The sequence below is a fragment of the Suncus etruscus genome, chromosome 15, assembly GCF_024139225.1.
Source record: "Suncus etruscus isolate mSunEtr1 chromosome 15, mSunEtr1.pri.cur, whole genome shotgun sequence".
NCBI classification, from domain to species: Eukaryota; Metazoa; Chordata; class Mammalia; order Eulipotyphla; family Soricidae; genus Suncus; species Suncus etruscus.
Genome location: NC_064862.1, coordinates 21,775,018 through 21,917,722, shown reverse-complemented (window position 1 = coordinate 21,917,722; position 142,705 = coordinate 21,775,018). Strand labels below are relative to the sequence as shown.

Genomic DNA, 142,705 nt, shown 5'->3' with positions numbered 1-142,705 from the left:
GACCATCACTATCCCCACAGTCACTTGGAGAATACTTTTATCAATTCCAAAAGAAGCCTCCTGGCTTTCAACCATTACCACGCAACAACTGATCTCTTTTGTTGTTTTATTGAGTGCCATACCTCGCTTCTGCATCAGTCTGGCCTGTGGGAGGCGCAGAGGGTAGGGTCGGGCTTTGTAGAGGCCCATGCTACCCTGACCACCCAAGCATGCCAAGATGCCTGACAGTGGAGTGCACATTGCCAGCGGCTTAGGCTTTGGACATTGCAACCAAGGCTCTGGACCCCAGCCCAAGTGAGCACAGCTGGGATGGACTCTGAGTTGTTAGGACACCCTCTTTCCATTGTGGCAGTGACTGTTATTTGGAATTTGGAGTAGAATTCAGAATTAAGGTTTTAGAATCCACATGACCATCACAAACCTAAGTTGGGACAAATGATAATTTTAGGGGGTATAGATAAGCTTTACGAGACAGCCAAAGAAACTATAAAGAGCCTCAGACACAGTACAAAGAGGAAGGAGCTTGCCTTGCTCCTTTTAGATCCAGTTAAATCCCAGGCACCCCATATGGTATCTGGAGGCTGCCAAGAATAGTCCCTGAGCACCAGCTAGTGTGTTCATTTACAATTCTGAGTAAACCAAAAAGAAAGTGCCCATTTGGACTGATATTACATGACCACCTTTCTGAACACTTACTAATTTCTATTCTATACCAAGACGGTTTAGGCTTAGTGTTGGCTTTTATTTTATAGTTCTTTTTTTGGGGGGGCACACCCATTTGATGCTCAGGGGTTACTCCTGGCTAAGCACTCAGAAATCGCCCCTGGCTTGGGGGGACCATATGGGACGCCGGGGGATAGAACCTCGGTCCTTCCTTGGCTAGCACTTGCAATGCAGACACCTTACCTCTAGTGCCTACTCGCCGGCCCCTATTTTATAGTTCTTTTTTTTGTTTGTTTGTTTTTTGTTTTTGGGTCACACCCGGCGGTGCTCAGGGTTAACTCCTGGCTGTCTGCTCAGAAATAGCTCCTGGCAGGCACGGGGCACCATAGGGAACACCGGGATTCGAACCAATCACCTTTGGTCCTGGATCGGCTGCATGCAAGGCAAACACTGCTGTGCTATCTCTCCGGGCCCTATTTTATAGTTCTTAAGATACCTGATTTGGGGCTTTTATTTATAGTAATTATATGTAAAGTCTATTGTAGAGATGCATTTATTATAATTATTATTGTTGTTGTTGACTGCAGATGGAGCTTAGCAGTAGAGCACTTATTTTTGTTTCTTGGGGGCGGGGGTCACACCTGGCAGCACTCAGGGATTACCACTGGCTTTGTGCTCAGATGTTAGCAGGCTCGGGGGACCATATGGGATACCAGGAATTAAAACAGAGTCCATCCAGGGTTGGCCACGTTCAAGGCAAATGCCCTACCACTGTACTATCTGTCCGGCCCCAGCAGTAGAGCACTTGCCTTGCATGTGCAAGGCCCTGGAACTGGGGGAAAAATGGTGGTAATGCTGCTGATGAATTTTTGTGCCTCAGTCTGAACCCAGGGCCTCATATGAATTCTTTGCTTGTGGCTAGAGATACCACAGCAAGTATTGTGCTTACTTTGCATTTGGCAGACCCTGATTCTGTCCCCAGTATCTCATATGGTCCCCTGAGCTTGTTAGGAGTGATTCCTAAATATAGAACCAGAAGTAAGTCCTGAGTGTCTGCATAAGTAGTCCAGGTGTGGCCCAAACCCCTTCTTCTCCCCAAAAGAATGCTTTTGCGGGGCCAGAGAGATAGCATGGATGTAGGGCATTTGCCTTGCATGCAGAAGGATGATGGTTCGAATCCCGTCATCCCACATGGTCCCCTGAGCCTACCTGGAGCAATTTCTGAGCGTAGAGTCAGGAGTAACCCCTGAGCGCTCCCGGGTGTGACCCCCCCCCCAAAAAAAAAAAGAATGCTTTTGTTCTGGTTCTGAGCTATATTCTTGGTCCCTCTATTTGTTTTAGTTAATTAATGAAGTAAAAAAAAAACATTTTAAAAACTTTTTTTCCAGTTTGTGTTTAGGCCACATTCAGCAATGTTCAGAGACTATTCCCAGAATTACTAGTGGGGGGACCATGTAGTGCCAGGGATCTAACCCAGGCCTCTCACGTGCAAAACATGTCCAGCCCACAGAATCATCTTCTGGCCCATTAATTAAACTTTAATTCTAAAACAGTACTTGAAAATAAGAGAAAAAAGAAAATTACCATTAGGACCTGAGACTAGCTTCCCCCTACTAATTTGTTTTAGTTTTGTGTCACACCACACCCTGAGGTGTGCAGAATTCTGCAGGGCTCAGGAACAATAGGTGTCGAGGGACTGAACTGAATTAGATCCTGTGCCAGGCAAGTGTCTTACCAGTTGTAGGTAGGGTACTTGTAGGGAGGGCACTTGTTTTGCACATTGGTGATTCAAGTTCAAGCCTTGGGATTCCATGGTTCCTGAGCTCACTAGAAGTGAACCCTGAGCACAGAGCCAAGGGTCAGCCCTGAGCACTATCACGTGTGGCCCAAAAACAAACAGAAGGGGCCGATGAGGTGGCGCTAGAGGTAAGGTGTCTGCTTTGAAAGCGCTAGCCAAGGAAGGACCGCGGTTCCATCCCCTGGCGTCCCATATGGTCCCCCAAGCCAGGGGCGATTTCTGAGCACTTAGCCATATGGTCCCCCAAGCCAGGGGTGATTTCTGAGCACTTAGCCATATGGTCCCCCAAGCCAGGGGCGATTTCTGAGCGCTTAGCCAGGAGTAACCCCTGAGCATCAAACAGGTGTAGCCCAAAAAACAAACAAACAAACAAACAAAAAAACAGAAATAAATGGACTGGAGAGCTCAGCCCTAAAGTGGGTAGGGTACTTACCTTGCATGCAGCCAACATGAGTTCAATCCCCAGCATACCATATGGTCCCCATAGCACCACCAGACATGATTCCTGAGCTCAGAGCTAGGAGTCACCCCTGACCACTGCTAGGTGTGTCTTCTCCAAAAATAAATAAATAAATAAATAAATAAATAAATAAATGGAACAGCAAAGAGCTAAAGAGAGACTGACTTTGGGGCTCAAACTTCATCCCTGCCCTGGGAAACAGGGCAATGGCTGGAAAAAGGGGCTTTCCACACTGGGCTCTAATGTTCTGAAGGCATAGGGCAAGATCTGACAGCTCAGGAGCTGGGTAGGGAATTGGGGTGGGGGTGCAGTAGGGGGACCCCACCCAACAGCTGGGTTCTAACCCCAACCAGCCAAAGGGATTTTTGCTGCACTGACTAAGCCAGAATAAAGAAGTTTCATTCACCACCCCAGCAGGGTTCTGGCCCCGCCTGAAAACTTAGATTATTTGATTAACCTCCTCTTTCCTGTCTCCTCTGATTGGGCCCTGAGGAATGTGCTCTGCTGCTCTGAGCCTCAGTTTCCCCACCTGTAAAATGAAGATCCCTGTCCATCTAGTACTAGACCAATGAGGTGCTCATGCTGCCTCCTGAATGGTTGAGGGGGAGCCTGATTCAGGCAGATTCTGGCCAATCTTTGTCCTGAGTACACACAAAAATAAGCATGCGTGTTGTGAGGTGAAGTGAGGAAGCAGTGGAAGCTTGGACGGGATTTCAGGCAGGGAAGGCAAGTGGCATCTCCTTGGAACACATGGGTTTACATTGGGGTACCCAGGGCAGCCCTGAAACCCTGCAGAGTCTGCATCTGCACAGTAGACACAAAAGTCTGGAGCCGGAGGAATAACACAGGGGTTAGGGGCCTTGTCTTGCTCACAGTCACCCTGGATCAACCCCCTGCACCACACTATCCCTAGTGGGGACCCCCAAATCCCCTGCCAGAGTGAGTCCTGAGCACCAGTGGGTGTTGCTCCAGGAAACAAAACAGAAGACCTTTGGCTCAGAAGACCTTTGGCTCACTGAGACAGGGAAATATTTCTGCTCACCCTGCCACAAGCCTGAACTTGATGATCAAATTGTGATTCTGCAGAGACTGTCAACTGGCTGAGAGGTCTGAGGCAGATCCTCCTTCTGAGTGCCAGGGATTGCACTCAGGGCCTCTCATATGTCTGCAAGTGCTCTCCCACTGACACTCAGCCCCTGCTTGTATTTAGGCACAAAGAGTCTAAAACAGGGCTGGAGAGATAGCACAGCAATAGGGCTTTTGCCTTGCATGCAGCCGAATGAGGATGGATGATGGTTCGTATCCGGGAATCCTATATGGTCCTTGTTGCCTACCAGGAATGATTTCTGAGCACCGAGCCAAGAACGCCACTGGATGTGACCCAAAAACCAACAAACAAAAAAAGAGTCCAAAACCTCTGCTGTGCTCAGGGGAAGATCAGAGCCCCTGGTCTCCTAATTCAGTTTCAGTATTTGAGAATCTGCCCACCTTGTAGAGGCTGCGCACGCAACTCTGCCCTCTTCCTTGGTGTCAGGAATTGAAGCCAGGGTCTCACCCATGAAAGGTGCAGAATCTGCCACTGAGCCACCTTCCCAGACAGGTTGTTTTCTCTTGGTTCTCCAGCATCACCAACATCTTCACAATCTAAAGCCATGTTCCCTACCCAAGTTCACCTCAGGGCTGTGACAGGCCTTGCTAGAAAATATCTAAAGTATATAGAAAATATGTGAAGGAGAGTGAGTGCCATAGGTCCTGGGTTCAATCCTCAGGAATCAGACAGTCAATAAGCATCTTTACAGAGAAACACACAGAAAACAAAATCACACTGAGTGGGGAACAAGTGCCCAGTGGCCCGCAGGAAGCCAACAAATACCCAGTTACTTAGTCCCAGTGGCCAGCAGTGAGGTACTGAAGTGGCCGCAGGACGTAAGGCTCAACAGACTAGGAACAGGACTGGGTGCTCAAACACCCACTTGCTCCCCATGTGTGGCTTTTCCTGGAAGTTTGAAACTCCTCAAAAGATTTTCAAAAACAATGTACTTACAGGCTGAGTTGACCAGAGCACTGAGAATTCATTGGAGGCAGCCCAGAACCCACAAGACACAAGAGAGACCCTTACGAGTTTATTGTGTTTGTGCACAATGCTCACACTCAACACTGAACAGGGTTTGGAGAAAGGGCACAAGAAGCATCCAGGTGGCAATGGCTGGGGTGTGAGGGGAGACAATGGCGATGTTTGTGTTCCCATGCCGGCACTTATCCATGGCCTCCTGAAAGGATACAGAGTTGGAAGAAGAGGAAGTGCCCATGCTCTCAGAAGAAAGTTTCAAAGTTCACTCTCTCTGTTTCTCTCTCTGTCTCTATCTCTATCTCTCTCTCCCCTCTTTCTTTTTTGGGTCACACCCCTGGTGGTACTCAGGAGTTACTCCTGGCTCTGCACTCAGGAATCAATCCTGGCTGTTTTCAGGGGACCATATGGGATGCTGTGGATCGAACCTGGGTTTGCCACAAGCAAGGTAAGTGCCTTACCCACTGTCCTAGAGCTTCAGCCCATGTATGTGTTCCTCTTTTAAAATAGCCTCTTCCTAAATTTCTTTCTTTCTTTCTTTCTTTCTTTCTTTCTTTCTTTCTTTCTTTCTTTCTTTCTTTCTTTCTTTCTTTCTTTCTTTCTTTCTTTCTTTCTTTCTTTCTTTCTTTCTTTCTTTCTTTCTTTCTTTCTTTCTTTCTTCCTTCCTTTCCTTCCTTCCTTCCTTCCTTCCTTCCTTTCCTTCTTTCTTTCTTTCTTTTTCTTTCTTTCTTCCTTCCTTCCTTCCTTCCTTCCTTTCTTTCTCTCTCTCTCTCTTTCTTTCTTTCTTTCTTTCTTTCTTTCTTTCTTTCTTTCTTTCTTCCTTCCTTTCCTTCTTTCTTTCTCTTTCTTTTTCTTTCTTTCTCTCTCTCTTTCTCTCTCTCTTCTTTCGTCTTTCTTTCTTTCTTCCTTTCCTTCTTTCTTTCTTTCTTTTTCTTCCTTCCTTTCTTCCTTTCTTCCTTTCTTTCTTTCTTTCTTTCTTTCTTTCTTTCTTTCTTTCTTTCTTTCTTTCTTTCTTTCTTCCTTCCTTTCTTTTTCTTTCTTTCTTTTCTTTCTTTTCTTTCTTTCTTTCTTTCTTTCTTTCTTTCTTTCTTTCTTTCTTTCTTTCTTTCTTTCTTTCTTTCTTCCTTCCTTCCTTCCTTTCCTTCTTTCTTTCTCTTTCTTTCTTTCTCTCTTTCTTTCTTTCTCTCTCTTTCTCTCTTCTTTCCTTTCTTTCTTTCTTTCTTTCTTTCTTTCTTTCTTTCTTTCTTTCTTTCTTTCTTTCTTTCTTTCTTTCTTTCTTTCTTTCTTTCCTCCCTCCCTCCCCCCTCCCTCCTTTCCTTTCCTTTCCTTTCCTTTCCTTTCCTTTCCTTTCCTTTCCTTTCCTTTCCTTTCCTTTCCTTTTCCCCTTTCCCCTTTCCTTTCCTTTTCTTTTTCCAACAGAAGCACAGAACTTGAATCATCTTGTTTTCCCTCATAACTTGAGGGGGGGGAATGGATGGTACCAGGAGCAATTAGTCATATGAATATTGAGTGGAAATAAAAAATAATCAGACCTGGACCCGGAGCGGTGGTGCAAACAGTAAGGCGCACTAGGCTAGGACAGAAGGCAGTTCTATCCCCTGGAATCCCTCATCCTGTCTATTGTGTAAAAACAACCAAAATTTATCAGCAAACAAAAACCCGGTGATGCTCAGGGGTTGCTCCTGGCTATGTGCTCAGAAATCGCTCCTGGCTTAGGGGGACCTGGGCCGTGACCAACAGAAGAGGTGCTATGAATCCTGGCTCCAGAGATCAACTTACCCAAAGGCCTATCCTCAGCCGGGAGCCACTCTACTGACCCGGCATCCCCCGGTGGTGCTGGTGATGTCCTTCCCGGCGTAGTGGGATCCTTCAGATAGAAAGACACGTTGGTGTTTGGTCAGCTGCCTGTCGCTCGCAGTAGGCCAAAGCAGTGTATGCTCGAGGGCAGACATTGCTGCCTGCAACTAATCAGGGATAGGGCCCAGAGTCTGGCTTTGGTGTCTATGGACTCCTTTTATGGTGGGTGCGTGGGGGGCGATGGGGAGGTTGGCCACAGTCCAGGCTGAAATCTTTTGCTGCCCGAACCATCCTGCCTGGTTCTGATGAAACCTGCGTTTTCTCTCACATCTCACGCCTTGACACCCCCTGGCCCCTGGCCTGTCTGCTCTAACCAGACATCCTGCCCATGTTATGTAGGCAGGTGCCTCCCTTCCCCTGGCCATGAACCCGCAGCAAAACCTGTATGGGAGTGTGGAACTGCGGGCACATCACGCCATGGGAGACGTCAATTCAGAACAGCGCCCCAGAGAACCCATGTCCTCGCCATGACCTGGGAGTGTGGTACCCGCCTCGGTGCCCCAATGCGCAAGGACCTTTCTCCCCAGGGGACACACAGGTGGTTGAGAAAGTGACCGCTGAGGCCTCAAAGAGAGGGAACACCCAGGAGAATGGAGAGGCATCATCCTCCTTGGATGCTGCAATCTAGGGTCAAAGGCTTGTGCCCAGAGAGCTGGCCCAGGGTTTGGAGAGCTCGTTTGGACCAGGATAGAGGCATGAACGAGGGTTACCGAACAGCGGTGTGATGCCACAAGGCACACAGTGTACGTTGCTCGCTTTCAGCTTCCTTCAGGACTCTGGCCATAAGGGCAGATCCTGGGGAGAGGGGAGGTGCAGACACTCATGGTGGGAGACATGTTTGTCTCAGGGCAATGGCAAGTAGAGGAAATTACAGATCCTCCCATTAAACAAGGGAGGAGACAAGTTGTTCCTGCTGGGTGAATGAATAACCTGATTTTGTTCCGCTGTGGCCAGTGGGAGAGGAGGCAGGGACTGGATCAAGTCATCAAGGATGGCCGCTTTTTCTTCCCGGGTGAGCCGGCGATCCCCTAAGTGTATCAAACACAGGGACTGTCCGACAGGGACCTGGGAACGCTTTCCTGCAGCCAGCCAACGAAAGCTGTTTTCCTTTTCTACTCTACCCTAAGACCCCAACCCCCACCCCATTCTTTGGTCCTGCTCAGTTGCCCACTAGAGAGACAGAGAACATCATGGTCATCGATGCTTTTCAGCCCAGGGAGAATGGAACAGACAAGTCTGTCCATTTGGTCCCCAACTCTTTTCTGAAGGTAGAGAACATGGTTGGGAAACGCTAAGGCAAGAAACATAGTGCTCTCTGTCTCCAGGAATGTCATTGGCCCCCATATGGAAAGTCTGTGAAAGAGCGGCAGACATGTAGGCCACCTTTTTCTGGCTTTATTCCCAACGAGCACCATCCGAGGCTCTGCCGTGCATAGCCATGCCTCTCTAGGGAACACATTCAGGGGTGCAACGCCTTCGCAAACCACCTCTGTGCTTGCTTTCCCAAGCCTCTTTACTCAGGGCTGATCCTGGAATGCCTGGAAAATGCTGGGTGGCTGACAGAAACCTTACACTTTTCCAACTGGGCCAGAAACAACTCTACCTGGCCCTGACAAAGGACTGCACCACATTGTCTGGGCTGCTGGGGCTGCGTCCCTCGAGCGGTCCCCAGGGGAAGACTGTGCTCAACATGGGCCTGTTCCTCGAAAGACCAGAAGCTCCACTGCTCCAGCCTGGATGTGGGTGTTGCCCAAGGAGGCCTCTCACTGTGGGAGATGCGCTGCCACAGAGGGAAATTTTGTGCTCTTCAGGACATCCGCCCTTTCCCTCTCTAGGGTTCACTGCAGCTGAGCAGCTGCCAAGATATTCCTCTCTTCATCAACGCACATCATCAGACATTGCCAGCCAGGCACTGACAAACACCTGACTCTTCCTCAGGCCGTGACCAACAGAAGAGGTGCTATGAATCCTGGCTCCAGAGATCAACTTACCCAAAGGCCTATCCTCAGCCGGGAGCCACTCTATTGACCCGGCAACCCCCGGTGGTGCTGGTGATGTGCTTCCCGGCGTGGTGGTATCCTTCAGATAGAAAGACACGTTGGTGTTTGGCCAGCTGCCTGTCGCTTGCAGTAGGCCAAAGCAGTGTATGCTCGAGGGCAGACATTGCTGCCTGCAACTAATCGGGGATAGGGCCCAGAGTCTGGCTTTGGTGTCTATGGACTCTTTTTATGGTGGGTGCGTGGGGGGCGATGGGGAGGTTGGCCACAGTCCGGGCTCAAGTCTTCTGCTGCCCGAACCATCCTGCCTGGTTCTGATGAATCCTGAGTTTTCTCTCACATCGCACGCCTTGACACCCCCTGGCCCCTGGCCTGTCTGCTCTAACCAGACATCCTGCCCATGTTATGTAGGCAGGTGCCTCCCTTCTTGTGGCTATGAACCCGAAGCAAAGCCTGTATGAGAGCGTGGAACTGTGGGCACATCACGTCATGGGAGACTTCAATTCAGAACAGCTCCCCAGAAATCCCATGTTCTCGCCATCACCTGGGAGTGTGGTACCCGCCTCGCCGCCGCAATGCGCAAGGACCTTTCTCCCCAGGGGACACACAGGTGGTTGAGAAAGTCACTGATGAAGCCTCAGGGAAAGGGAACACCCAGGAGAATGAGAGGCATCATCCTCCTTGGATGCTGCAACCTAGTGTCAAAGGCCTGTGCCCAGAGAGCTGGCCCAGGGTTTGGAGAGCTCGTTTGGACCAGGATAGAGGCATGGACGAGGGTTACCGAACAGCGGTGTGATGCCACAAGGCACACAGTGTACGTTGCTCGCTTTCAGCTTACTTTCAGGACTGTAACCATAAGGGCAGATTCTGGGGAGAGGGGAGGTGCAGACACTCATGGTGGGAGACATGTTTGTCTCAGGGCAACGGCAAGTAGAGGACAATTACGGATCCTCCCATTAAACAAGGGAGGAGACAAGTTGTTCTGCTGGGTGAATGAATAACCTGATTTTGTTCCGCTGTGGCCAGTGGGAGAGGAGGCAGGGACTGGATCAAGTCATCAAGGATGGCCGCTTTTTCTTCCCGGGTGAGCCGGCGATCCCCTAAGTGTATCAAACACAGGGACTGTCCGACAGGGACCTGGGAACGCTTTCCTGCAGCCAGCCAACGAAAGCCGTTTTCCTTTCCTACTCTACCCTAAGACCCCAATCCCCTACCCCATTCTTTGGTCCGGCTCAGTTGCCCACAAGAGAGACAGAGAACATCATCGTCATCATTGCACTTCAGTCCAGGGAGAATGGAACAGACAAGTCTGTCCATTTGGTCCCCAACTCTTTTCTGAAGGTAGAGAACGTGGTTGGGAAACGCTAAGGCAAGAAACATAGTGCTCTCTGTCTCCAGGAATGTCATTGGCCCCCATATGGAAAGTCTGTGAAAGAGCAACAGACATGTAGGCCACCTTTTTCTGGCTTTATTCCCAATGAACTCCAAGGAGCACCATCCGAGGCTCTGCTGTGCATAGCCATGCCTCTCTAGGGAACACTGTCTCAGGGGTGCAACGCCTTCCCAAACCACCTCTATGCTTGCTTTCCCAAGCCTCTTTACTCAGGGCTGATCCTGGAATGCCTGGAAAATGCTGGGTGGCTGACAGAAACCTTACAATTTTCCAACTGGCCCAGAAACAACTCTACCTGGCCCTGACAAAGTACTGCACCGCATTGTCTGGGCTGCTGGGACTGCGTCCCTCGAGCAGTCCCCAGGGGGAAGACTGTGCTCAACGTGGACCTGTTCCTCGAAAGACCAGAAGCTCCACTGCTCCGGCCTGGATGTGGGTGTTGCCCAAGGAGGCCTCTCACTGTGGGAGATGCGCTCCCACAGAGGGAAACTTTGTGCTCTTGAAGACATCTGCCCTTTCCCTCTCTAGGGTTCACTGCAGCTGAGCAGCTGCCAAGATATTCCTCTCTTCATCAACGCACATCATCAGACATTGCCAGCCAGGCACTGACAAACACCTGACTCTTCCTCAGGCCGTGACCAACAGAAGAGGGGATATGAATCCTGGCTCCAGAGATCAACTTACCCAAAGGCCTATCCTCAGCTGGGAGCCACTCGGCATCACCTGGTGGTTCTGGTGATGTCCTTCCCGGCGTGGTGGTATCCTTCAGATAGAAAGACACGTTGGTGTTTGGTCAGCTGCCTGTCGCTTGCAGTAGGCCAAAGCAGTGTATGCTCGAGAGCAGACATTGCTGCCTGTAGCCGTTAGGGAATAGGGTCCAGAGTCTGGCTCCCTCAAGCTATCCCTAAAGTGACAGTGCTTCTCCCTCTAGGTTCCAAAAGATCCATTGCTGGACATCGATGTGGGTGTTGACATCGACCTTGATGGCTTCTCACTGTGGTACATGCACTCCTGCAGAGGAATGCTTCATAATCTGCACAGCACCTTCCCATTCCTACTCTAGGGTTCATTGCAGCTGAGGAGCTGCAAAGGTATTCCTCTCTCCATCAACCAACACCACGCACTCAATGACCTTGTGACTCTTCTTCAGTCTGTGACCAGACTGTGATCAGGGAGGGGAGGGGAGGGGAAGGAGAGGGGAGAGGAGGGGAGGGGAAGGAAAGGGAAGGAAAGGGAAGGAAAGGGAAGGGAAGGGAAGGGGAGAGGAGGGGAGGGGAAGGGAGGGGAAGGGAAAGGGTAGGGGAGGGAAGGGGAGGGAAGAAGAGGGGAGGGGAGGGAACAAGAGAGAAGGGAAGGGGAGGGGAGGGAAGGAGGGCCATGCTCGCTGCGCCATCCTCCCCTGTCCGCAGCCTCCGTCCCCCACTCGCTGCCTCCCACCGGGTCCGGCTGCCCTCGGCCTCGCCGCCCTCTTGCTCCCGCCGCGTCCCGTCCAGGCCGCTCCGGAGTCTGCAGGGCCGAGTCCGCCAGTGCCACCGCCGGCCCGCCCGTCCATTGGCCGGCACCCGCGCTCCCAATCCAGCCGGCACCGCGTCTTCCTCGTCCCCGGGCTCCCTCTACCGCGGCCACGGCCACGGCCAGGCCACGACGACGACGCCGGCGACCGCTCCGACCCAACGGCCGCCTCGAGGGAACGGACGGGCCCGTCGCCGCAGGTGCGCGCGGAAGCTATGCCGAGCCGCGAGGCCCCGCCCCACTCGCGAGGCCCCGCCCAGAACGGAGTAGGCCACGCCTCCTGGCGCCCCGCCCCGGCCGTTTAGGCCACGCCTCTGGGGCCTCGCCCAGCCTCCGACTGGATTAGATCACGCCGTGTGGCGCCTTAGTCCCGCCCACCCGGATCAGGCCACACCTCTTAGCGCCCAGCCCCGCCCCTTGGTGCTGCTCCAGGCGGCCCGAGCGCCCCCTGCTGGGCATAGCACCTCCATGGGGGAGGTTCCGCTTCAGCCTCTCTCTTGCGTGCTGGGAAGCCGCCGAGAGCAAGGGCCTCTGGGAAAAGAGGGAGTAGCTGTCAGCCCACTGGGCCCTCAAGCCCGAGCTCCAGGGGGATGGTTCTTAGGGCTGGCAGGGGGCCACGAAGACTCGAGGCAGATGGGAAGCATCTGCGTCAGAGGGAGCAAGAACATTCCACCTGAGGGTCCTCTTCAACCCTAAGGACATGAGTCATGTCCACATTCTTGGTGCTGGAAGGTCTTTCTTTTCACAAGTGCACAGGACTGCACTTTATTTATTCACCTACTTACTTAGTGTGAAGTGGGCCACACCCAGCACTACTCAGTGGTTACTACTGGCTCTGCACTCAGGAATTACTCCTTTGTTTGCTTTGTTTTGGGGCCACACATGGCGACGCCCAGGATTTACTCCTGGCTCTGAGCTCTGAAATTACTCCTGGCATGCTCAGGGGACCATAGGAGATGCTGAGGATTAAACCTAGGTCAACTCCAAAGGTGGTTGGTTCGAATCCCAGTGTCCCATATTGTCCCCCGTGCCTGCCAGGAGCTATTTCTGAGCCAGGAGTAACCCCTGAGCACCGCCGGGTGTGGCCCAAAAACCAAAAACAAAACAAAACAAAACAAAACAAAAAAACAAAACCTGGTTCAACTGCTTGCAAAGCAAGCCTCCAACCTGCTGTATTATGTCTCAAGCCCTGATATTGGACTTTAGTTTCTTAAAACAAACCTTCCTTCCTTCTTTCTTCCTTCCATCCTTTTTCTTTTCACTTTTGCTTTCTTTTTAAAAGATCCTGATTCTATACGATAAAAGCCTAACAATAGTTATTCCCAACTTTTCTTTCTTTTAGGGAGGGGGCATCCTGGAGGTATTCAAGGGTTACTCCTGGTTCTGCACTCAGGGGACCATTGGGTACTGGGGATCAAACCAGGGTTCCTTCTGTGCAAGGAAAGTACCTAACTGCCCTATCCCTGCAGCTCTCCTTCCTTCCTTCCTTCCTTCCTTCCTTCCTTCCTTCCTTCCTTCCTTCCTTCCTTCCTTCCTTCCTTCCTTCCTTCCTTCCTTCCTTCCTTCCTTCCTTCCTTCCTTCCTTCCTTCCACTCCCCCACATGTATGAGAGTGCTCAGGGCTTATGGGGTGCCGAGGATTGAACCCACATTGTCTCTGTGCAAAGCAAGCACCCAACTAACCTGCTTTACAATCTCTCTGGCTCCTTTCTCCTCCCTCAACAGGAGTCACAACTGGCCACGCTCAGAGGTCCAGACCACTCTCCACAGAGCTCAACTGCAGGCTGGTGGGACTCAAAAGCCACACCGCATCTGGCTCCGGGCCTAAGAGCTCTAGGGGCCAGGCCCAGTAGTGATCTAGAGGGCCACCCTGGCAGTGCTCAGTAGCCATGAAGTGCTGGGGAGCAAATCAAGGGCCCCCTACACACTTGAACCCAGGCGCTCTCTCTGGCTCCCCAGGATGCCACTGTGGCCTGTCTCATGGGTAATGGCTCATCCTGGCCATCTTACAGCTCCCGAACCTTTGTGGCTTCCGTGACTGCAGGAGTTTCAGTGACCTGCCTGGTTTCTGTAAGGGTGTGGACGGGTAAGGCACTGCTCCAGAAAAAAGGGTGCCAGGGGCCTTTGGGCGGGGTTCTGTCTGGAGAGCATGTGCAGGGGAGAGATAGGATCTGGCACCTCCATACCTCCAGATTATAAGGCAAGAGCTTCTTCCATCACTAAGGACAGACTCTGCTTCTGGGGACGGGTTACCTTGCAGGCATGGACAGCCAGGAAGGACAGAGGAAGTGTGTGTAGGCGAGCATGGACTTATCACCCGTCTTAGGGCACCCTTACTGAAGAGGGGACATGCAGACACAACACTGGAACCCATTTCATTGCCCTTGAAACACCCTGGATGCTCTAGACCCGCTTTGTCATCCGTAGATGGCTGAAACTGTTGTGTAAATTTTGCCTGTCGCCCCACCTGGATCTTCCAGGTGGGGGCAATTAAGAAAGAATAAAAGAGCTTGTGGGGGAGGCTATAGGGGCTTTTTGGCCAGAGCTGACGGCTGGGTCGGATGGCTGATTGAGCTGTCGTCAGACTGTCAAGAAACTCTCTTTGCCAAACCTTTGGTCCCCTAACTTCTTTGTCTGAAGTGAATTATTTGTGGTGGATTTGTTGCCGGGGTCTCTTCCAGGAGGAAGACGAGAGAATGAGGTTTAATCTTTCTCTCTGGGAGTTACTCTTGGACTCACAGACCACCAGCAAGGGGTTCGACCTCCCCCCACATGTCTCGAGTAAAGGTGTGGGTGGGGTGGGGATTAGATAGATCTGGGAAATTGGTGGTGGGAATCCTGCACTGGTGAAGGGGGGTGTTCTTTACATGACTGTAATCATACAACTGCAATTATATTTGTAATCACGCTATTTAAATAAAGATAATTTATAAAAAAAAAACCAGCGCAGCAGGATGAGACTGTGCTTGGCATGCAGGTGGGGTGTTCTATCCCTGCACCCCCACATATAAGTCCACCTCCCAAAAATAAATAATGAAGTGCCAATTTCTAGCTGGTGCTTACCTTGGAATACTTAATTTTGTGAAAGCACAAAAACTTACTTAGTGTGGAAAACGGTAGAAAGCCCGTGTTCTTCCTCGGACATGTCTCTGACTTGTCTCTGTCCCTGCTTCCTTCCACACCAGAGAAAGTGGAACTAACTTCCACTTAGTTGAGCATGTACTTCCTACAGGAAATAAGTAAATAATAGAGGAAAAAGGAAACGAAAGGTGAGAGTAACAATGCGTAGGGCACCAGCAGAAAAGGCACTGCCTTGCATGCAGTCTATCTGGGTTTGATCCGCAGCATCTTGTGTAATTCCTCAAGCATCATCACAAGTCAGAAGTGTTTCCTGAGCCCAGAGCCAAGAATAAGTCATGAACACAGCCAGGTGTGGTCCTTGAAAAATTCTTTTTAATTGTTCCAGCAGAAGACACCAAGAACAAAATGAAAAAATGTAATTTTGGGTGAGAGATAGTACAGGAATAAGGTTCTTGCCTTGTATGTGGTGACTCCAGGTCAATCCTAGCCCCACATGTGATCCACCCTGAGCACCACCAGGAGTGATTCCTGAGTGCAGAGCCAGGAGTAAGCCCTGAGCACTTGCCCCACCAAAATGACAAAACAAGGAGCAGCTGCAAATTAGGGAGCCTAGTTTGCTCTGCAGACAAGAAGCAAATGGTGGACAATTGTATGGAAGGTGCTGGGGGACCTCATTTCATCCCCACTGACATGACAGGATGGACCTGTTTTTCCCACATTCCATGCTGAAACATCGATCCTCTGAGACACAGCTTCAACCACTTGCCAGTACTCCTGTTCCAGACACAGGCTACAGAGTGGCATGATCCCAGGCCTGTGGGATTAGGACCCCTCAGTTACTACTGTAGTAAGCAATGGGACTGGGTAGATGAGTGCAGGGACCAGGGAGCACACTAGCAAGGACTTATTTCATAAAGCCTCTCTCTCAGGTGGGGAGCACGGGGCTAAAGCCTCCTCCAGTGGATCCTCCAAGCCCCTCCAGACTCAAAGTGGGAGAACAGTAATGTGGGGATTGGTGAGGAGGGTTTGGAAGGGCTGAGACACGCATTGCACATCCTGGAGTAAGTCAGGGTGTCCAGAGTGATACCTCAGTGGGCTGGAGCTTGTGCTTTGCACATAGAAGTTGTGGGTTCCATCCCTAGTCCCCCAAGTCCCTATGCATAAACGGGGAGCCAGGAGGCCATCAATTCAGCCAGTACAGGGGTCATAAGCCAGAAGAAGTAACAGTGAGTGGCTGGAGACATTGTACAGTGGGAAGGGCTCTTGCCTTGCAAGCAGCTGACATGGCAGCCCATGTGGTCCCCTGAGCCGACTGGGAGTAATCCCTGAGCACAGAGCCAGGAGTAGGTAAGCCTTGGGCACAGCTGGGTGTTGCCCAGCAAACAAACATAACAACAAACAGAAGAAAAAAGAAAGTGAAAAATTCATTTCTCCCCTTCCCCCCTCAATAAAAGCAGGCAACTTGCAAGTCACTCTCTTTATTCTATGGGCATTTTGGGGGGTAGGATCCTGGGCAACAGTGCTCCCAGGGAGAGGGAAATGGGGGCACTAGTTGGAGGGGTGGAAAGTGCCTCGTGAGTTTCATTGCATGTCACAGATGCGGCGCACTGACTGCACCTGGGGATGAGGGGCCCCAAAGTCAGTGCTGTCCTTGTAGTCCCCCTTCTCCAACAGGAACTGCTGCCCTCGGTAGCCAGGGTACTGGTAACCGACCCACCTGCAGGACCAGAGATCGAGGGTGGGGAGACACAGGACAAATGGCTAGAAACAGGGGGCTGGCCATGCCACACTTCCAGGATAATAAGCCAGAGCCCTATCCCCTTACCACCTCTGCTCAGGACCTCAAAAAAGGGGCTAGGCCCGAGAGGGGGTGATCATTTGATCACTCAAATTAACACTAAAATTGGCTTTTGTCCTCTCCTATCCCAACCCTCATTCTAGCTGCAAGACATCTCAGAGGCTCAGGAGCCCTGGGCCAATCCTGCATCCCCCTCACCTGTGTTTTCCCACCTTTCTACACCACACCACACCTGTCCAGACACTTGTCTTCACACCTATTCCCACACCTGTTCTCACACCTATTCTCACACATGACCATGCTAGAAATAAGATTCAGCCCTGTTTTCCTAACCACGCCCCACCTGCGGGTAGTGATGGACACATGTGGCTATCGGGGTCTCTCAGTCTTTGGAGCCCAAGATGAAGTCTGTTTTCTCTGCTCCATACACCGCCCAGTTTTGGCCTATGAGAACCAGACCAGCCAGCCCTGGGGGACACCTCTGTGCTGACCCCCATTCCTGAGCTCCAGCCGATCTGGATCTGTAGAGTCCTCAGACTCCCCTTCTAGCACACATGCCAGGGACTTCAGCTCCTTCTTTCCTCAGTTAGGATCCTAGCCTGGGCAGCTCTAGTCGAACCCATGAAAGTAGGAGAACGGGCATGAAGAAACCCAGGAGCCTGTGGATGCACAACCTTGCATGTGCTTTGCAGTTTGAGAAATGACCCTCCCCAGGGCCAGAATAACTGGCTGATAACAGTTGATAAACTGGCTCTCTGGGGAGTGCAAAGTTAGTTGTGACAGTTGCCAGCATCTATCATGGGTCTTCACATTGCTTAGGGGTTCCGGGACCAAACATACTGATGCGTCCAGCTCATGTACACTAGAGTGTTGTATTGGCCTCACAGGATGGTGTAAACTGCTACCCTGCTGTGGAGACACCACACACACACACACACACAGAGCTTCAGACTTTTTTGTTTTTTTTTTTGGTTTTGGGGTGACATCTAGCTTTGCTCAGGGCTTCCTCTTGGCTCAGTGCACAGTGATCACGCCTGGTAGGGCTTTTGGGGGCCATAAGGATTGCCGGGAACTAAACTGTCAGCCACATGCAAAGCAAGCACTTTCCCCACTGTCCTATTGCTCTCGTCAGGCTCCAGATTTTGCAAAAAGAAATTCCCCAGAGTAGATGGCGACAGGAAGGGAATATGCTGAAGGCAGCTAACTGGTTCTGGGAACCGAGGTCTTCCTGTGTTAGCAAAGTGTTCAAGTCAGCGTGGGTCAAAGGCAGCGTGATCCTCCCTGCCCTCAGCCTCGTCTGCGTGGTTGCACCCATCCCCATTCCTCCTTGGCAACCCTGGTCTGTGCAGCTGAGCTGAAGGTCAAGCTCTCTCACCTCCAAACTGCTGGGATGGGATGGGTCTGAGAGTGGAAAGACATTGGCCTGGCACCCAGGTTTGATTCCCTGGGTCTCATGTTTTACACTGCCAAGTGTGGCCACCAAACCCAAAACAAATGAACAATAAACAGCTGGGACTGTTGCCCCTCAGACAAGTTTGAGTGTAAATTTTGACTACCTCCAGGGGACTAAACCCTTGCCTGGGAGGTGATCCTCACTCCCACCCAAGCCCAGAGGGAAGCAAGGATCTGGAAGGCCTCTGGGCACAGGTGCAGAACTCAGGGCTCAGTGCTCAGCGTGCTGGTCTGGTCTGTACTCACGTCCCATTGAGCACCCGCACCGATGACACCTTCTCTTGGAAGCCGTGGGTGTGGAGACTGGGCACGTTGTCACCCAGCACCTCCATCTTCTTCCCTGTGAAGTTGGGGTTCTCATAGAGAATGATCTTGTGCTCTTGGCTATCCTGCTGACACAGGACGAGGAGGAGGTGGGTGAGGGCAGAGGGTGAAGGGTAGGGTTGGTTGGTTCCTTAGCTCCTGCATCCAAATCCTCCCTCTAATGCTTAGCACCTGTTGAATTCTTTTCGTTTGGGGGGACAACACCAAGCAGTGTTCACTCCTGTTGCTGTGCTCAGGGATCGTTCCTGGTGGGGTTCAGGGGAACATGTGTGTTGCTGGAGTTGAACCCAGGTCGGTCTCATGCCAGGTAAGCAAGCAGCCTGCCTTCTGGACTAACATTCTGACCCAAACACATGCTAGATATTTCCAAGGACCAAAATCGATGCTTTGAGGGGTGGATTTCATTCAGAGATGTCATCTCGCTTCTCATGACCTCAGTTCCCCTCCCCCCTTTTTTGGCCACACCCATCAGCGGTCAGGGGTTACTCCTTGCTCAGCACTCAGAAGTCACTCCTGGCAGGCTCTGGGGACCATATGGGATGCCGGGGATTGAACCAGGGCCCATCCCAGGTCAGCCATGTGCAAGGCAAACACCCTACTGCTGTGCTATCACTCCAGCCTCTCTCTCTCCCTGTTTAAAAATAAACAGTAGGGGGACAGTATATACAATAAAAATAGTAAAAAACTAGGACAACAGGTGGCCTTACACATGTTTGACCCAAGTTTGATTTCTGGCATCCCATATGGTCCCCAGAGCACTACTAGGAGTGGTTCCTAAACACAGAGCCAAGAGTAAGTTTTGAGCACTGGGGGTGGCCCCAAAATAAAAATAACAACAGTTACAAAGTGAGTAGCAGCCATGATCGACACATGTACACATATATGTGAGTGCTTCTGATCAGTGCTCGCAGGATTTTGACTTTCCTTCATCTCCCAACTTTTATCATCCTGTTCTTGAGCCAGTTTTCTGAGTCATCTTCTCCCCATCTCCCTGAATACTGCAAGGATTTTGGCATAAGAGAAAACAGAGACTCGGAGAGGCAAAGACAAGTGTCCTAGGACACACAGCTGTAAATGTTAGAGGCAGCAGAGGAACTCAGGTGTGCTTAATGCTCAGCTCAGGGTTTTCTAATCTACTGGGCTTAGGGGACAGCTAGTTAGACTTGGAAGATTTGAGGGGATGAACTGAGTATTGTTGGTTCTGATTCACTAGAGATTAACTGCCTATTATTGGTTCTAGACTCAAGATGAGAGGTACTAAAAGCTGTGAACAGGCTCAGAGGCCAGAACTGTCTTCTTCCTTTCTCTCTCCTTCACCCCTTCCTTTCTCATCCCCCCCATCTCCCTCTTTCATTGACCTCCCTCTTCCCCCTTTATCTCTTCCTCCTCCTCTCCCCTTTCCCTTCTCCCATGCCTAGCATCAAACCTAGGTCCTCACACATGATAAGCAAGGGCCCTAAGCGAGACTGTCTTTAGCTCACTCTCAGAGATTCTCTCTGTGTTGAGCTCAGCTGAGGTCTTTTGAGCTTTAGCTGAAGGCAGGAAACTCATCCACACTGATAACCAAGTCCATAGCACCCCCTGCCTGGAGCCTTTCGAAGTTTTGTTACTGCCCCCCCCCCCCAGAGGGTTGCTCTCAAATTGAGTATGTCCCAGGTAGCAATAGCCCCATTTTACAGAGAGGGAAACAGAGACTCAGGGAAGCAAGAGGACCCTGCATAGGCAGGAAGGCCCTGCCAATGGATGGGGCACAACAGAGTCAGGGTAGTTTCCCCGCTAGACCTGGTGGGGCAGGGAGGGACTCACCATTTTGACGGGCCTCAGGGAGCTGAGGGAGTCGGTCCTCTGGCTGCTGGTCCAGGCGTCCCAGCGCAGAAACTAGCCCTTCTCCAGCACGAAGTGCTCCCCCTTGCAGTTGGCTTGTTCATAGCCTACCCAGCTGCAGTGGAGAGGGAGAGAGGGAGTAGGGAGAGAGGGAGGGAGAGCACGGTGGGCAGAGAGAGGGGAGGGAGGGCGTGTGGACAGGGCGGGGGACAGGTTCAGTGCAGCCTCCTTGGGGGGGCTGAGCTACTAGCTGCCCCCATTCATCCTTGCCTTGTTCATCCACATACTGAGAGTACAGACTCACAAACTCACTCACACTTCACACACACATATGTATACAACTAAACAGATTCATACACATTCATATGCACTCCTAGACTCACTCACTTCCCTTTCTCACTCTCTCCCCCTACACATACAGAGAGTCCAGGAATGAGACCCCCTCCCCCCACTCACGGGCCGGCCTGCACTAGGATGGATCCCGCCTTCTCCACGCCTGTCTCCTTCAGGCTGGGGCAGGGCCCGCTGAACTCCTGCGAGCGGCCCTGGAAATTCTCCTGTTCAAAGATGATCTGCAAAGGGGAGCAGGGGACCCGTCATGGTGGCGCGAGTGCAGGGAGTCTTAGATTGCCTCAGGGAGGCTGGCAGGGTCCACCCACAGCCCAGCCCTGTGGTGAACCAGCTAGAGCCTGTGTTTCACCTCACAAGCCTCAGTTTCCCCTTTTGTAAAGTGGAAACTAAAGACAGAACCCAGCTCCTCGGGATGTGAGGCCTGAGAGCAGGGGGTGCGGTGAGTTTCACAGTGTTTGCTCTGGTGTGGGGGTCACAGCACCAATGGAGGCTCTGGCTGCAGGTCCCAAGTCCGATTCAGAGTCAGATCACAAAGAAGTAGGAAGCGGGCCCTGGAATGGGCATTCACGGCCCAGCCTGGCCCATGCTGTCTCCCGAGATCAGGACTTTGCCATCTCTGTGCCACCAGAATCTTGATAAACAAGGCTCTGTGGCAGGCAGCGTGTACCCAGAATCTAGCAGAACCTTGTCCCCTGAGAACCCCTGATCCCACGGTTCCTGCTTCGAAGCTCTCCAAGTCACAGGTCTACTTCTTGGTTTAATTGTTTGTTCTTGCAAACAAGCCCTCTAGAGGCAGGACCAGGGGGTCCCCTGCATCAGTTTCAGCATCCCTTGCTGGGGAGTCCCTCATAAGAGACTCAAGGGCCCATCCAGGCTGGGTCCAAGCCCAGGGCCTCCTGCAGCGGTGGCAAGTCAAGATTGGCAGCAGATTGCAGGTGCCCAGTGCTGCTGCCAGGCAGTTAAGTCTGGAGGGAGATGACGTGGTGAGGACATTTGGATCAGCCTGGAAATTGGGGCTTCCTCACCCTGACCTTCACCTGTTGGCCCTTCCTTTCATTCTCCTCCCGCTCAAAATGGAAAAAAGTGAGGCTCAGAGAGGACACGCACAGGTCATGTGGCCAGAGAGAAGTCGGGAGTGACCTTTACCTCCCATCCACAAGGCCCTCATGGAGCCCACCCCAGACTTGGGGAGCACCAAGGCCCCTGGGTTTGTGGGGAAGGCGTAGGAAGGAAACTCAAGTCTCCAAGACCGGAAGTTGTCACCAAGATTCCAGACCTGCAGGCTGTGGGCAGGAGCCTGCTAGGAGGCTGTGGGGAAACTGAAGCCTAGGTTCCTATAGGGGCACCCCAGGATGGGGAGAGACCAACCCCAGAGCACAGGGAGAGGACCCACCTTGGGGTTGAAAGGATGCCCCTTGCCCACAGGGTTCTGGTGGTCGGAGGCCATGGTTGAAGGCTCTGGAAGAAAACACGAGGCAGCAGTGAGGTTGGGGTGCTGGGTTTTCTCTTTGGGTATCTACTGCTTTTCATTTTTGGGGTGTCTTAGAGCTGGGAGCTCAACAAGAAGGGGCCTATACTTTCTCCTTTGCTTCATTTCTTTGTGTCCAGCTTAGCTCCATGGGGCAAGGAGGCTCATGGAAAGGTGGGGACATGACACAGCTGAAGGGGAGGGGTCCATGGGGATCTCCCCCCTCCCCAGATCCAGACAGCCCGGGGTCTGAGGGATGTGGGCCTGTAGGCTTTACACACAGCCTCCTGGTGGAAGAAAAGCTGGAGCAAAGACAGCAGTGCTTACTGGCCTGTGGGGATCTGGGATCAGCCCTCTCCAAGTCCCCTGTTCCCGTGCACCACTCACTGCTTCCCTGGGGCATCCCAACTACCAGGAATGTGCCGCCACCCAGGTTGCATCCTTCCTATGCCAGTCTCCACTTGTACCATCTGCCCTGGGAATCACAGTATCATAAGTCATGCTGGGAGATGGATGGACCAGGAGTGGGGAGGGCAGCTAGGGAGTCTTTGAGAAGTCAGAAAAGTCTAGAAAAAGATCCAGCTCTTCTCCCTTCCCAGCCATGGGTGAGGGACTTGCCTCCTTCCCCAGAGAAGACAGCTAGCACCCACTCAGGAGGCTAGGCTGGACGTGGCCCCCAGAAGGCAGAGGTTGGGAAGTGACTTGAAAAGCTGATCCACTCTTTTCTCTTAAGAAAGCAGCCTCATGGGTGCCTTAGGAGCTAGGGTGTGGGTCCCCCTTCCTGGGTTGAGGGAGGCTAAGCCAGTGGCTACTTGTTCAGGAGCTGGCTCTGACATTAACCAGCATCCTCTCTCTGCCTCAGTTTCCTGTTCTGTCAGCTGGCACCAGCACGAGCCCGAGGGATGTGTATAGGCCAGAGGTGACCATTCAACTACCAGGGAATTGCAGCATCAGCCCTTGGCTGCGGTTCTGGAACATTCCCAGTGCTGAAGACCTGATGAGGGGGATCTCCACCAGGCTTCAAAGCCTTTGAACTCATGTGTGGATGGAGCCCCCAGGAAGCCAGAGCTTCCAGCAGCCCCCAGGCTGCCCCAGCGTATATACAACCAGGCATGGAAGAAGCTTTGCCCATCCAGAGAAGGCTGACCCACCTCCTCCTGGTTACTGGTCCTTCTAGATCATCTCGATTCCCCATCCCCAACCCATTAGGAAGCTGACATCTGTTTAGTAAAATTCAAGGTATGTTCTATGTGCTAGCATGTAGTCTATCCTGGAGAATGTCCCATGTACCTTGGAGAAGAATGTGTATCCAGGTTTCTGGGGATGGAGTGTCCTATATATATCCACTAGGCCTCTTTCTTCCATTTCTCTCCTCAGGTCTAGTATATTCTTTTTGGGTTTCAGTCTGGTTGACCTATCCAGTGTTGACAAAGCCGTGTTGAGGTCCCCCACAATTATTGTGTTGATATTATTTTTCAGATTTGTCAACAATTGTATTAAATATTTTGCTGGACCCTCATTCTGTGCATATATGTTTAGGAGAGTGATTTCTTCCTGCTCTACTTACCCCTTAATTAATATAAAATGTCCATCTTTGTCCCTTACAACCTTCCTGAGTATCAAGTTTGCATTATCTGATATTAGTATGGCCACTCCAGCTTTTTTATGGGTGTTGTTTGCTTGGATAATTTTTCTCCAGCCTTTTATTTTGAGTCTATGTTTGTTCTGACTATTCAGGTGCGTTTCTTGTAGGCAGCAGAAGGTTGGATTGAGTTTTTTGATCCATTTAGCCACTCTGTGTCTCTTAACTGGTGCATTTAGTCCATTGACGTTGAGAGAAAGAATTGTCCTGGGATTTAATGCCATCTTTAAATCGAAATTTGGTGTGTCTTTTGGTTAGTCTTGTCTTAAATTAGGTCTTTCAGTTTTTCTCAAGACTGGTTTTGAGTCTGTCAAGTTTCTGAGCTGTTTTTTTGTCTGTAAAACCATGCATTATTCCATCAAACCAGAAAGTGAGTTTTGCTGGGTACAGTATTCTAGGTGAAGCATTCATTTCATTCAGTCTTGTCACAATATCCCACCACTGCTTTCTGGCCTTGAGTGTTTCTGGTGACAGGTCTGCTGTAAATCTCAAGGATGCTCCCTTGAATGTAATTTCCCTTTTTTTTTTTTTTTTTTGGTTTTTGGGCCACACCCGTTTGACGCTCAGGAGTTACTCCTGGCTATGCGCTCAGAAATCGCCCCTGGCTTGGTGGGACCATATGGGACGCGGGGGGATCGAACCTTGGTCCATCCTACACTAGTGCTGGCAAGGCAGATACCTTACCTCTAGCGCCACCTTCCCGGCCCCATAATTTCCCTTTTTGATCTTGCTGTTTTCAGAATTCTGTCTCTAACTGTGGGATTCGTCATTGTGACTAGTATGTGTCTTGGGTATTTTTTCTGGGGTCTCTTTTGGTTGGTACTCTTCGAGCATGCAGGATTTGATGACATATATTCTTTAGCTCTGGAAGTTTCTCTTTAATGATGTTCTTGACCATTGATTCTTCCTGGAAATTTTCTTCCTGGGTCTGTGGGACTCCAATGATTCTTAAGTTGTTTCTGTTGAGCTTATCATAGACTTCTATTTTCATCTGTTCCCATTCTTTGACTAATTTTTCCATTGTCTGTTCATTTGCTTTAAGTTTTCTTTCCAATCTCTCCCGCTGTATGGAATTGTTATTTATCTCATCTTCCACAGCACTAAGTCTATTCTCAGCTCTGATACCCTGTCCCAGAGCTTATCCATTTTGTCATTCACTTTGTTTACTGAGTTTTTCAGGCCTGTTAGTTGACATGTTATATCAGTTTGGAGTTTTGTGATTTCTGTCTTCATATTTTCTTTGTTCTTATTAGTGTTCTGTTCAACTCTATCCATGGTTTCTTTGAGTTCGTTGAGCATCTTCCATATTGCTTCTCTAAAGTCCTTATCTGAGAGATTGATTAGTTGGTTGGTCATTATTTGGTCATCAGAATTGTTATCTTCATTCTCTATGTCTGATGCTGGCCTGCATTGTTTCCCCATTGTCACACTTGTATTGTGGGTTTTTCTACATGTTGTGGTGGTATTCATTGGCTAAATGATGTAGGCAGCCACACTCCTCTGGCTCCGCCCTTTCTGGATGGGTCTACTTGCCTCCAAGGGAGGGAAGTCCTTAGTGGATGAAACCTCACACAGGATCAAATCTTAGGCCCGAGCACGCAGCAGAGAAGACAGTCCGGAGAGAAATGCTAGGCTTCAGTGATCCAGCACAGTTCTTAGTGTGATTTTTTTCTTCTTGTTGCGATGGTGTTCTTTCCTTAGAAAGAGTGTACAGCCCCGTAGCAAAGCGGAGCTCTGGTTTTCACGTTATAGAGCAGTTCCTTGGTGTTCCTGCCCTAGAATGGGCCTCTGGGAGAGCGAGTTTTCTGGAGCCTCTTTTCGGCCCAATCCCAAGAGGTTCATGTGACAGGACATTAGACAGAAACACACAAGCAGCACTCACAATTTTTCAGTCCGGCCCCACTGGGCAGGCGTAGTTTTGTAGATTTTCCCAGCCTGACGTCACAAACAGGGCTTCATTCAGTCTTGTCACAATATCCTACCAGTATCTTCTGGCCTTGAGAGTTTTTTGTGACATGTCTGCTGTAAGTCTTAAGGATACTCCTTTGAATGTAATTTCCCTTTTTGATCTTGCTGCTTTCAGTATTCTATCTCTACCTGTGGAATTTGTCATTGTAACGAGGATGTGTCTTGGGGTATTTTTCTTCAGGTCTCTTTTAGGCATGCAGGATTTGATCACATGTATTCTTTAACTCTGGGAGTATCTCTTTGATGATGTCTTTGACAGTTGATTCTTCCTGGGGATCTCCTACCTGGGCCTCTGGAACTCCAATGATTCTTATGTTGTTTCTGTTGAGTTTATCAAAGATTTCTATTTTCATCTGTTCGCATTCCTTGAGTACTTTTTCCATTGCCTGATCGTTTGTTTTAAGTTTCTTTTCCAATTTCTTCTGTTGTGTTGAGTTTTTCTGCATCTCATCTTCCAGTACTGCGATTCTATCCTCAGCTGCTGTTACCCTGCTGGCGAGGCCATCATTGAGATGTCACTAATTGTTTTCTTAAGCATTGAGGCATCAGTGTGAAGTCAACCTTCTAGTTGTATTTTAGATTAGTTCCTCAAAGCTGGTGCTTGGGGAGGAGGCTTCGGATTCCTGTCACATCAGGGTTATGCACGTTTGGCCATTGTGAAGATAAGATCAGGTCAGCTGAGTGAGATGGAGGTGTCCTTGTACCACTCATCTTCTGTAAGAGTGGCCTGACAGGAATCTATGCCATCCCTTTGCAGGGTTGGAAAACTTCTGAACACCAGGACTTTTCTTGACACTGAGAGTAACTTCCCCCAGCTTACCCCCTTATCACTCTTAACAATTCGACTCTTGCCTAGGTAGAAAGCGCCACATGGGGCAGATTGGGGAGACCCTATCAAAGTCGACTTAAAACAAAGGAGGTGAACATAAGTGCTGCTTGAGTACCTGGTATCCAAACATTTCTCCTCTCTGAGAGGTGTACTTCCATGCTTTCATACTTTAATGCTGGGGTGAGGACTGGGCTCCCTGCCTTTGTAAACGCTATGTTGTCTTGAGATGTTCCTCTCTGTCCTCTCTCCCCTTATTCATAATTTCCAAAAAAACATTTTTGGTTTTTTTTTGTTGTTGTTTTTTTAGTTTTGGGGCCACACCTAGTGGTACTCAGAGGTTACTCTTGGCTCTGTTTTCAGGAATTCCTCCTGGTAGTGCTCAGGACCATATGTGTATGATGCTAAGAATCAAACCTGGGTTGGCTGCATGCAAGGCAAAGTCCTGCCTGGTACACTGTCAATTTGGTACCTTGGAGATTTGATTAATTTTTGTTTATTTTTGATTATTTATTTGCTGTTTTTTTAATTCACTCTTAATATGCTACAAAGAGCAAGGCCCACAGTCTTAGACTTCTCCAATCATTTCCAAAGGTAATCAAGGGAAAGAGAGAGAAAGCAGCAGATCTTGTCCTTTAAGCTGGTGCTTCTCTCCCCCAACTTGCGAACTCCCACTGGGATCAAGAATTTTTAATTTATATAAAGTTTGACAGGTCAAGTGTCTTCTTTAACTAGTCTTAAAAATTTTAGTAAGAACTGAAAACTTCTATGTTTAAATTCTATATGTTTTGTTTGCGTATACACGAAATTATTAGAATATCTGACCCACAAATACTAATTGTGGTATAGAGACTTGTACTAAATCTCCTAAACCAAAATGTTAAAAAAAATATCTACAATGGGCCCGGAGAGATAGCACAGCGGTGTTTGCCTTGCAAGCAGCTGATCCAGGACCAAAGGTGGTTGGTTCGAATCCCGGTGTCCCATATGGTCCCCCGTGCCTGCCAGGAGCTATTTCTGAGCAGACAGCCAGGAGTAACCCCTGAGCATTGCCGGGTGTGGCCCAAAAACCAAAAAAAAAAAAAAAAAAAAAAAATCTACAAAAATTTGGTCTCTAAAGTATTTGACAATTTTAGATTTTTTAAAATGATTCCGGGTAGACTGAATTAAGACTCTTCCCAGGGGGCGGTGTGGTGGCACTAGAGGTAAGGTGTCTGCCTTGCAAGCGCTAGCCAAGGAACAGACCGTGGTTCGATCTCCTGGTGTCCCATATCTTCCCCCAAAGCCAGGGGCGATTTCTGAGTGCTTAGCTAGGAGTAACCCGTGAGCATCAAATGGGTGTGGCCCAAAAAACCCACTAAATAAATAAATAAATAAATAAAAATAAGAATGTAAAAAAAAAAAAGACTCTTCCCAAATAACTGCAGTAACCTATTTTGGTAAAAAGTCAAAGAAAACTAACTCCACACTTAACAAATTATTGTTATTATTATTATTTGCTTCTTGGGACCACGCCCAGTGATGCTCAGGGGTTACTCCTGCCTGTGCACTCAGAAATCACTCCTATCTTTGGGGACCATATGGGATGCCAGGGGATTGAACCGCTGTTCATCCCAGATTAGAGCGTGCAAGGCAAATGCCCTACAGCTTGCACTTCCACTCCAGCCCCATGAAGGAATTCTTCTCTTGGGATAATGAAATTTCCCCCTCACAAATTTAAAATAATTTAAAAAACTGTAATCATATGTTTTGATGATTTTAGCAGGACTGTGGAGTCAGAGACAGAATCAAGTTGATGAGTCAGAGTAGGAGGAAATTTTGTATACCTGGAGTTGGAGTCGGAAGTACAAAAAACTGAGGAGGGGCCGGGCGGTGGCGCTAAAGGTAAGGTGCCTGCCTTGCCTGCGCTAGCCTTGGACGGACCGCGGTTCGATCCCCCGGTGTCCCATATGGTCCCCCAAGCCAGGAGCAACTTCTGAGCACATAGCCAGGAGTAACCCCTGAGCGTTACCGGGTGTGGCCCAAAAACCAAAAAAAAAAAAAAAAAAAAAAAGAAAAAAAAAAAAAAACTGAGGAGTCAGTGTCAGAGCATTTATCTACTGATTCCACAGCCCTGGAGTTGAGGGTTGTGTTTTAATGAAAAATATGTGTCAAACAATTATTCTAAGATCTTTAAGTTGTATCTGCAGAATTGTTCTAATACTTATGTTTTGAGAAAGTCAATGAAAAGGGTCTTAGATATGCCTGAGTATAAATTCATTGTAGAACTAAGAACAAAATTGTAGTGCTTTTAGAAAAATTGGACACGTCATTACAATTAAACAGGGTTTTCCTCATGGGACTAAAAGTACCAAGCAAACATGATATTGTTGTTTAAATTTATGTCCTATTCCATGGGTTTTAGCATTGCTTCTTTGGGCCTGTTGACTCATAACAATAGTTAAGAATTACACTAAGCAGAGCACAGGCAAGAGTAATTGTGTTCCTTTGTTCTACATGCTCTCCCATCATCTGTCCTTCTATGACACCTGTCTTAATTCCCAGGACAAAATTGTTAATGATCTCTCTGGCAAATGAGTATTGCTCATAGTACATCCTTTGACTGACAGCCTGATGCATATATCACAATACTCATTCATGACTTCTATGGAACCAACTCTTCTCTGGGGAAGAGACAAGACATGTAATTGGAATTTTATATCACTGCTTTGTAGTGATGGATATTCCCAACAAGTTAAGACATCATATGTGTCCCAATAACTTAAAATATTTGTTTTAACAAAGGACTATCAAACACACTTCTGATAATTTCTTCTAAACAAACAGGGTCAAACTATTTTGCCAAGAAACAATGCCTCATTAAAAGCTCAATTAAAAAAAAAGGGAAGGGAGGGAGAGAGCAGTAGGCCCCCAGGCAACACATAACAAATACACAAAGCCTTAACTCTCTCTCAATATATACATATGTGTGTGTCTTAACTCTCTCTCAATATATACATATATGTGTGTGTGTGTACCAGGATAAGAAACAATTTATGCAGCTGAGAAACTTGCAAAAGGCTAGTTATAAATGTTCAGATGAATCAGTCTATATGGATTTAGAAATGAAGAAAAAGGAGAACAGAAAAAATAGCGGTAAACATTTGGGGGAGAGAGTTAGTATTTTTACAAGAAAACTTGCCTACCCCAAAATGGTGATAAAAAAGACACATTCAGCATCACTGTTCACTGGGCACTAGCAAAGAAGTTTTCCTAGGAGGTGAAAAAAGATTATCCAGACAATACCAGTAAAACACCAAAAACTACATTTCTAGCTATGATTGTCAGAATGTGTTGGTAAGTTACAGAGGTAAGCTAACACAGGTTGTGGAATGGGGGAACATGCCATCTTTGGCATTTGTTTATTGAATACCCCGTTCCTGGGGTCACCGAAAAATCATCTAGGAAAATGAATGTATCTCAAAAAAAGGGACACTTTTGGCTTTTTCAGTTTTCCCATCTGTTTAGGCAAGGGAGACCATTGCCTGAAATTAGCAAATCAGCCAGGTTGCCAGCCATTAATACTACACAAGGCAGATTTAACCTTAGAATTGCTTATCAAGGGGCCGGGCGGTGGCGCTAGAGGTAAGGTGTCTGCCTTGCTAGCGCTAGCCTAGGACTGACCGAGGTTCGATCCCCTGGTGTCCCATATGGTCCCCCAAGCCAGGAGCGACTTCTGAGCGCATAGCCAGAAGTAACCCCTGAGCGTCACCGGGTGTGGCCCAAAAACCAAAAAAAAAAAAAAAAAAAAAAGAAAAAAAGAATTGCTTATCAAGCTATACGCTTAAAAAGTCAGGGTCAGTTGAGAATACCTCCCAGCCAGATATGCTGACTTGGAAAATAAAATTGTTTGATGGCTCTAAATTTTGGATACTCTGGGAACAATGCCTAGGCAGAGTAGGTAGAGTCATATTAAAAACTCTACACAGTAGTATAATTTTGTTTGTTTGGTTTTGGTTTTTGGGCCACACCCGTTTGATGATCAGGGGTTACAACTCCTGGCTATGCGCTCAGAAATCGCCCCTGGCTTGGGGGGACCATAAGGGACGCCAGGGGATCGAACCGCAGTCCGTCCTACGCTAGTGCTTGCAAGGCAGACACCTTACCTCTAGCGCCACCTTACCGGCCCTACAGTAGTATAATTGATTGGAGTCCTTTTAGTTTTACCTGTGCAAACAGAAAACTACTTATGTGGAATAGGACAATTGTACATGCAACTGAAACTATCACAGCTTATTATAATCGTACTGTACAATGGAACATGGGAGAATATTCTCCTCTGATGCCTAGTATTCAGAGCAGGCCTCAACATCTGTAACACTGAGGCTCACTAATGAAGCTATAATGAAGCTTAATGAAGCTTTCAACCCATGAAAAGAGGGAAACATCAATTTTAAAACATTAGTGAAGGAATTCCTTCTGGCTTCAGTTTCACTAAAATGAAACTCACTTTGTACAAACTTGTGTAAAAATACTCTATCCAAAAGTGTATACAGGGGCCTGAACAATAAGTACAGTGTTTAGGTCATTTGCCTTGCATGTGGCCAACTTGAGTTTAATCCCTAGCATTCCATCTCCTCCCCCAGCCCACCAGGAGTAACCCTGAGCACTGCTGGGTTGGCCCCCAAACCAATATATATTATACATCGTAATCAAGTAAAACTATTCCCACAGATTTCCACGTGGGAATTGTGACTCCCCCCCCCCAAAAAAAAAAAGCACAGCTCCCTGCTATTTGAAGTGGTAAAGAGAGATGGCAATCTTAAAAAGTGAGCCGACCACTTTAATCTCTACCCTCCTCTGTCACTGGGGGAACTTCCTGGGGAAGGTTAGGACTGATGAGAATCTGCCTGTGCTATGAGCAACTTGGCAGTACTGGCCTAAGGTATCAATTGTCTTCTGTAACAGTTATCAGACTGCATACATTCTGCCTGGTGTGGAAAAGTACCCTGCCATCTGTTTTCTTAAGGGAGGTAGTGAAATCAAGGTGAAACAGAAGGCGGGAGCGGTGGCACTAGATTTAAGGTGTCTGCCCTGCAAGCACAAACCTAGAACGGACCTTGGTTTGATCCCCTGGCGTCCCATATAGCCCCCCAAGCCAGGAGCAATTTCTGAGTGCATAGACAGGAGTAACCCCTGAGCATCAACAGGTGTGGCCCCAAAACAAATAAACAACAAAAAAAGATGAAACAAAGAAGTACTCTTTGTAGGAATGAAAAGTCAGTCCTAAATCCTACCCAAGCTTCCCCCAGTCCATTACCTTTCCTCATGAAAAAGATTTTCTAGAACTTTGTCCTTTTCCTTCCAATAGGGGAGTTTCTTCTCCTTTCTCATCTACTTTCCATTAAACTTTTCTCATTTTAAAAAACAATAATTTTAAAAGGCAAAATATTAAAATAAGACAAAGCCTATTTGGTAAATGAAGGTAGTGGATTAGAGGAGAGAAAGAGAGAACCATGAATATATACTTTTGTATATGTATAACCCAAGTATGAAAAAGTCTAGTAATTCCCTTCAAAAATGATGCCAGCTTATGTTGTAAGTCCAGATTCACAGAGATACAGAGACACCAGAGATAGATAGTTAAGGAAAAGAGTTTTATTAGAGCTCAGCACTGAGGACCCCCAGGGTAAAGAGACTCTTGAGAGACTCAGCAGTCTTTTAACACACATTTATATACTTTTCTAACGCAAAGATTGGAGGAGACAAGGACACATTCTTACGTCATTGGTGCAAGGTGGTGGTGGGGTGATACAGGAAAGGAAAACAAGGTTAGAATACCCAAGACATTCTGGTGAGCTATTTGACACATCTAATTTATGAGGTTGCCTTCCCTATTCTCATGCTCTTGAGGGCTATCAGTCTTGTGGGATAACTTCTTTCTCAGGATAATTTTTCCTGGGGTGTTTTTCCTTATCTTCCTTTACAGCCTCAAAGAAAGTCCCTTTGAGGTTAAATCTTTGTTGCTTTTCTGCTGTCTCACAATCTCTGAGTTCTTCCCTTTAAGCTTATTCTGAACCTATCCAAACTAAGCAACATATGGCTTTTAGGATATCTAAACAATTTATGCAATAGATCATGTCCACTTAGGTTTGGGTAGCTCTTATTTTGGCCTCCAGCCAGGAGTTGGGAACTTCTTGTAAAGATTTGTAGGTATGTCTCACAGAGTTCCCATTTCAAAGACCTAGCAGGCTCATACGCTTCTTATTAAAGTCATCAGTTGTGTCTTGGAGACTCTAAAGACCCCTTATTGCTCCATTCTGCCTTCCAGTTCCAGAGCTGGTCTATGCACCTCTGCTTTAACAGTTTGGGCCAGCGAGACATATTTCATGCCTCTGCCTTTTAAGTTCTTAGAATTGGCCACAGTAGGCTTAAATTACATCATGTACATTTTGTTATCTCTATATGACTGGCTTAAGACCTTTTATTATTGACTCAAATCATTATGTATGTATTTTTTTTCTCCCTTTCCATGATTGGCTTAGAATAGTTTACATAAAATTTACACTTTCCTCCAAATTGGGTATATGTTTCCTGCTTGTCCCCTCAAGACTACTCTATAAAAATCAGAAGTTTCCCACCAAAAGTACCCCCAGATGAAAATGGTCCCCAGCAAATAACAGTGGGTCTTTGTTTCTCTGATAATGGCTTCCATGGACTCTTTCCATAAACTGACTTTGTTCTTCCTCAGCCTTCTGGTCAATCCTTATACTATCCTCAAGTTTCAGATCCATTCGGTTCGGGTTCCAGCATTTCCTCATAAACCTTCAAATAAGATCTGCATCAATTCCCTCAAATAGAAACTACATGCCATGAAGAAAGCCTTCTTCATCTCAGGGAGAGATGAAAAGTAAATGTACCATGGGTTAGAAACGCCACATCCCAGGTAGAAGGTAATCCTTTCCCCACATACCTTTTCCTCTACTGTCCTCTACTTTTCCCAAACTGTCCTCAAACTCTGTTGCTAGTGTGATTGCCAAAAGAAGGAACATGAAGTTGTCCATGTTCCTTCTGAAAGGGAATACAAAAAAGCAGAACCTCTGCTTTTCCCTCTATGTGTTTACCCCCCTCCCCTTCACTGCTGTCTGAAGAAATTCCAATAAGTGACCACACTTCACTTATTAGGAATGTTCTTCTTCGTTTCACTAGTAAGTAACCACACTTCACTCATTAGAAATATTCTTCTTTGTTCCTTCTCCATGTGGGAGATGCCCACGTAAATCTCTAGGGCATTGTTTCACTAGCCTGTTCTATCTGTTACTTAATGTTTTAATGTTTCACTAACCTTGTAAGTTTGTTACTTGATGTTTTAATGTTTCACTAGACCCTGAGACTATAACGAGAAAGGCTCTAAGATAAGAAAAGATGATGTTTGAAATAATGTAGCCTGTTTTATGATAATGCTTGTTTGAAATGATGTAGCCTGCTTCTTTGAAAGACACCCTATAAAGACTCTTAAACAGAGCCTGGTGTCTTGGCCTGAGACCTGTCTCCTGGTCACTGACCTCTGGCATCAGATTAAACTCTCATCTTTGCGAATTGCATGGTCACTCACTGCCTCTCTTTGGGACTCTCAAGGAGCTGAAGGAATGAGGGGGAATTATCCTCCCCTTAGCACGTCGATATTCGCAATGTGACCTTTATTCCAGCTATGGCGCACCTCCTCCACGGGGTCCAGAGGAAACAAATGCTCTGGGCCTGGAATACTGTATCTCACTAGTATTCCACTAGTCTAGTCAAGAGAGGTCTCAAAACCTTCAAACAGTTGGGCTGGTTGGAGATTCAGATACTGTGTTTCTGAATATACATTATTCTATTTTTCTGCTTTTAAGACAAGGGTGGTTTAAGGTAAACAGGTCAATATAATGCACCTATCAACATGCACAGAGATGAAAATTCCATGCCTCAATTTTTAAAACATATTTTTCTTTTTTTTTTCTTTTCTTTTTTTTTTTTTGGTTTTTGGGCCACACCCTGTGACGCTCAGGGGTTACTCCTGGCTATGCGCTCAGAAGTTGCTCCTGGCTTCTTGGGGGACCATATGGGACGCAGGGGGATCGAACCGCGGTCCGTCCTAGGCTAGCGCAGGCAAGGCAGGCACCTTACCTCCAGCGCCACCGCCCGGCCCCTAAAACATATTTTTCTTTTAAGCTATATAATGCAGGGCCAGAGCAATACTACAGTGAGTTGGGTGTTTGCCTTACATGTGGCTGACCCCTTACCAATCCAGGTTCAATTGCTGGCATCCCATATGGTTCCCAAGCTTGCCAGGAGCGATATCTGAGCATAGAGTTAGTAGTAAAATTTAGAGATTTCAACACTTGAATATGACTTCAGAACCATTCTGTTACTATTCTCTGAACTGAGAAAGTTATTGGAAGAGTGGAACAATAATCTCAGAAGACTTTTGAAGGAGAAATAAAGAAAGCGAGAGAGAAAATAAAAATAAATTAAAAGAAAAAAGGGAGGAAAGAAAAGAAAGAAGGAAAGGAGGGAGGGAGGGAAGGGAGGGAGGGAGGGAGGGATGAAGGAAGGAAGGAAGGAAGGAAGGAAGGAAGGAAGGAAGGAAGGAAGGAAGGAAGGAAGAATTCAATCTCCTGGTGTTTATTACAGGCTGTATTCTTTTCACTTTCCACTGATGGCATAGATCAGTGATGGCTAACCTTTTGAGCTTGTGTGACCGAACTGCCGCACAAAAGGAGATCTCTCCTCAGAGGTCCCTCCTCAGAAGCAGCATAACAAAATCAAACTTGGCAAAGAGCCACAGTATACAAAATAATGATAAGAGGCAAAGAGCCGCATTCATTTTGGCCAGGAGCCTCATGCGGCCCGAGAGCCGTGTATTTGCCACCCCTGGATTAAAAAATTTATTTGAAGTGGAATGAGTGACTTAAAGTAGGTAGTAACTGATCTAAGAGCAGAATGGGAGAAGCCAAATATCAAATCCGTGATCTCAAAGAAAAGGTATATCACATCATCAATAAAGAAGAGGTAAATAGAAGCACATTTTTAGAAGGAAGATCATTTCAATTCTTAGTGGATAATAGCAGGAGGGACACCTTCACATAATGCAAAATCCAGAAAGAGGGGGGGGAAGCGGGGGTGGGAATAGCTGGTGGGAGAGATGATAGCTGAGAACTTCCTCAGTCTGAAAAGACAAACTTGTGCAAGATTCAGACCCATAAGACTTTGAGAAAATAAACACAACAACACCATGACAAATCTTTCCCCCTTATTTTTTTTAATTTTTTTTTTTTGGAGATTTCTGAACTAAATAGGACTCAATTTGAGCTTATGGCTTATTCTGTACTGCAGGTTCATCTTGAAAACTGTAAGTACATACCTAATGCTGTGGTTTCCCCTAATGCTGAGTTTCTGAATGGGAGCTCAGTTCTAATTGTGAGTAGAATTCAGGGAAGAGCATTACCAACTTAAAGAGTTGTGACCACCACTGTCCACATTAATTTCTAGATCCTGTTGAGCTATTGGGACATATTTTCATTGTTACTTTCCCCATCATTCCATAATTTTGCATGTATTTCTAAATATTTTCCAAAGGATTTTACCAAAGGATATGAAATTGGAACAGATGCCCTCTTCTCCTGTTATGTAAGTTTGTATTCAATGCTTGATTGATCTTAAGTGGGCTTGCTATTTCCTATAGACTGAATTATTTGAAAATACTTACAGGGGCCAGAGCAATAATCACTGGGAAGGGATATTGTTTGCCCTGCACACAGCTGACCTGGGTGTGATTTCCGGCATCCCATAAAGTTTTCCAAGCCCAATAGGAGTGATTCCTGAGTGTGAGCCAGAAATAAGCCTTGAGCCATGTATGACCTTAAAACCGACAAGAAAAAGAAAGTATTTAAAATGTGTTTCGCAACAAAACGAAATCTGTAAGAGCTTTGTGTCATTTCCCATCATAATTATGTTGCATAATTTACATCTGACACATTTTGAATACTTAAAATTTGTTATTCAGATCTCGACATTTTGACCCAGTGAAATTATCTGCAAATTAACACAACAAACATATAGTCACCCCTCTAAGATTTCTTCCTACAATTTGACTTCTCCATTAAGAAAGTTTTCAAGGGGCCGGAGAGATAGCATGGAGGTAAGGCATCAAGTGAGGTTAGCACCTAGATATGTATCTTTGAACGATTCTCTCTGAGATAGACTGAAAATGGTTTTTCTCAAAACATTGTTTTTTCTTGTGTTACTTTTTGGGAGGGGTCACACCCAGCAGTGTTCAGGGGTTACTCCTGGCTCTGCTCTTAGGAATTGCTTGTGGCAGGCTTGGGGGACCATTTGGGATTCCAGGAATTGAACCACTGTCTGTCCTGGGTTGGCTTTGTGCAAAGCAAACGCATGACCACTGTGCTATCTCTCTGACCCCAGGAGATAGATTGAAAAATGGCAACGAGCTTCCTCATTATCTCAAATGTTTCTTTCAGGTTGCTGAAAATGGAAATAAAAGCTGACTTTACTAGGCATCACATACTAAACACCAAGAGCTTTTGTGTCTATTTGGCATTATAATAGCTGCCGTTTACTTTTCCGTTGGATATATAATAAAGTTGCTATAATTAACACGATTTTATAGTTATCTTTTGTTGTAAATCATAAATTGGCGTACATTTTTAGAGTGAGGTAAACTTTGATTTCTTGAATATTATAAATTCCGCTTTAAGCAGCACTTGGGCTCCAAATCACAAATTTCTGAGTAAGTTAGAACTTCTTTGATCACTTAGACGAATTGTAAAATTCCGGTTGATCCATCTCTGAGCCGTAAGTCTTTTAGAGTTATGTTATTTAAACTTTTACAGCTTTTCAGTAATCTTTTTTTTTTTATTTCAACGTCGTGTAAGTGCAATGTAGCCTCAGAGCATACTTTTTCATCTGATTACATTTGTTGTAATTGATAATTAGGGGCTGGAGAAGTAGTACAGCAAATAAGAAAGTTGCCTGCATGCAGCCAATCCAGCTCCATCCTGGCACCACAGATGGTCCCCTGAGCATAGCTGGGTATGGTTTGCCCTCTTCAAAAATCGTCTCTAAAACAGTATATTTTATGCTGCTAACTGATGCCATTTTATTCTCATTCTGTGCCAGTTTGAAAACAAGTATATTCTGCTGGTCTTCGGTGTTGTATACAATATTTCAATAGATTCATTTTCATGCTGCTTCTGTTTCACTCAAAGTATTCTTTTTTTTTTTTTTTTTTGGGGGGGGGGTCACACCCGGCAGTGCTCAGGGATTATTCCTGGCTCCAGGCTCAGAAATTGTTCCTGGCAGGCACAGGGGACCATATGGGACGCCGGGATTCGAACCGATGACCTCCTGCATGAAAGGCAAACGCCTTACCTCCATGCTATCTCTCCGGCCCCTCACTCAAAGTATTCTAATAGATTTCTGCCTCATAAGTCCACCACTTTCAGAGGACAGATGTTTTTTCTAAGATGTAGTTGCCCAGCTATTTCTCCTAACAATTCTATCAGGTTTAGAATCATCAAGGACTGCTATGTCTCCTGAAGAATTGGCCCTTCTTCTATAAAAGCGATTACTATTCCTTAGCATTTTTTTTTTCACTTGACACCATTTCTCTCCTTCCCTTCCCTTTATTACTATCACTGTAATGGCCAGGGGTCATATATGTGTCTGGTGAAGGTAGATGCTCTACTTTCTTCTTAGTGGTGCTAATTGAGAACCACACATTTGATTGCTGTGGGAACACACTCCCTCAAGATCCCCAGCCCCAGTACTTTAGTTGTGGTGCTTACACCAATCCAGAGGTAGTGCTGGCTAGGGGTTACTGTTATGCTCTGACACATACATGCTCCTTGGTGGAGTAGCATTATCAGGTGGGGTGCTTGCAGACACCTGCCTGTTCTACATCAGTGTAACAAATTCTGTGAAGGCAAAAGGACACCAGAGAGTGTATTCCCCAAGTTGCTGCTAAAAAGCTGTACATGACATCAGCATCAAACGCAGCCTCACGTTTGCAAGGCAGACATATTAAGATACTGGGCTCAAATCACATCATTTTAAGGATAATTTATTTCACCAGCTAAAAAAACTCAAGGTTGGTAACCAGAATGATAGGATAGGGGATAAAGCACTTGGTTTTGCACATGGCCAAACCAAGTTCAAGCCTAGGAAGTGCATGGGGTCTCTAGAGCACCACCAACAATGATCGCTGAGCACAAGCCTGGAGTAAGTGTGGAGCGATGCTGGATGTATGTGACCAAATATGAATGAAAAGGTATTTAAGTCCATTTTTTTGTTTTTGGTTTTGGTTTTTGGGTCACACCCGGTGACGCTTGGGTTATTCCTGGCTATGCGCTCAGAAGTCGCTCCTGGTTTGGGGGACCATATGGGACGCCACTGCGCTGGCCCCATAAGTCCATTTTCTTAACACTTACATGCTACTTACTTTTGTTTTGGGGCCACACCAAATTTTTTTTGCATAGTTTGTGGTATTCATGATAAATAAGAAATTCTCCTTTTAACTTCATGTTTGTTTGTCTTTTTGGCCACTACTCCATCTCCTTTTCATTTTAATTTAATAAATTTATGATGCCAAACAGACAAAAGTTCCTTATCCATAAAGGCAATGGATGCCAGTCTCTCCTACATATCTGCATTAGTGGCTGTTGCTATCACCAAGAAAGTGAGTGGTTCATCCTAGGGCCACTTCAGACCCCCCCAATACCTCGTCTGGTATCTGTATGAATGCTAGTGACCATCTCGCTCCATGCCAGGCCTGATGCCAGCCTAGGAGACAGACATTCTAGTAGCTATTGGTATTCATCACTCAAAAGCCACACAGGCCAAAGGCTTGCAAAGTTTCAGGGGGTCGGAGGGTTCATCCAGGATCTAAGGCACTTGCCTTTCATGGGGCAATGATGGCCACAGCCTTGGGTCATTTCCTGCCACCATATCTGGTCTCCTGAGGACTTTCAGGAGTCCCTATTGAGCATAGAGCCAGGAACTACCCCTGAGCATTGCAGGGTGGGATCCCCCAAACCAAAACCAATGTTTTAGGGGCCAGAGAGGCAGTAGAAGGCTCAGGGCACTTGCCTTGTACTGACAAACCCCAGTTTGGTTCATTGGCCCCACATATGGTTCCTGTGAGCACTGCCAGGGCTCACTCCTGAGCACAGAGTTAGGAATAATCCTCAAGCACTGCAGGGCATTTTTTCTTTCACTTACTCAGTGAAAGAATGTTCTGGTTCATAGACTCAGCCTAGGAACATAGACTCAACATTGAGTTACAAAAATCCTCTCTTAACTATCTTTTCCTCTAGACATAGCTTTTTAAAATCCTTCCTCACAAAGATATGGAAAAAACCAGTCTTGTATAATATCCTGCTTCTAGTTTACTTAAAAAAAAACACTTTTCAATATACTTTGTTCCAAGCCCCCACTCTGTTGATAGACGAATCTACCATCACATCCAGTTGGTCTTCCTGTGATGCAGAAAACCAATTAGGAACTTATTTTGTTCTGTTTTCTTTCATGTATTACCACTAGCCCATTCCCATCCCCTACAACATCCCCAGTCACTGACCATCTGTCTCTGGCCTACTTCCTCTCAGCCCTTAAATGTCCAACATTTGAGGACAAAATTGGTTCTCAGCTTCCTCCCTCCCTAACAATATCTCCTTTTCTTAGAAGACCTCATTTACTCTTTACAGTTCATGACTGCTCCATATAATCATGCTTTCTAGACTTTTTGGTTTTTTAGGGTACTGGATTGAATCCAGAACCTCCCTCACACCCTGTGGAAGGCAGATGTTCTCAGCTGAGCCATATTCCCAGCCCCCATGCCTAACTAACCTTTTGTCTTTTCTTCTGCCATTCCCCAGGACTAGAAATATGTTATGGGGCCTTTGTCCTTGGACACAAACATTGCTCACTATAACATGCCCACGAAACTCAATCCTCTTTCAAGCATAGAAAAGTATCCCACCTGCTTTTCATCTTTGTAAAACGATGTTTTTTCCTGTTAACCAACCTACTTGTGCTGCTAACCTCTCAAAATGAATACTGAGTCTTGTCTCTTCTGCTGCAGAAATATTTCCCCAATCCTTACCCATTTCTAGGAGCAAATTCTCCCTTATTTGAGGCCTTCACTACTTTCTCCTGGCTTATTACAATCACTTTCTAACAGGTCTCTGCTCTACTTCCCACATACTGTCGCTATCTTTCAATAAAACAAAAATGATCCTGCCACTTTCCTTCTGAAAAAAGACTTTAGCTGTTCTCCAGTGCTTGCAGAATAATAAAAGTAACTCCTGGATTTTGAAGACCTGACCCATGACTATCTACCTCTTTCTTTGAATACTCCCTATAAAAACCTGCCACTTCTTGTTTCTCCAATGTACCAGCTTCTTTCAGGCGTTTGAGTCTAAGTCTACACTGGAAGCTTGGTAGAATTAACTTTGCCTCTTCTGACTGGCCAACTATTAATCAGATTCATTTCCTGCAGAAACTTTCACTACTCAGCCACAACCCCAGAGCTTTATGGCCTTCCTAGGTGGGGGTCTCACAATCCTCCTCTTTCAACTCTGGGTTCCTATAAAATTTTCAGTCCCCAAATACACTTGCCATGGTTTAGGCCTTTGCCATTGAAAGTTACTTTCCATAGAAAATCATTTTACTTGAGGGGCCGGAGAGATAGCATGGAGGTAAGGCGTTTGCCTTTCATGCAGGAGGTCATCGGTTCGAATCCCGGCGTCCCATATGGTCCCCCGTGCCTGCCAGGAGCAATTTCTGAGCCTGGAGCCAGGAATAACCCCTGAGCACTGCTGGGTGTGACCCAAAAACCACAAAAAAAAAAAAGAAAAGAAAAAGAAAATCATTTTACTTGAATAAATTCCTGTAAGCTTCTTGGTTATTAGAGAATTTTTTTCCCTAAGATCAGATTAGTTACTTCTACTTATCCTCCCACAATCCTTGGTACCACTTATTTTATTTATTTATTTATTTTGGGTTTGGTACATCCTATTTTAAAGCACATTTTAAATCTTTTAGAAAGTTCTTAGCTAATGGATCTCCTGGCTTGCTTAGCAAAAACGTGGAAACTGGGGACCCAGTGCCATCTCTCTAGCTCACTGCTCTTTTGATTGTTGGTTTCTTTTCGGGGGCCGCACCTGGTGGTGCTCAGGGGTTCCTCCTGGTTCTGCACTCAGAAATTGCTCCTGGCTTGGGGGACCATATGAGAAGCTGAGGGATTAAACCAAGGTCTATCCTGGATCAGCTGCGTGCAAGGCAAAACACCCTACTGCTATGCTAGCACTCTGGCCCCTTATTTCAGATTTTATGTTAGAGTCTTTCTGAATAGCGCAGTAATTAAGGTAATAATGACTACTACTGAGGCCAGAGAGATAGCATGGAGGTAGGGCATTTGCCTTTCACGCAGAAGGTCAGTGATTTGAATCCCGGCATCACATATGGTCCCCTCAACCTGCCACGAGCTATTTCTGAGCATGGAGCCAGGAGTACCCCCTGAGCGCTGCTGTGTGTGACTCAAAAAAACAAAAAAAATTACTAGTAATAATAATAAAATTATTCTGCCAAATAATTCACTTATTTTGGGGGAGGGGTGATTAGAACCAGGGAGTGGTTTGTATACAGACAACTTTCTTTTTTGTTATTTGGTGTTATTTTGGTTATTAGGGGGACATACCTTACAGTATTCAAGGACCATTCCTGGCTCTGTTACTCAGGAGTAAGCTCTGACAGTAACAGAGAGGCAGGTAAGTTGTACCAGGGATTCCAATTGGGGCCAATCACATGCTCTGCAAGTGCCCTCACAGCTGTGCTATCCCTCTAGTCTCCCAAAATCACAATTATTTTTTTTTAGGTTTGGGTCCTACCAAACGGCGTTTGAGTAACTTCTGACTCTGCACTCAGACATTGCTCTTGACAGGCTCAGGGAAACTAAACAGGGTGCAGGGATCAAACTCGGGTCCATCCCAGGTCCTGTTACTTCAGCCCTGTGAGGGCATTTGCCTTACATGCAGTCAACTCAGGTTTGGTCCCAGGCATCCCATATGCCCTCCCCAAGCCCGCCAGGAGTGATTTTTTTTTTTTTTGGGGTTTTCGGGCCACACCCATTTGATGCTCAGGGGTTGCTACTCCTGGCTAAGCGCTCAGAAATTGCCCCTGGTTTGGGGGGACCATATGGGACGCCGGGGGATCGAACCGAAGTCCTTCCTTGGCTAACGCTTACCTGTAGCACCATCTTGCCGGACCCTAAGAGTGATTTCTTTTTTTTTTTTTTTTTGGTTTTTGGGCCACACCCGTTTGACGCTCAGGGGTTACTCCTGGCTATGTGCTCAGAAATCGCCCCTGGCTTGGGGGGACCATATGGGACGCCGGGGGATCGAACCACGGTCCTTCCTTGGCTAGCGCTTGCAAGGCAGACACCTTACCTCCAGCGCCACCTACCCGGCCCCAAGAGTGATTTCTGAGTGCAGAGCCAGGAGTAATGCCTGAGCATCAGCAGGTATGGTGCAACAAAACAAAACAAAACAAAAATGTAATTTGTAGGCCAGAGAGATAGTTCAGAGTTTAGGGCACTTGCAGAGCATGTGATTGACCCCAATTGGAATCCCTGGGGTCCAACATTTGTAAGATGGGCAGCCCACACCCATGTCAGCTATAAAATGCTATTCATTCTCCTGGATCCCCCATTTTTTTTTTGGTTTTGGGGCCACAGTCAGCAGTGCTCACGGGTTATTTCTGGTTCTGTGTTCTCAGGAATCACTCCTGGAAAACTTAGGGGATCCTATGGGATACCAGGGAAGGGACCCAGGTTGACTGCATGCAAGGCAAGTGCAATCCCCCTGCATTATCTCTTCGTTTCCTATTTTTAGGCACACAGGGAAAAGGTACAGTACACATTTTGATAGAGAGCTTTGGGCCATGTGCCGCAGTGCTCAGCAAAGTGGTACCATGGATACTCAGGAGCCATTTCTGGCACTGTGCTCCAGAATGACCCCTGATGTTACCGGGAGACCGAATCCTGGATGGAACCACGGTTGGCAACGTTCAAGGCAATGCCTTACCTACTGGATTTGCTCCAGCACCCCAAAGCATACACACTAACACTAATTTAAAATTGTTTTACCTCAGGGGCCAAAGCAATAGTACGCTGGGGATCAAACCATGGTTAGTGCTAGGCTAGTGCATGCAAGGCAAACACCTTAATGCTTGTGCCACTGCTCAGCCCCAATATTTTCATTTTTTTAAGAAATAGAGATGCTTAGAGAATCTTCTCCAATCCCCAATTCCCCACTTTTGGGGGGGGGTTACACCCAGCAGTGCTTGGGCCTTCCTCCTGGCTCGGTTCTCAGAGTTGACTCCTGACATAATTGAGGGCCTTATGGTGTGCTGGGGCTCAAATTCATGTCAGCTATGTGGGAGGCAAACATGATGCCCCTATACTGTCTTTCTAGGTCCCTCCCACCTCCCCTTACAATTTTCTTTGTTTTATTTTTTTTCTCTTGACTCAGATTATCAACTATCATCCTTCAGTAATTAGGAACCAGCCCTTATGTGGCACCTACATGCAGTGAGTCCTTCCTGAGCACTAACCCAACTCTAGAAGAATAAGGGAGAAAAAGAAAAGCATGGAAACTGGTGAAGGTCCTGCCCCTATACCACTAAATTATTATTATTATTATTATTATTATTATTATTATTATTATTATTATTATTATTATTTTGGGGCCCATATCTAGTAGGAATAAGGGCTTACTCCTGACTCTGTGTTCAGAGATCACTGAACAGAGTGATAGAGCATTTGCTTTGCATGCTGCAGACCCAGGACAGAACTGGATTTGACTCCTGGCATCCCATGTGGTCCCCTGACCTGCCAGGAGTGGTTTCTGAGCACAGAGGCAGGAGGAATCACTTAGTGCCACCAGGTATGGCCCAAAACCCAGATAGATAAATAAAAGGAATTTTTATATTTTAAAAAAAAGAGCTACTCTGAATAGCCTTTTTTTAAAATAACGAGTCACCTGGCTAACTCTGCTCTCTGCTAGCTTGAGAATCAATGAATTCATTCTGAGTCCATTTTAGCTCCATTGACTCATCATGTAGGGCAAGACTATGAGTCTATGAGTCGACACAATCGTATTCTCAGGTGTAAAATGAGAATAACGCACCACCACAAGCTACTATATTCTTGTGAATGTGAAAGACCTGGAGAAAATACTTCAGGATATATGAATGGTTCATTACCTTTCTGTATTTAGAAGTGAGTATCTGGACTCGCATGCCAGGATTTCTGGGTCTTTGACTGGTATGTTGGGGGCTCTGGGCGGGACAGCTAGCCACAGGCCCCCTGGGCTGAACTCCTAGTCCAGGGGACCAAGATCCCCCCAAACCTGGTGGGTCTTCAGGGCCACGCCTGGTTAATCGGGCCCTGGGGGGAGGGGGGAGAAATCCCTCCCTATGCATCCAGAAACTACAGGGGCAGGGCTGGGCTCAGAGCACTCGCATGCCAGGATTTCTGGGTCTTTGACTGGTATGTTGGGGGCTCTGGGCGGGACAGCTAGCCACAGGCCCCCTGGGCTGAACTCCTAGTCCAGGGGACCAAGATCCCCCCAAACCTGGTGGGTCTTCAGGCCCCCGCGCGTACTTCATATATTAAGAGTATTCCTTACTGTTATGTTACGTTTTACGTATCCAGAATCTTTATTTTGTATTGTGCCCTTTCCCACATCCCTACAAAGCTCTTTTTTATTCCTTTACTCTCTATCCCCCCAAACATCTCTAATCTACATTACTCTTTTTAATCAGTAGTGTACAATCCTTATCACAGACCAAAGCCGTGTATTGTGTGTAACAACCCCAAACTGTTTCAAGATACATAAAATGGACACGTATTTCTTTAGAATATTTTATGTTTTTTCTCTGACAGCTATAATTCTTACTAAATGTTGTCTTATATAGTGACGATTCTAACCACTTTTCATCTTCTCTTTTTGAGCTGTTTAACAAGGAATCTTAGAGAAAGAGTCCCCCAGATTAATGCTTATGATTGAACCATAATTGTTCTTATCACCCCCATATGCGCCAAGAACACCACGTGGCATTGCTCCTTTTTCGCATAGGCACATTAAAATGGGAAAATAGTATACATATAAATAAGATCCTATCTAATAGAGATTGGTACAGACAAATCTTATAGTGCAAAGGGACCTTACACCCTGAACATTGACATAACGACCTGGCACAGACCTCAGAAGAAAGGGCTTTTCCCTGAACCAGGGAAGCCATCCACAAAACATCCAGGCTGGTCTATAGCATCACCTGGAAGCAATCTTCTACCAAGGAAGACCCTACACTGCTCAGACATTGTCCTGCTCAAAAGAGACTTCCATTAACACTGAGAAGACTTAGCAACAACAACGACTTGCTTACAGGACAGGGCTCCCTGCATTGCCCTTTGATTGTGAGGTGAAACCAGAGGACGCTCCACATCCTGACTTCAATGTTGGATATACAGATACCAGGATCTTTAATACAGAAGCTTGATACCAGCAACAGAGACTGTGTGAAAAATATAAGTGTGTTGGCACTACAGACAATGTCTTGGATTGGACGATCTAGCTTGCCTGGAGCCTAGAGTTGGTCTTGTGCCAGGAACCTTCAGGGGTTGGGTCTTTTTGTATTTAGGCCAAGGTTATTTCTTTCCATGTCCCTCATATTTTGGTGGGCCTATGCAAACAACAATTGCCACTCTAACACCATTTTTGCTGTGCTCCTTTGACTCTAATCCTTAAAAAGAACCCAGTTAAGATTTGAGGGTAACTTAAACTAATATGCATGAATATTGAAATGTAAAAAAAATGCTATGCCTGTAATGTTTAAGGAGTTATGTAAGTTTTATGGCTTTAGATTGCCTTGTGTGCTATTAAGAAATATTATAGTGTGTTACAATCTTAATGTTCTTTGGATGAAATTTCAAAGTTGGGATATCAGCAAGGGAACTTCTGAGAATTATGTTATGTATTGTCCTTCCACTGTAACTTTACCTTGTCCTCTTTCTTTGCATCCTTGTTCTCATAATTAAAAAAAAATTTAAATCAAAAAAAAAAAAAAGAAGTGAGTATCTGGCATAGAAGATCTTAAAGTGAAGGACTCATGGTACAGAAATGCCTTTTGTTGTTGTTGTTGTTGTTACAAAGAAAAATTTTCCCTCTTTTTTTCCTTCTGTCTTGAGCCACACTCAGCCATGCTCAAGGGTCACTCCTGAAGGGGATCAAACCTGGGTCTGTCCTGGGTTGGCAGCATGCAAGCAAACGCCCCATCACTGTGCTATCTCTCTAGCTCCAGAATGTAATCTGCAGAGCAAATGCTCAAATCATAATGTCCCTAACAAAGATCATGAATCATTAGATCTTTCTTTTTTTTTTTTTGCTTGTTATTTTTTTTGGGGGGGGGTCACACTCCAAGAAAATACCCTACTGCTGTGCAATCTCTCTGGCCCTGCTTCACATTTTTTTTTTTTTTTTGGTTTTTGGGCCACACCTGGCGGTACTCAGGGGCTACTCCTGGATGTCTGCTCAGAAATAGCTCCTGGCAGGCACAGGGGACCATATGGGACACCGGGATTCGAACCAACCACCTTTTGGTCCTGGATCGGCTGCTTGCAAGGCAAACACCACTGTGCTATCTCTCCGGGCCCCCTGCTTCACATTTTAAGGGTAATTTTATATCTTATGTAATTGTCACTGCAACTCTACCAGACAGATTTGCCCCTATAACATATCATAGTAAGGAACTTGAGAACTGAAAGATGAAATGAAACGGAATCATACAATGTCTACAGAGTTGAACAGAGGCTAAAACGAAGGCCAACATGTCCCATGAGACGATGTGCAAAGCCCTGGCCTGTGAGGTGATATTTCGGAAGGACGTTTCTGCTCCAGTCAGTCCTGGTGCCGTGCAGATTCACCACACATAGACCCTGACCTCATGGAGATTCGAACTTGAGCTGAACAAAGACACAGAGACCTATGGTGGGGACAGTTGGGTCTGCCCACCAGGGCACCCAGTTGACCGAGGGGCCATAGAGGAAGCATGAGATGGAACTTGGCCTTCCCTTTCTCCCTGTCCCATCCCAACCCGCCCAGGGTGAGTAAGAACTAGAATTTCCACTTAAACTGGAGATGTTGGTTTTATGATACTTACTACTTTCTGGGTTTCAGTTCTTAGTTTTAGGACCAGTTAGAACATGGGGCACATGTGTGCCAACTGCTCTGTGGAATCCTTTTCACATTTTCTTTCTTTCTTTTTTTTTTTTTTTCTAATTAAAAGGATGACTCTTTCGAGGTTTGGAAATATGCTGGGGAAAAGGGGGAATCTAAATCCTTAGGAGGGTCACTTGATAACTCCTATTAAAAACTTAGGGGCTGGGGGCCGGAGTAATAGCACAGAGGTCAGGCATTTGCCTTTCATGCAGCCGACCTAGGTTGGATGGTGGTTCGAATCCTAGCATCCCATATGGCCCCCTGTGACTGCCAGGGGCAATTTCTGCATGCAGAGCTAGGAGTAACCCCTGAGCACCGCAGGATGTGACCCCAAACCAAACCAGACCAAAACACAACTTAGGGGCTGGAGAGAGCACAGTGGTAGAGCATTTGCTTTGCATGCAGCAAACCCGGGACAAACCCGGTTTGATTCCCAGCATCCTCTATGGTCCCGAGCCTGCCAGGATCGATTTCTGAGCGCAGAGCCAGAACACCCTGAACATCACCGGATGTGACCCAAAACCTAATAATAATGATAATAAGAAGTCTTAAAATTTTAAAAATAATTTCACTATTTCGTTTTGTTTTTCTATATATGTCTTTTTCAGTGATTTATTTTTGTAAAGAGAAAGAAACTCAACAGAGGATAATCCTGACTTTTAGGAAAATAGGATTGGAGAGAGAACATATAGGAGTCCAGGCACTTCCTGTTGTAGCCTGAGCACCCCTGGGAGAAAAACAGCCACTGAAGGAGCATTGTCAGATGTGGCCTGAAAAATCAAAAAGAACTGAAAAAAAAAATACCCTCACAGTTATTTTAATACTAATAAAATCATAAATATTCTATCATTCTATCTAGCTTTTATTAGCACTAACTGTCTTTTCTTCTGGGTTCCTCAAACTATGTACTATTAGAAAAAAAAAAGAATTGCAGAGAGATAGCACTGTGGCGTTTGCCTTGCAAGCAGCCAATCCAGGACCAAAGGTGGTTGGTTAGAATCCCGGTGTCCCATATGGTCCCCAGTGCCTGCCAGGAGCTATTTCTGAGCAGACAGCCAGGAGTAAACCCCTGAGCACCGCCAGGTGTGGCCCAAAAACCAAAAACCAAAAAAAAAAAAAAAAGAATTGATAAAAAAAACTCCCCAAGCCTTACTTCTGTATGCTGTTAGGATTTTTTTGGTGGTGTTGTTTTTGGGCCACATCCAGTGGTGCTCAGGGTTTATTCCTGGTTTTGTATTCAGAAATCACTCCTGACAGCCTCAGGGGAACATATGGGATGCCAGGGATTGAACCCGGCTCTGTCCAGGGCTGGCCACGTGCAAGGCAAATGCCCTACCACTGTGCTATCATTCCAGCTCCTAGTATCTCTAACATTGTATATTATAATTAGTCTTTGTTATCCCTAACCTATTTGATGAGAATTAATCTAGTACATGTGTCTCTTTTTTTCCTCCTCAATTTGGGGGTTTCTCCAAGGCAGGGAGATAATCTACTGGAGCTGGAAAACTGAGCGAATTAACTTCACTATTGTTGAATATCAGGCAGTTATTCAAGTATTTTCTGTAGATTCACAACAACATGAGCCTCTGATTGAACCAGGCTGAAAGCAAAAGCTCTCTGTTCTATTCTACTCTGGTTTGTTTCTTTTGTTTTTGTTTTTTTGGAACACACTCTGTGACGCTCAGGTTTTACTCCTGGCTATGCACTTAGAAATCACTCCTAGCTTGGGGGACCATATGGGACGCTAGGGATTGAACCAAGTTTCGTCCTAGATCTGCAGTGTGCAAGGCAAATGTCCTACTGCTGTGCTATCGCTCTGGCCCCTATATTCTGGTTTTTGTTTGTTTTTGCTTTTGAGCCACACCCAGAAGCGCTCAGGGGTTACTCCTGGCTCTGTGCTCAAAAATTGCTCCTGGCAGGCACCGGGGACCATATGGGATGCTAGGAATCAAATCCACGTCTGCCACTAGTTGGTCTTGTGCAAGGCAAATGTCCTAACACTGTGCTATCTCTCCAGCCCCTGTTCTGTTCTATTCTATTCCTTATTACATGACAGCTTAGAATAGGCATTCAAGAACATTCTAGTCCCTTCCCTTGGAAAATATTGCTTAGTTATTCTGCAAATAGATTCTCTCTTATTGGTGGCCAATTCATCCTGATTTGTTTATTTATTTGCTTGTTTTGTTTTTGGGTCACACCTAGGTGTTACTCCTGGTTCTACACTCAGGGGTCATTTTATGTCAGTGCTCAGGGGACCATATGGGATGCCAGGCATAGAACTCAGGTCAGCCACATGCAAGGCAAAAGCCTTCCCATGTGTTATTGCTCTGGCCCCAAACATGTGTGTGTGGTTTCAATATCTTCTATGTGCTGGCCACTGTGCTGCCTGAGACTAACTAGAGACGCACGAGGTGACCAAGAGGACAGGGTCGTGTGACCTTCATGAAGCTTAGCGGGCGTCCAGGGCGATAAATACCTCCTGAATATTCTGCTGCTCCACCTCATGCCGCTTGATGATTATCTTCCTCTTGAAGAAACGACAGTTTTTTGTCGTAGTACAGTCTCTGCTGCATGAGGAGTTGGGCTTTCTCCTTGGCTTGCAAATGCTGCAAGTTCTCCTTATGCTTGGATATCCGCTCAAGCTTCTCCTTCTTGGAGGTGCTGTGGTCCTCATTCATCTCCTTCCCAGGGAAGAGAAAACAGCCGACCTCATCAAGCAAAAGGACCACCCCTGCTCACAATGCGACAACACTGGGTGAAAGGATCGGGGAAGCACAAGGAGATGGAAGGGTACACATGTCGTGGGTCGCCCAGGTGCAAACATCTGGGATGTGTGTTTGGTTTGGGGCTACAGCTGATGCTGCTCAGGGGTGACTCCTGGCTTGGCGTCCAGCAGAGCTGGTGAGACTTAAGAGGTCGCAGGGAAGGAGCCCAGGAATCTTGCATGTAAAGCACGAGTTTCAGTTCTCTGAAGGATCTCCCTCGCCTATCAAATTTTCTTCTTTTTTTAAACAAAGCAAAACAAAACATCATCAGGAGGCAAACCTCAACCAGGGGAGACCCTACCGCTACCCTGGCATTGACTTTACCCCCAAGACGACTTGACACCCAGATGACTCAGCGACAGCAGCAACTTGCTTGCAGGGCAGGATGCTCTGCATCTGATGGTAAGGTGAAACTGGAGGATGCTCCACATCCTGACTTCTTCATCCAGAATCCTTCTTGCACAGAAACTAGAATCTTTAACTACATGAACCAGACAACAACAGCTAATGTGTGAAAAAATTCCGCCATGGCAACAGAGAATGTATCAGGGGTTGGACAACCTGGGATGCCTGGAGCCCAGAGTCGGTCTTACGCCAGAGAACTTCATGGATATGATCTCTTTGTATTTAAGACAAGGTGTTTTTTTTTTGTTTGTTTGTTTTTGTTTTTGTTTTTTTTTTTTTTTTTTGGTTTTTGGGCCACACCCAGCGGTGCTCAGGGGTTACTCCTGGCTGTCTGCTCAGAAATAGCTCCTGGCAGGCACGGGGGACCATATGGGACACCGGGATTCGAACCAACCACCTTTGGTCCTGGATCGGCTGCTTGCAAGGCAAATGCCGCTGTGCTATCTCACCGGGCACAAGGTGTTTTTTTTTTCTTCATTTTACCCATATTTTGCTGAGCCTATGCATACAACACTTGCCATGCTTACACCATTAGTGCTGTATTTTTTTAACTCACCCTTTAAAAAAAAAAAAAGAAGAAGAGCTTACTAAAGTTTCTGCTAGTGCTTCAATGAATTCATTGTGAAACAATAGTTTTCAAAAATATTCTTTCCTTTCTCTTCCATCTCTTTAGTTTTTCTTTCAACTTTCTATTAAAAAAAAACATGCTGCTTTTGGTTTTCCTAAAAATATTATCACTTATGTCAACTATATAATGCATTTTCTTTAAATAAGTTTAAAAAATTAAAAATAATGAAGACATGGGGGAAAATGCAAATTTGTCACAAGTAACCATCCAGGTCCAAAACTGGTGTGAGAGATTGAGAAACTAAATCAAATGAATACCTCGTCTAGTCAGACATATTTATAGGTTGGAAGGAAGTATAAACAAGTTCATGAATAAAAAACAGTTCTGAAAATTTGCAGAAAGAAGGAACCCATGAGCGAGCAACGAAAGGGTCTACTTTAAGGCAGGACCATCCCCCTGGCATAGCAAACACCCACAAAAGGAGGACACATTTTGTAATTTAGCACAATAAACCTGATTTTCATACAAATATCTTATTTGGGCATCTAAGCCTTTTCATTATTTAAATTCATGGGGTTTTTTTGTTTGTTTGTTTGGTTTTGGTTTTGGGGCCACACCCGATCAGAAATTCCTCCTGGCTGTATTCAGGGGAACATATGGGATGCCAGGGATCAAACCTGGATTAGCTGCATGCAAGGCAAACGGTCTTCTCCCTGTGCTATCACTCCAGCCCCCAATTTTAAAGTCTTTTGTGTATGCAGGTACACTGGGGAAGAAATCTAAGTGCTTTTAGTAAAACCTTAAAAAAGACCCATTATTGGAGACAATGAGCTAACTTAAGGCATTTGTTTTGCATAGGGCAGACCTTGTCTCTATCCCTTAATTGCCACCTTGAACTCCCACTCATTCATCAAAGCCCTAGCCCCCATGCCCATCCTGCTTGGAAGCCAGGCTACTCCAGCCAGAGGAACTTACTGGCCTGGTCAGGAATAGAATGTTTGGAACCAGTCTCAAGTCCACCCTGCAACTGAACCCAGCGCTAAGAAGGTCTAGATGGCCCCAACATTGCCCAACCCAGCTAGAACAGAGCCGGTGATTGCCAGATGTTTGTTTGTTTGCTTGTTTGTTTGGGGGCCACACCTGACCAGTGTTTAGGGGTTCCTATTGGCTCTTTACTTAGGGATCACTCCTGGTGCTGCTCAGGAGACCCTCTGGGATGCCAGGATCAAACGAGGGTGGGGGGTGGCCCTCCCTACTGCTGTGCTATCACACTTGTTGAGTTACACCTTTATTACCTAAAAGTTTATCCTTGTTTGTTTTTTGTTTTTGTTTGTTTACAACTTGGTTTCACCCAAAACAAAGTAAACCTGGGTGGGTTTACTGCCCTACCCAGGAGTGATCTCTGTACTCAATAAGAACGGTAGTTCTGGTAGGCAGGTGGCTCCATACTAGGTAGAAGACTACCAGACTACACGTGCCTGGTTTGGGTGATTTCATGCACACCCTGATTCAGATTAGTTTGTCTGGGTTTGGAGATACGGCAAGTGGGGTGATTTTACAATGCTATCACTCCGGTCCCCGCCACTGCCGCCTTAATTTAAGGAAAGTTAAAACCAGAGGGCCCGCTGGCTCCCCCAGTGCAGATGGCTGAGAAAAGAGCTCAAAGAGAGGTCGCTCCTTGGAGCTGGAGCTGTGGCACAAGTGATAGGGCATTTGTCTTGTACGTGCTAACCTAGACTGGACTGCAGTTCGATCCCCTGGCATCCCATATGGTCCCTCAAATCTGGGGTGATTTCTGAGTGCATAGCCAGGAGTAACCCCTGAGTGCTGCTGGGTATGCCCCCAAAAACAAAACAACAAAATAATAATAAATAAAAGATATTAAAAAAACTATATCTAAACACAGGTTCATCAGAGGAATAACAATTTCATTACAAAGGAGCTAAGGTGGGGCTGGAGCAGTGGCAAGTGGTAGAGCATCTGACTTGCACTCACTATCCTAGGATGGACCGAGGTTCAATCCTCTGGCATCCCATATGGTCTCTCAAGCCAGGGGTGATTTCTGAGCATATAGCCAGGAGTAACCCTGAGCATCAACAGGTGTGGCTCAAAAACCAAAGAAATGAGAGAGAGAGAGAGAGAGAGAGAGAGAGAGAGAGAGAGAGAGAGAAAGAGAGAGAGAGAGATGGCTTCCTTGAAAAGTGAGGGTGATATTTCTCAAGCTTAGTAATAGTTTCAAAGGATAATTGCAAACATATATTGGCCTGATAAGAATCTCCCTGCTGCTGGTCCAAGTATGTATATAATTGAGCATTTAACTTCCAGATGACAGAATTAGTACATACAATATGGCTTTGATTAAATATCACTTTACCTGGGAAAATCAGCATCAAGAGAAACAAATATAACTTTGTAATTCTCAAAGAAAAGTTAGTCTTTTTTTTTTTAAATTTTTTTATTTTGAATTATGAGAACAAAAGTGTGGGAGACTGCTCTAGCCTGCACAAAATGGGTGCTATCAACCTTAGCCTCTATCTCTGTGGAAAGTTCCACTGAGCTGCACATGTGACTGTCGGCAGGTTCTTAGCCCATGAGCAAATAGGAAATCTTGCAACAACATAGCCCCTTGTACTAACCACAGGGCCATGAGGCCAGGAACAAAATAATATTTCCTTATATGTCTCTGATTCCGGTCAGCTAAAGATTACTAGGATCAGTCATTGAGTCATGCCTCCCCCTTTTTCCTTTCCCACCTCTTTTGGGCTGTGCTTAACAAGGCACACTCTATCCTTTTTCCCTTTTTGGCCAAACACCTGTAGTAAGCATATAATTGGTGAAAAGCTTGTTTGAATTGACCAATTCTTGTATGCCCCATAAGTTTAATGTTTAGTACCTTTATTCATTTTTAGTTATGTGCCTATGCTTGGAATATAATTGGATAAGAGATGGTTTGAAATGACCAATAGTTTTTGAGACATACTTCCCCTTGTATAAAAAATATATATAAGCGCTTGCCTGCTTAATAAATTGCCTTTGATCAGATAAAAGACTTAGGCCTTCTTTCTAACCTCTACAGATTTTTCCCATAGATATTTCGAATCGGGTCGGCTTCAGTGAACCCACGAATAAGTTGCGGCATTCATCCCCTTCACCCTGCTGACTGGGGTCCCCAGAAAGCCGCACAAAAGATGCAAAGAAAGAGAACAAGGTAAAGTTACAGTGGAAGGACAATCAGCCATAACATAATTCTCAGAAGAAGTCCCCTTGCTGATATCTTAACTTTGAACTTTCAGCCAAAGAACGTTAAGATAAATAAAATAGAATCCATGTACAATTACTTTGTCCCTCAAGTCCCCAGATTGTAGCACATTATAATATTTCTTAACAGCACACAAGGCAATCTAAAGCCATAAAACTTACATAACTCCTTAAACATTAGAGGCATAGTATTTTTTACATTTCCATGTACATGCATATTAGCTTAAGTTAACCTCAAATTTTAAGTGGGTGCATTTAACCTCAAATTTTAAGTGGGTGCATTTTAAGGATTAGAGTCAAAGGAGCACAGTAAAAACGGTGTTAGAGTGGCAATTGTTGTTTGCATAGGCCCACCAAAATATGAGAGGCATGGAAAGGAATAACCTTGGCCTAAATACAAAGAGATCCTACCCCTGAAGTTTCCTGGCATAAGACCAACTCTAGGCTTCAGGCAAGTTATTGTCCGATCCAAGACATTGTCCGTAGTGCCAAAACACTTTTCACACAGTCTCTGTTGTTGGTATCATGTTTCTGTATTAAAGATTCTGGAATCTGCATATCCTAAATTGAAGTCATGATGTGGAGTGTCTTCTCGTTTCACCTCACCATGAAAGGGTAATGCAGGAAGCCCTGTCCTGTAAGCAGGTCGTTGTTAAGTCTTCTCATTGATGTAGTGCAATGAGACCTTACACCCTGAACATTGACATAAAGACCTGGCACAGGCCTCAGAAGAATGGGCATTCTCTATTCACCCTTGATCTAGAGAAGACATCTACAAAACATCCAAGGTTGTATATAACATCACCTGGAGGCAATCCTCTACCAGGGAAGACCCTACAGCTGCTCTGACATCGATCTACTCAAAAAAGACTTCCCTTAACACTAAGAAAACTTAACAAAAACAATGACCAGCTTACTGGACAGGGCTTGCTGTATTGCCCCTTAATTGTGAGGTTTGTCTATAACATCACCTGGAAGCAATCCTCTACCATGGAAGACCCTACCACTGCTCAGACATCATCCTGCTGAAAAGAGACTTCCCTTAACAATGTAAGTTAGTCTTTTAAAGATACTCTGCTCAGATGAAAGGAACCCTTTGTAGAACACCTGGCAAAACGTGCTAATCTTTTAATTTATATCAGAATTGACACCCGAGGTCCAGCCTAGGAGTAAAAACTTTGAGATGTTAAAAGTTTGCCCTGAGGGGCCAATGAAGTGGTGCTAGAGGTAAGGTGTCTGCCTTGCAAGCGCTAGCCAAGGAAGGCCCGAGGTTCGATCCCCTGGCATCCCATATGGTCCCCCAGATGCCATGGGCAATTTCTGAGCACTTAGCCAGGAGTAACCCCTGACCACCAAATGTGTGTGGCCCCAAAAACAAAAACAAAACAAAACAAAAAAAGTTTGCCCTGAAATACCAGAAGCCTCTGGCTTAACTCCCCCACTGTCTTTTAATTATAGCTTATCATTCAGAAGATTTGTAACACACATTAAAGGCCTGTGAATTATTCTGTTGTGAAAAAACTTATAGATAAACCAAAAAAAAAAAAAAAAAGGGGGCCGGGAAGGTGGCGCTAGAGGTAAGCTGTCTGCCTTACAAGCGCTAGCATAGGACGGACCGCGGTTCGATCCCCCAGCGTCCCATATGGTCTCCCCAAGCCAGGGGCGATTTCTGAGCTCATAGCCAGGAATAACCCCTGAGCGTCAAATGGGTGTGGCCCAAAAACCAAAAAAAAAAAAAAAAAGAAAAAAGAAAAAACTTATAGATTAAACAGTATAGAGTAATAAGCTTGTTGCTAACAGGAAAGTACAATTTTTTTAACATTGTAAGAAAGCATATGTAGGCAGTATCTCACATGTAAAATTCATGGTTTTGTTTTTGTTTTTTTGGGTCACACTTGGCCACACTCAGAGGTTACCCCTAGCTCTACACTCAGAAATCGCTCCTGGCAGGCCTGGGGGACCATATGGGATGCCGGGATTTGAACCACCGTCCTTCTGTATGCAAGGCAAATGCCCTACCTCCATGCTATCTCTCCGGCTCCTAAAATTCATGTTTAAATACACCTCTGTAGCATTCAAGAAACGGACACACAATTATGATCCACCACAATTGAGTGTGTCTCCTTCCTTCGCTGAGACCTGCACCCATTTTCCTGAGGGACCCTGAGAACTCCCTGAAGTATTCGGACGAAGAGGCCATGGCATCCCAGCTGACCTAGGTGAGTGAACCCCCTGTGTTCAGTGACCCTGAACACCCATAGTTTACGAGAGTGGACTCAGGCTCTTTGTGCGGCAGTATGTGTGGTGTGTGAGTGAGAGGGCAGCGTACATGGCACAGGGTATGTACGTGTTCATGCCTGGGGCATCGAATACGTGGGGTGACAGTCACATACGTGGCGTGTGATGCTTATCTTGTGTGTGTCTGTATAAGTGAGCCATGAGCCCATGAGTTTGTTTGATGGTTGAATTCACCGGTGACCTTCCCTGAGTGAATGACCCTGCCTGATTTTGTCCTTGTTCACAGGTGTCAAGGAGCCCCAGGCTCCAACCTATGAAGGTCCTGTTTGTTTACATCTGGCTGTGAAGTTCTGCTGGTATTTTGCACACACGCCTGTATTTCGTGGGGGTGCTGCAGAAATCGTGAGACTTCTGAGCACAGACAACCGAGATGCAGACAGATCCTTCTGGGGAGGGCCTGAACCCCGTTGCAGCCAGTTAGCTTGCAAATGCAGGGTTAGCTCGCGACTTCAAGCCTCTGAGTCATTTGGGTGGGGGCTGCGGCCTGCACCACAGCATGGAATATGGTTTGTGTGGCAGGACTCACTCCGAACAGCCTCCTTGGCCAGAGGTGGCACCTGTGGCCTGCAATGGTGAAACTTCTCCAGGGGACTCAGCTCTGTTTAGAGGTGAGAGAAAGATGGAGTTGGCCTACCCGGGTCAGCCTCAGGAGCTCACGAAGTGCAGAAACTGCAGAAACCTGGGCTGGAGAGATGGCACAGGGACTTGCTTGGCACACGGCCCGTCTGACTTTGAGCCTTCACGTTTGATCCTCAGCATCACTTACGGACCCCTGGACACTGCCAGGAGTGGCCCCCAGACCAGAACCCCAAATAAAATGGTCCTGAGTCTGGAGACAGAGAGAGACAGCAGACAGCAGGCAGGGCACTTGCCTTGTACACAGCTGACCAGTTAGATCCCTGGCACCCCATAGGGGTGGTCCCCTGAGAGCTGACAGGAAAGATCCGTGTGGGGCTCCTGATTTCGTCCACACCTGTCCCTCTGAGCAATGTCCAAGGTCCACAGGGCCCAGAGCACTGGCTGGCAGCAGCTGCTGGGGCTCCGGAACCTTTGCAGAGGAGTGAAGGGGCCGAGAGACGGTGCAATTACACTTTGGGCCACTTGGTGGCATCAAGTCCCCAGTTTTTCCCTAATGCCACCGGGAGCGCTGGTGCCTGTCCGCTGCACTGGGCAATCGATCGCAAGGAGCCCCCTGAGGCTGGCCCAGCATGCTTCTGACCCCCTTTCGGGCCCACTGTGCTCAGGAAAGTGGCTCTGGGGCTGCCCAGGTGTGCTGTGACCTGTTCTGCTTTATTCCTAGCTGCCGCCTGGTGAGGTCCAGGTACCTTTCTTCACTTTTAATTTTTCTTTTTCTTGGCTTTGAGTCACACCCGGCGGCACTCAAGGATTCCTCCTGGCACTGCACGCAAGGCAAACGCCTTACCTCCATGCTATCTCTCCAGCCCCACACCCATGTCTTTAACAGCAAAGAATGAGCTTCATGGTGGAGAAATCTGCTAGGGCAGCCAGCCTGGGCCCACAAGTGGGTGGGTGGAGGTGGCAACTGCTTCTTTGCAGGTTAGAGGGATGGAAAGAGGCAAAAAGGATCAGCCGGGCTGGGGTCCGGATCTAGGAACTGGGACATATGCAGACTTTTGAGAATGTGCTTGTGAGGGTCTGTGATGGGGCAGAGAGTCACCTGCAGAACCCCAGGAGTTGGGGCCGGATAGGGTCAAGCGGTAGGACATTTGCTTTGCACATAGTGGCTTGATTCTCAGCATCCCATATGGTCCCCTGAACCTGCCAGGGCAATTTCTGAGCACAGAGCCAGGGGTAACCCCTGAGCGTCACCAAGCGTGGGGCAGAGAAGTGGGACAATTCTGGGGGAGCATCAGAGGTTGCCAGGAGAGGTCAGAAAGGATCAGAGTAGACAGATGAGGATGGCAGCTGAGGTCCCAGGATTCAGAGAGCAGAAGACAAGAGTGGACTCTCCCCTGGAAACTTCAAGGTGTGTGTGTGTGTGTGTGTGTGTGTGTGTGTGTGTGTGTGTGTGTGTGTGTCTGGGAGCAAACAAAGCAAGGCTCACCCCTGGATTTAAAATGTCTATAGTTAAGCCAGTTTCTGGGAATTCACTGCCAAGGCCCTCGGACCCAGCACCTGCCACTGAATCCTGCCACTGAAAGCTGCTCCACCGCTAACCATAGTTCACAGAGTTAAAGCTTTGAGCAGAGGCGTTTCTTTCCCAGTTTCTCCCTTGCAACAAAACAAAACAAACAAGCAAAAAAAAAAAACAAAAAACAAAAAACCTCTTAATCCCTTTATTTCTGAGAAGCACAACTACAATATCAGGCAATACTCTGTCATCTTCCCCATCTCTAAAAAGGAAAAAAAATAAAAATAACTGAAACCCAATTACAAACATGTTTGTTAATGTGGTGCTTAAATAAAGATATCATTTTAAAAAAATTTAAAAAATGAAAATGAAAATGTAAAAAAATACAAAGGTCTATCTGGGTTGTGGAAACTCCAAGGAGAGGAAGGAACCAGCGCCCCCTGCCGACCTCGCAGCTGCACTGCGGCCTACAACCTGTAAGCGCTCAGTCTTTAGTCCCGCCCCTGCTAGCGGGAAAACTTCCTTCGGGAGGCCACACACTTCCGGGAAAGGCGGGTGTTGTGTTGATCACGTGACCGAATTCGCCCTTTCAAGATGGCGGCGCCCAGGGCGGCAGCGTGAAAGGTGTTGGTGGCGGTGCCACTTCGTGTAGGAGCGAAAGCCTTGCGCTCCGGCCGTGATGTCGCGGCTGATCGTGAAGAACCTTCCGAATGGGGTGAGTGGCTTTGAGAGTCTGAACTTGAATGGGAACTGGCCGGGCGCTGGTTGGGGAAATGGAAGTGTCCTGGAGCTAGACTCAGGGGGCAGGCTCTGGCACTTTGGCCAGCTGTCAGGGGGCCCTGGGCCGAGGACAGAGAGGGGCAGCGACTGTTCAAGGTATTTTCGCTTCGGGTGGATGCCTGAATTCCCTCACGACAGCTGGTGTCCCGAGGAGCTGCCAATTCCCGCCTGTCGCTTTCTCTCCCTTCTGTTTCTCTCCCACTCAAGACTTTTAGGGAGGCAGCTGGGAGGTCGCTGTCTGAGCACCCGAGTTTTCTCCCATAGCGATTCCTGCGCCAAGAGCAAGGGAGGAACCTTTGAGAAAATGGGGTGTGGGGCCGGAGAAATAGCACAGCCTTGGCCTTGCACTAAAGCTGACCCGGCTTCCATCCCTGACACTGCCTATGGTCCCCCTAAGCTGTGCCAGGAGTGATCCCTGAGCACCGCCAGGTGTGGACCCTCTTCTAAACAAAACAAGAGTCAAAGGCTGCGTCGGAGAGACTACAATGGATAGAGCATTTATCTGCCCCATGCATGGGGCCGAACTTCATTCAATCCGCAGTACTCTATATAGTCCCAGAGCTCCACTAGGAGTGAGCTTTTGAGTGCAGAACCAGGAGTATGCCTTGAGCACTAGGTGTAACCCCCAAACCAAAATACATAAATACCAAATGCCTGTGTGTGGTGATATTGGGCGACTGTGACCAAATAAATCATTCTCGGCTCTATCACTCTGAACTTCCTTCAAGAGCTTCTTGACAGTTAAGCTTTTTGTTTGTTTGGCTGGTTTGGTTTTGCTTTGCTTTGGGGTCACACTGGACAGTGCTCAGAGGTTTCTCCTGGCTCTTCACTTAGGAATAACTCCTGGTGGTTCTCAGAGGACCATATGGGGTGCCAGGGATTGAACCCTGGTTGGCCACATGCAAGGCAAGTGCCTTAATCACTGTACTATATATATTGCTCTGGCCCCATGGCACCAATCAGCTTATTCCCAAAATACAAGCATGTTTTTTGGCCAAAAAGAGAAACCTGTGATCTTGGCTCTGCCTACCTAGAATCTTCCTCCATGGAAAAATGAATTTGTGTCCTCATTCTGAGTGTGTGTGTGTGTGTGTGTGTGTGTGTAAAAAGCAAAAAACAAACTACCCCACTCTATGTGTGTGTGTAAAAAGCAAAAAACAAACTACCCTACTCTGTGTGTGTGTGTGTGTGTGTGTGTGTGTGTGTGTAAAAAGCAAAAAACAAACTACCCCACCCTGTGAGCACTGGGGAAACCTATGACAAATTTGTTAAAGGTAATGCTAGCAAGGTTGCCATCTTCTCTGCCCCCAAACCTCTCCTCTACTCCTTGTCTTTCAGGGTTCCTCATCTGCTCAATATTCAGGGCTACCTGTTTCTCTCTTCCATTTTTTTTTCTTGGCCACACAGTGCTCAGGGTTTACTCCTCGCTCTGTGCTCAAGAATCACACCTAGTTGGCTGAGAGGACCATATGGGATGCTGGGGCTCGATTCTGAGGCAGCTTTGTGCAAGGGAAGCACCCTACACACTACGCTATTGCTCTAGCCCAGTGATGGCTAACCTTTTTGAGCCTGAGTGCCCAAATTGCTGCACAATGCCCGGTTCTCCCAATGGTCAGTCCGGCCCTATTGCCAGGTGAGTTGCAAAGCAGACACCGGCACACTCGCCTCCCACCGCTCTGCATATCTTAATTGCAGACCCCTTCCCTCGTGCCAGCTGGAAGGCCTTCATGTGCCACCGCTGGCAAGCATGCCATAGGTTCGCCATCGAGGCTCTAGCCCCTCTCTTCCATTTTTTTGCCCTGTTTACCCCAGTTGTGAGCTGTCCACTCTTCACTTTCCAGGAACCAGGAGGGACCTACCTTATTATCTTGCCCTTCTATCCCGTGTTTGATTATTGCTTTAAATTCACCCATAACTTACCCATCACATAGTTTCCTTTTTAAAAATCTATTTTCTGGGGGCCAGAGAGATAGCATGGAGGTAAGGCATTTGCCTTGCATGCAGAAGGTTGGTGGTTAGAATCCCAGCATCCCATATGGTCCCCTGAGCCTCCGAGGAGCGATTTCTGAGCATAGAGCCAGGAGTAACCCCTGAGCACTGCCAGGTGTGACCCAAAAACCAAAAAAAAAAAAAAAAAAATCTATTTTCTATTGCCAAATTCAGACCGTCTCTTGATAATGCTATTTGATGGATCGGGATTTCCCAGTGACTCTACTGTCACAGCCCATTTCAGTCTCAGCTGCTGCTCAGGGTACCCCATCTCCTCATTGCTACTTCATTTGTTCAGGCCTTATAAGAGGAGTGGGAGGCCAGAGCCAGAGTGAGATAGCACAGTGGGTAGGGCAGTTGCCTTTCAAATGACTAACCCAGATTCAATTCCTGGCATCCTATAATCTCTGAACTCAACCATGAGTGTATCCAGAGTGCAGAACCAGGGGTAAGCCCTGAGCACTGCTGGGTATGGCCCAATGTGGAGTGGGTATGTGTGTGTGTCAAACTTTGAGAAGTCCCTGTGTGCTGAGCACTATGCGAAATGCCCTTAGATAAAGCAATGCCAGAGGGCATAATTCCATATACATAGCGGACAATTCCAAGTGCCACCAATTGAGCTGAGGCCGTGCTGGGGCAGGCTCCAGCTGTCTGTCCCCATGCAAGCACAGCCTGTGAAAATCCCTTGTGGTAGCAGACCGATAGAGGAGGAGGATTTTGCCACTGCCGGGTCCTTGTGTTGAGTTTTGTAGCAGCTGAAGAGCTTTCATGTGAGCACAGGAGGCAGCACACTTGAGGGTCCTCAGAGCATCTCTAGAGGAGTGGACATCACTAGGGGTGGGTGAGCAAGGGACTGAGAATTCCTGCATTAAAAGTGGGAGATGGTCAGGAACCAGGCAGTCCCTTGAGAAATTCCTACCTGCCTTGGCCTGCAATCTGATAGTCTCTAAAAAGTTTGGACCCTGGGGGCTAGAGTAATAGTACAGTGGTACAATGTTTACCTTACACACAGTGACTCAGAACGTACCCGGTTTGATACCTGGCATCCCTTATGGTCCCTGAGCCTGCTGGGAGCGATTTCTGAGTGCAGATCCAGAAGTAATCTCTGAGTATCAACGAGTGTTGCCCAAAAACCAAGAAGGAAAAAAAGTTTGGGCTCAAGTGGAGCATGCACCCACCTTTTGGGGGTGAGGCACACTCCGCACGCGCACACACCCCCGCACACCTGTACACTTGCGTGTACACACACACACACACACACACACACACACACAAAAACGCAAACGCCTTATCCATTGTGCTATTGCCTTGTTACCTTGATGCACCTGAGTTGAGTCTCCCCAAGCTTGGCTCTGAGGACCTCTCACCCCACCCTCTCCCAGTGCTGTGCAGGTAACTCCTGCCTCTGATGTCAGCAGACCCACATGCAGCAGCCAGAATCAAGAACCTCCCTAGTTGAAGGCTGGAGTGATAGCACAGTGGGGAGGACAATTGCCCCACAGACCCGGCAGACGGGGCTCTGTGTCTGGCATCTCATATGGCCCCCCAACTTTGCCAGGAGTGATTCCTGAGCTCAGAGCTACAAGTAACTCCTGAGCTGGGTGTGGACCAGAAACTTTACCCACAATCTCTGTTTGGATTCTCAGGGACCTTGAGTGTCTTCTCCATTGGTCATCCCCACACCAGTCTCCAAGGCATCTGGCTAGAGGGAGATGGAGTGTGAACCTCCTGAGGGTGCAAGGGGCTGTTTGGCCAGGTGGGGGGCACTGTTGGGTGCTTCCTGCTGTCATTGTCCCCTGCCCCAAGCTGGTTTCAACAGGTGTTACAAGCTCTTAGTTTGGGTTTGGGGGACTGAGTTCCTCTTGCTGAACCCCCTGCAGTGTCTTTCTAGCTTTGCCACCCTGGCTGCACCCCTGGCTCATGGACACCCCCAAGATCTTCAGCGCCTATAGCCTAGCCCCCCACCCAGTCCTGCTTTTGCATAAGTGGTCCCTCTTTCTGTCTCCTAAAACGACTCCAGTGTTGGCCTGCAGATTCCCCCCTAAACCCCCACATGGCAAAGGTCCCCAAGCTCTGCCACCCCCTGAGCACTCATGGGATCTTGCCATCTTTTTGGTCCCATGTATAAACCCGCAGTTTCAGGGTTGCCACGTGGTTAGTGCCATTTGCTGGATTCTGTTCATCGTGTCCTGGAACTCCTGTCTCCAGAAATTTCCAATCCAGGCTGGTCTTTCTCTTGTGATGATCCTGCAAGGAGGTGGGGAAAGCCAGACATGAGGCCCAAGCTGTGCCCTGTGGGGCCCTGCGATCCCATGACCCAACCCCTCTGCCCTGTGCCTCCCCAGATGAAGGAGGAGCGGTTCCGGCAACTGTTTGCCGCCTTCGGCTCAGTCACTGACTGCAGCCTCAAGTTCACTAAAGATGGCAAGTTCCGCAAGTTTGGCTTCATTGGCTTCAAGCTCGAGGAGGAGGCGGCAGCAGCCTTGAGCCATTTCCACCGGACCTTCATCGACACCTCGAGGGTCACGGTGAGCCTCCCTGCCACCTGCCTACTGCCCCCTGACCTCACTCCTAGAAGCACCTGTGCCCAGCTGCCTGCTACCCCCCAGATTTCACTCCCAGAAGCACCTGTGCCCAGCCAACCCCAGGGATGGGGACCTCAAGGGCTGTGCTCCCCTAGTTCCACACAGGCAGGCCGCTTCCTGTCAGTGTCTGTGGCACCCTGACCAAAAGCACCAGGGGATGCTGGGATGTTGGAGTACAGAGGTTTCTTCCTTTAGTTAGGAACAGCCAGGAGAACTTCCTGGAGGAGGAGGAGGAGGAGGAGGAAGAGGAGGACACCCTGATTCTTTCACTCGCTATTTATAGCTCTGATGAAATGTGTCTATTCCCAGTGAAGAGAGGAATGCTTGGGGCTAGAGTTGATAGCACAGCGGGAGGGCCTTTGCTTGCACATAGTCGGACCCTGGTTGGATCTCTGGTTCAATTGAGCTCACAAGAAATAATTCCTGAGCACAGAGCCAGGAGTGAGCCCTGAGCACAACCTGAAAGCAATGTGGGGGATTGTAATTGTCTTGTGCAGTCCCCCATGACTGGGCATAGCTCCCCCCCCCCCCCCCGCACCCCGCTCCAGTCCCTTCCTAGAGTCACTATCAGCAGCTGGGTCTCAGTTACTCCCAGGACTTACCCCTTCGCTGGCTTCATTCCTGGGGGCTCCAGAGTCCACAGGTACCTCCAACTTGCCAGAGCGCCCCCTGGGGGAAGCCTCAGTTTTACCCTCATGTGCAGGTGGAGCTCTGCAAGGCCTTTGGGGACCCCAGCAAGCCTCGAGCCTGGAGCAAGCACACCCAGAAACCCGGCCAGGCCAAGCCCTCCGCCAAAGACAAGGCCGTCGAGCACCCTGTTGTGAAGAAGGTGAGTTCCCCCTCCTCAGGGCAGTGCTGCAGGGTGTCCTGAGGGTCCCGGTTGAACAGTTCCCCCAGATCCTCCTTTCCTTCACCTTGCCTTCCCCGGCCCCTCAACTTCTGGCATGCTATTTCTCCACATTCCTAGCCCCAGCCCTTCACTTGCTGTTTCCTCTTCTCTTCTTTTAGGGAGACCAAAAGAAGAAGGTGACAGGGGAGCTGGAGCAGGTGAAGCACAGCTGTCCCATGTGGGATCCTGGGCTAGGAGGGAGGGGCGTGGGGGATGGGGCCACCCTGGGCCTGACCTCTGACCTCAATGCCTCCTGCCTCTGGCCACAGCTTCAGGGTGACATGGAGTTCCGGGAGTTCCTGTCAGCCCACCAGAAGCGGGGACAGGCAGCCACGTGGGCCAATGATGTCCCTGACACCTCAGACCTGGCCAAGGGGGCCCCCAAGGGCAAGAACCAGCTGGCCAATGACTACCTCAACTTCGACTCTGACTCGGGGCAGGAGAGCGACGAGGCCACTGGGGACTCTTCAGGAGGTGAGGAGACACCATGGAGGAAGCGAGCACTCTGCCTGGCCCCCCACTCGCACTTCTCCAACCCTCACATTCTCATCCCTCAATTGCCCATTGGGTGACTCATCAGGCATCAGTCTGGCATCAGTCCCAGGTAAAGCAGCAGCCAACCGTGATGCTCTGGAGTACATGTTCTGGTGGGCAGAGCAGCAGCGAAAAGGCGTGTTGGGTTTTACTCATTTTCTTTTGGAGGGGGCACACTCGGTAGTGCTCGGGTTACTCCTGGCCCTGCTCTCAGGAATTACACCTGGCTGGACTCTAGAAACCTTGTGGGGTGCTGGGGGTTGAGCCTGGGCAGGATGGAGCCCTGAATTCCGCATGGTCAGGCCATCACCTCTCTTGTCTCTGTGCGCCTGGCAGTGGGGAGATGGGGGTGGAGGTCTCCACAGCAGGGAGCAACCTGGCAAAACTAGGGGAGTAAGGGGGTGAGGTTGTTCAAGGGCGCCCTCTGGTCGTGGGTGATGAGACAGTGGCAGGGGCAGTCTGTGGACCCCACAGAGGGACACATGCCCCAGGGGGCAAGTCTGTAGCAGAGCCACGAGGCTGGGGGAGCACTTCATTCTGTCCTCCCCCAGGGCTGCCCAACTCATACCTGGGCACTGCCCTTTTCTCAGAGCTCTGCTGAACCTTTGCCTGTGTCCCCGTTTTTTGCAGACGAGAAGGACCCGGATCTGAAAGTGGCCGCCCAGCAGGAGCTATCGGATATGGCCTACCTGCGCTCCAAGGCTGTGCGGGCAGAGTCACCGTCTTCCTCCTCCTCCTCCTCAGAAGATGAAGAAAGCGAAGATGAGGCCGTGCACTGTGACAGCGAGGGGGGCACCCAGGAGGAGGAGGAGAAGAGGGATGCACAGGTTACCTCCACACAACAAGGCCAAGAGAGCACAGGGGCCCCAACCAGAAGTCAGAAGTCTCGTGAGGATGGTGTCCAGGTGTGTGGGGATTGGGGTGTGGCAAAGCTGGAAAAGCACAGGAGAGGCCCCCACATTTACCCCATCTCCACAGACCCCCACTTTCTCCAGATGAGCTGAAGGCAGGGGAGCAGAACCTGCCAGCACTCATGCCTGCCCTCTGCCTTCCCCTCCTCTAAGTCCCTCCTGCCTCAGCCCTGCTTTTTCCTCAGGCCAAGCAGCCAGTGACCCCACGAGAACCCAGCACCCCCTACACAGTAAAGCTGCGGGGAGCCCCCTTCAATGTAACAGAGGTGGGTGTTGCGGGGGTGGCGTGGGGGTGGCTCACACTGGAGGGGAAGGATCTGGGGTGCTGTGGCTGGACCCCAACTCTCAGCTCCCAGAGACCAAGTGGGCCTCATTATGGCAAGATGCCAGACTTGGCCACCCCATCTGCTGATGGTTCCCTGCGCCCCGCAAGCCCTTTCTGTCCTGGTGAACAGCACCTTTTAGCCAAAGGTCTTTTATTTCTCTTCGTGGCTTTGGGGTCACACTTGACAGTGCTCAAAGGTGTCTCCTGTAAGGGCACCAGGCCTTCTGGGTGCAGAGATGCTCATACTGCAGACAGGCATGGTCTCTAAATGTAGCCACTGAGTCTGACCCAGATGGGAATGGCATATAAGGCTCAGGAGCACTGTGAGGCCAGAGGCCTCTAGTTTGATCCTGGACAGCACCGCAGGCTGCTGGGACTCACTGTTTTTTTTTTTAGGGGAACACACTGCCTGGTGCTCAGGGATGACTCCTAGTGCTGTTTGGGAGAACCAAATGAGGTGCCGAGGATTGTACTCAATTCAGCAATGCAAGGTGTGGGAGCACCTTCTTTCCATGCCTTACCCTTTCTGTTTTGGACTTTTCCTCACATAGAAAAACGTTCTGGAGTTCCTGGCCCCTCTGAAGCCTGCAGCCATCCGCATTGTGAGGAACGCTCATGGGAACAAGACAGGTGAGGCAGGGTGGATGGAGTGGAGCTGGGGAGGATGGAGAGTGGGAGTCTGGGAAGGTGGAAGGGGGTTAGGAAGGAGAATGGAGGCTGGGGAGGACCAACAGTAGGGATCCGAGGGAAAGAGAATGGAGAAGGGGGGGTCCTGGGAGATGGAGGACAGAGTGAGGGCTCGTGAAGGAGGGAGGACAGAGAGTGGGAGGTGAATCTCCAGGCGGGGTTTCTCCCATGGGGGCTAAAGTCTGGAGAGAATCGGCTGCTGTACTCAAGGGGTTTCCCTTCCATTCCCCCCCCCCCTTCCCCATCTTTCTCAGGATATGTCTTTGTGGATCTCCACAGTGAGGAGGAAGTGAAGAAAGCCCTGAAGTGCCACCGAGAATATATGGGTATGGGCGGCACAGACCACCACCCTACCCCCACTTCCCTGTTGTGTAATGGGGGACAGGCAAGGGTTGGCACAGAGCTGCACCCTGGCCTTCCGAGAGACTGCCTGGGAGCAGGGCAAGGCAGACATGGGGGCGCCCCTCGACAAGGCTCTGCCACCTACTGACCAGGGGTCTAGTCCATTCAAGGAACAGTGTGGCTGGCTCTGGGCCTGGGTGGGCAGCATCCGCAAATATGCATTGTCCGGGTTCTGTGGGGTGCAAATGGGCCGTCACCCCCTCCCCGAAGAAGGCAGCAAGCAGAGCCAGGACTGTTTCAGAACCCAGGGGGGTCAGAGTAATAGTTCAGCGGGGAGGGTGCTTGCCTTGCTTGTGGTTAACCCGGGCTCAATCCCCTGTATACCATAGGGTCCCTCCCACCGAGCCCTGCCTAGTATGATTCCTGAGCAAGCCAGGTATAACTAACTCCTGACCTCTGCTGGGTGTGACCCTTCAGAAACCAAAAGAAAAATGAGCAGATGCAGTCTGAACTCTGGGTCCTGCATGGTTAGACAAAGTGCTTGGGCTGCCACCTGGGGGTACCAGCACCCCCATCCCATCCCTGACTCCTTCCCCCCAGGCGGGCGCTATATTGAAGTGTTCCGGGACCAGAGCACACCGGCCACTGCCCCGGGGCCCACTCGCAGCCGGGCTGCAGCCTGGGCTGGCCGGACCCTGGGGGAGGACGAAGAGGAGGAGGACCTGGCCGACTCAGGGCGCCTCTTTGTGCGCAACCTGCCCTACACCTGTTCCGAGGAGGACCTGCAGCAGCTCTTCTCTGCCTACGGTGCGCCCCATTGCCCTCCAGGGTTCTCTTCCCCAAGTGGGGCTGGTGACCTCCTGAGTGCCCATCTGGCCTGGCTTGGGAGAGGCGGGGTCCCCCTCACTTGCCCACTGCCCTCACTACATGTCCAGCTCTGGGCTCGGACCTCAATGCTGTGTATTCAGATGTCCCTGGGATACCTGGGGGTGGAAGGAGCCAGGGTCCAAGGAGATTGACGTGGTCTCTCCAGTTCTCCCCAATTCTCTCCCAGCCTGTCTGCTGCTGTCCTTGCCGAGCGCCGGCCCTCAGGGACACTCCTTCACCTGCTGTCTCCCCCCCACCCAGGGCACCTATCTGAGCTTCACTACCCGATTGACAGCCTGACCAAGAAGCCCAAGGGTTTTGCATTTGTCACCTTCATGTTCCCAGAGCACGCTGTGAAAGCCTATGCTGAAGTGGATGGCCGTGTGTTCCAGGTGCTTGTCTCTTGTCTCTCTCTCTCTCTCTCTCTTTCTCTCTCTCTCTCTCTCTCTCTCTCTCTCTCTCTCTCTCTCTCTCTCTCTCTCTCTCTCTCTCTCCCCTCTCTCTCTCTCTCTCTCTCCTCTCTCTCTCTCTCTCTCTCTCTCTCTCTCTCTCTCTCTCTCTCTCTCTCTCTCTCCCTCCCTCCCTCTCTTCCTCCCTCCCTCCCCCCCCATGTGCCTGCAGGGGGCAGCTTCCTGGGAGCTCTGACCTTCCAAGCACCTAGCTGGTCTCCCCAGACATATGTCCTGACCTCAGCATAAAGAGCAAGAAGGAGAATAGAGGCCGGGTGTCAGTGCCCAGGGCCCTGCCCATGTCTCCCTCCCTCACTTCATCTTTCCTGGCCAGGGGTACACTCAGAACCCAGCCCATTGGGGTGGGTGTTCCCATTTGGCGTCCCCATCTGCAGAATAGCAGCCCTGGTGTCTCTGGCCAAACCCTGACCCCTGACCCTTCCCTGCACCCACAGGGCAGGATGCTACACGTACTGCCATCCACCATCAAGAAGGGGCCCTGTGAGGAGGCGGATGGCCCCAGCACATCCTCTTACAAGAAGAAGAAAGAGCAGAAGGAGAAGGCAGCCAGCTCCAGGTTTGCACCCGACCCCCACTCGCCTCATCACCACCCCTCACACATGGCAGGAGCGACTAGTAGGACAACTGTTGGGGGTCCACTAAGCAGGCCCCCTGCCCCTTTCTGCATTCCTGATGCCCTTTGACCTCCACCCTCAGCTCGCACAACTGGAACACGCTGTTCATGGGCCCCAATGCCGTGGCAGACGCCATCGCGCAGAAGTATAGTGCCGCCAAGAGTCAAGTGTTCGACCACGTGAGTGCCCAGTGCTGGCACCTTCGGGTGGCAGGGGGGACCTTCAGGTATAGTCAGACCTGATTTCTCTGAGACTGAAGCTGTGGGTTCCCTTGGGCCCTCTGTGCCCTTCCCCCAAGATTTACTGTCTCCCACCTAGTGGTCTCTGAGCCTGGGGACTGTGGGGCTACTCCCAACTTGGACCAGGCATAGTGCTGGGGGAAGAGCCAGGGATTTCTTGTAGCTTGTTGGGGTCTCAGACTGAGACAGGGGCCACACCGGGTCCAGGCCTGTGCCCTCACTTGCCCCAAGGCTGCCCTACGCAGTTCCTGGTCTGGCCCTGGGTTCCATCCTCCTCCCCCATTTGACTTTTATTTTTGGGGAGCTTCATACCTGCTGTGTTGGGGTTGCTCTGGCTGTGCTCAGAAGACCCTGCAGAGCCTCGGATTGGACGTGGCTCAGGCCCATTGAGCTAGTGTTCAGCTACTGAGTCTGATTTGACCTCTGACCTCCTGACTGGGCACTAGGGTCAGGAGTCAGGGGTGAATTGAGTCTGCAGACCAGTGCAGAAGGTGCAGACAGCTGAAAGAGTTGAGGAGGGGGGGGATAGGCCCTAACAACATGGACCGAAGCCCCCATTGGGCTAGTTGGCTCAGCCCTTGGGGCCCCCCTCAAATCCCCAGGAGACCAAGGGTAGTGTGGCCGTCCGTGTGGCCCTGGGTGAGACTCAGCTCGTCCAAGAAGTGCGGCGCTTCCTCCTGGACCACGGGGTCTGCCTGGACGCCTTCAGCCAGGTGGGTGCTCACGGGGATCCTGCTGAAGTGAGGTTGGGGAGTGTCAGGCCGGCCTGGGACCCACCTATTCCCTCTGCCCCACAGGCCGCGGCTGAGCGCAGCCAGACGGTGATCCTGGCGAAGAACCTCCCTGCCGGTACGCTGGCAGCAGAGTTGCAGGAGACGTTCGGCCGCTTCGGCAGCCTGGGCCGGGTGCTGCTGCCCGAGGGCGGTGTCACGGCCATCGTGGAGTTCCTGGAGGCGCCCGAGGCCCGCAGGGCCTTCCGACAGCTCGCCTACTCCAAGGTGACTGATTGCAGCCCCACAGCCCTCAGAGACCCTGAGACTCGCCCTTAATTTGCCCATTTCCCCACTGCTGACTGGGTAGCTCAGGGCGCTTCTAGAAGGCGTTCCCTCCCTGGTCTGGTACCTGTGAGGGGAGGGGCAGCTTGAAGGAGGCAAGTGTGAACTTGTAGCTGCACACGGAGTATGCACACTCACGCATGCACACAGAAAGGATATGCATACTTAATGCATGTACACAGAGAACATGTGCATACATACATGTACACAATGTGCACGCTCATGCACACTCAGGAACAGAACTCCTGTTGTACTCTCTGGCCCGCTCTGAGGCACCCCCAGCTCCAGTGACTCCTTCACGATAGGGTCCCTGACGCTGTGGAAAGTCGAGTCTGAACTAGGGTGAAGATTCCAGAACACCCCCCAGAAGGTTCCTTGAGGTGCCCCTCTGTCCTCTTGCACAGGAGGAGACACTCCCTGCCCCGGGCCCAGTGCTCAGTGGTCGCGGATGGAAGGTGCTGCTCACCTGCCCCCGCACGGGGATGTGTGCCCCCTTCACATCTGTCTTGTGTGACTGGGTATTCCCATACCATACTCGCTCCCTGTATGTTTTGCATGTGTCCTGTTGGCTTCCCCACAGGCACAGATACCCTAGCACTGCCAGGGACCACTGTGTCTACTCAGTGCTGCTCTCTGCGCCCAGACACCCAGAGGAGCCAGAGACACTGAACTCCGGCATCTCCCAGGGCCCTGCTGAACAGTGAGGACAGTGGGTACCCAGTTCCTCCCAATCCCCCAAAACTGAGGCCTGGTACCCCTCTCTCTCCAGTTCCACCATGTACCCCTGTACCTGGAATGGGCTCCCATGGGTGTCTTCTCCGGCCCAGCCCCACAGAAGAAAGAGCCCCACGACACAGCAGCTGAACCTGTGGGGAAAAACAGGACCCAGCCGGAAACAGGTGGGAGTCTGTTTGGGACTGGGATGCCCTGGGGTGGCAGGCAAAGGGCCTGGTCCTTATGGTGCCATGCCAGTTGGCCCAGCTCCTCAGTGAAAGAGGGGTTGGGGTGATCATTCAGAGGGGAGGGCCTTTGCCTTGGACACAGCCAAACTGGCATTGAACCCATATGGCAGTCTGTATGGTCCCCGAGCCAGCCAGGAGTGGTTCCTGAGCGCAAAGCTAGGAGTAATCCCCGAGCACCTGCCAGTGTGGCCCAAAACAAACAACAACAAAACCATGAGAGGAAAAAATGCCAGAGAAATGGGCCAGAGAGCTAGCACAGCAGTTGGTCATTTGCCTTGCATGCTGCCAATCCAGGACAGACGGTGGTTTGAATCCTGGCATCCCATACAGTCCCCCATGCCTGCCAGGAGCAATTTCTGAGCTCGGAGCCAAGAGGAACCCCTGAGCACTGCTGGGTATGACCCAACCCCCTTTTCCCCCCAAAACCAGAGAAAGTGTGTTAAGAGGGGTTCTCCACCACTGCCATTTTAAAAGGAAATTTGGGGGCACAGTGACCCCACAGGCTCCTCACCATTCTCTGCTGTCTTAGGGGTGTCCCATTTTCTTTTGTCGACACTATCTGGGTGTTAAGGGGCCCCTGGCCTGGAAGCTTTGCTCTGTGAGGAAGTTAAAGAAAGTTAAGTCCTTCCTTCTCCCTTCTGGAAGCTTCCATTTATGTGTCCTGTTACTGGTCTGAACCAATATTGTGGATGTATGGTTTCTGATTCATTTTCAGCTGCAAATCCCCCCTCTGCCAGGGAACCCCACATTTCTGGAGGCTTTGGGTCTCACTGACATTTGTCCCTGCCACTCAGCTGGCAGGTGTGTCTGGTAGAGATTACATGTGGTCTCTCGTGATCTCCTTTGATGTCCAGGAGGTAGAACAGGACAGTCATGTCTTCCCCTCTAATCCCAGCACACCCCAGTGTCCCCTCTGCACACAGGAACAAGCCCTTTATCTGGAAGCTTCTGTGCTGTTGGCCCTGGGGTCTAGAGGCATTTTTGTGCATCATTTCATGGGTTGGTTCTGTTTTTTGATGGCGAGAAGAAACAACACAAGTCAGCAAGAACCCAGACAGTGAAAACCCAGCAGAGGGAGGAGCAACTGCCGAAAAGACAGAGGAGCCAGAGGAGGAGGAGGAGGAAGAGGAGGAAGAGGAGGAGGAGCGCCTTCCTGGGTGCACCCTGTTCATTAAGAATCTCAATTTCGACACCACAGAGGAAACGCTAAAGACGGTGAGAGGGTCCCCAGCATGGGTGGGGGGCAGGGAACTGCCTTCCAGGACTAGGCGGCACCTAGAGATTAATGAGGGGGGCTGGTTGCAGCCCCCTGAGCCCTTAAACATTGGTTGAAAGACCAACTCAGAATGAGAGCTTGAGGCAGAAACAAGCCCCAAGCTGCTGCTGCAGCAATGACCAGCCCTGGGGAGTGTTGGGACCTACAGGTCTAGAGAAGGGGACAGCTCACAGAGAGAACTGGCATGTGTGTGTGTGTCCAGTAGGCAGGTTGAACCCAGAGGGTGGCAGAGAGAATGGGGTATGTGTGTGTTGAAAAACATATTAATTATTGAGTCCTGGGTGGAGGCGGATGATGGTGATGGTTGATGGATGGAGAGAGGCCTTTCTCCTCCAGCCCGGGGCACGTGCCTGCAACCCCTTCCTTCCAGCCGGCAGGTCTTAGGGTGATGGCGAGGAAATGACCCACAGGCAGTCAGGTTTCAGGAGACATGAAGCTTTATTCAAGGCCCTAGCTAACAGGTGTGGCTTCTATCATAACCTTTTAAGCAGCCTATTTCAGCTGCCAGCATCTCAAACCTGTTTCCTATCTCCCATGCTGCTTACTTCAGGGGAGCCTCCTTGCTGACTCTCTGGAATCCCCTTTTATGCCCCTGAGGCAACCCCTTTGTTCTTCTAAAGATCCCTCCTAGAAATGGGCTGGTCTTACCATCAGATAAGATTATACTGGAACATGGGGAATGGGTTAACATCTCCCCCTCTTTGAATAATTAATGAGGAAGGGTAAACTTTTGTTTTCCTGACTTCCGCCAGCCAAGAGCAGAATCCTAATATTCCCAAAAGCCATGAAGTCTAAAGTGAAAGTGAACATATCAACCTTTTCTATAAACATAACTTTTCTGCAAAATATACCTGTAGCTTAAAATTTTCTTGATGCTTATTTAACCAAGCACTACCCTGGAACTTCCTTGTTCCTATTCTTAATGCTATTTAACAAAGCCTTTTTTTCCCTGGAACTTCTGTTCCTTTTCATTAACCTTCCCTAAACACTGTTACAAAACATTTATACAGAAAATACATTTTGAAAACAGGCTACTACATTAAAATACACAATAAAACATTATGCAATTGGAAACATTAATTATGGAAAACTATAAAAACATTTAAACCAGCAAGAAAATGGCTTAGATCAGGAAATACACCTGAAACAAACTAAGATGCAGGTTGTTTTAAATCAAATTTTTCAGTTGGGCTTTGCTGTTTTCTCCCATTTTTTAATTTTATCCCATCACCAACACCAGTTGTCCAAATGCTGGGCTTCTCCCAGGCCACTCACCACATGGCTTTACTTCCATAAAATCCAATGTTACCCCATCTCCCATGTTCCAGTGTAATCTTATCTGATGGTAAGACCAGCCCATTTCTAGGAGGGATCTTTGGAAGAACAAAGGGGTTGCCTCAGGGGCATAAAAGGGGATTCCAGAGAGTCAGCAAGGAGGCTCCCCTGAAGTAAGCAGCATGGGAGATAGGAAACAGGTTTGAGATGCTGGCAGCTGAAATAGGCTGCTTAAAAGGTTATGATAGAAGCCACACCTGTTGGCTAGGGCCTTGAATAAAGCTTCATGTCTCCTGAAACCTGACTGCCTGTGGGTCATTTCCTCACTGTCACCCTAAGACCAGCTGGCTGGAAGGAAGGGGTTGCAGGCTTGCATGACCCAGGCTGGAGGAGAAAGGCCTCTCTCTGTCCATCTCACCATCATCCACTTCCATCCAGGACTCAATAATCAATGTTTTTCAACGTGTGTGTATGTCCAGAGAGAACAGGGAGTGTGTGTTGTGTGTGTGTGTGTGTGTGTGTGTGTATGTGTGTGTGTGTGTGTCCAGTATGCAGGTCAAGCCCAGAAGGGTGCCCCAGGTCCAGGGGTGAGGGCCTCAGGGCACTGTCTAAGGTACTTAGAGCCAGTGTGAAGTAGCTGAGGTGCTATGGGGCACTCCTGGCTCCTACAGTGACACCTCTGTCTCTGCCTGCTCTGGGCTTTGCTGTTGTTTTGGGGCCACACCCAGCAGTCCTCAGGGGTCACTCCTTGTGGTGCTTGGGGGACTATATGGGATGCCAGGAATTGAACCCAGGTTGGCTGTGTGCAAAACAAGCGCTCTCCCAGCTGGACTGTCACTTCTTCACTTCCTTAGTCATTTTGAATCCAGGTCATTGCATTCTGGTGGCCCTGAACATTTACTGTCTGAAAAAAGGGGGTAAGGGGGCCTGAGCGGATAACATAGCAGGTTGGGTGATTGCCTTGCACACAGCTGACCTGGGTTAGATCCCGGGCATTCCATATCATTTCCTGAGCCCTCCAGGGTGATTCTGAGCACAGAGCCAGGAGTAACCCTCTGGAACTGCCAGGTGTGGTCCCCTAAAAATAGTAAAAGAGGGTAATAATACTTTCTCCCTTCTCTGGGGGGTTCACAGGACTGAAGGAACAGGTGCAGGCCTGAGACTCAATGGGCCCCCCCTAACTTCTGATCCCCCCACCCTTGGCCCCGCTCACTGTCCAACCTTTGCAGGTGTTTTCCAAAGTGGGAATGGTGAGGAGCTGCTCCGTGTCCAGGAAGAAGAACAAATCAGGTACATCCCCCACCAACCATGGGTGGAGTGAGCTTTGGGACCAGGGGCATGGCATTCTGGCAAGTTTTGGGATCACATTTGACTCTGAAGTTCTGCTTCTCATTTCTGGAACCCAACAGACCCTAGAGAGGGCTTGGTTGGGATTCAGGGGGCTGCTGGTCGACCAGCCATGGAACTGGAAGCCTCTAGAAGTGGGACGAGGTGGGCTGCTTCCTGTTGAGCCCTGAACACTTATGGGCTGATTCTGGGTCTCACAGAAGGAACTTGGGCTGAGGATGGAGCTGACACCTTTCCCAGAACAAAGTGGATTAGAAGGAGAAAAGACGTTTTTGCTGGGGTTTCTGTGCTAGGACCTGTTCCCTGTGTGTCCCCACCCACCCACTCCTCTTCCCTGCACTGTCTGACTCCCATCTCCCACTTTTTCAGGGGTGCTGCTCTCCATGGGGTTTGGGTTTGTGGAGTACAGGAAGCCAGAGCAGGCCCAGAAGGCGCTTAAGCAGCTACAGGTAACGTGGGATCTTCTGGTACACCCCAGGAGGCACATGGCAGGCAAGAAGGGTGAGGGAGGCTTTAGTCTCTTAAAACTAAACTGAAGGGGCTGGAATGATAGCACAGCAGTAGGACATTTGCCTTGCACATGGCCAACCGAGGACAGACCTAGGGTTTGATCCCTGCCCCCCCCCCCCAGTCTGCCAGGAGCGATGAGTCAGTAGTAATCTCTGACTGCTGCTGGATTGCCCCCCCCCCAAAAAAAAAAAGACAACCTGAACTGAATACCAACAGGTCCCCCCAACACTGGGATTTCAAGAACAGCTCTAGACCTATTTGTCCATGGACAGAGTCCCAGTTCCTAGAGTAAGGCAGGAGGTGCCCAAGGCAGTTTAGGGTTCCTAGGATGCTCTTGCCCTTCCTGGTGCTGTCTTCCATCACAGGCACCTGCCAGGGTCATGGCCACACACCTGTGGCTGGCACAGATGCCCACAGTGGGCAGAGGTTCTTCCTAGCTCAGCCTAGTTCTGCCAGTGGACAGTGGCCGCATTTAACTGGGAGAATAAGGGATTCTCAGGCATGAGCCTGCGCAGTCCTGTTCATACCTTAAGAAACTGGCATTAAGCACTGTCTGGGCAGCAGCTCTGCCTGCTTCCAGATTTTTCTAGACAGGTCTCAGAGCCCCAGAGCTCACAGCCAGCCCAGCTAAGCATGTTCCTCAGGTGTGTGACGCCTCAGAGTAGAGCATGAACAGCCTCAGTATGCATGGTCAGTATGCACACCAGCCTAGGTTGTGGCCAAGAAAAGCTGGATCCTACCCCTGGTCCCTGGCCCTGACTATCCCCACCTGACTCCACCCGCCCTGGGACAGTACAGAGGACAGAGGGACGAGTGAACTGTCTCCCTGTAGGGCCACGTCGTGGATGGTCACCAGCTGGAAGTGAGGCTCTCAGAACGTGCCACGAAGTAAGTGACCCCACCTTGGCTGGGCCCGGTCTGGCCAGAGGTGACCCTCTGCATGAGGATGGGTGGGTCTGGGGTGAGGGGATACCCGTCAATCCCCAAGTGGCTGGCTTGGTCCTGTGCCCAAATTCTCAGGCCAGCTTGCTCTGGGGGAGTGAGCAGGGACATGGGGAAGGTCAGACAGTATGAGGGCCACCCCAGATGGGTCCCAGGCAGGAGCTTCCTGATCCCATCCCACAATAGAGATAGCTTGAGACCCTGAGGTATAAGGTCACAACCTCTGAACCAACTCTGCCCATCTTATGGTGGGGGAAGGACAGTCCCAAGGTGTTCAAGGGAGCATGGCAGGTCCTGAGAAGGCGCTCTGAACCCTGGGATCACAGAGCCTTGTGCCCACTTCCTGCCCAGGCCAACTCTGACTACTTCACGAAAAAAGCAAGTGGCCCGGAAACAGACCACCTCGAAGATTCTGGTTCGCAACATCCCCTTCCAAGCTGACCGACGGGAGATTCGTGAGCTCTTCAGGTCAGCTGCCACGCGTGGCTGTGTGTACACGTGTGTGTGTGTGTGTTTGCGCGTGTGTGTGTTTGCGCGCGCGCGTGCGTGCGTGCGTGCGTGCGTGCGTGCGTGTGTGTGTGTGTGTGTGTGTGTGTGTGTGTGTGCGTGCGTGTGCGCTCGCGAGTGAGCCCTGATGGCCACGGGCCAGGTCAGGTGCTTCCAAAGGGCCTTCATGCTTCTGCTCTGCTCTCCCCACTTCCTGTCTGCAGAGAAGATCCCTGCAGCCATCCTGCCCCAGGGTTTCGGAAAAGAGCCCGGTGGCTTCCCTGCTGGCCGATAAGTGACCCAGATATTGGTGTGGCTGATGGCCTAGTCAGGGCCAGGACCAGCAACGCCTTCTTCCCATGGCAAATTTTGGGGTCTGGTGTCCTAGGGAGACTCTTCTGCTGCCTGAGGGAGGGTGGGTAAGGCTGTATGAACCATCAGGTCAGTCCCAGCTACTGCCCTGCTTGTGCCCAGGGTCCTCAGGCCAGGCCAGAGAAGGCCAGAGAGCAGGGTTGGGGACTGGAGGCCTAAGGGAAAGGAGCATTCAAGTATCTTGGAAACAGGAATGGTCTCTCAGCAGCTGGCGAGCTTGGCCTGCAGGAGACCCAGTTCAATCCCAAGCATTGAGCACTGCATCAGGAATAACCCTGAGCACTGGGATTAGAGCAGCTCTGAACACTAAGTTAAGAGTAGCCTTGGTCCTTGTTGCCAAGGGCCAGATGTCATTCCTGCTGGTTCCCACAGAGGAGCTTCCAAGATCCCTGTTTGACCTCACTAACCGGGGCTTTGGGCACAATTCCTGTGCCCCTGTCAGATTTTGTGTCCAGTACCAGTTGATCGGAACAGGCTACTTATCCATTTGATAAAATGTCCCAGTTCAGAGCTGTCTCTTTTCTCTGTGCAGCACCTGTTGGGAGACAGTGTCTGCCCTGAGCACTGCCTGATGGGTCTCCTCTACTGCCATGTTCCTTTATATCAGCCCCTGGAAGTGGAGGGCCTGGTGCCAGCCAAACCTTCTCTGTTAGGCTGTGGATTTGCAGTAGAGGGGCTCCCGGCCTTCCCAACAAAGGACAGCAGGGGGCGCTGCAGGCCTTCTCAGGAGCAGCTGCTGGGCTGGGAGAAAAATGGAGCCACAATTTCAGACAAAGCCAGTGGCCAGCAGAGGTCAGGGCCCCCCAGGACTGTTCCAGAGTTGGGGGTCAGGAGGCAGCTTGGGCTCTTGCGCGCGGGGGGGGGGGGGGGATTTTGTTGGCTTGTCCCATCAGGAAGGGTAGGAACTGGAACTACCCCTGGAGTTAGGCCAGGCTGGGCTCCCCCCTATCCCAGTGCTGTCTCCTCTGAACTTGGGGGGTGGGGGTGGGTAGGATCCTGAAAAACTCTGTACAATGCGACCAGTTCCAGCACTCAGGGATTTGCTCCAAAGAATACCCACCCCCCCCCCCATCATGATGGCATAAATGTTATTTTGTTTTATTTTTTGCTTTTGGGCCATACCCAGCGATGCACAGGGGTTAATTTTGGTTATGCACTCAGAAATTACTCCTGGCTTGGGGGGACCATATGGGACACCGGGGGAGCTAACCGCGGTCCGTCCTAGACTAGCGCTTGCAAGGCAGATGCCTTACCTCTAGCGCCATTGCTCCGGCCCATGTTATTATTTTTGGATTTAAAATAAGTCCAGCTGTGTCCTGGCTCTGCACTCAGAGATCACTCCTGGCAGTGCTAAGAGAACCCTATGCGGTGCCAAGGGCCTGGATCAGCCCTAGGCAAGCTAGTGCCCTTTCCATTGTCCCATTGTTGTTGTTTGTTTTGGGGTTTTTTTTTGGGGGGGGGTCACACCCGGCAGCACTCAGGGGTTACTCCTGGCTCTGCGCTCAGAAATTGCTCCTAGCAGGCACAGGGACCATATGGGATGCCGGGATTCAAAACACCGCCCGCCCTGAATCGGCTGCGTGCAAGGCAAACACCCTATCGCTGTGCTATCTCTCCCCCCTTTTTTTTTAATTCTGTGACTGAGTCGGACATGACTATATAGCTAGATCTGAACAGCATTGTAAGCTTCAGGTTCTTGCAGATGAAAAGAGAGAAACACGCTCTCCAAGTAAAGCCACGCAAAGTTTTGAATCATTTAAAATTCCGAGCAGAGCGTCATTTCAGTGTGATGGATGGTGTTGCGTGGTGAGAATTAAACTCAGAGCATGGGTTTTAGGATTTGGAAAGCAGCTCCTGAACCCGACGTTCATGTCAGTGAAGCCTGTGCAGAAAGAGGAGCCATTGTCTCGAGGATAGTCACCCAAGTGGAGGGGGTGTGGCTTGGGGTACCCTCCTGTTGGCTGAGTCAGCAACAGTCGCCTCTGAGTCCACGGACCCTCCCTTTATAGCTGAGGGCTTAAAGCCATGATGAAGTGTGATTTGATTCCTGGCACCAAAATGTGAAATAAGGGAAGGAATCGCCAATTACCTCCTTAGTCACTGACTTCCAGAACCGCCACAGCCCACACTGTGGGTCTTGGCCCAGTGCTCTGAACTGTCACTCCTCAGATTCTGTCCTCCTCTGCAAGGAGAGAAGCCCAGTCCTTGGCCTCACAGACCCCAGAGGGTGGGGTGCATCCCTGGGTGTCTCACAGCTGGGGGGGGGGGGCATGGCTCAAGGTCTAGTCTGTGCCTCAGCCCAGTTCTGTGGGTGAAGTTTACTATGTGTCTTCAGTACTCCCCCACCCCAAGGAAGCAGCTCACCTGTGCATGGTCTTGGTGGGTGCAGCCCTGGATGTTTTTTTTCCTGACAGTGGCACTGGTTCTGTCACCAAGAAACCATCCCGGCCAGGGGTCAAACCCTTTTCAGCCACACGCAAGGCAAACTCCCCAACACACAGAAGCTGGGTTATTTTATAGTTGTTTGGTTTTTTGTTTTGGGGCCACACCCAGTGGCACCTGGATTACTCTTGGCTGTGCGCTCAGAAATCGCTCCTGGCAGGCTCTAGGGGACCATATGGGATGCCGGGAATTGAACCCAGGTCAGCTACATGCAAGGTAAACGCCCTAACACTGTGCTATCACTTCAGTCCAGCAGCTGTTTTTATTTACTGTTGTTGATCTCACGGACTCAGCCAAGCTCATCTGAAGCCATTTAAAAAAAAAATTAACAATTGGAGCCCAAGTGATAGTACATGATAGTATAGCAGGCAGGGTGCTTGCCTTACATACAGCTGACTTGGGTTTGATCCTCGACTTTCCACATGGTTCCCCTAGCAACATTAGGAGTGATTCCTGAGCACAGCCCCAAAACAAAATATTTCAGATGTAGAGAGAGAGTCTTGGGAGACCTTTTAAACTTCGTGAAAGATCTATGTGTGCTCAGGCCTTTTCTGGGGTGTGACTGCTCCTACTCCTGGATTTCCTCTCACTGCAATCCCCAAAATGGAAGCCTGGCTCCTGGCGTGTTCTGCCTCACCCCCCCTATCAGGAAGTGCTTGAATGCCAAGTGGGTCCCCCAGGGCACCCCGCACAAACAAGCCGCACTCCTGCAGGGAGCTGCTGGCCGAGCTGCCGGAGCTGAGCTGGCCTGATAAGAAGCAAGACAAACAGCCCAGCCAGAGGGGATGTCGGGGTTCGTGAGGCCTCAGCTGGAGGAGACGCCACCAGTTTTGTGTCCCCAGATTGCCCGACGGCAGATTCTCCACCACACCCCTGTTCCCACTTGCAGGTTCCACTGCCATCCTGTCCCCATTTGGGGACGGAAATGGGGGCACTCTTCTGTTCTAGCTGGATGATGGCGAGAGGGCTAAACTCCTTCCCCAGGGTGACCGGGTGGGTGGAGGAGTCCATGCGCTGGGCTCATGGAGCGTCACTCATTTGTGCCTTATTTTCGAGTTATTATCGAGCAGCCGCTTGTGAGTCTATTTTGACAGCGGCTGTCAGCAAGGTGCAAGCGGCTGTCAGCACCTCTGATTGGCTCGCAGAGCCTCCCCCCACCCCCAGACTGCGTGCAGAGGGTGCTGGGCCCGCCTTTCATGTGCCTCCCAGAATTCCTGGTAGGCCCCCTTCTTGCCTGCACCCTGGCTGCACCCCTGCCACGTTACTGTCTGTCCTCAGCTACAACCCATTGTCCGGAAGGCATTTCTGGGGCCAAGTTTTGGGCTGTTGCTTGTGCAAATGAGACTGGGGCACCACCAACCTCTGCCCACTGGCCCTGAGGCACCACTTCCCCTTCTGCCCAGGCACTGCTTCTGGGCCTCCAAGGGCTGCAGCAGAGCTCAGGAACCCAGGGGGTGCCCAAAATCAAATCCAGGTCAGTGCATACCAGACAAATGATCTAAACACTGCATTGTACTGTGCTGTCATCTACCACACCCTGGGCTCCTTTTTTTCTTTTGGGTCACACCTGCTGGCACTCAGAGGTTACTCCTGGCATGCTCGCATGCTTCAGACCCAGATTCAATCCCCAATATCCCATATGCCCACCCGCCAAACACTGCCAGGTATGATCCTTGAGCCCAGAGTAAGCCCTGAGCATCGACGGGTATGGCCCTAAAACCAAACAGATAAAAAGACATCAAGTGGTATTTTATAGTTTCAAATAGATACTTGAGGGAACAGATTTCACAGCAGGTAGGGCATTTGCCTTCCATGTGGCCAACCCAGGTTCGATCCCCAGCATCCCATATGGTCCCCAGAGCCTGCCAGGAGCGATTTTTGAGCACAGAGCCAAGAGTAACCCCTGAGCACCGCCGGGTGTGGCTCCCCTCCAAAAAAATCAAATACATACTCCAGGTTCCTCGCCTATGAAGCTGCCTCCCGTATCTCTCCCTCATATCCTAGAAGACCTCATGCCAGTCACCTCCACTTTGGATGATCTGGTCTTGTTTGTCCCCACAATGGTGTCACCTCCCATGTTCTCGATGTGGCAGCTGTATAACTTGTTATTATGTGGACACAAGAGCCCGTGTCCCCTGCTGTAACTCTGCCTTGTCATGAGCTGTCCCCAGCTCTGTGGCTTTCGCTGCTACTGCTGCTGCTATAGCTGCAGCTGCCGAGAAACTTCCTGGAGAAGAGTCATTCTTGGGATGGGGGGATTCTAGGTCCCCACTGGCCTCTTCTACTTGCTTCCCAGCTGGGTGCGTGTTCCTGGGATGGGGGGCTCTTCCTATAGCCCCATGTTCAAGGACATGGGGAGAGGAAGTAATGTTAAGCGTGTGAAGGAGCAAAGAAGCCCCTTTTCCTCTGCAGCTCCATTTGTCCCCACCCCTTGTTTCCTGAGTAGGGTCTCGGCAGGGTGGGGACTCTGGTCATCCAGACCGACATCCTGGTAACTCTAAGGGCTACATACTGGACAACTCTTGGAATAATGATGGGTTTGATGGTTCAGGAGGGCATCCTTGAGGTGGCGGCTATGACCAGTAGGAGGACAGACCACCTGGCAGAGACCAAGGCAAAGGCGGCACGGCGTGCAGGCATGCAGCTGCCTGGGTCAAGGTGTCAGGGTGCCCTGCCAAAGACGAGTTCCCCAGGTGTCTACAGGGGTGTGTTCTGGACAGATGGAGGAGTGGGGGTACCTTACAGCAGAAGAGGGGTGTGAGGCCTGGCAGGCAGGAAGGCGGCACACTGTTTAACTGGGGGTTCAGACTGCGGCCGTTGGCTGTCTTCTGAGGAGGGTGTCTGTCTGTTTGCTCAGTGTATTTCCTATATAGCATTATCCGATCTATGCTGATCCCAGGCAGCTGCTGTTGTTTGCGTGAAAATATCTGGGTGCATCTGATCTGTAGCAGATCACGTCACAGCAAGTCTGGGGCTGGGGAGCCTGGAGGGCCTGTGGGAGGGCACGAGGGAGACATGGGGGGCACCAGGCAGCTGCAAGATATACCCTCTGTGAGCTCCCCGGCAGCTGAGATAATAAGAGAAGCTGTAATCCCCATGGGCATTATTGCATTTTTTCCCCCCTTTTGGGGGGTTGTGGCTAAAAACGACTGGCTTTGTGCTCAGGGGACCCTTTGAGGCTGGGGATTGAGCACAGTGCAAGGCATGCGCTCCGTCCATTGAACCATGTTTCCGACCTCTGAGCATTCATTCTTTACCAACAGGAGGAAGGAATTAGTGAGCAACCCTTTGGATCCCATGGGCTAGTATTTGAAGTGTCAATGGGTCTTCTTTTCTCCCCTAAAATAAGAACATATAATGAGTGTATGATCATACATGTAGTGGACATGTGTGTATGATTGGGGGTGCCCCATTTCAGCCATCCAGGGTACACTGTTACTGCAATACTGGGGACCCCAGAGTGCTTGGAGTTCTGTCCATACACACCTGCTCTGGGCCTCCACACCTGTGACCCTGAACCCAGACCTCAATTCCTGCTGATCTTCCATCCCGGTTCCTTTAGTTCCCAGCCCACCAACTCCGGACACAGCAATGCCCCAAACCAGCACCTTTCCATATGTGGCCAGCAGTGGGTGCAGATCTGCTGGGCGCCACCTTGGCCTGTGCAGACCCCACGTCCCGTATTTTTCCCCAGGCCACACGTACGTGTGCTGACAGCAGGATGCAGGTGTGGGTGCATTGTGGGCAGTTAATTCCTTGGCCAGGCACGGGAATGCACATGAGAAAGAGGTGGGGTCCTTCCTCCTTTCTGCTTTCCCTTTCATTTCCTGTGCAAGGGTCAGGACACCAAAGGGTGTTAAATTGGTTCTGAATGTCCACCTCTGGCTGACCACATGCTCGTAACGATTTCATTAGCTTCAATTACCCACTTTATTTTCTTGTAATGGGATTAGCTGTACTTGAGGTACCTACAGGCCAGAGGGAGGTGGGAGAGGGTGGGCATGTCTCAGGCAGTGGTCATGTCTCATTATAGCACCGAAGCCCAGAGGTGAGATACCCACACCCACCATAGGGCAGAGGAAATGGGGCTGGCAAGACAGGGTGTCTGTCCTGAGGTCCTGTCAACCTCCCTGACCCGTGAGTCTCATATGGGCTCTGCATCACCACACCCACCCACTTTAAGCTCTTTAATTTTTTCCCCAGTTTTTTGGGGGCCATATCTGACTCTGCACTTAGGAATCACTTCTTCTTTTTTTTTTTTTTTTTTGGTTTTTGGGTCACACCGGCAGTGCTCAGGGGTTATTTCTGGCTCCAGGCTCAGAAATTGCTCCTGGCAGGCACGGGGGACCATATGGGACGCTGGGATTTGAACCGATGACCTCATGCATGAAAGGCAAACGCCTTACCTCTATGCTCTCTCTCCGGCCCAGGAATCACTTCTGATGGGGTTCAGGGGACCATATGGAATGCCCTGGATTGAGCCTGGCAAGACAAATGCTCTACCCATTGTACTATCTCTCCGGCCCCCATCAGCTCTTTTGCTGGAACCCTGAGCTGCACTGTTCAGCTGCTAAGATCCAAGCCACTCACCCAGATGCCCGAACTGTTGTCTCAGGCCTAGAAGCCTTTTCCCACGAGACAATGGGCAAAGCTTTTAGGATATGTTGGCAAAGGGGCCATCTCCAATTGCAAAGGCAGGTGGCACTGAGCTGTAAGGCCCGGGACAAGAACCTGCTACTCCAGGATAGTAGCCTCAGAAGTAAAGTTGGCAGGGCCCAAGTCATAGCAATAGTGGGAAGGGTGTTTGCCTTGCACGCAGCTGACCGGTTTGATCCCTGGCATCCCACATAATCCCCTGAGCCTGAGAAGAGTGATCCCTGAGCACAGAGCCCTGAGCATCATCCATTGTGAGCCAGAATTACACATCAAAGAGTGATTTTTGTCAGGTCCCTCCAGCAGCCTGAGTCTTGGTTTTTCTGCAGGTAAAATGGTACCATGGTGATGTGCATGGCCAAGTAGTGGCAGGGAGAGTCCCCTTGGCACTCACAGACTGCTCTAAGCAGAGGCCCGACCCCTGGGTAACAATCAGGGAATCCAGAAAGTGGCCTTGTCCAGTGTGGCAAACTTTTAAATTGCTCTAATGTATCCTTTCAAATCTCCCCATCTTCTAATCATTTCTGTGCTTCCCCACCCAAAGAAACTGCGCCCACATCTGGCAGCAACCCCAGGAAAAGTTACTGGGAGCTGCTCCTGGGTACTGCTGGTGCTTCTTCCTCTACACGTGTACCCTCAGTGGGGAGCCCAGCTTTGTGTAGCCTGCAGGGGGCATGGGACGAGAGGTTCTCTTTGGACCCTTCCCTGTAGGAGCTGGGTGGGTTCCGCCAGGCTCCCCCTCCAAACTGTACCCTTCTGGGACAGAGCCCCTGGAGTCAGCCCTGTCAGGGGTGTCTACACCTGGGTGACCCTGCAGGAGTGGAATGGGTGGGCTGCAGGACCCAGGAGAGAGGAGGTGAGCCTGTCTTTGGGATGTGAGTATAGAAGTCAGGGCTGCCATCAGCCACTTTCTACTGCAACTCGGTGAACAGAAGTTCACATTCAGGAACATGGGACCCACACGCAGCTTGGTGTGGGATCCGGACAAAAGAACATCCATGCGCCAGACTTTGCCTTGTGTGTGGCCAACCTAGGTTCAAAACCCTGCATGTTAGATGGTTCCCCGAGCACTGGCAGGAGTGAGTGCAGAGCCAGGAGTAAACCCCTTTTTCTTTTAGTTTGTTTGTTTTTTGCCACTCCCGGTGGTACTCATGGGTTACTTCTGGCTCTGTGCTCAGAAATCGCCCCTGGCAGGCTCGGGGGACCATATAGGATGTCTGGGATCAAACTCGGGTTCTTCTCAGGTCGCCTGCGTACAAGGCAAATGCCCTACCGCTGTGCTGTCTCTCCGGTCCTCATGATTTTCATTCGAATCGATAGAACCTAGATGGACCAGAAGGCACTAACTTGTCTTTCATCCAGGCATCTCTGTCTGCCATTTCCACCCTGGCTCCCTTGGGTGGCAGAGGGCAGCCTCTTCCCCAGCAGGGGTCCTGGGTGCAGGTGGAGAGCTGGCAGGTGGGCCCACATGTGCAGCAACACCTCCACCATGCAGGTGTCTGGGCTCCCAAGCTCGATTAGACAGGCTGGGCAGGAAGCCCGGGTGGATCTGGCCGTGCCGAACGCCGTGCTCCCTGGTATCCCCAAACCCTGGTGCAGGACAGCCTCTCCAGACATGGGTCCCTGATAATAGTCCCATCATTTCCCTCAATGGTGCCTAGGCAGACACATGGCTTTCCACTAGCAGCACCCACACCCCGGCCTGGGGAAGTGGTAGGCAGGACCGGTCTGGGCATCCGTGTGCCCACACCAGCCTAGCAACTCTTGGGCACGCATCGCATCCTTGCAGGCGCGCGCTCCTGGGGCCCAACGCAATTTGCATGCCAGGGCATGTTTACGAGGCCCGGGTGGTAATTGGCTTGCCTGGCGCTACACCTGGGTGCCCCCCACTCTCCTCCCCACACACACACACCTCGCAAGAAATTAGAAACGTGACAACAAACTCCAGGTGCTGAAAAAAAAAAAAAACCCTGCTCATGCGCCCCCAAGTCCCGAGCTGGGGGTGGACCGCCGTGGCGCGTGGGCGTGATTGGCGAACTCGAGGTGAATGAAATAATTGGAAAAGTGAGGTGTGAGTTGGTTACTGATGGGAGGGGGGGTTGGGTACTTTGGGGGGGGGGGTTGCTGTTTAAAACCCGGCCTGTCCTCCCTCTTCGCAGCTTCTGATACAGTAATTGCTGTTTTGTGCCTCCTATTCTCTGCACAGTGGGGAGTGGCCACCACGCCTCCCCCAGTGAGTGGCACAGCCTGTTAGGGGAGCTGGGGATGTGAGGGGAGGGTGCTGTCTAGGATTGACTGTCCACTCTCCCCCACCCTCCCCAGTTGACCCTGCCAGGGTACTGCCTCTGCTCTGGGGGATCTGGGACCCTCCAGAATTTCCTTTCCAAACCGCGTGCTTAACCGACAGATAAAAGCGGTAATCGCAGCCGGCTTTTATAATAAAGACACTTATCTTCGAGAGTTAAAGGTGATTCCTTCCCCGGCCTCTTTTTCTCCTCCATTTTAATTTCCCAATATCTCCCTGACATCATTAGCCTCTGAGCCTGTGTTACCTGCCTGGTCTCTGCTCTTGTGTGTCCCAGACTCGGTTACCACCAGGATGAGGAGCTTGGTTCAGAGTTTGAGGTCCCAGACCAGGAAAGGGAAGGATCACCTGGGAGGTAGTGTGGCCTGGCAGTTATCTCAGTTGTCCACAGGGAGAATAGGGTTGGGGTGGCCCTGTGAGGTCCAGAACACCCCCTCGAACCCCCATTGATTCTCCCCAACCACCCTCATCCCTCCTTGGCCTCACACCCCTGGAATTGGATCTGCATGGCCCTGTGGCCCAACCTGGCCTCATCCGGACCCCCACTGCCAGAACAGGATCCCCTCACATCTCAAGGACCCCAGTTGAGCTGCCCACCCCCTCAACACAGTCTCTCCTTCCACCCCCTCATAATTTCCACCTTACCCTCCACAGCCCCTCGGCTACTTAACCTGCACGGAACACCCTCCACTCCCAGTCACTGCAGGGAAGGGCCCCAACCACTCCCATGCTCGGCACCCCTCATTACTCACTTAGGTTCCTCAGGAACTCAGGAGCAGGAGGACCCAGAAACCTAACATTCTGTAGGTCACCCATGACTAGCCAATCTCGGTTTTTCTGGCCTTGGCAGGGCCAGAGTATCCTGCCATTCCAACCCCCAGATTTACTTTCTAGCCCTGCAGCTTAGAAGCAGGAAAGCTCTGCCTGGCCTCAGTTTCCCCCTCTGTCAGAGGGACTGTGTGATCTTAGCTGCTTCCCCAGCTCTGGCTGCAGCTCTGAAGCTGAGGGGGCCCAGCGCTGGTCACCCCATGAGCCTGGGGAGGCATGCTTGCTGTTCCCTTCTGGCTTCCTGATGCTGGGTGCCTGCTTACCTGTTGTCATGGGCCACCCCCTCCAGTACACACACACATTCATGCTCATATCCACCACTGAGGCCCACGGGAAGTGCTCTCATTGCCTGGCTCAGCCTCGAACCCATGTGCATCTGCTTGCTGTGCCCAGCTCAGAGGAGCAAGGACCTGCCTGAGTCCCTTCTGTCCACAGAGGCAGCGGGGCTGTTGTGGGGCACATCTGCCTTTAGATGGCAGAAGAACACCAGGTTGGCAGCCTCTGCCCCTCCGCCCCATGCCTCACCTTCCTTCGCGCCGTGGCCCCCACCTGCCAGGCCACAGGGTCCTGGACCTTCCCCCTCCACATCGGCCGGCCAGCCGCGGAAGGCCAGTGGGGCTCCACCTCCGAGAGGCCGGCCTTGCCGTGCTTAGCTTCGCCGGCCACTCTGAGAGCCACCAGGCGGGCGAGCCGGGCTCCACTGAGACGTGCCCATCCATGCCGAGGCTTCATCATGCCGCCTCCGGACGCCGTCCTGCCGGCAGAAATTGGGCTGGCCGATGCCTGGTCATGCGGACGGGCCGCGGGTTCACTCCTGGGCTTTCACTTCTCTCATTTCCCGAGTGATCACAGCCCTGACTCGGGCCGGCCTTGGAGCCCCCCAGACAGCGGGCGTGCGTGAGTGGGCACCAGGGCAGCTGCCGGGGTGGCGATTTTCAAATAAAACCATCCCTCTCTCCAGATGCCGCGCACATTAAATATTTATCGACTGCGATTTGTGCGTATGTATTTGATAAGTGGGTGTCAGGAAGGGGTTGGGGCAGAGCGGGGGAGAGAGGACAGCCAGGCGGGCTTCTAAGCAGGAGTTTCTCGAGTGTGTCTTAGGGGAGGAGAAGAGGAGAAAGGCGGGTGTCCAGGGGACTTTTTTTTTCTGTCTGATTTTGGGGTGTGTGAAAAGGGGACCTTTCCTTCAAATACCCAACTGCAGTTTTAAGGGAGGGGGTTGGGAGGAAATAGATGGAGGGGGTCCCCCTGGCTCATCCAACACAGGCGGTTGATTGAAAAGGCAGGAGAACCCTCACACCCTTTTCCCGGAATCCTCTGGGCCTCCCTTGCCTGGCCCTGCATTCCTGGGTCACCTCTGTTGTGCCCCCCATGCCATTTATACCCCTTGTGAGCACCGAGAGGCCAAACCTCAGGGACTTCCTCCTGGCCTGCTTCCCTGTCTGTGTCCCCCACCCAAGAAGAACCCCCCCACCCCCAAGTCACAGAGTGTGTTAATGGGCGTGGGGAGAGTGAGTGGGGAGATGTGAACCCCTAACAGGAAGATGCACGAGTGTGGGATTTGGGCAGCTCACCCCACCCTCTCCGTTCTCAAGCCTCTTTGCTTTGCTTTTCTAGCACTTTCGGGGAACTGAAGACGGTCCGTCTGCCCAAGAAGATGGCCGGGACGGGCGCACACCGGGGCTTTGGCTTTGTGGACTTTCTCACCAAGCAGGATGCCAAGGTGAGCCAGAGAAGCTGACTGGCTGGCTGGCGCTGTGTGTGTGTGTGTGTGTGTGTGTGTGTGTGTGTCTAATGGAACAGGAGGAGTGGCTGGGCTCCCCCTGTCCCTGGGAAACTTTAGCAGGAGAAAGCACAGTTTGGGAAGGCGTTGTACCCCTCAGCCTTGAGTGAGTAAACCCTCCAGGATGATGCCAAAGGGAACAGCTCGGGGACACAGCTGCGCCTTTGTGGGCCCTGGGAACGGGGCCTTTGTCTTGGCGTCTCGAACTCAAGTGCCTGTTGTGTCGACACGTGGCCACCTCCCGCAAACAGCTGCTCTAGGCCTCCCCCTGGCAGGGAGGCTGTTGGGGACCCCTGTGATCAGGAGGAGGTGGGGCACATGGGCTGTTGCTCCTTGGGGGAGGCAGAACCGAACACTGCCCACCCTCCCGGGTGACCCAGCTGGGACCTGGACACCAGCAGGGCCCAATATCTCTCCCTAACAGCACCCCCTGCTATTCCCCAATGCTAGGGGGAAATACCACCAAGTGTGAGGTTGGGGCACCACCAGGGGGCGCCACTGCCCATTTCAGGAGCTGCCCTGGGGAGGGTCCATGAAGGCCGCAATCATGCATGGACACGCCGCACACACATGCCACACTTTCTCCTTCTCACTTGCAGTCCTGTCCAGTCCGCCCTTCACTTCACTAGCTCCCTGGGTGCAGGGGCCCAGGAGTTGGGGTATCTAGCTCCAGCTGAGCTGCAAGCCTGGGGGCAGGGCCTGCCTTCCCCATTGTCTCCGAAAGCCATGGGCCCTCCCCACCTTAGTAAAGTACTTGACAGCCAGGACCATGGCTTCCCTCCAGTGCCGGGCCAGGGTTTGTCCCCACAGTGTGAGGCCACCGAGTCAAAGGTCCCACATGTCCTGCAAACAGGCATCTGCACTCACAGCCTCAGGCAGCCTTTCTGAGTCACTTGTCCAGTCTCCTGAGCAGGCTAGGGATTCACACTCACACACATACACACACACTCCTCTCTCTCTTACACACACACACACACACACACACACACACACACTCCTCTCTCTCTTACACACACACACACACACACACCCTGGTCCCAGGCTAGGGATTCACACTCATACACATACACACACACTCCTCTCTTACACACACACACACACACACACACACACACACACACACACACACACACACACACACACACACACACACCCTGGTCCCAGCTGGCATGTCATCCTCACTGACCCCATGTCAGTCCACCTAGGTCACCAGGCTAGGGATTCACACACACACACATACACACACACTCCTCTCTCTCTTACACACACACACACACACACACACACACACACACATTCTCCTCTCTTTCTCTCTCTCTCTATCTCTCTCTCTCTCTCTCTCTCTCACACACACACACACACACACACACACACACACACACACACACCCTGGTCCCAGCTGGCATGTCATCCTCACTGACCCCATGTCAGTCCACCTAGGTCACCAGGCTAGGGATTCACACACACACACATACACACACACTCCTCTCTCTCTTACACACACACACACACACACACACACACATTCTCCTCTCTTTCTCTCTCTCTCTCTCTCTCTCTCTCTCTCTCTCTCTCTCTCTCACACACACACACACACACACACACACACACACACACACACACACACACACACACACACACACACACACACACACACCCTGGTCCCAGCTGGCATGTCATCCTCACTGACCCCATGTCAGTCCACCTAGGTCACTGGCTCATCTCATACCCACATGGGGCAGGGTTTTGGGGGGGACATTTATCAGCCCCTGAGTCAGCACCCTAAGGTACGTGTGTGCCCCTTTAACTCCCCTCCCAGCCCCCTCCCCGCCCCATGCCTTTGTACTTTCGCGGTTGCAGCTGTTTTTATTTGCTGTCGCGGCTGTTGTTTTAAAAGGTCTATTTTCACATGGAATGTTCTCCAATTAGCAGAGCAATGTGTTGGCTTAAATAAACACTTGGGGGAGCTGGCAGTGGGGAGACGGGTGGCAGTGGGATTGGCAGACAGAGCCCTGCTCCCTGCAGTACAGCAGCGCAGCTCCTGCACCCCGAACTGAACCCCTCCTGCTGGTGCTCGCCACCTGGGCACAACCCAGACATGGTGACTTCATTGTGTGCTGGTGGGGCCATCGGCCTCTGTGCCCTTAGTCTTTGCCTAACCGATACCCCCAACCCCGAGCAAGACCCTCGTGGAGAGAGAGCATGAGCAATCCAGACTTGGTGCTCCTTGAACCCCTTCAGCAGTGAGTCAGGCCAGGGGAGCCTCTGACAGGAGACTCCCTCCTCTGCCTGATAGCAGAGGTAGTTGATCTCCACCTGCCCTAATTCTGGACACAGCTCCCAGTTATGAGGGTGGGGGAGAAGGGGGAGCTGGTGGAGTGGAGGTGAGGACAAGGAATTGGGTAAGACTGGAGGGAGTTGGTGGAGTTGAATGGAGGGCTGGAGGGGGGAGTTGGATGGGAGTGAATGGATGGATAGATGCATAAGTGGTAGAAGGAGATGGATGGATGGGTGGATAGGTGGATAGGTGGGTGGATTGGATGGGATGGATGGATGGATGAATATGGGTGAATAGACAGGTGAATGAGTGTAGGGGTAAATAGGTGGAAGACTTGGATGAATAGTTGGGTAGGTGACTGAATGGATGGATTGTGGATGGGTGGGTGGGTAGAGAAATGAATGAGCATAGGGGTAAATAAGTAGATGACTTGGATGGATGGATGGATGGATGGATGGATGGATGGATGGATGGATGAGTGTAGGGGTAAACAGATAGGATGGATGATGGGTGGAGGGAAGGATGGATAAGCTAGGGTGGGCTTGGGTGGTATGAGGGACATCTGCATGTCAACCCAGAAAAAATCCTGGAACATACACACACACTCTCTGTCTTTCTCTCTTTCTCTCTCTCTGACACTACATACACTCACACACACTATTATACAGTCACATTCACATCTAACACACATACGCACATATACACACATTCATACACAAAAACACTCAGCACTGCAAATAATAAATACATAATATAATACTCACATATAATTACACAATCACAGCACACATACACACAAACCACACACACACATACACAGGGCTGTTGATGATTGCAATGGCCTGAGGCTGACCATAGGTCCAACTTGCTGCTCTCTGCAGACTCTCATGGGGGGCGAGGTGCAGCTTGTCCCCTCGGGGTGCACAGACATTGGCCTGCAGATGGCAGAGGCCAGCACGGGCTCCTGCCCCCTGCCAGGCTGCTGTGCTTCGGGCCGTTCTCACTGGCGCGGGTCACGGGCACCGTGGCCGGGCACAGATGGTCTGGACAGGTTGGCGCCGCCACCATCAGGTGGAATCAGCGTCTGCTGAGACTTGCCGAGAGCCCAGGCTGTGAGAGCAGACAGGCGGCCCTGGGCTCCGCTCACAGAGTCATTCTTGCTCTACCCAGGCACCACAGCCTTGGGGCCGGCAGTTATGCCAAGGGCATACAGGGAGGGGTCACAATGTAGGTTGAGCTGGGCAAGGTCGGGACCAGCGCAATGCTGGCCGCCTCCCAGTTCTGGAAAGATCTTGGCGCCTGCCTGCCCAGAAAGCAAGCCCTGGGTGGGAGACTCGGTGCTCTGGGTCAGAGGTGGGTGTCCCAGGAAGATGAGGGGCTAGGGGGTAAAAGGAGGCAGCCACTGGGGATGATCAAAGATCCCTGAGGAGCTCAGTACGCTGACCCACCGGGTCCACCCTGTATCCACATGGCAAAACCTTCTGCCTGTCACCCATGATTTCAGTCATCCTGGAGTGCAGATAAAGAGCTGGGTGAGGGTCAGAATACTCAGGAGTCTGGAGAGACTCCAGGTTCCTGGTGTGATTGGCATGACCTGAGTGGACGCTGGGGCTGCCAGCTGTGGGCAGGATGAGCTCTACCAGAGGAAGCAGGGGATTCTTCAGTGGCCTTGTGGGGCTTCCCAAAGAGGACACATCCTTCACTTCCTCTTCCTTTCTGGGGGCCCCAGCACCCCCCTGTCCGTTGAGTGCTAGAGACCAGAAATCCAGATTTGGGGGGAGTCCGAGGACATGGGAGTCGGCCTTCCCCTTGCCTCCATCTGGAAAGGCCCATGGCCAAGGTAGTCCTGTACTCAGGGGTGGATGTTCCATGGTGACAATAGTGACAGGAAAGGAAAGTAGAGATAATACAGAGATAGACACAGAGATACACAGGATACATACATAGACAGACAGACACATCCGCTGGCGAGGCAGACAAGGGCAGAGCGAGGGCCAGCAGAGAGAAGTGAGTCACCCCCCCCCCTCCCGTGACCATTGTGGGCATGGGCTGGAGACGGAGACCTCTGGGGAGAAGAATTGGTAGCAGCCTGAGAGACCATGTGCCCCTATCCGCTGCTGAGTCTAGCCCCTTCTGTCCCTCAGTGTCCCCTCCATCCCCATAGTCCCCCAAGGCCCAGACTGCCTGCTCCCCCCCGCCTGCCTGCCTGCCACCCCCCGAGACTGGGGAGCCTCACCGTGCTCATTAGGCTCTGTAATGAGACAATTACTCTGGATTACCCTGGGCCAATTTTAGTCTGAATCACTGTCCTCGCGGCTGCCGGCGACAGTTTGAGGCCACGACTCTCATCCCCACGTCTCCCAGGCTGTGGGCTCCAGGAACGGCCTGATTTTCCGGGGGCCCAAGGGAACTGGAACCAGGGGCAGGGGGGGCCCCTCTGGCTATTTTTGGCAACCCACAAATTAGGATCTCAGGGCCCAGCAGGGCTCAAGGGTTGTCCACCCTCCAGCCTGGATCCCTGAGCTGTGCCAGAATCCTGAAACTGGGGGGGGCAGGCAGTGTCGTTACAAACCATGACCGCCACTCCTTCGAGACTCGGCATGGCCCCCCACACACGCCAACCCCACATTCAGGGCTGGTCCCAGCTCTCCTGGGACCTTGACATATCTGTGTGTCCACCCAAAGGCCTTCACTCACTTACCAGGCCAAGTAATGATGGAGAATGTGGGAGGAGCAATGTCAGGGGTGGCTGGGAGGGGCCTCTGAGCATCTTCACCTCTCCTCCCCACCCACCTGTGCCTGGACTCTGCCATCTTCACCTCCATTGCAGCCATCACCCACGTCCCCCGGATCCCAGCATCAGGATGGCATCTCCACCCCCACGCCTACCCCCACCACCAGGCCGTTCCGTGCCTCGCCAGCTGAGCACGCGCGGTTTGAAAGCTCCGAATGGCCCATTTCGGCTCGGAGTCCAGATGCACTTTTATATCCACATGGAGAAACGGCGGCGGTTCTGCTGGCGCTCGGGAAGTTTTTTAAATTAAAGTCGGGGGCGACAGGGAGGGAAAAGTTTCCCCGCACCTGGCCCTGCTCAGACGGGGAGAACAATTAGCTTGCCTGGCGCCATCCGCCTTGGAGATGCCGCATGAGTCCTGCCCATCTTCCCCCGAGATTGTCTCGGACTCAGTTTACCCCGATCAGGGACCAGCCGTGTCAGGGCTGGCGAGCCCCGCATCTGCCGTGTTTCAGAACAGAACCCCAAAGAGGGCTTTGTAGGGCAAACACACACACACACACACACACACACACACACACACACACACACACACACACACACACACACACACACACACACACACAGACAGCTGTACCAGCCAGAGGTAGGCCATCCTGTTCCTGGCAGTGTAGAAGCAAGAGGTGAGGGAGGAGGGATTCAGGGCAGCCCAAGCTGGTGTCTTTGAAGAAATGGGCCGGGGAGTTGTGTTTCTCCACCTGGGACTTGGGGGTCCTTCCACTTAAGATCTCCTCCCAGGTGAGAGTCCCCTGAGCACAGTGCCTCTACTATAAGAGGCCCCTTTGTGGGGCCAAGGACTGATCAAGAGACTTGGGACAGTGATCGAAATGCTCTGAGATAGCATTGACAGTGTCTACCGCCAAGGTTGCCTGCAAAAGGCTAGATGCAGTGGTCCTCAAACTATGGCCCTCGGGCCACATATTGTATTTGTATCTGTTTTGTTTCTTCATTGCAAAATAAGATATATGCAGTGTGCATAAGAATTCGTTCATAAGTTTTGTTTTTACTATAGTCAGACCCTCCAATGGTCTGAGGGACAGTGAACTGGCCCCCTGTTTAAAAAGTTTGAGGACCCCTGGAGCATCTGAGCCACAAAGTGGGGTCCAGGGAGTAGCCTGAAGTGGAAAAGATGCCCCCCAACCCCAGGCCCTCCAGGTGTGTTTGTCAATGAATGGCCGCACAGCGCGGAGGGAGGCAGTTGGCTTATGGGAACCCTCCCAGGCAGGATGTGATGCGACCAGCGACCATATTCCGAAGTGACCCGTTAGCACTGCGAACCCTCATGCCCAGTGATCCCCAGAGACAGGTGTCCCAAGGGCCCGGAGGGTGTCTGGGGCCGCTCACTCTCACTCACTGTCTCTCTGTGTCCCTCTGTCCAGCGAGCCTTTAGCGCCCTCTGCCACAGCACTCACCTGTACGGGCGGAGGCTGGTACTGGAGTGGGCGGATGCCGACAACAGCTTGCAGGCTCTTCGGAGGAAGACAGCGGAGCATTTTCATGGTGAGTGCCACACCCCTGCACCTCTCCAGGCACCCAGCATGTCTCTGCCTCAGCTCTCTGGGAAACCCTGGCAGGGAGCAGGGAGAGACCAGGAGAATACAGCGGAAATGTTAAGGTGGCCTGTCCCTCCCTGCAAAGGGCCTGGCTGATGGAGGGTGGGGTTGGCCATAGTGCCAGCAAACCCAGGGCACTGTAGGCTGCTGGCATGCTGCCCTCTGGCTGGCCCCTTCCCTGCGGGAGATAAAGACCCGGCACATTTGTGTGCAAAGGGCAGTGCTGAGCGCTGCTGGCCCCGGGCAGACTTGCGGCCAGTGGCTCTGTGCCCAGTCCCCTTCCGGCCTTACCTCTGCCAGTAAGGTTCTCAAGACTCAGAGCCTCCACAAAGGGTCTGGCTGAATGTGGATCCCAGCTAAAAGGCGGACAGATAGATGTCTTGGACAGGGAGTTGCCTTCAGCGTATGGGGACTGTGTGCTCTGGTCCTCTATGGGGGTCTGGGCTTCGGTCCGTAGGAGGTGGTCAGGCTGGGGTGTGACCCCGGAGAAGTGGCTTCTCAGACAGGCCACACAGGCAGCGGGGACACGTACCTCCCAGCCCTTCCTGGGACCTGATGGTGTTGGTCAGAGGCACAGTCCCATGGGCACTCAGGCAGATGTCACCCTTCCTGTCAATCCGTCCTGATGATGGCATCTGTTCTCCACTGAACGTGACTCTGTTTCCTGCCAAGTACCATCTGTAGACTCGCAGATAAGGAAACTGAGGCACGACGGAGGTAGATGTGGGAGCCCCCTGACCTTCAGCAGGCCTGCCCAGCTGTCTTTCAGGGCGGATGAGGAGGGGGCACCCTTCTGACAATTTTCGGTGGTCTGTGCACCACCCCACCCACCTGCTGTTCTTCCCTTCTGACCCGCCCACCCAGTGCCGTCACCCAAAACACGGAGGCTGGAGGGAGAAGGTTCTAGGGGGTGTTCCTTCCCTGGGCCTCTCAGGAGCTCGTGTTCATAGCCTGCTCCATAACCGGCGTCCGTATCTGTCCAAGTCTGTCCATCTGTGTGTTCACAACTGTGGCTGGCAGGTGTGTTCTCAGGACTGGGAAGCAGCGGCTGTAGGCAGATCTTTTTTGCAGCACTGGGGGACTGACCTTCATGCACTCCTGGGTGTCCCCTCCTGTCTGGGCCACGCCCCCACATGGCTGACCCCTCCCTCCCTCCAGGGTCACTGATGGGTGCTCTGACCCCAGGCCCCAGTGTGCTAGAAAGAAAGTGGTAGGACTGGGCTTCCAGACCCTGCCCCACACCCCTCGGTGCTCCCTCCTCCCTCCTCTCAGTCCCATTCTTTTCCTCCCCTCTTCTCCCTCCCTCCTCTTCCCTTCTCCCCTCTCTCCATCACATCCTTCCCTCCCTTCTCCCTCCTTTCTCTCTTTCCCCCTCCCCATCTTCTCCCTCTTCCCCCTCACCCCAGCCTTCTCATCTCGGGCCTCCAGGTGAAGTGCTTTTCTTCCCTGAGCACCAGGAGGGAAGGAGGGAAAGTCCCTGCCGCTGTGTCCTTTTCTTCTCAGGCATGTCACAAAGCAGCGGGTTGTGCAGGAGAAGCTTTCAGGACCCGGCAGGCGCTGGCCGGCGGGCGTGACAGTGGGGGAAGACTGGAGGCCAGCACCGCCTGGCCTAGCCCGGCAGTGTGTCCCCTGCAAGCAGGCTTTTATTTGGTGGGAGCGGCTCGGTTCAGTGTTGTCTTATTCCAGCTGGGAGCAGCAGGTCTCTGGTTCATGGTTTACGACTCTCACCTGGGCCAGGAGTGTAGACACGTAGCAAGCGACCACAGTGCCGTCGTCCTCCCATTCCACTGGCCTGTCCCCAGAAGCACTGGTCACCCTGGCCTGAGCCCACGATGCACCTAGCATCATCCTAGAGCCTGCAGCTGCTCCCGTCTGCACCTGCGCCAATGGCATCTTCAAGGCAGGACCAGGTTCTTGGGGGGGGAGGCAGGAAATAAGGTACTGGGGGGAGGGAGGACAGGAAACCAGGTGGGGAGGCAGGAAACCAGTTGTTGGGGAAATAGGAAATCGGACACGGACACTGGGGCATGGGGGGGGCAGGAAACAGGCACTGGGGGAAAGGGTACTGGTACTGGTGGTGGGAGGGACAAGAAACCAGGTATTTGGGGGAGGGAGGGCAGGAAACCAGTTATTGGGGAAATAGGAAACCAGGTACTGGGGAGACAGGAAACCAGGTGGTGGGCAGAAAACATGGTACTGGAGGAAACAGGTAACCAAGTGCTGCGGGAGGGGCAGGAAACCAGTAACTAGGTACTGGGGAGATCTGGGGAAAACAGGAAACCAGGTGCTGGAGAGGGGACAGAAACCAGGTGCTGGGGGCATATGGAGAGCCTGAGATTTCTTCAGGGAGGGCTGGTGCAGGAGGTAAGACACTCGCCTCCCTGACTGCAGTGACAGTGACCCGGGTTTCATCCCCAGCACCGTGTGTGGTCTCCGGATCCTCACCACACGTGACCCTTGAGCACAGAGCCAGGAGCACCACTGTTGGGGAGGGGAGCATGTGGCTTGTCACATGTCCCATCACTGACAGCTGGTTGAGGTGTCTGTGGGAGGGCTGTCAGCAGCCCTCTTGCTGGGATAGAGAGACAGACACAAGGGGGTGGGAGCGAGGCAAGAATGGAGGTGCAGGGTCAAGTTGGTTGGAGCACTGGATAGTCCTAGTTGGAGCTGCTCTGGGTCCATTGGGGTGTATGGGAGCACAGAAGCTGAGGCAGCCCTTTGGATGAGCAGGCAGGGATTGTCTCAGCCTGCCCCCGAAGCCCCCACATCTCACGACTCCCAGGACTGCCATGGAGGAGGCTGGGCCTCAGGAGAACCCCATTCCTCTCCAGCCCTTGCAAAGGGCCGCCTTGATCTCAGCCCAGAAAGGCTGATCCGTGGGCTTTAAAACCAGAGTCAGGAGCCCGGAGAGATAGCACAGCGGTGTTTGCCTTGCAAGCAGCCGATCCAGGACCAAAAGGTGGTTGGTTCGAATCCCGGTGTCCCATATGGTCCCCCGTGCCTGCCAGGAGCTATTTCTGAGCAGACAGCCAGGAGTAACCCCTGAGCACTGCCGGGTGTGGCCCAAAAACCAAAAAAACAAAAAAACAAAAAAAACAAAAAAAAACCAGAGTCAGGAAAGTTGTCACCTGTGTGAGACTTCCTAGAATTTATTATTCAAGAGTAACCTTCCTCCACTGCTCCACCAAGGCCCTCCAACCTCACTTTGATCCTTCCTTTTGGGGGTTACACCCCTGTCCCCTAAGATGCCCCGCCTAAGGGCTGGTGGGGCCCGCCCAGATGGCTACAGAGGGGTCCCTGCTGGGGACACAGCTGGTGACAGAGGAGAAGGGGCAGACTAGCCACAAGCTCAGGGCAGCAGGGTGGCCCTGGGCAGCGGCCAGAGGCAGTCAACATAGTGGCCCCGGGTGCCCCGCTTCTCTGTCTCACGTCCCCTTGAGCCCCGAGCTCTGGGCATAGTGGTTTGGAAACATTTCCGAGCGCTCCAGCGTGGCTTCTCCCAGGAGCGCCTGTCCGTGCGGGGAAGGTACTTGCTCCCAATCCCGCTAAATTGTTATTGACTTGTGTTCTCTGCCTTCCGCAAACATTTCACTCAGCCCTTGCCGGCAAGGCCAGGATCCCCGCTAGGGCTAACGGGGAAGCCAGCTGTGCCGGGCCATTTCTCCTGCTCTTCCTCATCGATCACGGAATTAAACTGACAGAAGGAGCCTTTCCGAGCAACTTGGGGAGGGGAAGGGCCGGGCCCCGATTGGACGGGGGCCGGGGGCCAGGGAACCCCCATACTGGAAATCAGGGCTGCCTAGAGGGTGGCCCTCCTCCAGGGGGGTGGCCAGCAACGGGAGGTGGCCTGTGGGGCCGGCACCGTGCAGGCAGCTGTGAAGAGGAGCCATAGACTGGCACCCCGAGTTGGGCGCAAGTCGGGCCGGCAACAGCACTTTGATGCAGCCGAGGTTCTGGGCCACAGGACAACTGTGGCTTTTATACGATTCGCTACTTCGTTGCTTTTGGGTGTCTCAGCCTGAAAAATCCACACAGCTGGGCCACCGGTCCCCACTGGGTGCTGGGAAAGGGTGGTGGGAGCCCCATGGATCTGTCCCGGCCGCAGTCCCTCCCGCCAGGGACCACCCATCCTGCAATGGTCCACAGCTCCAAGGGTGCAGTTTGGCTGCTTCCTCTTTCAGCCTCTGTCTCCAGACAAGCTGTGAGCCAAGAAGGGAGGTACCAAAAGGGCCACTTTTGCATGTAGGAGCCAGGGTTTCAACCTCCGGGCCTCCAGGTTCCCCCAGTCATCACCAGGTGTGGCCCCAAAACTGACAAACGAAGAGACTGGGAATCTCTTTCCTTCCCTGTCCCCCTGCAGCCATCACCTTGGCCTGCTGTTCCATCTATGACACAAACACGTGGAGCCCCAGAGCTAGCCCCTGCCACCCTCAGTGCCCTCCTCACCAGCACATACTACCTTGCTGTGTCCCCTTCCCACTCGTCAGGCCAGCCGCTGCCGCACCTTTCAGACTTCAAGGTTTCTAGATTGTTCTATGGGCTGAAGGAAATAGCAACTGGGCCTGTCCCTGGCGATGGACACAGTTCATGTGTTCTGTCCCCTCAGCAGTACCACAGGGTCTCTGCTCACATGTCCTCCTCCTCACACACACACTCCATTTCAAGGGCTCCTCCCCGAGTTCTGTCCACTCCTTGTGCCACTGCTCCCGGCTCAGTGCTGGCTGTAGGGACGGGATGGAATTCGTGACGCTTCCACACAGCTCAATGCTAAGTTTAGCAGCTCCCCCAACCCTCCCTATCACTGGCCATAACTCAGAGTGACTCAGAGCAGTGAGGGGGCCTCATGGCCTTCCCTACTATGTTCCTGCAGCCCCGGTGGAGATGGCAGCAGGGGTGGCACCTGGGGAAGGGATGCATGCAGGTTGGGGCCCAGCAAAGGCAAGGTTGTCCCAGCTTGTCTTGGAGAGCAGGCAGCACCGTCCTGTCTGGATCCCCGGGACCCCAAGAGTCAGTCACATTTAAGTTCCTGCAGTGCAGGCGGGAGCAAGGCCTGAGGGTGTGGACCTGGCCCCCACAGAGCGGAACTGAGGCCCACATTTCCATCACCCCCAAAAGACCTTCTGTGGGCATCACAACCCCGCATGGTTACAGCCATGTCCTTTCTTGCTGGGACCCCATCCCCATTGGCAGAGGAGCGGAGTGGCAGGTGCCGTGAGTGACAGCCAACCTCGAACACCTTCATGCCAGGCCCACGGGCCCAAGGGCAGTTTGTCCTCAGTGCTCCAGGCTCCAAAGCTTGGGTGCTCCCCTGGTTCTGTGGCCCTGATGTTCTCCCTCTGAGATGCCCCAGTCACTCTGGTCCTCCCCACACCCCCGCTGGCATAGCTTTCTCCTGCCAGAGTCCTCAGTGCAGGCGAGGGGCGGTGGCGGCAGCAGCGGCATCAGCAGGGCCAGGCGAGTTGGCACGCCCTGGCATCCTGTCAAGGAATTAATTGAAAAATAAAATCATTAGGTAGAAACTCCAGAAATGCAAAACGGGTACTTGGAGGGGGCCGGGGGTGGGGAGCAGGGAGTGGGGCAGGACTGGGGGGTTGTCTGGGGGCGGCCGAGTCCTTTGTCAAGTTAATTTCTCGGGGATCCATGTTTGGTGACATTCACTTGTTGTTTATCTCCGGGCGCAGCTGTATAACTGGAGAAAAATGCACAGCTTGTTTCGTTTATTTATTTTACACCTTTCTCCGCACCCGCATTATGTTTGTTTGGTGAAAACCCACTGAGGCTTTTGATGTCTGCGGAGCCAGGATTTCAGCAGCTGCTCCCTGTGCGTGGGGCAAGGCGCCTGGCTCGAAGGCGGCCTGGCTCAGCGGAGTGGGGGGCCCACTCTGAAGCACAGTCTCCAGGTGCCCCCCAAAAACAAAACTGAGGGCCCCTAAATGGCCACCTGAAGGGCCTGGGTCTGGTGGATTCCCACAGTCTGGGTAAAAAGATCACAGTCCAGCAATGGGGGTCACAGGTCAAGACTCTACATCCACAGCCCCCTGCACCCCAAATTGCCTGCTTCCAACCTTCAGTTTGGAGGGCTGGGGCACTTCTGCCTCCTGGGCCTTGAGAAAGCCAGTTAGGGACCCACAGTTGCCTACTGGCAAAGGGACAGACCGTGTCCTCCCTGAGGGCAGCCCCAGGCCAGTATTTTAGTTTTTCTTTATTTTGGGTTTCCGTGCTGGGTTTTGGGTTTCACACTCAGTGGTGCTCAGGGATCACTCCTCTCGGGGTTGGGGAGGGACTGTTAGGGGATCCCGGAGATCAAACCCAGGTTGGTCGCATGCAAGGCAAGTGCTTTCCAACTGTACTAAATCCCTGGCCCTGTTTCGGGCTTTAATTCTCCCCACAGCACCCCCTGCCGGCAACTCTGGGTGGGGTCCCCAATTGACCACGGAGAAAGCTGGGTGTTCCCTGTGTGCCCTTCCAAAAGTTATACAATAGGGGGCGCTGTCGGGGCATTGCAGGACAGGCAGACCCCTGGGCCCTGCAGGGCTGCAGACTGATAGCCCAGGAGTGGTTGGAGGGCCAGGGTGTGCCCTAGGGAGCCCCCCCCCCCACCAGGATGCCGCCCCACCTCAGTCTTGCTTCTGTGGTCCTTTGCCCTTGGATGTGGGCACAGAACAGACCCTAGCTTTGAGTCCAGCCAGTATGAGGGGACCCCGAGCTACTCCATATCCAGGAAGGGCTGAAGAGGGCAGGAGAATCTGCTAGCCACAGGGTGGGGTTAGGGCTGGAACCTGAGTGGGCCCCAATGAGGGAGTTACCCACCCATCACACCCTCATTTCTGGACAGGATCTCTCGGCCTCCAAAAACTACACGCCATGGTCACGCCCCCCACCCCTCTCCCCGGTTACAGTCCTGGCCACCAGGCTGACGTTCTCTCGGGTGGTTGGGCCCTCCCTGAGCCTTCTAGAAGGTTCTGTCAGACTGCCCTGGGGGGACACAGGGAGGGTGTGACCCTACTCTGGGAAGAGTGAGGGCCGTGCCGCCTACTCTGACACCGCTATGTGGCCTCACCCTGTCCCTGCAAGGCTGATCATCCATCCTTGGGGTACTGTTGTCTGGTACTGGGTACATGTTGCTGGGGCATTTCTTAGAAACATCCACATCCGGGGCTGGAAAGATAGCATGGAGGTAAGGTGTTTGCCTTACATGCAGAAGGTTAGTGGTTCGAATCCCAGCATCCCATCTGGTACCCCGAGCCTGCCAGGAGTGATTTCTGAGCATAGAGCCAGGAGTAGCCCCTGAGCACTGCTGGGTGTGACCCAAAAACCAAAAAAAAAAAAAAGGAAAAAAGAAAAGAAACATCTACATCCCCTCCACAGAGAACTCCTCTGTGACCTTCAAAGCCCAAGGCAAATGAACCCTGATGTCCAGAGCCACTTCTGGCTGTCATTGTTCTGTTTGGCCCTCTGTTGTCTGTGCCCCCTTGTGGGCACTGAGGCACCCAGCAACCCCAAACCAGCTGAAGGGGATGGCGCCCTCCTGCATGCGGAGACTCACCTCTTCCCATCTCTGCTCTTTTCTGCCCGCCCTTCCTTTCCACCCTGTGTTCCATCCCCGCCTCTTCTGTCTCCCTTCTCTGGGGCTTCCTTTCCCGTCCCCCACCCTCCCTGCCTCCCCACTGCCTCCCAACCCTCCTGGCTGTTCTCTGTTCTCTTCTCCTCGCCTGCCATCTGCGCGCCCTGCAGAGCCCCCGAAGAAAAAGCGGTCTGTGGTGTTGGACGAGATCCTGGAGCAGCTGGAAGACAGTGAAAATGAGAGTGAGGAGCCGAGTCTTTAGCCGGGCCCGGGCACCGAATGGGTATGTGCCCTGGGGACTCACCCCACTACCCCATCACTGCACCCCTGTTCCCTGTACCCATCCCACACTGCAGAAGGTTAGGGTACCTGGCTATATGGGACAGGGGCCCCTATGCCAGTTCTGCTGGCACCTGGTGGGGGGATGGAACCTGAGTTCTTAAGGGCCTCTTCATGCCCCACCAGGGCCGCTGGGCATGGAAGAGGAAGGCCAGTTCCAGAAGCTTCTGTCCTGTTTTCCCTGCAGGTTTGCTGAGCTGCCGCCATTCCTGGCACCTCTCTCCAAAGGACCCTTCGCAGTCGACACTGGGGACCATGTTCTGTCTGCTCAGCCGGACATCCTCTGGCCCAAAATTTATCTCTACGCTGGATCGCTCACAGCAGGGCAAGCCCTGGCCCTCCCAGTGCCCCTCCAGACTCGGGGTGCCCGTGCCCCCTCCCCAGCCCAGAGCTGGGCCTTCCCCATGAAGCTTCTTGGGCCAGTGGCGAGTGCTAAGAGGCAGCCAGCTATGGAGACCCGGGTCTGAAGCGCAGCTTGGCCCCGCCCTCTTGCCCTGTTTCGGGGAAGCCACTGTGTGCTGGGACCGAGTGACACAGTAAAGCCTGTGACAGCGACACCCCTGTCCCCGCCTGACTTGGCTTGGGGGACAAAGGGCTGAATTGAGTCTGTGTGTGGAAGTGCTACAGTCCAGTTCAGACCAGAAGCTGTGGGCCGGGACCCCAGGCCAGTCCCATTAGAGCTGGCCACCTCCAGTTTTCTGGTGCTTCATTGGGCCTCTCTCAATCCTGGGAAATAGCAGAAACAAGACAGGAGACCCAGGGTGAGGTGCACCCAGCCTTCATGGGGGTCCCCACAGTTTCCTGGAGTGTGTAATGGGGACCCTGATCCTGGATCCTATGCATGCTCCATTGCTTCTAAGTCCTGGCCTGTGAGGGACCCCACATCCTGCCCTTCTGATGTGGGGTGGGCTGGGGAAAACCTGGAGGGTGGCAGTGGGGTCTTAGGGGTTCGCTCAGGTGGGTGGGTACCTGGTCAGCTTGGGGGACAGACAAGGATAGGGTGATGGCAGGGTATAGCCCAGCAGGAGGAGCGGGTAGAAACGCACGGGCCCCCACCATGACCTACAACCCCACTAATCTGCACCCAGGACATGTGGGACCTCAGTGTCTGATGTCCTGAGAGAGGAAGGAGGAGCGATGTCCACAGCTGCCTGAGGGTTAGAGCCCCATTCCGCTGTGTGTGAGTATGTTAGTCTGTGCATGTGTTAGTCTCTGAAAGTGTGCTAGTCTGTATGGGGGTGTGTGTTAGTCTGTGTGAGTGTAGTCTGTATGTTAGTCTGCATGACTGTGATAGTCTACATATTAGTCTGTGTAAATGTATGTTAGTCTGTATGTTCATCTCTGTGAGTGTATATTAGTGTGTTATTTGCACAGCAGAGTTCAAACAAGATGGGGATCCAGAGGCAGATCCCCGATACTCATGTGGCCCAGTGACCTAAGTTGGCAAGTAGTGGCCAAGGTGCCCAGAATACGGCAGTGGGGTACAGTGAACTGTCAGAGATCCATCCTGGGTACCCATGGGCAGTGACACCTGCTACAGAAGCTGGGCTCAGGACACCTCTTAAAACCCAGTGCCATCAGCGGGTACAAGTGAAGGAGTTTCCTGGGGCCAGGCCAGGATGTTGGGTCCCCCCTGCACGCTGACACTGGACGGGTTTGTGGGCAGGGAACAGAGCAGGGTGAGCCCCAGTGCCCTTGGAAGTCCTGAGACTTGGGGTCACTCAGCATGTGGGGCCAGAGCGTACAGAGGTCCCAACCACTGAGCAGCCGCATCACTGGCACCTTTGGTCACCAGAGGGTCTGCCTGCCAGGTCGAGGCAGTGCTGAGCCAGCCTCCTGCCTGGTGTCCGGAAGCAGCAGTGCCCGCGCTCCACTCTGCTCCGCTCTGCAGTGTCCGGGAGGATTAGAGGGAGCTGGCCATGCGGGCTTCAGAGAACAGAGCCAAGTGGGCTCTGACATCTAATTCAATTTGTTCTGCAGAGATGGAAATAGGGGAAGGCTGCCAGTCAAAGGGCCAAGAGCCCACTGAGCAGGCGCAGGCTGAGATGGAAATTTGCTCAGAAATGACTTTAACCCTTGGGCGCCCATGGCAGGAAGAGACGCAGGAACCCTCCCTCCTCCCCCAGATGCAGGGAAACAGGTTTCCCAGATAACACCACAGCACCCAAAAAAATTGCAGCCTCCCTTATTACCTTTCCAGGCAGGGGCAAACCCCAACCCCAACCCCTAGACCTCCTTACCCGGGACCTGTCACAACTGTATGAGATGCTTGTTCCCTTCCTCCCTTGTCTCCTTATTGTGCTCCCCAACAGGGGTGCAGAGTCAGCACCCTCCATACGCACCCAGCCATGATGGGAGGGACAGAAGCAGCCTGGACCTGCTGCCTTCCCTGCATGGATAGCTCTTCCCCCTGCCTCACCCCTGCACAGGTAACATATTCTCCAGCTCACCTCTGACAGCTGACACCCTCACTCCCCCTGCACAAATAGTGCTTCCCAGCTGGGCCATGCAGAGATGATACCCTCCTCACTCCTGCACAAGTGACACCCCTCTTCTCTTCACCCTTGTGCAGGTAGCACTCCTGACTACCACTACCACCTCAGCCCTGCAGAGGCGACACCCTCCTCTCTTCTCCACTACACAAATAACACTGCCACCTCATCCCTGCACAGATAGCACTTTCCCACCCTGCACAGGGTGCTATGCTGAAAACCCCAGTTTGCACCTAGGATGAAGCAGGAGATACTTGGATTCTAGACCTAGGAAAAAGGCGAGAGGCTGTCGGTTTGGCACCTTCCTGTTGTGAGTCCTGAGCAAGATTATGGGTTGCTGGAGCTTAAGCTCACACCCTCACCCCTATGCTGTCTCCCAGCCCTTTTCCTTTCCACACCGAATATAGCAAAAATCATGCGGTAGCTAAGTGTAGCTAGTGTGGGGCATTGTGTCCCCATTCCCCCACACCCGCTCTTCACCTTGTCCCCGGGGCATCTAGAGCCCCAGGAGAGATTGGAATCTGAAATTTTTGTTGTGAATGTCCAACTGGTGTTTGCCAAGCTGCACACAGGCCAGGCCTAGACAGGCAGAGCTTTTGGGGAGTCATGGGGATGATTTTCCTCTTGCCCAAAGATACTTCTGTCTGAGGCTGAGGGGTTCCTTGATAAGGTGGCAAGTAAAGAGAGCAAAAGGCGGTGAAGGAGAGGTATCTAACTAGGTCTGGGGACCCCTCTGTGGAACTGGGGAGAGGAGAGCATAGAGCACAGTCCAAGCCTTGTAGTAATGGGGACAGAGATGCTGTGGGCTGGTCAGTTCTTACACATGGGTTGGAGCCCAGGAGAAGAAAAATGCCTGTTCACTCTGAGACCAACCACGTGTCTTTGTACACTAGAAACTGGGGGACGGGGGAAATGGAGGTGCCTGTGTGACTAAATTCAGGGGAAAGGGCAAAACCAAAGATATAATGGAAAATGTGAGGAATCTAACTAGCAAAGTACATGTGTGTTGCTGGGGGAGGGTGTCCCTGCCCTGTGCCCTATGCAGACACAGCTGGAATATCTTCATAGCTCAGTCCTTTCCAGCTTGTTTAGCAGGAACCTTCAGGTCAAAGTCATGTGCAGGACTGCAACCTAAAAATCTTTAAGCTGAGTCACCCTGATCAAAACTGGGGGAAAGGCCTTGAGTTCTTCCATTCCCATCCTCTCCTGCTACACCAGGGGGGTCAGGTGACCCCTTATCTAAACGTGCCCCCCCACCAAGAATACAGAGCTCGCACTATACAGTGGTAATTTTCACAAGTTTTTCTTCATTTTTAATTTGGTTCATTTTCGGGGACATAGGAATTCCTGGCTAGCTTGGACATGATTTAGACTGTCATGAGGCTCTAAGGAAAGCAGTGGGTTGACCTAAAGAAAATGAATAACAGTGAAATAAAATAAGTGAGAATGGCCAACCTGGAAGCCTGAGGCCCACACTTGCTCTGCTGCCATTTGTCTGAAAATAAAGTTTTATAAGCACATGGCCCACCTGTTGCTAAAAGCATGGAACCCTTTAGATTCTGCTTCTCCCACTCTTGGCCTTGATTTGCCCAACGTTAGTGGGGCACATATGGACCTCAACTTAGGGCCAGTAGGATCCTCAGGTACACTCGAGGTCTGAACCCCATTTGGCACCCTATTCCTTCAGACCCCCTCCAGGCTTCCTCTTCAAGGACCTCCCCACCCCCTTCCTCTCTGGCCAGTACAGACCCAGAGCAGAAGTCCTGGTTGTGAACCCAAACCCTATCACAATACGAGCATTGACCTTGGGCCAACCATCAGTAGCAGTATCAGCTCCCTGGGGCCAGGAGGATAAGTAGACATTATATCTACACACTGGATATTATTGTCCCCACCAAGGCCCCTCTCCCTTTGACCCAACGCCTCCCTGAACCCCACCAGGAAACCACTCTGTACTACCACCAGCCCCAAGCCTCGTCCAGTTGTCCCAGGCTCTACTACTACGTTGGAAGGGGCTCTGCAGTTGGATGAGAGTCAACAGGGAACACTGACCAATCCCTGTCTTTCCGATAATAATAGCTCTAGGGAAAGCCTGTAGGGGCTGGGACCAGCTGCAATTCGTCTTCAGCTGGTCAGCAGATAAGCTGCCTTCCTGGGAAGTGTCAGCAGGTGTCACCTCACCTGGGTCCCCCAAACCTTCCCAACTACAAAGTTTGCCTGTCAATGCAACATTCCCTGCCCAGAGAAGGCTGGGAGAGAGATAGCCTTAGGATGGATGACAAGTGAGACTGACAGGTGATATTGACATGAAACTGACAGAAAAGACCCACAGGAAACTGACAGGGATGACACTGACATGAAAGTGACAGAGGAAAGGCTGGAGAGATATCATGGAGGTAAGACATTTGCCTTGTGCAGAAGGACAGTAGTTTGAATCCCATATGGTCCCCCGAGCCTGCCAGGAGCAATTTCTGAGAGTAGAGCCAGGAGGAACCCCTGGATTTTTGGTGCGACCCAAAATCAAAAAGAAAAATAAAAGAAAGTCACAGAGGAGACATTGTCATAAAACTGACCAGAAGAGCCAAGTCCAGGCGGAGCTCTGGGCTGAGCTCCGGCTTCTGCCCCATGGAGGAGCACAGCTTCTGAGATCACCACTTCCTCCTTGCCTCTTGGCTTTGGAAGTAATTCGAAATGGACAACTCTGGGAAGTTACCCTGGTGGCTCTCAAAGAGCACTGGGTAGAGGGGCTGGCAATGGGATCTTAGATTGATTTGAAGTCAAGCCCCCCCCCCAAGGATTTTTGAACTCAGATCCAGCTGCCTAGCCCTTGCCAGAAGCACCTCACAGGGATTGCTGCCTGCCGAGCTATTTTCTGGTCCCAGAGACTAGTCTGTCTCACTCCACTGGGTGAGGGGCCAACCAGACATGTGGATAAAAAATAAATAAAAAATCCCTCTGGGCACCAAGCAAGTCCAGTTGCCAGGGGCTTAAATAAGACACATCACATCAGTATCACCTGAGTAGCCTGCTCAGAGGGCTGCCTGGCAGGCATTCTGCCATGGTCCCTCTAGTCTTAGGACGCCCCAGCCCACTGGATTCAGAACAGCCCCAGTCAAGCCTGGCCACCAGAGATGCTGGGAAGCTGTCTTCCTCCCTGGGAAGCTGTCTTCCTCCCTTGAAATGGGGGCTCAGAGGGCAGGAAACCTAGCAGAATAGTCTGTATTTATGGATAAACTCCATCGACCTCTCTCTACCTTGGGGTTGCCTTTAGCCTTTGTACCCCTATGATGTCACCAAACATGCCTGCCTGCATCCTTTGGATAGGTGAGTCCCTTCTGTACCCACCCAACTCACTCCCCAAGAACACTAGGATACATGCTCTGTAGCCGAGGATCCTGGCAGCGAGCAAACAGTCAGGCTCATATGCACAGACTGGGCGTGCGGTAAGGCGCTCCTGGGGTGGTATGTGCCCTGCTGGCTTCCCACCTTTGGGGTGTTTCTCACATGGGTTATGCGGGCACTGCCCACATATATGCGGGCACTGCCCTCTGCCTCCTTGCAGGGATGGTAGCCCAGACAAGATCCTATAGACAGACCATACTGTGAACATGATGGCAGTGGGGACCAAAGTCTCCCCCCCTTAGTTCAGAGCCTCTGTAAGCTCCTGCTGTGTGCCAGCCCTATGAGATACAGGGTACCCCCCAGAGCAGCCCCCCCGGAGAATTCACCCTCTATTCTAGGACATGGCGAGGTTAGTGCCCAGAGATGAAGGGGAGATTGGGAACTGTGGGAGCCCAAAGGAAGGAGCCCTCCTGAAGAAAGTAGCTTCTGTTTTTTGTTTTAGTTTTTTTTTTTTGGGGGGGGGACCATACCCACCAGCGCTCAGGGGTTACTCCTAGCTCTGTGCTCAGAAATCACTCCTGGCAAGCTCAAGGGACCATATGGGATGCCAGGAATTGAATCCGGGTCTATTCCTGGTCGGCCACGTGCAAGGCAAACATCCTACTGCTGTGCTATCTCTCTGGTCCAGAAATTAGCTTCTGAGCAGAGAGGGCAAGCGCAGAACCTTGTCGGGGGCAGGAGCCAGGGGATCCCACAGACTACGGCACCCCCACATCACCCTTCTGTCTAGCTCTGAGCTGTGGAGATGTTTGTGCTCTCAGTGGGAATGTGGGGTTCAGCCTTGTCTCTGCATGGATTCTCTGAAAACACTTGTTCTCCCACCTTGCTCTGTACCCATGAATCACTTGGTGTGGGACCAGCTGGCTAGCATGTCCTCATTTGGGGGACCACAGAGACAGTACCCAACTACTGTTTGCCCAACTACCATGTCTCTTCTGTTCAGCCAACAGAAAAGCACCCCCTTTCTGCCCCCAACAGAGAGGTGTAATGGGGGATTGTGTGAGGGTATCCCTGACTCTTGAGACAAGCTCAAACCTGAGTGACTGAATATTCACCTGGCTCTGCTCTTGCCCTCCCTTGAACCTGAAAACACCAGAGTAACCCATTCTCCATCCCAAGTCCTGCTTCCTGAGAAAACCTGGAGAATAGCCTGGCATTTCTGGGGGTGGGGGTCGGGTTAAATTTAAGACCCAGGGGCCAGAGAGATAGCATAGCAGTAAGGCGTTTGCCTTGCATACAGAAGGACGGTGGTTCGAATCCCGGCATCCCATATGACCCCCCCCACCTGCTGGGGGCGATTTCTAAGCATAGAGCCAGGAGTGCTGAGTGCTGTTGGGTGTGACCCCAAAACAAAAACAAAAACAAACAAAAAAGACCCTGAGATATGGGGCCAGACAATAGCATAGCATAGTGGGTAGAGTGTTTGCCTTGCACGTGGCTGACCTGGGTTTGATCCCCAGCATCCCATATGGTCCCCTGAACCTGCCAATGTGTGGAGCGACCCCTGAGCACTGCCGAGTGTGGCCCAAACACCAAATAAATAAACCCCTGGAATATGCAGTGTGGCACCTGGGAAGCCTCTTCCCATTTGAACACAGCCCCATGCCTGGCTCCCGTGGCAGCCAAGTGTGCAGAGAATCCCAGGGCAGGACCAGGAGGATCCCCACCCATTATCTCTGAGATATATGTTCTCGCTAGAGAATGTCATGAGCAGAGGGACACATGAGGCAGCGTTTTGGCCGGGGCACTGAGGTCTCCATCTCCCACCCAGATGGGATGGGCCGATGTGATAGGAAGGAGAGCATCCAGCGGCCCCAGCTCTGTGTCCCGCAGCTGAGGTTGGGAGCAGACCCCCCCCCCTCCTGCAGCTTCCTCCCCGCAGTGGGAGCACGTGGGCTGCCTGTGGCTCCGGCCGACCTGCTCATGAATATCAATCAGGCCTGGTAATTCACAGTAAGTGGGATCCAGATTGACTAATAAGCAAGGCTTTCACCCCAAACTGAGCCCGCGGAGGAGAGTGGCAGTGGCAGGCAGGTGTGGGCACGATGTGACTGGAATCGGAAAGCAGCGAGGTGGCCGAGGCACACTTGGGCGGAGGAGCGCCAGGCAGAGGGAGAAGGGGTGCAGACAGCCCCCCGGGGAGCACAACAGGCACAACCAACTATCTGGGGACACTTGGGAGCCCTCCCTGGCTTCTGGCTGGTTGACTTAGAGGTCCCATGGGTCATGAGCCAGGTCACCTCTGCAGGTCCAGCCACAGCTCCGTAGGGTAAGTTTTCTGGGGTTCCCACTCATCACCCAGACACCCTGGGAGCAAAACCTGTCTGAGAGGAGGGGATTAGAAATGGGGATCACTGGACCTCTGGGCTAGGAGGAGATGCTAGGTGGGGCCAGGAGGAGGTGCTGGGCATGGAACCCAGAATCCCCCAATGCAGACCACATTCTAGGCCCCTCGAGTGCTCCCCACACCAGCAATTCAGAGAAATAGAACTTGGGTGTCCTTTTTTTTTTTTTTTTTTTTTTTGGTTTTTGGGCCACACCCGGCGGTGCTCAGGGGTTACTCCTGGCTGTCTGCTCAGAAATAGCTCCTGGCAGGCACGGGGGACCATATGGGACACCGGGATTCGAACCAACCACCTTTGGTCCTGGATCGGCTGCTTGCAAGGCAAACGCCGCTGAGCTATCTCTCCGGGCCGGGTGTCCTTTTTTTAAAACATTTTCGGCACACCCAGCTGTGCTCCTGGCTCTGCAGTCAGAAATCACCCCTGGTGGGGCCCTTCTGTGCAGGACAGAAGCCCTATCTACTGTGTAGTATGCTGTTCCCCAACATCAAGGTTTTTTCCGGGTGGGAGACTGAAGATGGCCCTAAGGCTTGACCTGCTCCATTGAGCCACAGCTGGCTCCTTCTCCAACACTTTCATTCATTGAACATTGCCTGGCTCCTTTCAGGGTCAGGGTTTGGGGGTCTTTGGGAAGAGGACTAACACCACTCTGTCCCCTGGTACCCTCAGCTGGTTGGGGATTCTGGGAAGGGAGTCACACTGGGGGTGCACTGGTAGATGTTTGTTTGTTTGTTTTTGGGCCACCCCCAGCTGCATTCAGAGGTTACTCCTGGCTCTGTGCTCAGAAGTTCCTCCTGGGGGACAAAGAGATAGCATGGAGGTAAGGTATTTGTGGTGGTTTGAATCCCGGCATCCCATGTGGTCCCCACCCCCACCCCCCAAGCCAGCTGAAAGCGATTTCTGAGCGTAGAGCCAGGAGTAGCCCCTGAGCACTGCTGGGTGTGACCCAAAATACCCCTCCAAAAAGAGAAGTCCCTCCTGACAAGCTTAGGGGACAATATGGGATGCCGGGAATTGAACCCAGGTTTGTCCTGAGTCAGTCGCATATAAGGCAAATGCCCTACCACTATGCTATTACTCAGGCCCCCAGATTTTATTTTGGTTTGCATCCCCTTTGCACTACAAGGGGTGGGAAACATGAAAAGTTTAGAGGGGCCTCTCACCACCCCTCAAAAAAAGCCTGTTGGCTTCCAGCCTCTCTTTGTACTCATGGGGCTGTGAAGGTCTGGTTGGGCATCTGGGGCACCCAGTCTAATGGCTGCTGAGAAACGTGAAACACTTTGCAGGCTCAGAAAACCTCAGCAAACACTTTTAAGATAGTTCACCAGTTGGCACAGAGGCAGGAGGATCATGAAAACAGTTCAGCAGCTGCTGGAGCCCATAAGTAAGACCCCCTGACTCCAGAGAAAGTGATAGTCAGATACTGACTTCCCACCCAACTCAAGTCTTCTTTTTTGCTTTGGTTTGGTTTTTGACGACACCCGGCAGTGCTCAGGGGTTACTCCTGGCTCTGCACTCAGGGTTTCTTCCTTTTGGTGCTCATGGGATCATGTGTGACGCTAGGGATCAAACTCTGGTTGGCAGAATGCAAGGTAAACACCCTCCCACTTTGCTACTGCTCCGGCCACCAACTAACTCAAATCTTAACCAGGCAGTCAGTTAGTAGGCCCTATAAAGCAAACACATAGGTATGCTGTACACAGAGCTCCAAATTTGACTTGGGGGTGAGGGGGCTGAATCCATCTTGGGTTTCTTTTCTTTAAAGCTGTGCTCCAGCTCTTCTAGGCCAGCTTACAGCTCCTCCCAGACAGGGTCTGGCCCATGAGGTCCTCTTTTTGTTTTGTTTGTTTGTTTGTTTTTTGTTTTAGGGCCCACCTAGTGGTGCTCAGAGATTATATGGGATGCCAGGGATCGAACCTGGATCCGCTGCATGGAAGGCAAATGTTCTTCCCACTGTGCCATCACTCCAGTCCTCCACCCCCAGATTCTCTTCAGCAATCAGCCCCAGTCCCCCAACTTCCATTGTTGGGATTGTTCAGGTTGAAGATGCTTCTGTCAAGGACCACTGACTCCCACACCCAGTTTCCAGGCATGTGAGCATCATGGTCTCTGGTACCAGCCACACTTGTACCTCCAACCCCTGAGTTGTCTCATTCCTCATCTGCTTTGGGGCTGCCCCCCTGAAGCCAGTGACAGGCCTCATGTGCCCCTGACAGCTCAGACAGCTAAAGGCAGAGCTGATACAGACCCCTGGGCCCCCAATATCTTGGCAAACACCCCGATTGACCACCATCCAACTCTGGCTAGATGGCATCCAGCAAATCCCACTTTGGGGTCTTAGCTTGCCCCTCCACCTATGTCTCCTGCCATCAGACCCCGCACCCTACTGTCCCTCAGAGAGTGCCTGGGGGGGTCCCTCAGCTCTGTTCCACTCACACCCCAATACTTGACTTCATCGGAGAGCATTTTGCTTGTACCCCATTGCTGCCTGGTCTTTGTTTCCTGATTCTTTTCCCACCTCTGCAGATACCCTCACCCCAATCAACTGTTCCAGGAGGGTCAGGGCTGTGTGCTATTGAGGCCTCCGCCCCCACCTCCCAGTTCTGGGGCCCAGGCTCTGCGGGGGGGAAGAAGGCACCAGGCTCAGCCAGTCAGTCAGTGCTCAGTCAGACCTCCACTCCAGAGATGCGAGACCTGAGATGCTCACCCCAATCTGACGCCCCCACAACTCAGCACCCTCTCCAGCCTCCCCCCCTCCGGTCCTCCTCAGAAGCCCCCCAGCCCCAGATTCCTTTGCAAGGGAGGAGGAGGAGCCGCCGTGGGCCCAGGGCTGGGAGGGAAGTGTGTGTGCCAGTCCAGCGAGGGGCTGGGGCTGCGCTGGCCTGCAGGGCCAGTGGCGTGGCCGGCCCGGGTGTGCGGGCTCCGAGCGGCCACGCTGTGTCCTGTGTCGTTAGAATTCCGCTCTCAGACCCAGGGACTCTCTGATGGCTGCAGTGATTGACACTTACAAATTACCCAGCCGAAAGTGTCGAGTCTTTGACCCCTGAGTAACGTCTTTGGCAAGCCTGAGATTTGCCAGCATTTTGTCATCTAATTACTACAAATCCCTTGAAATTTCACTGGCTGGTGAATTTTTAATGCGGGGCAATTTCAATGTGATGCATGGCCCAGATGGGTTCTTGAGTTCCTCACCCATCTCTCTCTCTCTCTCTCTCTCTCTCTCTCTCTCTCCTCTCTCCCTCTCTCTCTCTCTCCTTTTTCTCCCTCTCTCCCCATCTTCATCTTTCTGTCTTCCTCTTCCCCTCTCTCTTTTTTTTCTTGCTCTCTCTCCATCTTTGTTTCTCTCTCCTTCTCCGTCCCCCCTTCTCTTTCTTTCTCCCTCCTCTCTCTACTCCTCACTTCACTTTAATCAGGCTACAAACTTTTTGTTTTGTTTTGTTTGGGGGCCACACCTTGTGACGCTCAGGGGTTACTCCTGTCTACAGGTGTTCAGACGAAATATAGGCTACGGTAAAAGTTGTTTTCTTTATTTTTTTTTTTTTTTACATTTTTTGTTTGTTTTGGGACCACATTCAGTGATGCTCAGGGGTTATTTCTGGCTATTCGTTCAGAAATCGCCCCTCGCTTGAGGGACCAGATGGGACCCCAGTAATTGAACCAAGGTCTGTCCTAGATCAGCCATGTGCAAGGCAAAGACCCTACCGCTGCACTATCGCTCTGGCTCCAGTCTACAAAATTTTTTATTGTTTTTTTTTTGAGGGGGGGCACACCTGGTGCCGCTCAGGGGTTACTCCTGGCAGGCTCAGGGGACCATATGGGATGCTGGGGATTGAACCTGGGTCCATCTCAGGTTGTCTGCGTGCAAGGCAAACTCCCTACCACTGTGCTATCAATCCGGCCCCAGCCTACAGACTTTTGAGGAGTTCCAGGAGCTCCAGCTACAGAGCCTGACAGGACCGGAGTGGTGGAACCAGTTCACAGACTCTAGAGTAACTCTCCCTCATGTCCCCAGACCATGTGAGGGCCTTTTTCTTCCCTTGATCCTTCAACAGGCACCACAGACTGGGGCCACACAAATAAGCCAGCCAGGAGCACGCGTGAACACACACACACACACACACACACACACACACACACACACACACACACACACACACACACCCTGGCCTGCTAGCTGAGACTTTTGCACCCTAAAATCTGTTCTCCTTCGTTGTTGTTGTGCCCCCTGCTGGCCTTTATGTGCCTGTGCCACTGTCCCAAGTGCTTCTGTCCCCAAGGGCTGAGACCATCTATCTACCTCTTCTGACTTTTATCACTTCTTGGAGTAAAAACTCTTGGGCCAGGCTGAGCGTTTCGCTCCTCTGTATATAGAGTTTACCCCTGGTGCCTTTTTTAGGGCATAACTTCTTGGTAGTACTCAGGGAACCCTACTGGGTGTCAGGGTTGAGCCCTGGCCTGTCTCTCCAGACCTCAATCTTGCTTTTGGGGGGCATTGTTCTTCATCTGTGTTAAGTCCTAGATTCAGATCCTCCAAGTGGAGAAATGGGAGGCCAAGTAATAGAGAGGCCTTCAGGGTCCCTCTTTAACCCTGAACCTTCACCTGCTCCATGGTGGGCTCTGCACCAGGACAACCCCCAGCCTCCAGGCCGGTCTGGTCTGCAGAGAGACCCCAAGTTCAGGTTCGAGGAAGAGATGGTGCTTAGGGACCATGCTGAGCCCTGATCTATTCTGCAGCTCCTCATTATAACGGGGTTCTCTTTTATTCCACCCTTTTGTTAAGTGGGAATGGAATTCTCCTTCCTAAACTCATCTCCATGCAAAGCAGAGACGCCTTTGAGTTCTGCCTCCCCGACCCTCTCCGGGGACCTCATGCCCCATCCCACCCACGCCCATGGGCCACTTGTCCCCGTGGCTGACCCCTTCAGATAAGACCCCCCTCAGCCTCCACCTGTGCTCCCCTCCGCCCCTACATTCAGGGAAACCAGGTTTTGCTTTTCAGACCCAGTTCTGGTTACACGTGTACTCGGCTGATAAAATGTCCCCCTCAGCTCTGTTCCCCGCGGGATGTTCGTCTTTGGAGGAAGGGTTGATTGACAGCACACGGCTGGTCTCCTGGAGACGGGGGTAGGGGGTGGGACTCTCCCTCCAGCGCTGCAGGACATGGGTCTCCTCATCTGTGTCAGACATGGTGTCGTCGCTGAGAAGCACCCCAGGAGGAAAGAACATTCTGGGGTCCCTGCAGAGGACCCCTCCCCAGCACTTCACCCCCAGCAGTGTCTGCATCAGTAGAGCTTAGTCCTGGGGAGAGACCCCAGCAGAATGAGGATGAAGAGGAGACTCAAGGAAGGGGCTGGTGGAGAGGACCCTGCAATGGGAAGAAGGCTGAATGCAGAGACGGGGTGCTGCCTCTGCCCCAGGGAAAGAGGGAGAGAAAGAGACTGGGGCTCTTCAGCCCAGAGGGTTGGAAAAGCTGCTTGGATGACGCCTCTGAAGAGACTCTGGCCTCTCTTCACACCCTCTTTGTCTCCCAGCTCTACTTACAGGTGGATCTGGTTTTCCCCCAAATCTAGAATGTTCCAGGTGCAGAAAGTGGGGCAGAGAGTTGTCCTCAGCATTGTTGCCCCACCCTCCTGCCCCTGATTTCTGCGTTCACATGGCCCTTCAGGGGTGGGAAGCTTAGTAGGCTTAGAAAGTCTTGAGAGCTTGTGTTTTGCACCTGGCCAGATTTGGTTCCATCCCTAGCACCCCACATGGTCCCCCCTGCACACCTGTGAATAGTGATTCCTGAGAGCAAAGCCAGGAGTAAGCCCTAAACACTGCTGAGAGTGGCCCCAACCCAAAACAAACAAAACAGCTTTTCATAGAGTTAGCATTACTAAGAGCTAAACTTGGAATTTCTCTCTCTCTCTCTCTCTCTCTCTCTCTCTCTCTCTCTCTCTCTCTCTCTCTCTCTCTCTCTCTCTCTCTCTCTCTCTCTCTCTCTCTCTCTTTCCTCTCTCTCTCTCTCCTCCCTCCTCAGTTACTCCTGGCAGGTTCAGGGGTTTATATGGGATACTGGACATTGAACCTGGGTCAACTGCCTGCAAGGTAAATCCCCTCACCCCTGTGTTATATTTCTCTGGCCCTGGAATTCCTCACTTCTTATACCTTCTTGGGTTTTTTGTTTTGTTTTGTTTTGTTTTTCGGGGGCCACACCCGGAGGCGCTCAGAGATTATTCCTGGCGTTGAGCTCAGAAATCACTCCTGGCAGGCTCAGGGGACCATATAGGATGCTGAGGATCAAAGTCAATCCCAGATTGGCAGCTTGCAAGGCTAATGCCCTACTGCTGTGCTATCACTCTGGCCCTCTATACCTTCTTGGGAACCAGCAAAGATGGGGTGGGGAATGCACTTTCCATTCTAGTAAGGATGAGGGCTAGAAGGGAGCCTGCTTGGGCTGAAGCTGTAGGGAAAGACACTGTCCAGAAAGGGGCATTTAAATCAGGGCTGGTCCATCTGGGCTTTGGTCCTGGTACACCATACATGGCTAGAAAATATACCGGACAGATACCGAGTCAGGCAGACGAAGAATCCTTCCTTCATAAATGATGCTACAAAGAGATGCTGAGCTTGGGTGAGATCAAGGAGTGTCAGATGCAGGCAGTGAAAGGTGTTTTTCCAGGCTCTTCCCAGATGCTGCCTTCTGCTGAGTTTTCTGGACCCCACCTTAAGCCTCCAAGACAAGTGATCTTTTCAGGAGGGTTTGTCTTCTCTGTTCGTAAGGGTGTGGGGCCGAGTGGAGGGTAGCGGGTGGGGAGTATAACTGCAGGCCCTCTCTTCCCTACTTTTCAATGCTGCTAAAATGTAATATGATGCCTGGAGCAGCAGCAGCTGATTTGTCACCATGAGAATCATCTAGTGATTTGAGCGACTTTGTTCCTCCAGTCTGCTCTCTACAGACTTTTTCATTATAGTAGAATGACCCCCGAATGCCGGAGATCAGTGAGTTTACTATTGTTCTTGTCCTAAACATTTCTGGACTGGCACAGGGTAAAGGGTTCATGAGAGTAGGAAATGGAACAGAAGTGCAGGGGCGGGGCAGTGTTTCCATTTCTCTGCTTTTGGTTCTATGTTTATAGGGAGGAACTGAATGAAGATAAACAAGTGTTCTTTTCTTTTTCTGGTTTTGGGATCACACCTGGCGGTGCTCAGGGGTTATTCCTGGCTCTGTGCTCAGAAGTTGCTTCTGGCGGGCACAGGGGACCATATGGGATGCTGGGATTCGAACCACTGTCCGTCTAAACACCTTATCGCTGTGCTATCGCTCCAGCCCCGTGTTTTATTCCATGTGCAATTCTCGCTTTCTCCAAAGGCAACAAGCAGGAAACAGGATGGGGAATGGCTGAGAGAGAGACACACACACACAGACAGACAGACAGACAGACAGACAGACAGACAGACAGACAGAGACAGAGTGTGTGTGTGTGTGTGTGTGTGTGTGAGAGAGAGAGAGAGAGAGAGAGAGAGAGAGAGAGAGAGAGAGACAGAGAGACAGAGAGAGAGACAGAGAGAGAGAGACAGAGAGAGAGAGCTCATGCTTTACCCTGTGTTTCCAGGTTTTTAAGTCTGGTGACAATATTTGTTTCATGGGAAAGGAAAGAGAGAAACTTCGATGATAAAAACTTCTCTTTTTTGTTGTTGTTGTTGTTATTGTAGGGCCACACCAGCAATGCTTAGAGGTTACTTCTGGCTCTGTGTTCAGGAATCATTCCTGGCCTGACTCAGGGAATCATATGGGATTGAATTTGGGTCAGCCACATACAAAGCAAGTACCATCCCCACTGTATTATCGCTACAGCTCTGGGGAAGATAATAAATTCTTTTTTGTTTTTGCTTTTGAGCCACACCCTGCAGTGTTTAGGGGCTCTTCCTGGCTCTGCACTTAGAAATCACTCCTGAAAGGCTTGGGAGATCCTGTTGGATGCTGGGGATCAAACCCAGGTCCGCTGTGTGCAAGGCAAACACTCTACCTGCTTCGCTATCTCTCTGACCCCAGGATGACCTTTTTTTTTTTTTTTTTTTTTACAAAGCATCTGAAAATAAAGAACATTTATGTGGTGTTCTGCTTTCACTCCAGAGGGTCACACAAATTCTTGTTCAATGAAGGTATGTCTGTCTTACCATAGAACCCACAACCTCCTTTTCCCTGGGGAGAGTCCCAAAATTGGGATTTGGGGGAAAAAACAAATCCCATAGGTTTGGAGGAACAAGTGCACCTGGATGCAAGGCTCTGGCCCCAGAGTCTCTCAATCTTGGCTTCTCTGTCTGCTCCGAAGAACCCCAAACTCATTTACCTCCTCTTTTACAAAAAAAAGAAAATACACTCAGGGTCCTTGGAAATCAACTTTCTTAAGGGAACACACAGAAAATCACCCTATAATTGCACCTGAGGACCCAGTCCTTGCCCAGGAGACCAGGGACGGGTGATCTCACAGACACCGAAGCTGGAACTTGGGGCTCACTCTAGTCATCCACTGCATCAGACCCTACTGCAAGCTCAGAGTTCTGCCCTGGCTGGGTGAACTGATGTGATGGATCCATTTATTTGGGTGTTACTGTCATCCTCAGAGTCCCACAGCCATGTAAGGGGACTGCCGTGGGCTAAAATACAGGAGCCAGTGACTGGTGCTCAGTGGAGTGAGTTCCTGCCCCACAAAGCCTGAACCCCATGCCTACACCCTCCGTCTTAAAGCATTCAGCTGGAGGCACCAATGAAAGCTCAACTGGGCATTGCCTGGAGCAATAGTACAGCAGGTAGGGCATTTGCCTTGCATGCTATTGACCTGGGTTTGATCCCCAGCATCCCATATGGTCCCCCAAGCCCACCAAGAGTGATTTCTGAGCGCAGAGCCAGGAGTAACCCCTGAGCGCCACTGGGTATGGCCCCAAAACCAACACAAAAAATAAAAATAATTGACTTCCCAGAAAAACAATAAACTCAAATACCTCCTATACCATATTTTTGAGAAAGTGCACCCACCGCAAGTTTGTATTGTACCATATTTCCTGGGATATACAGCTTTTGGCAAGAACTCCTGGCATTTATTTATTTATTTATTTATTTATTTATTTTTGGAGCTGGGGTTGGTGGTGCCCTTTTTCATGTTTGCAGATCATAGAACCTTCTAGATTCTCATGGGTTCTCTCTCAGATTCTCTCTTGGCATTTGGTCTGATCACCTAGTGGGATCTGGGAGCTTTGATTCCAGGGGCGAAGACAATCAGGGCACAGAGAGAGGTGGAGGGGCAGGGGTGGCTCTGGGGAACTCTGCTCTCTCCTGGTGTGTGTGTGTGTGTGTGTGTGTGTGTGTGTGTGTGTGTGTGTATGCCAGGTTTTGAGGTCTGTCTGCCTTGGGGGTCTCCCTCCCACCTCCAAGGAAAAGCCAGGGGCAGGGGTCTGCAGAAGATAGTCCCTGTTATTTAGCTGAAAACACTCGAGGGTGGCCTCTCAGCCATTCCTTCAGGGAGCTTAGAGCTACACCCCTGCAGCTGCTAGTCAGGGGTGACTTTGCTATTATCCTAGATGCATGACTTTGGTCAAGGGGTAATCCCCATTTTACCCAGGGGGAAACTGGGGCCCAGACAGGTCAAAACTATGGTTCCAGGTCACACAGCACAGCCAGGATTAAGCCAACGTGGTGTGGTAATGACACTCTTACTCAGACCCCAATGCTAGCTCTGTGTGTGTCCGTGCGTGTGTGTGTGTGTGTGTGTGAGAGAGAGAGAGAGAGTGAGAGAGAGAGAGAGAGAGAGAGAGAGAGAGAGAGAGAGAGAGAGAGAGAGGACACTCATCTGATTAGAATATGGGAATGTAGGAGGCCCACAATCCCACCTCTCCTGAAGATACCTTGAGTCTTCCAACCTCACATGCACAAAATGTGAAAGTGAAACTTCTGACAACCACCCACTAAAACTTCCCAGGAATTCGAGGACTGTGGGAAACACATATGTACCCCTCCAGTGCGTGGTTCCGCCATGCTCTTTTATGTGTGTGTACATGCATATGTGTAAGGGAGAGCTGCAAGTGTGCAGAATCCGTATGAAAGTGTCAGAGAGAGAATGAGGAGAAATGTATATCAGTATAGGAATGTGTGTGTTCAACTTTTTGATTTGTTTTGGAGCACTCAAGAATCCTATGGGTTGCCGGGGATCGAACCTGGGTCGGCTGCTTGCAAGGCAAAGGCCCTACCCGATGTGCTATCGCTCCAGCCCCATAGTGTATGGACAGTTTTATCATCTAGTGGTTAGCATGGAAAAGTCTGGAAAACTGGCTGCCAAACCACCAGCCCATGTGGTTCTAGGGTGGAGAAACCCACGGTCCTTGATATGCAGTGTTTGAGATTTTATACTAGAAAAATCAAATAGAGATGGAAAGAAAATGAGTTAATTCTATTCTTCTCAGCAACCTGTAGAGCAAGCCCTGAGAAGGTCCCCTTGTGTACGTGTGTGGGTGACAGTGGGAATGTATATAGGTGTATATGTAAGTTTATACCCACGTACTGTGTGGGTAAATATATGTGCGTGTATGTGTGAGTGGATAGATGTGTTTCTGTATATGTGAGTACAAGACGGTGGGGAAAGAAATTTCCAGAAAACCCCAGCCTGGAAATCTTTCTGGATCCCAGGCACCCCGTAATCTACAGCCACTGAAGTAGCGGCAAGAGAGCCCCCCCCACCAAAAAAAAAACAAACGGAGGTGCTTTCCACCTCTGCAAGCTGCCAGGCCACATGCATCACCCCCAGGGGGTCCCCAGTCTTCCTTAGAGTGTGAACACCTCTCCAGGAGACCCCGAGTTCACACACCAGGAGATTTTCATTTGCACCCGGGAGACTGTCTGTTGAGAGGAGCTGGGAGCTGCCTTCTATTTTTTTTTTCTTCCCCCGAATGATAATTCCCCCCACCTTTTTTTTTTTTTTTTTTTTTTTTTGTAGCTAAAAATCACCCAGGCTTGTCCAGACGAGAGGGCAGAAAATTATGCGGTGAAAGAGAAGGGAAGATAATTTCTCCGGGTCACGGGCATTCGCGCTGTCATCTGTCTGCGCGGGAACGGGAGGAGGGAGAGGAGCGGCCGGCTCGGGAATGAAAATGAAGGCTGGCCCGAATCCATCACTGTCCTCCTCGCTCTGCTCGGGGGAGCCCCAGAGGGGCTCGAAGAGGGGGAGGCTGCAGAGGGTGAGAGGGAGGCTGACCCATCCCAGTGGGACCGGCCCAAGTGCTCCCGGCCTCAGTTTCCCTGCTGAGAAAGCAGGCATGATAGTGTCCCCCTCTATCCCCACCTATTCTGCAGGCAGATGGGAACATTTTGGTGCCACTGAGGGTCCCCCCAAAATGTGTGAAATTTGCAAGCCAAGGCTAGGTTCCGATCCCACATTGGTTCCAAGGGGGTTCGGTTCGAATACATTATGACCCATCTGGATCTCAGTTTCCTCACTCCCTCCGATCCCCCTACACAGTGGGAGACCCAATGTTTTCTCTGAACATCAGCCTAGGGTTTGGGGGTCTGCCACCCGCCTCCCTATCCATAGCGCCTCAAGTTCTGAAGGGTCAAAACTTGAGCAGGCCTGCCAGCTCTCAGGCCATGGTACTTGGAACTTCTGTGTCCTCGCTCTCAGGGGCCTCAGTTTCCCCATCTGCAAAGAGTGGCCTATGGGGCCTTGTCAGAAGATTTGGAAAGGCCACACCTTCACACACACACACACACACACACACACACACACACACACACACACACACACACACACATACACACACAATATGACACAGATTTGCCAGACCCCCGGGGGGTTGGGTGGCTGTCAGTGTCCATATGGGGCTGTTGAATGTTCAAACATATTATACTAATATACTAATTTGTTTTTTGTAACCGATATTATAAGATTTGCTCAATTCACCTAGGGTTAATATTAGTCATGTCAAGTCAGGCCCTGAGCAAGGAGCACAGAAAAAAAGACAGAACCAAGAGAAGGCTGGCCCTGCTTATCTTTTCTCACATCCTTATCTATGCAATATAATAAGTCCTGGTAAAAAAACATTTTTGTACATCTGTGTTTATCTGTTCTACATTAAAATTGGCTCTGATGCCAGGCCATTGTCTCATATGTCAATTAAGATGGTTATATTACCTACATAGGAATGCAGAGGAATGGGAAACATGATGTCTGGGAAAGTTAGAAAGAACTAGTGTTTCACATGTCAGGTAAAGTTTGTTACATTGTCTTTGAATGATTTAATGTTTGCTGCATGGAATGCTGGATGGAATATCTCTGAAATGTATAAAAGAGAACTCAGGGTCCAGCAGTCATGAGCTCCATCAGGAAACTATCGGACCCCTGTACCCAGGTAAAAATAGCAATAAATAAAATCCTGATGTGACTTGCATCACAAATTAGCAGTCTCTGTCTCTCTGGGTTTTGGGGCGATGGGTAACTGTAACTCTAATTCTAACTCTAACATTCGGGAGGCCCCAGTGAGATTTTTCTCACCCATGTTTTGGAGAGACAGACCTCACACATTGGAATCAGAATAGAAATTTTTGATTTTCTATGGTTCTTTTTTTTTTCAAGGTTTGGTCAACCTTTTGTGGGGAACTGCATCAGAGCCATGTGTTGCGTAATTCTGTGTATGTGTGTAATGGTAGCGTGTAGTTTTTGTGTGTGTGTGTGTGTGATGACAGCGTCAAGCCAGAAGGTTGTGGGAGTTGAAAAAGACCTCCACAGATAGCGAGACTGGAGTTGCTACGAGCAGTTGAGGTCCTTCAGGGGAGATGCCCCACCTTGATTTAGCCCTATGGCTACTGCTAAGAGAAAGATCCTAGTAAAAGTAAATTGTGAGTTTTACCAGGCCTGGGGAGAGTGTGTCTGATTTGTTGTTGAACGTGAGATGTCCAAAGAGTGCTAAGTATTTTGTTGTGTATATGTGACAATGTGTCATTGTCTGTGGTTCTGTGTTCTGTGTTTTCTCTGTCTTGTCTGGTCAGAATATGGAGAGAAATTCTAGGGAGAATGCCACCACTCCTTAGGGCGAAATTGTGTGCTGTGTTGGCCTTACAGATCTTTCTGTAACGTAATTTGTAAGCACTTCTAGGGACAGGGCAAGGGGTGGAGGCGGTGGGGCAGTAAATCCCAGATTCCTTCTCAAATGGCCATCGGGACATACATTTGTCCTGGAGAATGTCTGGATTTTGCCACCCACCTCAGCTGATTTTCTTGCCACGCTTCAGTTAAGGCCAGAGAAAGATGAAGATTTTTTGCATGTTTATAAAGAGAGAGGAAGGGCGGAATTAAAAAGATCATGGGAGCTGGTTGTCTAGCTGGTTTTTTTTTAGGTTGTAATTTGGCTAGTGGAAAAAAAAGTGGCCTTTTAAATTCTCTACTGGAGTTTATCTGAAAAGGGAAACCTGCTCAGTTGCTTTCCCCAGAGTTTATTGCCTGCAGTCCCAAGCAAACTGCCTGGCTGGGAGGTGCAGAGTAATTCAGGTGGGTCCTTTACAGATCAAAGAAGAGACTTGGTTAAGAGAGAATGCCTTTGTTTTATTAATGACTGGGAGCCCAGAGAAAAAAAATTGGGGCCCTTTAAAATTCCCACTGGAGAATTTCTCTTACTTTAGGAATTTCTAAGAATAAATAATTGGGTGGGAGATGTTGTAACCTATTGTGATTAACCTTTTAGATAAAATTGATGCTCTCAAACACATAGTCAAAAATCGCTACCCACCCCTAAGGAATTTTGGAGGATATTTATCAGTAAAAGAAAAAACTTTTTGGCATTTTAAATTCAAATGGCTACTATTAAAATTTGGGCCATTTATATTTCTACTGGAAAGGTATCTAAAGATAGAAAATTGTGTGAAAAAATTTTTTGTTGTGATTAGCTTTTAAAAATAATATTATTAATTTTGTTATTAATTATCAAATTAATTATTAATTTTGTTGTTATTAATTTTGTTAAAATTACTAAATTTAGATTGCTAAATTTCTTAACTGTATTGCAACCAGGTATTTAATGTGGTCTTAAGATCTAAAAGGTAAAAATGCTTAAAATATCCTTACTAAGTAGAATAGAGGACAATTTGGTCCTGTCAGATGGAAGTAATTACGGCAATTTGTTTTTTAAATTGGAAAAAAAGGAAATAAAAGTTTTAAGTATTTGTATAAAATGCAGACATTTTAAAATTGGAATAAAATCAGTCTTATTCTATATTTCTTTTTCTTTCTTTTTTTTTGGGGGGGGCCACACCCAGTGATGCTCAGGAATTATTCCTGGCTATGCACTCAGAAATCGATCCTGTCTTGGCGGACCATATGGGACTCCGGGGAATCAAACTGCAGTCCGTCCCAGGCTAGTGCGTGCAAGGCAGATGCCTTACCACTTGCAACACTGCCCGGGCCCCTTATTCTATATTTCTAAAACGTTACAACTTACTATAGTGCTTGGATTTTAAAAATAATAGTTATCCTTGATTGCACATTGTCTATTTCTCATTCTCTAAAGTTGTATGTTGTATAATTACTCCTGTAAAGCCTAGGTAACTTGGTAATTGGTATTTAAATTATAATATATTATGGGCTGTGTGATGAAATTTGGCATTTGGATTTTGATGATCAGCAAACACTAACTTTGGGGGTGGATGGGTCACACCCAGCAATGCTCAGGGATTACTCCTGGCTCTGCACTCAGAAATTGCTCCTGGCAGGCTCCGGGGAAACATATGGGATTCTGGGATTGGAACCACTGTTTGTCCTGGATTGGCTGCGTGCAAGGCAAACACCCTACTGCTGTGCTATCTCTCCGGCCCCTAAAATACTTACATTTAATTATATTACTTGTTTAAAAAATTGCAGATAAAAACCTCTTATTTATATTGTCAGGGCAAGAAACTATCTCTCTCTCTCTTTTTTTTTACATTATATAACATGTTAAACTATTTGCATTTGCTAAATTTAGCAATTTCAAAGTTAAAATGCTGAAGCAGCAAGAAATTATAAGATGCGGAAAAAAAAGAAATTATAAGATGTGTAAAAATATATATTTAAAAAAATTGCAAAATGAGGTCAGTGAAAGAAAACTATTTTTGAAGAATGTGACAAATTATTGAGTAGGGAGCAGAGTAACTAATAATGTGTGTGATGAGGTCATATAAAATTGTAATTCCCAGGGGCCGGTGAGGTGGCGCTAGAGGTAAGGTGTCTGCCTTGCAAGTGCTAGCCAAGGAAGGACCACGTTTAGATACCCCGACGTCCCATATGGTCCCCCCAAGCCAGGGGCAATTTCTGAGCTCGTAGCCAGGAGTAACCCCTGAGCATCAAACGAGTGTGGCCCGAAAAACAAAAACAAAAAAAAGAAAATTGTAATTTCTCTGGAGTACAAATCTTGAGTCTTTTTTTTTTTTTTGAGATTCTTTTTAAGGGAATTTATTATTGTAATGATCTAAAAATTATTTTTGTTAATCTGACTTATAGAATTTTTGTAACACTTATGAACAGAGTAAAGGGCCATAGCTTTTGAATTTATTAAATTTTGAGTCAATGTTTTAACTAAAAGTTTTCTTTTAAAATACAACTTTTTTTTTGTTTGTTTGTTTGTTTTTTGTTTTGGGGTCACACCCGGCAGCGCTAAGGGGCTAATCCTGGCTCTACACTCAGAAATCACCCCTGGCAGGCACGGGGGACCATATGGGATGCCAGGATTTGAACCACTGTCCTGCATGGAAGGCAAACGCATTACCTCCATGCTATCTCACTGGTCCCATTCAAATACAACTTAAGTAAATTAAAAGGAATCTTCATTAGCTTTGGGCACTTAAAAATAGGTTATATTTAGGGACGAGAGTTGTGGCGCTAGAGGTAAGGCATCTGCCTTGCAAACACTAGCCTAGGACGGACCATGGTTCGATCCCCTGGCTTCCCATATGGTCTCCCCAAGCCAGGAGTGATTTCTGAGTGCATAGCCAGGAGTAACTCCTAAGTGTTAATGGGTGTCCCGCCCCCCCAAAAAAACAGGTTATATTTACTTTAAAAAGAACAAAAATGGGGGCCGGAGAGATAGCATGGAGGTAAGGCGTTTGCCTTTCATGCAGGAGGTCATCAGTTCGAATCCCGGCGCCCCATATGGTCCTCTGTGCCTGCCAGGAGCAATTTCTGAGCGTGGTGGAGCCAGAAATAACCCCTGAGCACTGCCGGGTGTAACCCAAAAACCACAAAAAAAAAAAAAAAAAAAAAAAAAAAAAGAACAAAAATGAAAATCCTGGTAATTTACAAATTATTAACTTGAGGTCTTCAAAAGTAAAGATATTTGCTTGTTTCTTAAGACAGTTTTGGAAATTTAAGAAATTATTACAGCTGTTTTACATTTTATGTTATTCTGATATAGACTATATCCTTTAATAAAGTGCCCTCAAAAAGTAAAACAGGAAACCGATAGTTAAGGAAAGAGAAATGCATTTGTAATTTATACAAGAAAGATGATGTAAAGGATTTTTAAATACTTAAAAAAAGAAAGGAAATTCTGAGAAAGAGTAACTAGTTGGCTGCAAATAGGACTGAAGGAAATTTGCAGAGTGAATTTAAAGGAAAATATAGAAAGTTTGAGAATGTATGCTAAGGTAAGAAACAGTATAATCAAACTGGATTATTTTTATTATTATTATTAATATGTCCCTAAATCAAAATTTAGCTAATGTTTTGTATAATAGGAGTTTGGATGTTTTAAAATCATGTTATAGTTGGGGTAGTAACTGAGTAATGATGAAGTGTTATGAGCACCTAAAAGATAAAGGTTTTAAAAGGAATAACCAAGAATTTAAGAAAGTTCACTGAAGTTTAGTTTAAAGATTTTTGAAAATTAATGATTGTTGACTAGGAATTTTAAAGCCTAATATCTGCCAAAAGTAGTGGGCTTTCTTCCTGGTATTTAAAAGTCAAAGTTTCAAAGCTCTGTTCAAACTATATGTATATCAAATTTTACATGTTAGTGGTGGAATTTCTGTATTGGGGTCAGGAGAATGAGTAAAACTACTTTTTTTTTTTTTTTTGGTGGCTTTTGGACAACACCCGGTGATGCAAAGGGGTTACTCGTGGCCATTTGATCAGAAATCGCTCCTGGCTTGGGGGACCATATGGGGTGCTGGGGGATTAAACTGTGGTCCATCCTAGGTAAGCCATGCACAAGGCAAATGCCCTACCGCTGCGCCACTGCTCCAGCATCAAAACTTCTACTTTTTGGGCCTGGAGAGATAGCACAGCGGTGTTTGCCTTGCAAACAGCCGATCCAGGACCAAAGGTGGTTGGTTCGAATCCCAGTGTCCCATATGGTCCCCCCGTGCCTGCCAGGAGCTATTTCTGAGCAGACAGCCAGGAGTAACCCCTGAGCACCACGGATGTGGCCCAAAAACCAAAAAACAAAACAAAACAAAACAAAAAAAACAAAAAAACTTCTACTTTTTGTATGATATGTAGGAAAGATATGTGTAAATCATTTTGTATTTTTTCTATACTGCTTACCAGATTTTCATTACTTTTCTGCCAAGAATATCGATAAATGTATCACAAAAAGCTTTATGAATATGGTCATGGTTTTATTTTTTCTTCTCCTTGGCACCTTCAGTATTTTGTTTTTCTGATGTTTCATGGCATTATGTCGATTTACATAAATACAGGCAAGACGGAGTGGGGTCACTCCTCATGCAGAGAGGAAATTTTTTTTTTTTTTTTTTGGTTTTTGGGCCACACCCTGTGACGCTCAGGGGTTACTCCTGGCTATGCGCTCAGAAGTTGCTCCTGGCTTCTTGGGGGACCATATGGGATGCCGGGGGATCGAACCGCGGTCCGTCCTAGGCTAGCACAGGCAAGGCAGGCATCTTACCTCCAGCGCCACCGCCCGGCCCCATCAGAGAGGAAATCTTAAAAGTCAGCTAGGGGACACCAGAGTTCTCTTTCAGGGAAGCAGAGTTGAAAGTGGTTAATGTTGTGTGGCAAGCAGGTACCTCAAGTACTTGGCTGACGAGACCAGGAAGATACCAAAGCGGAATGGCCTGAGTGAGGAAATTGGAGATTTTCTAGGAATTTCTGGACCTGCACTGACTGACCACAGCCTGGGCCGGCCCTGCTCTCACCTGGCAAGGGACTGTAGTCTCTTGCTAAAAAGTAGTGAAATCTCATTGATAACCTAAAGGAGCAGATAACTGGTTCAGTTCTGCAGTTTCAACACCTGAGTTGGGGCCTTGAGTCTTTCTAAGGAAACTGGGCTCGGGGAGCTGTAAATCTTGTTTCCTTCCTGCCTGTTCCCAGGCAGACATGGCCAATCTAGCTAGACCACCTCCCCTGCCCAAGGAAGCCCTTCAATGGAACAGGACCAGTTCTGAGGCTTCACCCTGGTCTGAAAGAAGAATGACAACAGCTATTTGCAGTGCTGGCTTCTGTGGTGAGAGAGTGCCTAGAGCAGGCCACTTTCCAGAACCCCAAAGTGGATTTCCTGAAACTTCTTTCCCTTGGCGGTGATGGTGGAGAGACTTTGCAGAAGCCTTTGGGACAGTTAGGTAAAAGCAGGGTCTTCTTAGAATCCAGATCTTCTTCTGGGGCCAAAGAGATAGCCCAGAGGCTTGGGCAATTGTCTTGTATGTGGACACCAGAGTTTGATCTCTGGCATTCCCACATGGTCCTCCAAACACTGAAAGGTACATTCCTGGAGCCCTCAACACCACCAGGGAGGTCCACATTATTCATAGCCTCACAAGGTCCACTGAGCTGACCTTTGAAGGGCCAGACTGGTTTGGCCATGGAGGAAGGGCCCCAGTTTCCAAGGTATCTCCCCACCACCAAGAATAATCAAAATTGAGTCTGGAGCAATAGTACCATGAGAGGGTGCATGCCTTCCATGCAGTTGATCCAGGTTTGATTCTCAGCAGCTCATATGGTACTCTGAGTACCAGGAGTGATCCCTGAGTACACAGCCAGGACTCAGTCCTGAACATTGCCAGGTGTGGCCCCAAATCAAAATGAAACATCAAGGTTGGAGCAATAGCATAGCGGGGAGGGTTTGCTTTACATGCAGCCGTCCAGGGTTTGATCCCTGAAATTCCATGGTACCTGATCAGTTGCCCACCCTACCCAGAACTCACGACAGCCTCCCAAAGAAATCTTCACCCCAAAGGAAGAGGTTAGGGAAAGAGGAAGTTGGGGGAAGGGTTTACCTTACAAGCAGTGAATCCTGAGTGCAGAACCAGGAGTAACCTCTGAGCACTGCTGGGTGACCCAAAAAAATAAAAACAAAAGTAAAAAGTAAAAACAAAATAAACAAAACTATCATCATCATAAAAAATAAGACAATAAAAAGATAAAATATAATAATAATAATAATAATTAATAATAATAATAATAATAAAAGAAATCTTCCCCAAGCTGCACAAAACTCCTGTTACTTTAAAAGACAAAAGCAAGGGCCCGGAGAGATAGCACAGTGGCGTTTGCCTTGCAAGCAGCCGATCCAGGACCAAAGGTGATTGGTTCGAATCCCGGTGTCCCATATGGTCCCCGTGCCTGCCAGGAGCTATTTCTGAGCAGACAGCCAGGAGTAACCCCTTTGCACCGCCGGGTGTGGCCCAAAAACCAAACCAAAACAAAACAAAACAAAAAAAAAGACAAAAGCAAATTCTGAGACTCTGTCTCCTCACCTGCCCCTTACCTTGGAGGGATCTGGGATGGCCTCTCCAGAAAGAAAAGGCGCCCATGCTGGGTTCCTGAAGCTTCTAGCAGCGAGAGGGGCAAGCATTTGCTTGGCAGTTTCTTATCCAAGGAGGTTCAGACCAGAGCAGCCATGTTTGCAGGGAAGAAATCGAGTCAGGAATCTATGAGTGGCTGGTGTGTGTGTGGGGGACAGATGGCACTGCTGGGTGGACATGGCTGCAAAATCCAGAGCAGGGGTGGGTGTGCTCCCGAGGAAGAGAGTATTGGGCTCCCCCAGGCATGACGATACCCCCTACAATGCAGACTTGTCTTTAGTTATATTTGATAAACTTGACTTAGGTGACCAGCTTCCCTCCTCACGCCCAGACCCCCATGCTGGGGCCATCCATTTGCACAATCCACCTCCCTCTGCCCATCCCTCTCCGATTTTTCCAAGAATTGTTTCCCAGAGGAGACTCTGTGGTGGGCATGACTGTGGGGGGGCAGAGGCAAAGACCATACCACCAAGGAAGGGCACGGTGCATTGGGGCTCAACTGTGCTGGACCACGAGCAGGTGCTGATATTCATTCTTGGGTTCAGACTTGAGCACAGAAGGGTGGGGTCACCAGCCTGGCCAGCCCCACCCCCACCTCTGCCCTGTCCTCATGTTCCTGCTACCCAGTGTTTTTCCTCCAACGAGGGTTAATTCCCTGACCTGCTTCCATGGGGCTAATCCTGTTCTCTCCGCCCAAGGCCAAACACCCAGGCGCTGCAAAAATTGGGGGACAGGCAGGGGGTGGAATAGAAGCAGAGCAGCCCCCAACCCCCAATACACACTGGGAAGGGGAGGGGGGCAGCTTTCCAGGTGGGATACAAAGAGACTAGTCTAGCCTGGGAAGAGGTGGCAGCTAGGAGGTTCCTTCTTGAGTGAACTTGGCCCAGAATTCTGCCAGCCAGGGCCACTGGAGTCCATGCAGCCACTGTGACTGAGGCCACTGCTTTCCAGAGTGGAGCTACAGGATCATCTGCTCATCTCTGCTCCTAATCTGTGGGAACCCCACAGACAAGCTTGGGTTTGGAACCACTGACATATGTTGAAGAAAAATCCTCACATCCCAATCTGGAGATGCAGGTCTGTATGCAACTCGATTCAAGAAAAAATCCAGGCCCGTTAGGGAGATGAAACAGGTTCAGGAATTTCCACCGCAAGCTAGCTGCAAGCAGAACGAGATGGCAGACAGGCAAGCTGTGGAACAAGACATGGAAACCTCTCTGAGCTGAGGTCTTTATTGGGAAGAGTGGGACCAACCCATGGTGAACATAGAGAACAGGTAGGAGCAGGGGGCCAATTCAGAGTTTCTTGACCAGGTGGGAGAAACACATGCAAAGAAGAAGCCCTTCTGATTAGGGGAAGGCCATTACTCCAACGTCTTGTGTGGCTTTTTTTATTTTAAATTTTTCTTTGGGCCACACCCAACAAGCGATGAGGAGTTGCTCCTGGCTCTGCACTCAGAAATTGCTCTTGCAGGCTCAGGGGACCGTATGGGTGCTGGGGATCAAACCACCATCCATCCTGGGTCAGCCTCATGCAAGGCAAATGCTTTTTTTTTTTTTTTTTTTGGTTTTTGGGCCACACCCATTTGACGCTCAGGGGGTTACTCCTGGCTATGCACTCAGAAGTCGCTCCTGGCTTGGGGGACCATATGGGACGCCGGGGGATCGAACCGCGGTCTGTCCTAGGCTAGCGCAGGCAAGGCAAAGCAGGCACCTTACCTCCAGCGCCACCGCCCGGCCCCGCAAATGCCTTTCTTAACCTCTCTGAGTCAGCATTTCTCTAAAAAGGATGGTACCCATATATGTCCCTGAGTCTCAGGATGACTGAGAGGCTGCGAGAACATGGGGGCAGAGTCTGGCACAGTGGGTGCCCAGAACACAGGACAACAGAGACATACCCACTTGCCCTGTGGCAGGCACCTCCCAGGGTTCCTGGGAGCCAAGAATGGGTCTGCAGTCTGGGTTACCACCAGGGCCTTCCAGAGAGACTGGTACTGGTAGTGGGTGAACAGTGAGTGCCCCCTGCAGGTGGGCAGAAGGCAGGGCTCATGGCCAATGGAGCTGGTCCCTCACCTGTGTCAACTTTCACACCAAACAAATGTGGCTGCCTCAGTTTCCCCATCACGAAGTGTTTTGTGGGAACACTCAGACATGCTCACATCTTTTTTTTTTTATTTGTGGCTTTTGGGCCACACCTGGTAGTACTCAGGAGTTACTCCTACCTCTGCACTCAGGAATAACTCCTGGAGGTGCTCAGGGGAACCCTATGGGATGCTGAGGATTTGCTTGGGTTGATCACATGCAAGGCAAGTGCCTTCCCTGCTGTGTTTTCACCCATGATCACATCTTCTTGGTTGAGTCCGTGAGACCTGGGGCATCATACCTGTGTGCCCTCTGCCACTGCAGTGTGGGGACTCTCAGAGATGTTGAGCCCCCAGAACTCCATAAAATCCAAGTGGCAGTTAAGTGGGACTTCAGCGACCAGGAGTAATTAGTGCACTTCCCGCAGAGAAGAAACCCAAATGTCAGGCAATGCGGGGACATTAAAGCTGGCCCCTGCCCAGCTCCCTGCCTGACCTGCGCCATGGCCCTGCTCCAAGAACTCCCTGTGCTGGGCACTGCACTCAGGGCTTCATGCTCTGCTCAGCTAGGACCCAGCACCTTCTGAAGGTCACCCCCACCTCTGCCATCTGACCAGTGGGTGGTGTCTGCTTTGTAGGGGTTGTGGCACAAGAATATCAGGCCTGCGAGAGTCTGTCCTCAAGGGTCACAAGCAGAGTATTCGAGGCACAGCAGGTGTGACCGGAAGCCAGGTGGCCTTAACCGGATGTCCCACCCCTCATCACCTTGGGAATGAGAAGGGGCTCAGTTGTGCCAGGCAGGGTTATCCACTCTCAAGGTGTGGTGGCTGCAAGGCTTCAAAGGTGCCTGGAAAAGGAGAGACAGAGACAGAGACAGAGACAGAGAGACAGAGACAGAGAGACAGACAGACAAAGAGACAGAGAGAGAAAAGATAGGTGTGTGTGGGTGTGGAGGGGGTGTCCTGTAATATGCTGAATTGTGGGGTTACTAGGTTCTGAACTTCCTGTTTCCCTCTTCTTTTGAGATGCTAATCCTACCTGGGTGGTCAGATATACCCACACCTGGGATGGGGTGCGCTGTTTTTGTTTTTGTTTTGTAGTTTTTGGGTCACACCTGGCAGTGCTCAAGGGTTATTCCTGGCTCCGTTCTCAGAAATTGCTCCTGGCAGGCACAGGGGACCATATGGGACACTGGGATTCTAACAGACCTTCTGCATGAAAGGCAAATGCCTTACCTCCATGCTATCTCTCCGGCCCCAGGTGCGCTGTTTTAAATAAAGAAAAAAGAGGCTGGCTGGGGGAGGCAAGAGAGAAGCAGCCAAAAGGACAGGAAGAGAGACATGGCTTAGGAGACAGGCCAGGGAGAAGCTGCTCAGCAAAGAAATCAGATAGCAGAAAGACTCATGGCAGAGTAAAAGCCGTGGAATAAAGCGAGCTGACTCTGATGAAACTTTATACCGACTGCTTGTGAATTATTTCTCTGCCCTTACCTTGCATCACCAGACCTGTCCACCTGAGGGGTTAGGAATACCGTGCCTGGGGCGGCCTCACCCAACTAGTGGATCTCTATGGTACTTTGTATTTTATATTTTTATTCTACAGTGGCCCACATCTGAATCTGTCTCCTGCTCTCTGGGAGCCCTGAAGGCTGCAGGAAGAGCATGTCTGCTTTGCCCTGGTGAAGGGACAGCCCACAGGGCCGTCTCTATGGGTGTCAAAATGGAGTTAGTCCAAGCTCTCTCTCCCTGCAGTCCCATCCCAGGCATCTGGAAGTCCTCATGGATTCAGTGGAGAATGAATTATTCATCTCTCGTCGTCACCTTCCCCCTGCTCGCTCATAGTAGCTGAAGAGATGAAAAAGGAAATTTTTTTGGAGTAAAATGGTGAAATGAGTGGGAGAGGAGGCGACCCTCCATTCCATGCACTGTCACAAGCAGTTAACAGGAAGCCACTATGAATGGTGACTCATGAAGCTGCGGGGGACAGGGGAGGGACAATAGGGAGCCCTGGAAACCTCACTTCTGGGTTTGTCTGCCAGCATCACTTCCTTCCCATTTGGATCAAGCAAGCCAGATCCTTTCTGGGCCTCAGTGTAATGTGTCTGCAAAGTGGGTGTGATAAAGCATAGAGCTAACCAGGGGCCTAGGCATTATTATCCAGGGGCCTAGGACGACATTAATTTATTCGCATGCCCTTTGAAGTCACTAAGGTTTGGTGTTAAGATCTCCAGGGTCCAGTGGAGATGGTAATAACTGTTCAGGAATGACAACTTTGGGGGTGCTAAGATGATCTGGGTGCAGGAGAAGATGGAAGGATAGGCCCAGGTGTCTGGGAGATTGCACTGAGTTAAGAAGGTCTGGGAGGATGGTTAGACTAAATTTTCTTTCTAAGAACTAAATCTAATTCTTTTTTGTTTGTTTGTTTATTTTTGGGGGGGTCACAACCAGCAACACTCAGGAGTTACTCCTGGCTCTCTGCTCAGAATCGCTCCTAGAGGGCATGAGGGACCATATTGGATGCCGGGATTCAAACCACCAGTAGTCCTGGGTCTGCTGCTTGCAAGGCAAACGCCCTACCACTATGCTATCTCTCCTGCCCCTGAATCTAATTCTTTTTTTTGTTTGTTTGTTTGTTTTGTTTTTTTGGGCCACACCCGGTGTTGCTCAGGGGTTACTCCTGGCTGTCTGCTCAGAAATAACTCCTGGCAGGCACGGGGGACCATATGGGACAACGGGATTTGAACCAACCACCTTTGGTCCTGGATCGGCTGCTTGCAAGGCAAACGCCGCTGTGCTATCTCTCTGGGCCCTGAATCTAATTCTTGATGAAAATCCCCCATTAAAAATGAGACTTGGCTTGTTTTTAAGGGCTGTCTTAGGGTCTCCTATTCTGATCTTGAGAGAAGCAGCCTGGAGAGATTTTTTCTTCTCTAAAGGAAGGTACCAGAATTCCCATCTTCTACCCATCCTGATCCATGGAGTAAAGGCTTTCATCTCTTGAGATCACTGATTGGTCTATGACAGGCACATAATCAAGATGAGCCCAATCAGGTTCAGCCTTTCCTACAATGCCAATTGGCTGGCTCCGAGGTGGGCACATGACCAAGTGGACCAAGTTGGTCCAATTAGAGCTCACTCAAGGGTTGGTTGGTTGGTTGTTTTTTCTTTTAGGGGTGTAATCAGACATGCTCCAACGAGAGCTGCTGGTCATTCAGTGAGTTTGCAAATGCTGTCAGGTGGATCCTGAGATGGATGCCAACACCCATGAAGCAAGAATTAGGCTTTTTGGGCCCGGAGAGATAGCACAGCGGTGTTTGCCTTGCAAGCAGCCAATCCAGGACCAAAGGTGGTTGGTTCGAATCCCGGTGTCCCATATGGTCCCTTGTGCCTGCCAGGAGCTATTTCTGAGCAGACAGCCAGGAGTAACCCCTGAGCAATGCCGGGTGTGGCCCAAAAACTAAAAAAAAAAAAAAAAAGAAGAATTAGGCTTTTATGACATCGAAGGTGCTAGATCTAGCTGAGCCTGAAGCTGTCAATTCCTGGCTGCTATTACATGAGACACCCCAGATCCTTTTTTCCTTAAGTCACTTTGAATTGGGGTCGTCCCTTAGTCACACAAGGCCACCACAGTGAGCAGTTGCCTTATTCCTCCCTCCACCCATCCACCCACCCACCCATCGAGGGGGCTCTCAACACCTTGAGATGGCAGTTTCCATGTGCTGGAGAACCTGCGACCCTCTGCCTAAGTCGTCACACCCAAATGCTCATCCTCTCCCTTTGTGCTGAGGTGGCATTCAAGAATCTAGTTCCAGAGTAAAATGAGGAGGACTTTTGCCTTGCACGCTGCCAACCCATGTTCAATCCCTGTCCCCACCCCATATAGTTTCCTGAGCACTGCCAGAACTGATCCCTGAGCACAGAGCCAGGAGTCATCCCTGAGCACTGCCAAGCAAGTGTACTCCCATCCCCAAGTAAAAGAATCTCAGGCTGGAATAAAAGCACAGCAGGTAAGGCGTTTGCTTTGCACGCGGGTGATACAGGTTCGATCTCTGGCATCCCTTATGGTCTCTGAAGTCTGCCAAGAGAGGTTCCTGAGCGCAGAGCCAGGAGCAATCCCTGAACGCTGCTGGGTGTGACCCCAAACAAAACAAAACAAAATAAATGAAAGAGGCTATAGTTCCATTTACTTCACCTCCACTCTGGCCATGCTTGAAGGTCGCTTCCTTCTGGTGAGCCCTGAGACAGTCCAAGTATTATTGCAGGGGTGATCACCTGGGTCCTTTTCAGTCCCCCACACAGGGGGAGTTGTAGGAGGTGGAGGCAGTGGCAGTCTATCCAGCTCTGCGCTCCCAGCTGGCCTGGAACTGCTTGTGGGATGCTCAGTGCTGACACTTGATTCCAAACAGAACCTTTATGGCCAGTGGGATATGTCCACTGGGTCTGACAGGTGTGTGTGTGTGGGGGGGTGTCCACATAGCTGAAACCATTGAAGGTGTGCTCTGGTCTCAACACTCAAGAGACACAACTCTGGATGCTCAGCCTGAATCCAGAGTTTCTCCCTGCACCTGACACCTAGAAGATGGCGATCATGGGTGATGGGTGACAGAAGAGTGATCTTCCAAGAATCACAGAGGGGGAGCTTCCAAGAGGCAGGCACAGTGCTGCAGAAGGACACCTTCCCCGTCCTCCAAGGCTCATGTGACTTTGGACAAGCTCCAACCTGCCCTAATTGTCGCTTTCCCCAACAAGGAAATGAAGAAGGACCTTCCTGTCTGCTTGCACTAGAAGGAGGCAGCCTGGCAGGCAGATCCAGGTCCTTGCTCCTGCCTCTAAACTCCAGGATTTCTGGGTGTGGACAAGCTGGCTGCTTGTGCCTCAGTTTCTTTCACTATAGGATGAGGCAGTCTGGGAAGCTAATGCCAGAGGCTACTGGAAGCAGGAGACAGTTTTATTAATTAAGTGCCTGACCAAGCCTGAATTTAAATAGGCACTCAATCCACACAGCGCCACTGTTGGACTCTGCTCTATTAGCAGCATTAGCAGGAAGAGCCCCCTAATGAAGGAGATGACCGTGTCAAGCACCCAGCTCCGGGCTGGGGACCCTTGGCCCAGAGGTGTCCAGGAGCTGACCCACCTGATTAAGGGACACCCCATGTGGCTATTGACACACAGATAAGTCAGCTGCCTGTCTCTTGCCTCTCTCATACAGGAGTTGGGTAAAGTTTGGCCCCAGTCCTCCCAGTACAGTGCTCTGTAAATAAAAATAAAATATAAAGTCCACATGTTGGATGATTCCTCCCACACATGGCACCTCTAGCCCCTTCGGCTAGCAGATCTGAAGATTCAGGGTGATGGCGGAGAAATAATTCACAAGCAGTCAAAGTTTCATCAGAGTCAGTTTGCTTTTATTCCATGGCCCTGTCTGCCATATGCATTTTATGCATTTTCTCACACGTCTTTCTCTGCTAAGCTTTTTTGCTGCCTCTCTCTCTCCCCTCTCTCTCTTTTCTCTCTCTCCTCTCTCTTCTCTCTTTCCTCTCTTTCCTCTCTTTCCTCTCTTTCTTCTCTCTCTCTCTCTCTCTCTCTCTCTCTCTCTCTCTCTCTCTCTCTCTCTCTCTCTCTCTCTCTCCTTTTGCTCTCCTTTTGCGCTTCTTTTTTTTCTCCCTTTTCCCAGACTTTTTTATTCTTTCTTTAAAACAGCCTGCCCCACCCCAGGTGTGGTGGGTCTGATCATTCAGGTGAGATTAACATCTCAAAATAAAGCTTAAGTAATAGGGCATTGGGGGAAGGGTTCACTTTACAGTGCTCTAATCACTTTTGACACCAAGAAGGCTTGACCTCTCCAGGCCTCTGCTTAGGAGACTCTGTTTCCGGTTCTTGAGCTCAGGACAACCCACACCCTGAGGAGGGGCTCCAGGGATGTGTTTGTGGGTGAAGGGAAAGGTGCTAGGGGCTGCTGGGCACCCATTCCATTGCAGGCCTGGAGGAAGAAGCTCATGGCTGGCTTGGGAACAGTGGAATTGCCCATATCTTGCTAGAGGTTGTCATGGAAACAGCTGAAGGTGGGGCGTTGGGCTGGTGCCTGCCCTGCCCTTTGGCTGCTGGAAGGGGTGCATGCAATCTTGGGCCTTCCCACCAAAGGAAGGAAAGGTTTGTGCCTGACTGAGCCATTTAAAGCTTCTCTGGTGCACCTCACACCTTCCAGCTCCCTCCTAGAGGTCTTTGGTCTGGCCACTCTGGGAAACATAATTTTTTTTTTTTCATTCCCAGACCCTCCCCTCCTAGGCTGCAGTGGGATGGAGGGGTTGAGTCTCAGAGGAGGCTCCCTGATAGAACTAGGGGTAGGGGAGAAAGAACCAAAGAATTGAGCATGTGGCCACAGGACCCCACTTTCTGGGCTGTGCCCAAACCAGATATTTACTTCTCTGGGCTCTGTTTCTCATGCCTAACTTTTGTTTTTTGTTTGTTTGTTTGTTTGTTTTGTTTTTGGGTCACATCTGGTGGCTCTCAGGGGTTACTCCTGGCTCTATGCTCAGAAATCGCTCCTGGAAGGCTTGGGGGACCACATGGGATGCCGGGGATTGAACCCGGATCCGTCCGGGGTTGGCCGTGTGCAAGGCAAATGCCCTACCACTGTGCTATTGCTCCAGTCCCTCTCATGCCCAATTTTAACTCTATCTAGCCAGCTCTAACTCTCAGGGCCAAGGGAGGATGAAAGGGGCAGAGCCCTCGCCTAGTGGGAGCACAGGGTCAGTGCTTTTCTGGAGCCTCAAGGATACGAAGCCCTGGGTAACTCAAGAGAAGAGCAGCCAGGAGAGCTGGTGTTTGCAGGAGAAAAAAAGGCGCTTTTCCAACATAGCCCCATGGCTATCTGCAGGGCACCTGCCTCGGAGGCAGAAGGCCACCAGTTCAATCCCAGCCTCACCCCACATGCCAAGAGCGATCCAGATGAAGAGAGTGTGATCCTTGTTGCCCTATAAGCCAGTATGGGACCTTCCCCTCAAGGAGCACTGTAACCAGAGTATTCACAGCCCCACTAATGAAACATGTGCTTGATCCACATCCACGCATCACTGGTCCCTCAGTGGCCATGGGGGAAAGGGAGAGGGAAAGAATAAAAATAAGGGCCCGGAGAGATAGCACAGTGGTGTTTGCCTTGCAAGCAGCCGATCCAGGACTTAAGGTGGTTGGTTCGAATCCCGGTGTCCCATATGGTCCCCCGTGCCTGCCAGGAGCTATTTCTGAGCAGACAGCCAGGAGTAACCCCTGAGCACCACCGGGCGTGGCCCAAAAAAACAAAAACAAAAACAAACAAACAAACAAAAAAGAATAAAAACAAATAAATAGAATAGAGTCTGTGCTAGCTGAGAGGCTCTGAACAGGTAGAAGAAATTCTGGCCAATTTTCTTGCTGGCCAAGGGCTGGGAAACCTCAAATGGCCACAACCTAAAAGT

General features: G+C 50.3%; 1 protein-coding gene and 1 pseudogene across 1 annotated transcript; one reads left to right on the top strand and one right to left on the bottom strand.

Annotated features, from left to right (window-relative positions):
* Positions 1-16,376: 16,376 nt before the first annotated feature.
* On the bottom strand, positions 16,377-22,024 carry LOC126030652 (beta-crystallin B2-like; annotated as a pseudogene).
* A 37,771-nt stretch (positions 22,025-59,795) lies between these two features.
* RBM19 (RNA binding motif protein 19) lies at positions 59,796-105,740 on the top strand. The gene is made up of 25 exons (XM_049788774.1): positions 59,796-59,899; positions 64,299-64,481; positions 65,242-65,367; positions 65,547-65,585; positions 65,697-65,901; positions 66,592-66,866; positions 67,058-67,138; positions 67,749-67,827; positions 68,139-68,210; positions 68,827-69,033; positions 69,355-69,485; positions 69,998-70,119; positions 70,260-70,356; positions 71,019-71,129; positions 71,214-71,414; positions 72,241-72,370; positions 73,461-73,648; positions 76,214-76,274; positions 76,701-76,780; positions 77,674-77,729; positions 78,135-78,251; positions 90,490-90,595; positions 97,107-97,227; positions 105,015-105,127; positions 105,371-105,740. Exons 1-24 carry the CDS (start codon positions 59,864-59,866, stop codon positions 105,104-105,106), a joined length of 2,916 nt encoding a protein of 971 aa, XP_049644731.1. The 5' UTR covers positions 59,796-59,863; the 3' UTR covers positions 105,107-105,127; positions 105,371-105,740.
* Positions 105,741-142,705: the final 36,965 nt, after the last annotated feature.

Coding starts and splice junctions, on each gene's coding strand:
- RBM19 (XM_049788774.1), top strand. CDS start 59,864: ATGTCGCGGCTGATCGTGAAGAACCTTCCGAATGGG. Junction 59,900..64,298: donor TGAAGAACCTTCCGAATGGG/GTGAGTGGCTTT, acceptor GTGCCTCCCCAG/ATGAAGGAGGAGCGGTTCCG. Junction 78,252..90,489: donor GAGATTCGTGAGCTCTTCAG/GTCAGCTGCCAC, acceptor TTGCTTTTCTAG/CACTTTCGGGGAACTGAAGA.